We start from the raw sequence: 103,360 nt of genomic DNA, 5'->3' as shown, positions 1-103,360 counted from the left end.
GCGAGGAACTGGCAGCTGCTTTTGGAAGTTTGGTACTTCTCTATTTCCTGGGTTGCTATCATAAGATTGCATTATTTTTTTATTAAGAACAGTAGTATCTGAGCAGATCGAAAGACCTCGGACAGACCTGGGAGCTGCAGGTGTGGAGCCCGCTGCTGGGCAGGACAGCAGGCGCTTCGGGAGCCAGGGCCCACAGAAGCCCCTACGGAAGCCCCTCTTTCTCCCTGCTAATTGTTGCTTTGTACCATTTCATTGATTCAAAAATCTTGAGAGAAAACCATCTTGAACTGGTGTGCTGGTTCCCTACTGTAACCAAGCAGGGTCCTGCCGGGCCTTGGGGGGGCCACATCCCCAGCCTGCCTCTTGTTTACAGACAAGCTTCAGCCTCCTAGGCCTTCCCTGGATTCTAAAGAGCAAATTTAACTGAAGTGGCAAAATGCAGAAACGAAAACAGTCAACAAGACAAAATAAGAGTAGTTTAGACGTGAAGTCGAGGACCTTGAGTTCTTCCTCCAAGGCTGCAGTTAACATCCTGAGCCCTATTTCTGAGCGGTCATGCCCACACTGAATGCCCCACCAGGTGGGAGAAGTTACACACCCTGCCTACCAGGAAATGCACCGCAGACCCCAGGCCGCTTGGAACGAGAAAACTGATCGCTGAGATTCCGGAAACGTCTCCCGGTTGCCTCACCCCCAACCGATCAGAGAACGTGCAGAGGCTCAGCAGGCAGCCTGCAGCCCCCAGCCCCAGGCTGCCCACTCTCCTTGGTGGGCTCCGTGCTGGGCGCCCGACAACAAACGCTGCACTTTCCTCACCACGACTGGGGCCGTGGACGGGCTTACTGCACACGGGCTGGAGGGTTCGGGTTTGCTTCCAGAAGTCCAGGGTGCCATACGTGGGTAGCATAACAATGAACCCACGAGCCAGGTGGCTTCTGACAACAGAGGTTTATGGTCCTGCAGTCAAGGAGGGCAGAGGCCTGAGATCAAGGTGGCCTCAGGGCTGCACTCCTCCCGCATGCTCCCAGGTAGGGTCCTTCCTGCCTCCTCCAGCTTCTGAGAGCCCCAGGAGTTCCCTGGATAAACGCTGCAGACTCCAGTCTCTGCCTCCATCACCACACGTGCTCTCGTCTTTCTTGCCTTCCTATAAGGACACTGGTCACGTTGGACCAAGGGCCCACCCTGTTCTGGTGTGACCTCGCCTTAATTGTATCTTCGATGACCCTGTCTCCAATTCAGGTCACTTCCTGAGTACCTGGAGGTCAGAACGTCAGCATATCTCACTGCTGGGTGCAATTCACCCCCGAATACCTGGTTGGGGTCCAACATGCCAGAGGGCCTCTCACTTCCTCAGCGGATCCATCTTTCTGCAGAGCTGTCCATCAGAGCTGGTGGAGATGCCCCCGGCCCCAGCTGGAGATGCCAGGGGTGGAGAAGTCTGAGGGTGGGCGCTGGCCAGCGAGCCTCGGCTCAGCACTGCAGGATGTTCCGGGGGTCCACTGCGCATAGGCGCTTTCTGTGCACGTGGGGTTGCCCCCGTGCCCTTTGCTCACGTGCCCCTTCTGTGTTGATATCATTTATAATCAGTATCATTATTAAAATCAAAGTCATTATTTTTAAAGGCACAGATAATTGTTTAAAAGTTTATTTTTAAAACCCTCCAGTTCACTAATGTACCCTTACACTCAGCTGTAAACATCAGCAATTTTTTTGCTCATCGTTGCTCCTTGTATCCAAGATTTGGTTTTCTTTTTGCTTTAACGATCCTTTCAGAGAGCTTGAGCATAAACTTTTGGAATCCTTGTATGCCAGGAAACAAGGCATCTCCTGGCTGGTCCTGAATGACCCCTTGGCTGTGCACAGAACTCCAGCTGCATGTTCTTTCCCCTCAGCATCTGGAGCTACTGCTCAGCAGTGCTGAGGAGAAGTCTGCTGTCAATGAGATTACTGTTCATTTGTGGGCAATGGACTTTGATCTCTAGTGGCTTTTTTGACGGGATATGCTGCCACAATTCACTCATTCAAAAATATTAATTGAGCACTTCCTATATGCTGGGGCCGCTCCAGTGGCTGGGCATGTGGCCAGGAACAAGAAAGACAAAGCCTGGCTTGTGGAACTGCCAGGCCACGGGGTACAGAGAGCAGATCCCATAATGCCAGGTGCTGACAAGGGCCAGGAAGAAAGCCAGGAAAGAGCAGTTCCGGGAGGACATGGGGCATGCAGGGCATCCCTCTGCGGAGGGCCTCGATGGAGCGGGCCGCAGAGCCTGCAGCAGGCGAGGGCGAGGGCTGCCCCGTCCCTCCTGCTCTGTTGTAGTGTGTCCCCTGCTCAGCCAGTGGCCCCTCCAGCCTGCTGGTCGAGGCTTAGAATTCCGGAGGATCCAGCTCCTCTGGGTCCTGCCGCTCGCGCCGCCCAGCCCCTGCAGCGCTCCTGGAGCATGGATGCTGCTGCTCTGTGATTTGTCCTTCTTGCTTTCTTACCTCTTTGTCCCCAAGGCTGGATTCCAGAAAAACTTCTCTGTGTGCATGTGCTGCTAGCTCCTTGGCCCCTCAGCTACGCTTTCCAATCAACCCAGCTTAACCTAAAAGAGAGTAACCTCTGCGAGTAATGGATTCTTCCCCACGCCAAGCTGCTCTTGTTTTGCAGACAGAACTCCTCCTGCTGACATACTGCTTAGGGCATGGGGGTCCAGTCAGGTGCAGAATAGCACCTAGAATGCCAGCCCTTGTGGCGTGGGCATGCCTGCAACCCCAAGGGTCCCCAGCTGCTGTGTTCTGACCGTCTCTCCAAACCTGCTCCCCTCGGCCCACCTGAAGGAAGACCCCTCATGCTGGGGGAAGGTGCACAGAGACCAGCTGACCTGGCAGTCCTCAGGCCCTTCCTGCTCCAGGCTCCGCTTTCCCTCGCCCCCCACACCTGGCACAGACACCCTCTGAGCCGCCCCACCGTCCATCTTGGCCACTCACTCGCCCACCTGGGGATCTGCCCGCCTGCAGAGCCCTCTGCGCAGCTCCTGTCGCCTTCCCGGCCTTCCTCAGGGCTGGCCCTCCCAGAAAGTGGCCTCCTGTTTCTGCTACAGTCCATCCCGAGGAGCCCAGGTAGGCTGAGGACACAGGTCCTCTGACAAGGGGCCCAGATGGCAGGTCAGGGTTTGGCCAAAAGGGAGGAGGGTGGAAGAGGCCTCCAGCAGCTCTGGGTGCTGTTGCAGTTGGTCTGCTGGGGGGTGGTAAGGGGCGAGGAAGCTTTCTCACTGCACAGAAATGGCTTCTCCTCCTCCAGCAGGAAGCGTGGGGTGGCGGTGCCTGGGGATGGCTGTGGAGACCCTGGGTTCCCCCGCCCCTACCCTGTCAAGCACAGAAGCGCCCCGACAGGCTCGGGAGAGCTGCTGTCTCCCCCGCAAACCCTTGCTGGGAGGGTCGACGAAGATTCCCCGGCCCTTAGACCCTCACTTCCCCAGTTCAGGCTTAGATTGTTCAGTGAGATGAGAGCTGAGCCTTCTGCGTGGCGCTGAGCACCCGAGGAACCAAGGCCACCGAAGATGCTGACACTCAGGAGCTGAGGACTCCGCTGTCTCCCCTGCGCTGGGTGGGGGGTGGGCACCAGTGGGCATCGGGGCTTGGGAAAGGGTCTCCTCCTCGGGGGGACAGACGGGGATGGAGCACGGATGAGCCAGGGTCTGCCGGCCGCTCCCAGCAGAGCCCACATCCAGATGAAGTCCCTGGAAAGTGCTGCCCTCCACGTCCCCGCTCCGCCAGGAGGCCTTTCACGCTGTCACCGCCGATCTCTGCTCCCGTTCTCAGGTCCTAGGTTCTGCTCAGATAAACTTCCGCTTTCCTTTCCAGATGGTTATCTGGCATTTCTGACACATATGTGTCCATTTTCCTGAGTCCTGTGGAAAGCTGCTGTTGTCAGGAGTGGAACATGGACCCCAGGGCTCAGGGCCAGTTTGGTTCTGGGGCCTCCGCTAGGCAGCAGGTGTGGCCAGGGGCTCGTGGTCTCTGAGCCTGCTTCTCCGTTCGTGGCAGTGGGGGCTGCAGTAGCACCTTCCTTGTGGGCAGCTGGGAGTTCACGGATCTTAGTTCCCTGACCAGAGATCAAACCCATGCCCCCTGCAGTGGTAGTGCGGAGTCCTAACTACCGGACTGCCCGGAACATCCCCTCTTTGAGGGCTGTTGGGAGGATAAAGAGGGCCGAGAGAAGATGGGTGTTTGACAAGACTTTTTTTGGGTCAGCTGGAAGGTTAAAGTAGGTTGATGGGAAATTCGTCCCCACAAATTTGTTCCCACAGGTGGGGCGTTGCTGTTGTTCAGTCGCTCAGTCGTGTCCGACTGCGACCCCATGGACAGCAGCTCGCCAGGCTTCCCTGTCCATCACCAGCTCCCAGAGCTTGCTCAAACTCCTGTCCATTGAATCGGTGATGCGACCCAACCATCTCATCCTGTCATCCCCTTCTCCTCCCACCTTCAATCTTTCCCAGCATCAGGGTCTTTTCCAATGAGCTGGCTCTTCTGGCCAAAGTATTGGAGCTTCAGCATCAATCCTTCCAATGAATATTCAGGACTGATTTCCTTTAGGATTGACTGGCTCGATCTGCTTGCAGTCCAAGGGACTCTCAACAGTCTTCTTCAACACCGCAGTTCAAAAGGCTCAGTTCTTCGGCACTCAGCCTTCTTTATGGTCCAACTCTCACATTCGTACATGACTACTGGAAAAACCATAGTTTTGACTATATGGACTTTTGTCAGCAAAGTGATGTCTCTGCTTTTTAATATGCTGTCTCGGTTTGTCATAGCTTTTCTTCCAAGGAACGAGCATCTTTTAATTTCATGGCTGCAGTCACTGTCCATAGTGATTTTGGAGCCCAAGAAAATAAAATCTGCCACTGTTTCCATTTTTTCCCATCTATTTTCCACGAAGTGATGGGACTGGATGCCATGATCTTAGTTTTTTGAATGGAGCCAGGGGGAGGGGAACAGGAGGGGGTGAAATGGCGATGGAAAATGGAGGCTGTGAACCCTTGCCTCTTTCTAGCCAGAGATCAGCAGTGGTGGGCAGAATGTGGTCATCTGACCCCCGCTAGACCCTATGTGGGGTCTACAGAGGACCAGGCTGATACGCCTGGAGGGCATAGTGTTGGGAGGGCAGGGAGGAGCGCTGCCTGCATTGGTTTGAAATACCAACAGGAGTGTTTACAGGGCGGACTTGGAAAGGGCTTATTACCAAGGAGAACCTCACCTGCGCCCTGAAGGGTCGGCCCTGAGGCTGCCCCTCTTCAGCCTTTGGGCTGGTCTCCAGGGCCACCTGGTGACCCTCCCCAGTCTCTCTCCCAGGGTGCATCACCCCAGCACCACCTCCAGGCCGCCTAGCAATCCCCAGCGTCTCTCCCACCCGCTAGCAAGCTGTGGACAAGCCCACTGGGGTGGACTGCAGGGCGGTTGTGGTGCCCCAGGTCCACGTGTCCTCAGGCTCTGTCTACAGTCTGTCCACTCTGGGACCTCTTCCTTGCGCCTTCATCCTCTCCACTGCCCCTCATCATCTCTGTGCACGTCAGATTTTGCTGATTAGAAAGTGGAATCAGCACAAGAAATATTTAATAAGGTACTTAATTATTCTGAATTAATGAATGAAATGGGTCCCATAACAGAACTTCTGCCCCAACATGGCTTCAGTGCAGGGGTGATGATCTTGCCAACAAGACTCCAGAGTCCGGAGGCTATGGGGTTGATTAGTTTATTTGGTCAGCAAGGGCAGGTCTTTGAACCACCTCCTCTGGGATTCTCCTTAGCTCTTTCCTCACGGCCTCACTTTGACTGCTACATCTCCTCCCATCACATTCCCCCTACCAGGTCGAAGGAAAACAGTGATGATTGATTTCCACCACCTGCCTTCCTTTAAAGAGATGAAACTTTCCCAAACACCACCTGCCTCCGAAACAGGGCTCCTCTCAGCTCTATTGGGCAGAACTGGGTCATGTGTTCTCTCCACCCCCACCATTCCAGCAGAGGAAAGAGAGGGCCATGCCTGCTTTCCTCCAGTCAAGATTCATCCCCTGGGGATGGGCCTACTTTCTGTGAGCCCATTTCATCTGGAGACCAGGACAGCTGACATTTTATGTATTCGTATTTATTGTATTCGGCATAGAAGAAACAGCTGCTGGGGAAAAGAGCAGCAGTGTTTACAACGGGAGGCAAGAAGTTCAAGCACCAGAAGCCGAAGGACAAAACAGACTGTCCGGTGGAAAATACAGACAGGAGGGTCGCGGTGCCAGCAAGTGGGGCTGACGTCTCCAAGGATGAGTGCGTGACAGAGAAAGGACAAGTGTGTGGTGGGGACAGGCCTGGGTGCAGCGGCCAGTACAGCTACCGTTACCAGGCAGCAGTCACCAGGCGGCCGCTACTGAGAAACTGCCAGGGTGGTGATTAAAGGCCTGTTAGGCCAGCGGTCAGGGGAGTGGTGGTAGTCAGGCAGAGAGGGAGGTAAGAGGCGGACCCCAGCCTTCACCCCGGAGCCCTCCTGCTCACCTGGCCTCAGGCCAGTGGATGGGGTCGGGGGACAGGCTAGGGGCTCTGTCCTGCTGGGCTCCACAGCCCTTGCCAATGCTGCCCGCTGGCCGGGCCCAGGCCGAGAGGCCGCAGTGAAGGTCTCCCCAGTCCCCACACTGGGACCTAAGGGCAGCAGCGGTTTGCCTGGCTGCCGTGCGAGGGACCTGACCCCCTGCTGTTTGGAGGGCCTGAGGAGACTGAGGACCAGTTGGGTCCTGGGCGCCTAGCTGCCTCAGAGATGACAGCTGGACAGGGTCTGGGGACCTGGCTCCAAGGGCACCACCAGCTGAGATCTGCCTCCTCAGCCCGGCCTGGGTGCTAGTGGGAGGACCCAGACTGGGTGCTGGACGAAGACTCCTGGGCAGGCTGACTGGCCCTAGCAGGGAGCGCCAACCCCACCCCCCGCCCCCCCGACCCCCGCCTTAGCCAGGACATGGACCTTGGAGGGTGAAAGCTGAGCCTTGAGACCTTGTCTTGTCTTGTCAGAACAGAGAATGGCATTCATTTAGAGACATTTACAGGAACACTGTTACCTGACCATGACCTGACCTCAAGAACAAAGAATCTGACACCAGGAAGTTTGCAACGACTCACCTCACTTTTCCCAGGAAAGGGCTTTGCTGAAACCTTTGGGGAGTTTGGGGTTTTTAAGGTGGGAGCCACGCGTCTCCTCGCATCGTGCAGCAATAAACCTTTCTCTGCTCTAGATTCCGAGGATTCAGCATCGTTTGGCCTCGCTGTGCCAGTGGCACACAGACTCACCTGCACAGGAGTGCTGGGATCCGTCTAGGGAGCACACACCCGCCTGACCAGATGGGCCGCCCGTTTCCTCTGCTGCCGGACCCTCTGGTGGGAGCCCCCGCCCCCTTCCCAGCATCTCACCTCCTCTATCCTTCTCCATATCTCCTGCAGCCCATCCCCCTTACACACCACCTCTCCTTCGCTGACCGCCTGTCCTCCATCCGCTATCAGAGGCTATCCGAGGCTGAGACACCAAAGGGAGCCTTTGGAGCCTTAGGATCCAGGCAGGTTTAACGTCACCATGGCAACCCCTGGAGCGCCCTCCCCCGACGGGCTCTCAGATGCACCGCCCCGCCCCCCAGGGCCTCAGGGACCCCGCGGGGAGCGGGGCGGGGCCAGATTGGCGGAGCCGCGTATAAAGGCCGGGCGCTGCCGCGGTCTCGCAGGGAGAGGAGAGCGGAGAGGCGAGATGGCGATTTTGCCGCGGCTGCTGCCGCTTCTGCTTCTCCTCCTCGCCGCCTCTTCGGCCGCCCTTCTGGCCACCGGCGCCCATTCTTCCTGACCCGGGCCTCTGGCCCATACCGTGTACTCCACGTTCATGTTCGAGGCCACTTTGGCTCCGCTAGGTGGGCTTGCGAGTCCGCGCACCCGCACGCGGCGCCTGGCGCACCCGCTTCGGCGGACGGAGCTGGCCCGACTCCTCGCCTTGGTGTTCCCCTCCCGCAGCGGGGGATCGGGGGCACCGAGAACCGGAGCGCAGGGGACCCTCAGGCCTCCGGGGCCCCACACCGGCTCCGCACACGCCAGCGTAGCGCCCCCGAAACGCGCCTGGCCTCCAGCTCAGCGCAGAGCAGAGGGCGGCCTCCAACCCGGACTTGGACACTTGTAAACCTTGGAGCAGCATCGCACGTCGTGTTCCACGAACGACTGTTGCTGACTCATAGGGAGAGTTCCCAGGACTCCTGTCCAGGGCCAGCAAACCTCTCAGTGGGCTCCCCGCAGAGTCCAGGGCAGCCACGGACCAGGGGTCACAGGCTCTTGTGTGGTCACCCACCTAGGGACCTTAAAACCAAGGTCCCCTTGGACTCCAGGCCGGGCAAAGGTCAGTCACTAATGCACACTGGGATGCCCCTGGCCCCCGCTGAGCCTGGCGGCCCTCCAGCTCATCTGACTGGGCTTGAGTGTCCTCCCGTGGCCGGAAAAGCCCCATCCCACAGTCTGCCATTCCGCAACATGTGCGCAGTTGCATGTTCTCCATCCAGGGTCCCCACCTTGGATGCCCTGCTGAGTAGGAGACTGCCACTCACCAGCACCAAGAGGCCTTTGGGTGCCCCTCAACTTGGGGAACCAAAGTCAAGGTTTCTGGCTCAGTTTCCCCCCAGGACAAGGGGCCACCTTCACATGCAGCTGAGAGCGCCCTGCGGGCCCCTGCCCGCTGCCCACCAAGCTGCCTGCAGTTGAGGCCCCTCTCAGCTAAGGGCCATCCAGCAGGAGCAGACAGAAGCCCACAGACCCTCATCTTCTCATGGACCGTGAAGCTGGGGTCTGCGCCGAGCACTCCCTGGTCAGCAGAGAGCAACAGTCCCCTCACATTAAGGGCCCCCCGAACTCCATCTGCCGGCACGGCCTCCTTCCAACCTCTCTGCACCTGGCAGTGCCTTTGGCGCGGGGCTGCCCCTGGCCTGCCCTCGGAACGCCACGTGCGCTCGCCCACCTGCATTCTCCAGCCCCTTTGTTCCCAAGATGGGCTCCCCACTCAGCCAAGGGAAACCTCCCTCCCGCAAAGAGGCCTATCTGCATCTCCACAGCCCTGCAGACCCTCCCTCCAGGCCCTCCAACACTGACCCTTCACCCCCTCAAGGGCAGCAGCTAGCCCCCTGGCAATCCGAAATGCTGAAGTGGGGAGCAAAGCCAGCTCTGGCAGAAGGAAGACAACAGAAACAGGATGCATTTACAAGCAGTTTCTGGGCCACGTCGCATTAGGGCTCCCAGGGAGAAAAATGCCAACTTCGGCCCCTAGGCCCGGGATCCAGGTCCTCACCCAGTCGGGAGCAATCTGAGACCACTGGCCTAGGCAGGCCTCGGCCTTCCACCGTGGGGGCTGGGTAGGCAGCTGTCTGGGCAGACGTTGATGGTGGCTGCGTCCCTGGGAGACAGGCTCGGGAAAGCCAGCACCTCGTGGCCGGAGCTTGGAGCCGTGCAGGGTGTAGTCCCCCAGTGGGTCTCTGCCGAGGCGTTGATGGGCCGCGGGCCTGGAGACCTCTGGCCTAGGACCAGGTTTAGCCGGCTCTTCTGGTGCTGTGTCACCTGGGGTGTCTTGGTTTTCTGGAGAGTTATCTCCAGCGGGTGAGAGGGATTCCCTGCCTTAGAACAGGAGGAGCTGGAAGAGCTGCCGAACTGGACTGAAACTCATGGATAAAGCTTTGTATGAGTTTGACAGGAAACTTAAATCTGCAAAGACAGCTTTTCACAGAAAGAGGGACATTATTAAAATCTGTCCAGGGAAGTGTCTGAACTGAAGGAATTGCTCAGAATGTCTGAAGAAAACAACCAAAGGTGGAAACATCTGTTTCAGCTGTCCCGGGAAGGACAGGTGTCCCTGGACGTGGCTGACGCTGAGCAGGACACCCGTGGCCATGTCCCAGGAGAGCCCCAGGCCCCACGCACAGAGAACTTGTTGGCTGAGCTGGAGCTGCTCAGGGACAGGTTGTCCCACCTGGAGGGGGAGGTGGAGGCGCTACAAGGACACGCCTAGCACCTGGGGCCCCAGGAGGCGCGGGTTCGAGAGCTGGAGGGCACCTTCCTCAACTTTCGGGGCTTCCTGGAAGCCTGACAGGTTCACAGTACGAAGGCCGGTCGTCTGAGTACCCCGCAACCCCGGGAAGGGGGCCTGGAAGCGGGGGCGGAGCTGGCCTGACCTTCACCATGTGTATGAGTTCCGAATAGTAGTGCGGGAAGACAGTGTCCCCTGATGGTGGCTCCGGGATCGAGGGCTGCTCCACCCACACGTGTCCTCGCCCTCCAGCCAGCCGGGTCTGAACTGCAGATCGCCCAGGCTAACGGCCAGCGCCGGGTGCCACTCTGACGGGAGGGAAACCAGCAGAGGGGGTCGCCCATTTCCTCTGCTGCCCCGACCCTCTGATGGGAGCCCCTGCCTCCTTCCCAGTATCTCACCTCCTCTATCCTTCTCCACATCTCCTGCAGCCCATCCCCCTGCACACCGCCTCGCTTTCGCGGACCGCGTGTCCTCCATCCGCTATCAGACGCTATCGGAGGCTGAGACGCCAAGGGAGCCCTTGGAGCGTTAGGATCCAGGCAGGTTCAATGTCACCATGGCAACCCCTGGAGCGCCCTCCCCCGACCCGCTCTCAGATGCACCGCCCCGCCCCCCAGGGCCTCAGGGATCCCGCGGGGACCGGGGCGGGGCCAGATTGGAGGAAGATGGAGAGAACCGCCCCGCAATTGTCCCGCGGCGCGCAGCGGTGAAATCCGCCTGGCGATTGGTCGGAGGTGCCCGTGACGTCACAGAGAGGCGGGGTGACGCACGGGGCGCCTATAAAGGCCGGGCGCCGCTGCGGTGTCTCAGGGAGAGCAGAGCGGAGAGGCGAGATGGGGGCTGTTGCCGCTCCTGCTTCTTCTCGCCGCCTCTTCGGCTGCCCTTCTGGCGACCAGCGCCCATTCTTCCTGCCCCGGGCCTCTGGCCCATACCGTGTACTCCACGTTCATGTTCGCGGCCACTTTCGCTCCGCTAGGTGGGCTTGCGAGTCCGCGCACCCACTTCGGCGGAGGGAGCTGGCCCGTCTCCTCGCCTTGGTGTTCCCCTCCCGCAGCGGGAGATCGGGCGCCGAGAACCGGAGCGCAGGGGACACTCAGGCCTCCGGGGCCGCACACCGGCTCCGCACACGCCAGCGGAGCGCCCCCGAAACGCGCCTGGCCTCCAGCTCAGCGCTGAGCAGAGGGCGGCCTCCAACTCCGACTCGGACGCTCGTCGACCTTGGAGCAGCGCCCTACAACAGGTCCAGGTGTTGTAGTCACGCGTTCCGGGAAACAACTCACTCAGAAGGACAGTGCAGATGGTGGAGGGTAGATTATTACACCCGCAGGCCCAAGGCAGAGTCTCTTCTTAGCCAAGGACCCCGACCAGTGTTTGTGAAAACCTTAGATACCCTAAGTATATGTGCCCAAACGCACCTGCCCAAATTCCTTGAAACTAGTCTGGACAAGGTAAAAGAGAGATACCATCGAAGTTAAGCCATGATTCATGTGTCATAAGCCTAGATAGTTAAACAGTGGGCATTGATCAATAGACCTGTGGTCATACCCCGCTAAGCATAATGGGGTTTACGACTTTGTTCTGTTAGAGATAATTAGCATATTCGTTTAGGCGAGGAACAGTCTAGGTACAAGTCCCGAGGCTCCTTCATCCAGGGGTCTGGTTTTCCATTGCTATGCCGTTTCCATGGATACTGGGCATATAGCTCAAAGTCCACAGTCCGACCCAAGATGGCGTCCTGCTTTCAAGATAGAGCCCCTTATGTTTCCTCCTTCACAGGGCCCCCACCTAGGATGTCTGTTCCATGAACGACTGTCGCTGACTCATAGGGAGAGTTCCCGGGACTCCTACCCACGGCCAGCAAACCTCTCAGTGGGCTCCCCGAAGAGCCGAGGGCAGCCACAGACCAGGGGTCACAGGCTCTTGTGTGGTCACCCACCTAGGGACCTTAAAACCAAGGTCCCCTTGGACTCCAGCCCCTTGGAGCTGGCCCGACTCCTTGCCTTGGTGTTCCCCTCCCACAGCAGGAGATCGGGCGCCGAGAACCGGAGCGCAGGGGACCCTCAGGCCTCCGGGACCGCACACCGGCTCCGCACACGCCAGCATAGCACCCCCAAAACGCGCCTGGCCTCCAGCTAGACCCTAAGTGTACGTGCCCATCTCCACAGCCCTGCAGACCCTCCAGGCCTTCCAGCACTGACCGTTCTCCCCCTCAAGGGCAGCGGCCATCCCCCGCACCCCCTCATTCAGGACCCTTCCCACATGCCGGCCGGAAACCCAGCCCAGAGCTTTCCCACGATGACACCTGAGTCCTTGTCTGCCTGTGGCCTCGATGCCTTTGTTCAGCCCAAGGGAGCTGGCTGGAAGGGGCTGCTACCTGGTGGAAGAGAAAAATTTCATTCCTGTCAGTGTGCGCCCCACCTCTGCGTACTCCTCCCAGTAGCAGCGCCCAGAGCCTGCAGAGGGTGAGGAGGCCGGCCTCGGAACCCTCCCAAAGCTGCCAGGCAACCTTGGCCCCAGCTGGCTCCCTGATGCCCCGGTGGCGCCCCAACCCCCAGAAAGGGAAGGGCCGGCTCCAGTAGCCCCTCACCCCCAGCAGCAGTTCAATCACTCGGTGAGGCTGGCGGGAGACCGGGAAATGGGGGCGGGAGAGCCACCTGCATCCAGAGAAGCACGGCGTCCTCACCTAGTCGGGACCAACCCGAGACCCCTGGCCCCGGCGGGCCTCGGCCTTCCACCGCGGGGGCCGGGTAGGCGGCTGTCTCTGCAGGCTTTGGTGGTGGCTGCGTTCCTGGGAGACAGGCTCGGAAGCGCCAGCGTCTCGTGGCCGGTGCTTGGAGCCGTGCAGGGTGTGGTCCCCCTGGTGGGTCTCAGTGCTGAGGTACTGATGGGCCGTGGGCCTGGAGACCGCTGGCCTGGGACCAGGTTTAGCTGGCTCTTCCAGTGCTGAGGTGTCTTGGTCTTCTGGAGAGTTCTCTCCAGAGGGCGAGAGGGATGCCCTGCCTTCGGACAGGAGAGGCTGAAAGAGCTGCCAAGTGGAATGGCTGACGTTGAGCAGGGCACCCGTGGCCGTGTCCCAGGAGAGCCCCAGGCCCCACGCACAGAGGACTCATTGGCTGAGCTGGGGCTTCTCGGGGACAGGTTCTCCCACCTGGAGGGGGAGGTGGAGGCACCACAAGAAAACGCTGAGCACCTGGGGCGGCAGGAGGCACGGGTTTGAGAGCTGGAGGGCTTCTTCCTCAACTTCCTGGGCTTCCTGGAAGCCTGTGTCCCGGGACAGGTTCACAGCACAAAGACCGGTCATCTGTGCACCCCCCAACCCTGGGAAGGAGCTGGCCTGACCAGCATGTGTATGAGTTGTGAATAAAGAGTTGTGTTGGAAGACAGTGTCCCGTGATGGTTGTGCTGGGATTGAGGGCTGCTCCAGCCCACATGTGTCCTCACCCTCGAGCCAGCCGGGCCTGAACTGCAGATCCCTCAGGCTCACGGCCAGCGCCAGGTGCCACTCTGATGGAAGAGAAACCAGCAGAGGGGAGCCGCACCCAGGGATTCCAACAGAGACCCTTTCTGGTGGAGGCATCCCAGCCAGTTGGTGGCAGAACTTGGGTTTGGACCTCAACACTGTGGCAGCAGGTGCCAGGCTAACGCAGAACTCCAGGGAGCAAATGTGGTGGGGGGGGTGGGCGAGGCCAGGCTGGAGACAGGTTGGGGCGCCGGCTGCCCTGGGTTCGTGGGAACAGAACACCGGGGCGCCGCGGCTTGGGTGGTCCATGCTCAGCGTACCCGGGGGCGGGGCCCAAGGCAGTCCCAGGACAAAGGATGTGGAGATGCACGGTGGGGGCCGCCACTGGGCTGTCCACTCAGCCCAGCCTCCAGGCCTGGGACGGAAGGTGCTTGGAGCCCTGGGGAGCCGCAGCCTGGCCAGGCGTCTGCGTGGGGACTGAGCATGGTGGGCCCACTGCTTGAGGCCTCTCCCCCGACCAGGGTTCTCTGTCATAGGTACAGAGCCTGTGGGCACGTGGCTTCCATTCATTCTCCAGAACTGATGAGGTACGGCTGTGGACGATCTCAGCAGCAACAGCCAAACGTCCTGACACGCTGACTGTGGTCCCGCCAGCTGTGCACCAGGACCCGTCTTTCCGAGAGGGACTGGGCGGTCGGGTAGCGCCAGGCCCGGCCCCTGGCCACCCTCCAGGACTCACCTCCCACGGCAAAGCAGAAGGGACTGCATTGAGTCAGGTTCTCTGGGAGGCTCTTTGGGGTTTCCCCCAGGAGCGATTGCTGGGTCCGGCGTAACTTGCTGAGCGGCCGCCAGTCTGGCTTCCATAGCAGCGGCCTTCCCGCTTGCAAAGTGGGAGGGCTCCGTCTTGCCCACACCTTCACAGACACTGACACTTGCTGCTTTCTTTTTGGATGATTTTGTTTTTTCTGGCTTTGGATTTTTGTTTGGCAACTGGAGGTCAGGCTTCTCCTGTATCTCCTCATCCTTCAGCTACATGGATGTAGGACATGTCCGCAGGAGAAAAACAGGCACGTTTTATTTATTAATAACAAAATTCTACATGGGCGTGGGGGTCCTCACAGAACCACACCCTGAGAGGTGACGAGGTGTTACTAAGAAGATTGAACAGAAGAGTGGCACTCTGGGGAAAGAAGCGGAAAGATCTGCAGCGGGGGGATTCCACATGTCCGTGCGGGTCTGCTTGCTGAGCCCTCGACCAGTCACCCCTCTCTGGTGTCCTCTCGCTGCAGGAGGGTGTCCTCCACACGGGCTCTCACCTCTGCTTTCAGAAAGACAAGGGCTGTGAGACCGCCCTTCCTGCGCCTGCTGTGTCTCAAGTGCCTTTAACACCGAAGAGCCCGAGTGTCACTGGCACTGCATGGAGCGGCATGTCTGAGCCCCTGCCCCAGGGATGCTGAGCATTCTTTGCTGTGCTTTTTGCTGTTCCTATGTCTTTTTTTGGTCTGTCTTTGTCACTGAGTCGAGCTCTTTTGTATTCTAGACACTAAGTCCACGATTTGCAGGTATTTCCCCCAATTCTGAAAATCCCATGGATGGAGGAGCCTGGTAGGCTGCAGTCCATGGGGTCGCTGAGGGTCGGACACGACTGAGCGACTTCACTTTCACTTTTCACTTTCCTGCATTGGAGAAGGAAATGGCAACCCACTCCAGTGTTCTTGCCTGGAGAATCCCAGGGACGGGAGAGCCTGGTGGGCTGCCGTCTGTGGGGTCGCACAGAGTCGGACAGGACTGAAGCGACTTAGCAGCAGCAGCAGCCCCCATTCTGAAGGTTGCCTTCTCCCTTTCTTGATGGTGTCCTTTGATGCACAAGTTTTAAATTCTGATGAAGTGTAATCTTTGTATTTTCAAATTTTGCCGCTTGGCATCATGTCTAGGCATCATGACCGAGCTGAGTCCTAGGTCTCTTGAGGGAGGCTTTGCCCCAGCCTCTGTCCCACGCTCCCTGCTCCAGGGCTGCACCTCGGTTTCCATGCGTCCTGCCACAGGGCAGCAGGCACACTTCTATGGCCACCCTGCCCTCCTCCTCTGTCAGCGGCCTCCAGCCAACCCCCGGCTTTTGGGGAACAGGTGCCGGGACAGCTCCAGGGTGGGAGATGGGACTCCGAGGCTGTGAACCATCTGCAGTGGGGTCTGGGGGGCAGCGCAGGCGTGGCCTGAGATGGACACCAAGGACCATGCTGTCTGGTGTGCCTCCATTCAGCAGCGAGAGTGCAAACCACGCTGGGCGCAGGGTCACTTTCCCAGTAGGAAAGGGCTGTATAAACTGAATTAACCATCAGTACGGCAGGGCTTGGGATTCCCAGGTAGCTCAGCTGGTAAAGAATCTGCCTGAAATGCAGGAGATCCTGGTTTGTTTCCTTAGTCAGGGAAATCCCCTGGAGAAGGGATAGCCTACCCACTCCAGGACTCCTGGGCTTCTCCGGTGGCTCAGATGGTAAAGAATCTACCTGCAATGTGGGAGACTTGGGTTTGATCCCTGGCTTGAGAAGATCCCCTGGGGGAAGGCATGGCAACCCACTCCAGAGTTCTTGCCTGGAGAATCCCATGGGCAGAGGAGCCTGGTGGGCTGCAGTCCATGGGTCGCAGAGAGTCGGAGATGACTGAGCGACTGGACCGAACTGAACTAACATCTTAAAGATATTGAGCATCTGTGCACTCGTAGGGGGGCTTACACGTAGACGGGAGAGGGGACCTGGGAGACTGACTTTGTCAGCTCAGCTCTTTCCTTCTTTGTCTCATATTTTCTATAAAGGAATTTAAAATTACTATTAGTGCTTTAAAGAGATTTTCTTAGTAAAATCCTGCATGTGAGCTTAAGTGAGTAAAATAAACAGACCTGTCAGCATGCAGTGGTGATTTAGCATGAAAACATCATCAGAAAGCAAGGAGTTAGGGCCTCCCTGGTGGCTCACTGGTTAACAATCTGCCTGTCGACGCAGGAGACACGAGTTGGATCCCTCGTCCCGCAGGATCGTACATGCTGCAGAGCAGCTAAGCCCGTGTATTACAACTTCCGAGCCTGCGCGCTCTAGGGCCTTCAGGCCTGAAGTTCTGAGCCCACACGCCCGGAGCCTGTGCTCTGCAATAAGAGAACCCACTACCGTGAGAAGGCCAAGCACCTCGGTGACGAGTAGCTGGCAATTGCCCTTAAACACTAATGAAGACCCAGCACAGCCTAAAAACAAAAACAAGGAGTTACAGTGTGAAATGTGGAAAACCTAGAATGAATAATTACCCCTAGGAAGCAAAAGGGGCATCCAACTGCAGATGATAATAACTTTAGTTTTATCGTACTTTAGAAAACCATTTTTTAAAGGACTTTTCCAGGTGGTTCTATGGCTAAGACTTCAGGCTCCCAATAGAGGGAACCTGGGTTTGATCCCTGAGCTCACACGCTGCAACCAAGAACTGATGCAGCCAAATAAATACTAAATAAAAACGGAAAAATCGTTCAGGCCAAATCCTTCCTAAACGTGTTGGACGAGGCAGGGCTCCGACATCACAGCTCCCAGTGGAGGGATCCCAGGGGGTGGGGGGAGGGCAATGCTGATGTGGCCGTGGGGGCGGGGCATGTTGATGATGGTATGTGGGGGGTATTCATGGTGGGGGTTGGGGGGCGACGGGGTGCATGGGAATCTCTATATCTTCCTCTCAATTTTGCTTTGAACCTAACGCTGCTCTTAAATATTTTTTTTAAAGTAAAAGTGATTTTAGGTTGAACTCCCAAAGAAATTGTTGATATTTTGCAATTTCTGATCTATAAAAGCAGTAGATCCATGTGTTTGCCAATTAAAATAGAGTTTGGTCTTTAAAAAATACACAAGCACTCAACTCCAGAAAAATAAATGACCCAATCAAAAAATGGGCCAAAGAACTAAATAGACATTTCTCCAAAGAAGACATACAGATGGCTAACAAACACATGAAAAGATGCTCAACATCACTCATTATCAGAGAAATGCAAATCAAAACCACTATGAGGTACCATTTCACGCCAGTCAGAATGGCTGCGATCCAAAAGTCTACAAGCAATAAATGCTGGAGAGGGTGTGGAGAAAAGGGAACTCTCTTACACTGTTGGTGGGAATGCAAACTAGTACAGCCAGTATGGAGAACAGTGTGGAGATTCCTTAAAAAACTGGAAATAGAACTGCCTTATGATCCAGCAATCCCACTGCTGGGCATACACACTGAGGAAACCAGAAGGAAAGAGACATGTGTACCCCAATGTTCATCGCAGCACTGTTTATAATAGCCAGGACATGGAAGCAACCTAGATGCCCATCAGCAGATGAATGGATAAGAAAGCTATGGTACATATACTCAATGGAGTATTACTCAGCCATTAAAAAGAAATACACTTGAATCAGTTCTAATGAGATGGATGAAACTGTTATACACCTATTATACAGAGTGAAGTAAGCCAGAAAGAAAAACACCAATACAGTATACTAACGCATATATATGGAATTTAGAAAGATGGTAACAATAACCCGGTGTACGAGACAGCAAAAGAAACACTGATGTATAGAGCAGTCTTATGGACTCTGTGGGAGAGGGAGAGGGTGGGGAGATTTGGGAGAATGGCATTGAGACATGTATAATAGCATGTATGAAACGAGTCGCCAGTCCAGGTTCGATGTACAATACTGGATGCTTGGGGCTGGTGCACTGGGACGACCCAGAGGGAGGGTATGGGGAGGGAGGAGGGAGGAGGGTTCAGGATGGGGAACACAGGTATACCTGTGGCGGATTCATTTCGATATTTGGCAAAACTAATACAATATTGTAAAGTTTAAAAATAAAATAAAAAAAAATACACAAGCATCTGGAAGGCATGTCCTTCTGTTCAAATGGAAAACAAGAGAACAAGAACTCTTCGGAATGAGAAGCGAGTTAACAGCAGCTGTGGATCACGGGGCTCTGTGAGCACTCGTGTCCATCAGCGTTCCTCGTGCGTGCTCGGCCTCTGCAGGCGTGTCTGACTCCTTGCCACCCTGTGGACTGTAGCCCGCCGGGCTCCTCCATCCGTGGGGATTGTGGGCACTTGTGTTCTAGCAGCAGATGGAGTGAGTGACCGTCCAGGAAAGCGAGCCTCTGGGCGGAATGTTTACAAGGGGCTCTGAGTGTGCACCGGTGCTGGAGGCAGTAAGGCCCTCCTCCCTGGGTGCAGTGAGACACAGGCCAGTCTCACAAAGGGCAAGGACCGCGTGCTGTGGCCCAAAGACAGACTGGCCTGAGGCAGGAGCAGGAACCCAGGAGATTTCTGCAGACCGCCGAACCCAGCCCCCTCCTCATCCCCGCCCCCACTGCCAGCGCAGGACACACACGTTCAGACTGCAGCACCCACAGAGGCCATGGTCATGGTTTAGAGGACTCAGGATCTTTAAGATGTTAGTTCAGTTCAGTTCAGTCGCTCATTCATCTCCGACTCTCTGCGACCCCATGGACTGCAGCGCTTGACATGGCCTCCCTGTCCATCACCAACTCCCAGAGCTTGCTCAAACTCCTGTCCATTGAATCAGTGATGCCATCCAACCATCTCATCCTCTGTCGGCCCCTTCTCCTCTTGCCTTCAATTTTTCCCAGCATCAGGATCTTTTCCAGTGACTCAGTTCTTCACTTCATGTGGCCAGATTATTGGAGTTTCAGCTTCAGCATCAGTCCTTCCGATGAACATTCAGGACTGATTTCCTTTAGGATTAACTGGTTTGATCTTCTTGCAGTCCAAGGGACTCTCAAGAGTCTTCTCCAGCACCACAGTTCAAAAGTATCATCCTTTGGTGCTCAGCTTTCTTTATAGTCCAACTCTCACATTCATACATGACTATTGGGAAAACCACAGCTTTGACTAGATGGACCTGTGTCAGCAAAGTACTCTCTTTGCTTTTTAATATGCTGACTAGATTGGTCATAGCTTTCCTTCCAAGGAGCAAGCATCTTTTAATTTCATGGCTGCAGTCACCATCTGCAGTGATTTTGGAGCCAAGAAAAGAAAGTCTGTTGCTCTTTCCACTGTTTCCCCATCTGTTTGCCAGGATGTGATGGGGCCGGATGCTATGATCTTAGTTTTTTGAATATTGAGTTTTAAGCCAGCTTTTTACTCTCCTCTTTCACGTTCATCAACAAGCTCTTTAGTTCCTCTTCACTTTCTGCCATAAGGGTGGTGTCATCTCCATATCTGAGGTTATTGATATTTCTCCCAGCAATCTTGATTCCAGCTTGTGCTTCATCCAGCCCGGCATTTCACATGATGTACTCTGCATAGAAGTTAAATAAGCAGGGTGACAATACACAGCCTTGACGTACTCCTTTCCAATTTGGAACCAATCCATTGTTCCATGTCCAGTTCTAACTGTTGCTTCTTGACTTGCATACAGATTTCTCAGGAGGCAGGTAAGGTGATCTGGTATTCCTGTATCTTTAAGAATTTTCCACAGTTTCTAGTGATTCACACAAAGGCTTTGGCTTAGTCTATAAAGCAGAAGTAGATGTTTTTCTGTAACTCTTGCTTTTTCTATGATCCAACTGATGTTAGCAATTTGATCTCCGGTTCCTCTGCCATTTCTAAATCCAACTTGAACATCTGAAAGTTCTCAGTTCGTGTACTATTGAAGCCTGGCTTGGAGAATTTTGAGTATTACTTTGCCAGTGTGTGCTGCTGCTAAGTCACTTCAGTCGTGTCCGACTCTGTGTGACCCCATAGACAGCAGCCACCAGGCTCCCCTGTCCCTGGGATTCTCCAGGCAAGAACACTGGAGTGGGTTGCCATTTCCTTCTCCAATGCAAGAAAGCAAAAAGTGAAAGTGAAGTTGCTTGGTCATGTCCGACTTAGTGACCCCATGGACTGCAGCCTACCAGGCTCCTCTGTCCCTGGGATTCTCCAGGCAAGAGCACTGGAGGGGGTGCCATTGCCTTTGCCAGTGTGTAGATGAGTGCAATTGTGCGGTAGTTTGAACATTCTTTGGCATTGCCTTTCTTTGGGATTAGAATGAAAACTGACCTTTTCTAGTCCTGTGGCCACTGCTGAGTGGTCCAAATTTGCTGGCATATTGAGTGCAGCACTTTCACAATATTATGTTTTAGGATTTGAAGTAGCTCAATTGGAATTCCATCACCTCCACTAGCTTTGTTCATAGTGATGATTCCTAAGGCCCGCTTGACTTTGCATTCCAGGATGACTGGCTGTAGGTGAGTGATCACACCATCGTGGTTATCTGGGCCGAGAGGATCTTTTTTTGCATAAGATGTCAGTTGTCCCCCACACTCATGTATAAATTCAACGCACTGTTAATCAAAGCCCCAACGAGACTATTTTTTTTTAGAAATTGACAAACTTATTCTAAAATTTAAATGGAACCAGAAAGGATCTAAAATAGCCAAGACAATCTCTTCAAAAAATAATTGCCTTAATTCATTTATGCATCTGCCGTGCGGGTCTCTGCTGCTGCTCGGGCTTGTCTCCAGTTGTGCTGAGCGGGGGCTGCGCTCTGGTTCGGTGCACCGGCTTCTCATCGTTCTCTTGTTGAGAAGCTGGGGCTCTAGGGCGCTCGGGCCTCAGGAGTCGTGACTCCCAAGCTCTAGAGCGCAGGCTCAGTAGTTGCGGTGCGGAGACGTACTTGCTCCATGGCGTGTGTAATCTTCCCTGATCAGGGGTCAACCAGGTCTCCTGCTTTGGTAGGTGAGTTCTTTACCTCTGAGCCACCAGGAAAACCCTAAAGTAGCCAAGACCATCTTGATGAAAAAAGGAAAGTTGGAGGGCCTGCACTCTGTGATTTCAGGACTTATTTATTACAAAGCTGCAGAAATCCGGACAGCGTGGTTTGCTGTAGGGACAGACCAAGCGGTCAGTGGAACTCAGTGAAGAGTCCAGGAATAGGCCAGCACAAAGGCAATCAATTGACTTTACACGAAGCTGCCAATGCAATTCCATGGGGAAACGGAAACGCTTTAAACGCACAGGGCGGAACATCTCCTCCTCCGCCTGTGTCTGTACGGAATGAGCCCTGGCTGCTGCCTCACAGATTGCAAATTAATTCAAGGTGGAACATAAGCCTTGATGTGAAAACTAAAGTTATCCAGCTTCCAGAGTTAGGATATTTAATTTCTCAGATAGTCAAATGTTTCTAGATAAGAAACAAAAACCATGCTCCATAAAAAAAATAGATTACATTAAACTTCATTAAAATTAACATTATCTGCTGGCTGAAAGGCAATTTCAGTAAATAGTAAAGCCAAGCAGATTGGGAGGAAAATATCACAAAACATGTTTCTGGGAAAAGGTTTGTGTCCAGAGTATACGAAGAACTTAAAAGAACTTGGGCAAGTCAACGATGAAAAGATGAACGGCAATTTAAACAGAAGCAAACCATTTAAACAGCCAATTTACGTTGTGTATGAGTCCTGGAGGAGGGTATGGCAACCCACTCCAGTAGTCTTGCCTGGAGAATCTCACGGACAGAGGAGCCTGGAAGGCTACAGTCCATAGGGTTATATAGGTCAGAGTCAGACATAAGGGAAGTGACTTAGCAAGCTCGCACACCGTGTTTGCATATGGATAGCCAATCATCACATGCAGAGACGCTCAATGCCATGAGTCAGGTGAAAAGTAAACTTAAAGCACATACACGAAAACGGTAAAACTGAAAAGGCGCAACGTTGGGAACTGGAACTGTCTCCTGCTAGTGGGATTAGATGTTGGGACAGTCACTTTGAAAAGCAGTTGAGCAGTTTCTGATAAAGTTAACCCTCCTCTCCCAACATCTCACATGTACAGATGTGAGAATCGGACAATAAAGAAAGCTGAGCACTGAAGAATGGATGCTTTTGAGCTGTGGTGCTGGAGAAGCCTCTTGAGAGTCCCTTGGACTGCAAGGAGATCCAACCAGTCCATCCTAAAGGAGATCAGTCCTGGGAGTTCATTGGAAGGGCTGATGCTGAAGCTGAAACTCCAATACTTTGGCCACTTGATGAGAAGAGCCGACTCATTGGAAAAGGCCCTGATGCTGGGAGGGATTGGGGGCAGGAGGAGAAGGGGACAACAGAGGATGAGATGGTTGGACGGCATCACTGACTCAGTGGAAGTGAGTTTGAACAAACTCTGGGAGATGGTGAGGGACTGGGAGGCCAGGTGTGCTATTGTTCATGGGGTCGCAAAGAGTCAGGCATGACCGAGCGACTGAACAACCCAACGCCCCAGCCTTGACCCAGTACCTCCATCCCAGACACACTCCCAGAGGACTGAGCGCTGGGGCACAGCAGTGCTCGGCGGGGACGTCCAACTGGAAAGAGCCCCAACACCCGCCTCAGCAGGACGGATGGACAAGCCATGTGCTGGCAACACGAGGGATGGCCTGCTGACTAACGGACTGTGAGGACCTCGCCTGCTTGTTTGACGGGAGAAGCCAGGTGAGGACGTCCATGTGTCGTGTGGGTCCACCTGATGGACAGACCGGGTGGAAGGCAGGGCTCCCTCATTTCCAGAAGCTTCTGCTCTTCTACGGTTCCTGTAATTCCTTTTATTTCTTAGCCGTTTCCCTGTTGTAATTTCTTACCTTCCATATTTCTGTCATTTTGCTTTTTTCTTTAAAAAGAAAGTAGTCAGCTAGTAGAATTATCTGTGTTATTTTGTGAACAACCATATTCTGCATTTATATATCGGTTCTACTGTTGTAAAGATTTCTAACTTTTTAATTTTTCCTTTATTATTTCTTCTTTCTGCTTTCTTTTACTGTTATCTTGTCTAAACAATACAGCTTGTAGATTATTCTTTCTTTCTTTTGTAATTAATACAACTTTTTCATTGAGTGAAAGAGTCTTTGATGCTTCGCTCTTTCTCTTCCCCACTTCCCTCCCCCCACTGGTAACCACTGACTGGTTCTCTTTATCTGTGAGTCTGTCTCTCATATACATTTGCTTGCTTTCTTCTTTAGACTCCACACAGAAGTGATATCACACAGTATTTGTCTTTCTCTGATATTCCACTTAGCATATTGTTGCCAATGGCAAAAATGTCATTCTTTTTTATGGCCAGTATTCCGTTGTGGGCTTCCCCGGCGGTGCTAGTGGTGAAGGCCCCGCCCGCCAAATGCAGGAGATGTATGAGACATGGGTTCGATCCTTGAATCGGGAAGATCCCCTGGAGGAGGGCATCGCAACCCACTCTGGTATTCTTGCCTGGAGAATCCCATGGACAGGGGAGCCTGGCGGGCTACAGTCCAGAGAGTCCGCAAAGAGTCCGACATGACTGAGCGAGTCAGCATGCACATCACAGGTGCAATGTCCCACAGTATATATAAACCGAATCTTTTTTATCCGTTCACCTGTCGACGGACACTTGCGTTGCTTCCATGCGTTGGCTGTTGTCAACAGAGCTGCTGTGAACGTCGGGGCACATGTATCTTTCTTTAAAATGCATCTCACACTTGCTTCTTCCTGAACCTATCATGCTTCGTGTAAATGTAGAGAACTTCAATTTTTATTTTACTTTAAAAATATTTTTATTTGTTTGGCTGTGCCAGGCCTCAGTTGCGTTATTCAGGACCTTTAGTTGCGGCATTTGGGATCTTGCTCCCCGACCAGGGGTCAAACAGCAGCCCCCTGCATCTGGAGCGAGGAGTCTTAGCCGCTAGACCACCAGGGAAGTCCTGGGCTACATGTATGTTTTTGAATTAGGGTTTTTGTTTTTCTCAGATGGATACCCAGGAGTGGAATTACCGGATCATGTCATTCTACTTTTAGTTTTTAAGGCCAGACTCTTTCGCATGGCGACTGTGGCAGTTGACATTCCCGGCAAGAGCCCACCGAGATCCCCTTTTCTGCACGTCCTCCTAAGTGTCTGTTACCTGCGCTGTTTTTCTAACAGCCGTTCTGACAGGTGTGAACTGATATCTCACTATGGCTTAATTTTAATGAGACTTTTTGAAGCTGTGAATTCACTGTGCTCTTTTTTTTTTTTTTTAAACTGTTCTCTAGAAATTCTGTGCTCTGCTCCTAGCTCCTCCTTGGCTCCAGAGACAGGCTTTGCTGTTTCAGGGGTAAACACACTTTTTTCTCCTAGTTTGAGTGCAACATGATCAAGAAAGCCGAGGGTCCTGGTCTCCTTAGCAACCTGCTGGAGTGGGCGGCAGTCGTCCCGCCTCTGCTGTGAGCGCAGGGATTATCTGCGGGCTTAGCTGGTGAGAGTTAGGGGCAGGGTGCCGCTGTTCCACTACTGTGACCCCAGGAAGAAGAAAACTCTGCCCACGGTGACGTCACGCCCAGAGCACTTGCTCTCCACCCTGGGCACCGTTTCCTCCCTCCCAACACCCACTTCCCAAATTAAACCCGGGGGGTGTCTCCAGGCAGACCTCCCGAGACACCGCTTGCATCCTTTCAGGTAGGCTTCACACTGGGGAGCAGGGGCCGCGCACACAATACACACACACACGCACGCACACACGCATGCACACAGCTGCCTGATTTCTTCAGCTGGAGCTGCTCAGACACCTGGACAGCAGTGCCCATCTGCTCGCAGCTGCGAGCAGCGTCGGCCACACTATCGAGGTCTCAACTCTGCTCTGAGTCCCAGGCTTCTTACTTTCAGGCTCATAGCATCTTTCAGAGGGAAGGCTCTCGAGCACCCACCTCAGGACCCGGGGGCCCCCTCTGCCCAGCAGTGCCCTGGCCTCCAGCCTCACGACCCTGGAAGCTCCCCTGGAGAGTTTATCAAAATAACGATTATGTGGTTTGGGTGGATTCAGCCTCTATCGTTGTCATAGAAACTAACTATAGGTTGTATTACTGAATAATTTCAGGGGAACCGAGTGATGTCATTTTCTTACCAGTAAGCAGCCAACTATGGATAAAGCCCATCACTCTGGGTGGGGCACATGCTTAATTGAAGAGTCCGTTTTTGAAACAGAATTAACAGGTGTTGGCTGCCCCCGATGAGGTCAAAATGCAGCTCAAAATCATCAGAGGTCAGTTCCAGTTGGACTGGGCAGTGTTCCTGAGCCCTGGTGGGTGGTTGTTACTCCGCTGTTCTCTGGGCTGCTGAGATGAAAGAAGGCCCTTGGGTCCAGACAGGGTGGCTGGCCCCCACCCTGTGACAGACAGTCCGCACCCTCATCTCCAAAGCCCGTGGCCTGGGGTCAAGTTCCCAGTGACCCTGAGCCACCAGCTTTTCTTCTCTAGGTCCCCTGACCTGCCAAGAAGGGGGTCTCAGAACCCTCACATGACCCACCCCTGCTCCGACACAGCTCATGAGTGTGGACTTTGGCTACTAAGATTCTGGAAGTTTGCTGGAGAGGACCCAGCAGCTGGTAGGCACTGAGGAATAACAAAATCAGCTTTGGCCTTTGCTCCTTGAATCCCTGACTGTTCCTGGGTGACAAGAGAGTCTTTTGTTATTCACAACCAGCCCCTCCCAGCACAGCTGTCTGTGCCAATGAGGTGACTCTGCTGGGGCCCCGAATAGCATCAGGACAGTCACCAGAAGGGCAAAGTGACCAGGGGGGAGAATCCCCAGCCCCCACCCTCGGACCTGGGGGAGGAGGGCGGGACTGGAGACAGGGTCAGAGCTCTCACGTGGTGGGGTGGTGGTAGGAGGCGAGGCTGGGAGGCTAACAGCCCACCCCAACCCCCACCCCCACCCCCGCTGGCATCAGCGTCTCTGTTACATGGGCACCTCACAGTCCACTAAAGCAAAGGGGTAAGAGCATCCCTCGTACCCGGCAGGTCACAGAACAGAGGGTAACTGAAAGGTGTTTAAATGAGGTGTCAACTTGTTTCCCTCAGAGGATGGGGTCGTGCAGTCCCCGGGCCCTCAGAATTGAAGGGGTGACCATTTCCATGGGGCTGACTGGCCAGAGCACCAGCCACAAAGCCTGGCCCATCATCCAACATGGTTCCAGAAGCGTGGGTTGGGGCATGATTCATCTTTATGCAAGGGACACAAAATAAGTAACTTTTTTTTATACTAATAAAGGTTATTCAAAAAGGGCCAAGTAATTAAAATGCAGTTTTGTCTTCAAATACAAGAATTCTGAGAATGAATTCCCCCAGACAGATTGTGGGGGGATTTATACAACGTCTACGACATGCAAATCTCTGGGCTTTCATGTTCCTGGAGTCTTATACTGATATCCCACCTGCTGTATTTGGAGGCACTTGGAGGCGGAGCCCCCAGAGATGGGACATCATAAGAAGAGGGGGTGAGCTGGCACTTCCCCGATGGTGTAGTGGTTAAGACTCCAAAGGAGGCCTGGGTTTCATCCCTGGTGGAGGAACTAAGATCCTACAAAGTGAAGTGAGTGAAATTCGCTCAGTCGTGCCCGACTCTTTGCGACCCCATGGACTGTATAGTCCATGGAGTTCTCCAGGCCAGAATACTGGAGTGGGTAGCCTTTCCCACAAGCCACTGGCAAACCGCTAGGTGGGAAGACTCTGATTCCTTATCAGTGATGCTTTCAAGGAAAGATCTTGATCAAAAGGGGAAAATGTGGAATTCGTTAAGGAATAGTCAGCTAACCTTTGGCGTTAAGGCAGGCCCGTAGGAGGCGCTCTCACACCCTCCTCGCAGGTCAATTTCCCTAACCGGAAGAGACTTCTACCTACTGTCCCACAGGAAGAAGAAAACTTTCCTTGGGCCGCCCGCAGCAGCCCAGCCAATCAGAGACGGCAGCAGCTCAGCTAATCGGGAGATTCCAGGCTTTGCTCCTCCAGTGGACTCTGGCTATCAGAGCCCCGCCCAGGTTTTTTCCCTATAAAAGCAAGTTCCCAGGGCTTGTAGTCTGGATTTGTCTGTGGTCGGCCCTTCTCTGTGTGTTCCGAATTATAGTTCCTCCACTGTTTTTAATATAGCTAATCTGGTGCTTGAAGTGGTATGTCTTTGTGGCTAATGGTATTGAGGATCTTTTCATTTGTTCTTTAGCTATCCGTGTACCTTCTTTGTTGAAATGTGTTGCCCACGTAAAAAATTACGTTATTATTAAATTACAGATCTTTTTATTCTGCACTTGCCTGGTGGCTCAGTTGGTAAAGAATCTGCCTGCAATGCGGGAGACCTGGGTTCGATCCCTGGGTTGGGAAGATCCCCTGGGGAAGGGAAAGGCTACCCACTCCAGTGTTCTGGCCTAGAGAATTCCATGAACTGTGTAGTCCATGGGGTCGCAAAGAGTCGGACACGACTGAGCGACTTTCATTTACGCACTTATTCCTCGTTTTCTGGTGAAAACAACTGGCTGTCATACTATTACAGCTGACAGAGGCTTCGTTAGCCTTGAGCTGCGCAGACTCTGATTGCCCTGATGCATTTACTCAGGTTGACATGGTCAGGTTAGGAACTTGGTTTATCCAGGACAGGAAGCTTCTCATCCTCGTGGGGTTGTTATCACCAGGATTTTGCTAGAATGCTGCAGGGCATGGTTGGGGGCAGGGGGGGCGGGTGGCGGGCGGTGGTGAGGCTGGTGAAGATGGGTGTAGAGGTCCAGGCGGCTCCCCCCTGCAACAGTGGATTTCTTGTGTCGCCTCAGGTGTATGGGTTTTTAACGCTAATGTTTCTTTTAAAAAATCATTTCAAAAAAGAGTGTGAAATTTGGCTTAATTTGAAAGTCTTCTAACTAGTGAAACCTAATTTAATTTCTATTTTTGAAAGGACTAAAGGGGTAAGTATATGGAGTGGTTTGAAAGGCAACTTGAGTCGGTGTGGAAGCCAGGGACGCCGGAGGCTCTGCCCGCACCGGGCCTTTGTACACTGTGGCGGCCTCTTTCCTTACCGAGTTCAGAACCGCCACCTCCCCTCCCCAACGGGGGTGCCTGGGCCCCGCTTCGGGCTGCAGCCGCACCCCTCTGCGGAGAGCAGCCCACGGACAGGCGCTGGTGGCCTGCAGACGTCCTGGCACAGCGGGCTCACTAGCTGGAGGCCGGCCCAAGAGAGCCCAGTGACCGCCACGGCGGGAGCCCGCTCCGAACCCCGCGGGAGCCCCAGACCGCCAGCGCCGGGACCAGAGCCGCAGGGAACTGGGAGCTTCCCGCACTGATCAGCCGTCCCACCCCGCCTCAGGTTCAAGGAGGGACCCCGCCCAGCCGGGCTTCCCGTTGATTGGCTGAACGGGAGAAAGGCGGGCGCTGATTGGGTGGACAGGACGCCTCTCGCCGCGCGCCCGGTGGCCGCGCCTTCTTCCTCAGCCGCAGAACGGGGAGCGGAGGCGATTGGTGCGGACGCCGGCCCGCCGCGCCCCTCGACGTCACTCCCGGCGTGCCGCGCGCCGCACTTCCCCTCCGCCCGCTAATGTTTTGGCCGATCCAAGATGGCGGTGCAGGAGTCCGCCGCTCAGCTTTCCATGACCCTGAAGGTGCAGGAGTACCCGACCCTCAAGGTGGGGTCTGCGGCCGCGGCGCTCCCGCGCCTGTCAGGGGCCGCGGGCTGGGCGGCGACCGGGCGCGGGGGTGGGGGGTGGGGGCGGGGCGGGGCCGAGGCCGGGGCGCGGCCTGGGGCGCCGGGCAGGGGCCGAGGGCTTGGGGGCCGGGCTCTGGGGGCCGGGCTGCCCGGGGTCTGGGGCCTGGGTGCGGTGCTGTCTGGGTCCCGGGCTCCCCGGAGGCCTGGGGGCTGGAAGCCGTGCCCTCCGGGGGCCGGGGACCTGCTGGCCGGGCGGGTGCGGCGTGTGGCCGTCTATGCCCCCGCCTGCCCCCGTGACAGGGCAGGGAGCGCGTCTCCCTGGCGCCCCACTTCGCCCACTGGAGCCCGATGGTGGCCCCTTCGTCCTGAAAAGAACGCGAATCTCATCAGGGACCGTTCTGGCCGTAGGCAGGCTGGTTGCTTTGGAGGCGGGGGTCTCGGGGGTGTGGGGTCGGGGGCACCCAGCTAGAGAGAGACCATAGCCGGCGGTTGTGTCCAGCTTTCGTCCCGGAAGCTTCTGTCAGACGGTGTTGACGGATGGCTTCCAGCCTCTCATTAGGGACCTGTGAGGAGAGGCCTCACGACCCAATGGGAGCCCATTTGCGGGGCGTCACCAAACCTGAAATACAGCCCTTACCGCTCGGTCGCCAGTTGCGTGACCTTGGATGGTCACTTGGGCAAGTCGACTGAGACTGCAGTGCAATCGCTGTTCCTGGGAGAGGGACCCTCGTAGTTCTTACCTCGTTACTAGAGGGTTCAGTGGTGATTGGCTGCAATGAAACACCTGGGAGTAAATTCCTTCAACCGTCAAGGTTGTAACATTCCCAGGAGAGCTGCGGCTGAGCCTGTGTGAGTCCGAGTTCCTTTCCCTGGGGGTCAGGTAGCGTCTCTGCTCCTGGAGGGCCCAGCTTCCCTGTCCACCAAAACGGTGACAGGTGGTGGGTGCGATGTGGCAAGATTGCCATGAGCTCTTTTCACTTCTCGGGAGACCTGGGGAGGGTCCTCAACCCTTTGAGATTGTTTACCCCGCTCAGGGTGCCGTGTGGGCTCTGGCTTGGGGGAGGTACTGCCACAGTCCTTACTCCTTGAGCCCTGACGGGAAGGGAGGGAGGGAAGCCCTGCATCGCTGGCGTGAACCAGAGGGCTGCTTGCTGGACCCTGCTTGTAGGGGGTGGTGTTTTTACACGCAACTCGGGCAAGACCCTGCAACTCAGAGGCCAGGGTTCTCTGCTGCCCCAGGCACCCGACTAAGTGTCCCACCCCCCTCCACCAAAAAAAAACAAAGTGTGAGTAGGGAGCCCTTAACTGCTGACCCATTATCTCACTCAGACCCCGTCAGGCCTGCCGTTCGACTGACAGACGAGAAAGTTGAGACATGAGAAGGTGGCAAACACCAGACAGGAAGGATGTCTCCTCCAAGTCCTCCTCTCTCATTTCATAATCATGAACGCAGTTTGAGTTCCAAACTTATTAAATAGACTTTGACTAAAGCAGTCATGCAGGCTTCCCAGGTGGCTCAGTGGTAAAGAATTCACCTACCAATGCAGGCAACACAGGAGACGTGGGTTCGATCCCTGGGTCAGGAGGATCCCCTGGAGGAGGAAGTGGCAACGCACCTCCAGTGTTCTTGCCTGGAGAGTCCCATGGACGGAGGAGCCTGGTGAGCTGCAGTCGACTGAGCGCACAGGCGCAGAGGAGGCGTGCCGACGTTCTTAGAGGCAGAGAAACGCTCTAGTGGCACCTCGAGCCTGCCAGGTCAAAGCGTTTCAGTTCCTTGTTGGAATGATTTTGGAAAGTAGAATTTTCACAAGGTACTCTGTCCATTTTTCCCTTACAGATTGTTTAGATCCTGCAGAATAATTCCTCTCCTCTTGACACACGTGTCACTGCTGGTAAACCTTTCTCAGGACTAGTTCCTGCTGGGTGATGAGGAAGTTTCACTGGGCACAAGGGCTGCTCGGCTGGGAAGTAGACAGAGCACAGGAAAGCGGTTGCCTCCGGAGCTCTGATAGTCTCATCTTGAGCGGGGTGCAGAGGTGCGTGGGGGCTGAGGCCGGTGCTGGAAGGCCGTGCTTCTCCAGCGCGAAGGCAGGTCCTCCCGCAGGCAGTGGGGACGAGCACGCCGCGGGCAAGCCTCCTTCAGACAGGCGGGGGGTGGAGGTGGGGGGCGGTGGGACGTGGCCTGGGTTGAGGCTGCTGGCGCCCTCTGACCTGCCCTCCTCCCCAACCCCAGGCCTGGGGACGCTGGGGCGCGTCTCTGCAGTGGGGGCTGCAGGAGGCCCAGCAGCAGCCCTGGCCTCCACCCCGCCAGGTGAGAGCCACTGGCCTGGACGCCCTCGCTGTGGGGAAGGCGTTCTCCCTGCAGCGGGTGCTGGGGACGCGCCTGGGCCCTGGCCTGGCTGGGGAAGTTCCCTGGAGTGCTGTCGGGTGTCAGGCTGTGGGTCATGCCCCCGGGCCTCAGGGAAGGAGGAGTGGAAACCTGTGAACTGGAAACCCTGTTTTAATTCGTCTTTGGAAGTGTTTTCTGATTATGAAAGCAATCAATTTGTGTTTATTCTCCAAGTTATTTTGCTGACTGTCCCATTCAGTTTTGGGGTTTTTACTTCTGTTTTTTCCCTTCAGATAGCTGAAGGAAAATCGTATTTTATAGAGGCCTGTCTGTCATCCCACGGATCAGCGGGGTCCTCTCAGCCAGGATCAGGGACGTGGCGTTGGTTGTGGGAGACCGGCCCTGCACCTCAGTCCTCCCGTGGGTCCCCCTGGGCCCACCCCCGGGCACCTGGAGCCTCGTCTGGGCGCCTTGGCCAGGGGTCCCCCGCATCAGCACCCTCTCCCAACACCCCCTGCTCGGCACGTCGCCCCTCACTCTATCTGGGGACGGGTTTGCCTGTGTCTTTTAATTCTCCACAGAAGTATTTAAGTTTTCTACTTTTAGCGTGGTGACAGTTTTGTTGACCAAGTACTTATCTGCAATTTCAAATCCTGGCTTTGTATTTTGCATGCCAAGTATATGCCTAAAGTTACAAGTTTCAGTTCAGTTTTCCCAACTTGGTCTCAGCTGGATTTGGGGATCCGTGTGGTCTCAGGTTTGAGAGGTGCCAGTGGCGCAAAGCACAGGGCTTTGGTGATGAGGGCATGGTGGCGGCGGGCTGGGTCCTTACCTCCTTTTTCTTTGCGTGTGAGCTAAGTCGCTTCAGTCGTGTCCAACTCTGTGCGATCCTATGGACTGTAGCCTTCCAGGCTCCTCTGTCTGCGGGGTTCTCCAGGGAAGGATACTGGAGTAGATTACTGTTCCCTCCTCCAGGGGGTCTTCCTGACCCAGGGATCAAACGTGCATCTCTTCGATCTCCGGCATTAGCAGGCAAGTTCTTTACCACTAGCACCAGCCGGGAGCTTTTTACTTTAGGTTCTGTGATCACAGAGTGACCGCCTCTCCCGCAGACACTTGCAGCGCGGTTGCCCTCCCGTTCGCGGGTCCAGCCTCGTCACACCTGCAGACGCTGTCTGCTCTCACCTGAGAGCGCCCCCGGCCCAGCCTTGGCCTCCCAGAGCCCGAAGACCAAGCGCTCGCTGGAAGGCCCTCTCTGAAGCCCCGCGCCCACCCTGCACGGCCTCCCGGCTTGACATCGCTGCGTCGCTTGCTGACGCTGGGACGTGGGATGTCATGGAGGAGACGCGATGGCACGGCCTCTGTCCCAGACCCTCCCACAGAGATGCAGCCTGACCGGAAGGTGCTCTGCACGCCCTGCAGGCTGGCTGTGCTTTAAGTGTCGCTGTATTTCAAGCAGATTCAAGTCTGGGAAAGAGAGCTTCCTGGTCTCCAGTTTCCTGTGTAGCTGTGGGAGTCGGAGCCTAGCCCCGGGCAGTGCTGGCCGCGGGCCCCGCCGCTGCCACGCGCTGCAGGCCCCAGACTTCGGGCAGCTCTGTCATGACCGTGCCCACCGAGATCGTCACCTCTGTGCTCCAGTGAGGCTCAGAACACAGCCGGGCCACACTCAGGGCCGCACCTGGGAGGCGAATCCCCACAGGTGCCTCCGTCGCGGTGCGCGCTGTTTGGGTGGCCGTGCGGAGGGCCAGGTGGAGCCCCGTCGGGTCGTCCCCATCACCCGCTGGGTGGAGGAGGCCTCGAGTTGGGGACCTGGGGTTCAGGGAGGCCCGGCGGGGAGGAGGGCCCTCGGGGCGGGCTGGCCGGTTTGGAGAGGAGCCGCGTGGGCTGAGTTGAAATCTTGGCAGGCCTGACCCTGAAGGCTTGTGGTCCAGCTGGAGCAGGCGGCTCCAGGCGTCTCTGAAGCCCTGCAGAGGGCAGGGGCACTGCGTGCCTGGGGCAGGGAAGAGACGGCGTGGGGACTTGGGCAGAAAAGGCCCAGGGCGGAGTCTGACGCCGCCTGCGCCTGCCAAGCAGCTTCCCCGGGCGGTCGGTTATTCTCAGGTGCACGTCGTTCAGACTCTTTGGAAAGGAGAGCTGTTCACTGTTTCGGTCACTGCAAGCTGTCACTTAACAACTGAGTGTTGCCGAGCAGTGACTGCTCAGCCGCTAAAGAGATACCTCAGTCTGTTCATTTAAAGAGATCCTTTAGTAACTGTCTCGCTCTCTGACTCTGGGACGTGTCACGCTGAGTAGAGGGGCCCTGGCTGCCCAGGGACCTCATGGACCAGAGACCCAGCCTTCACCCCTGCCGCTTTCCTCTCTCAGCCGCGGCCTGCCCTTGTGGGCGAGCTGCCCCTTCTCAGCGGGTCACCGGCCCCATCCGAGCAGACCGCTCCTGGGCCCCGGCCCCCTCCGCACCTCGGCCTGTGGCTCTCCCTGGGCCCTGCCCGTCGGAGCGGGCGTCCGGACGCCCCAGCAGCGGCTGGGCCCGTGCGCTGCCGCCAGGACGTGGCCCCGTGGCCCTGGCCTCGCCCTGGTTTCTTCTTTCTGTCTTCACTCAGCGTCTGGTGCTTTTTCTGTCAGACTCTTCTTGGGCCCCTGGTCCTCTGGGAGGGGCCGTGTCTGGGATGGCGCCTGGCCTGAGGGAGGCGGGCACTGGGGCCGCTGTTGCGGGTGGGCCTCCCCTCTGTGCGAGGGGCCCCGCGGGTGCTGGCGTCTGCTTGTTGTTGAGAGCAGCGGTGTGGGTGTGAGGCCGTGGGGGTCCTTTCTGACCGCACCCCTCTCCTCTCTGAAGGGTCAGCTGATGGGGAGGAGGGTCTGCTCACGGCCCTGGCCCTGGCCCAGAGGTGTGCGCTGGGACCTTCTGGGTGGCGAGTGGGCAGCCTCTTGGGCCCCCTGAGAGGGCCACCACCCAGCCTCGTGAGCCATTGGCTTCCAGGATGGCCCTGCCCAGTTGCTGCCCAGCAGGGCTCTGGCCAGGGCCTCCAGGTGCACCCTTGACAGGGTCTGCTGCTCACCTCGCCTCCTGCCCCGGGCCCCTCCTCCGAATCCGGCCCCAACTGGCTCCCACAGCGCGGCCGCGCCTGGCTCTCCCATGCTCCCGGCCGCACCTCACCCCCCATCGGGGCCGCTCGTGGCCTTGGTGACCCTCTCTGAGCACCCCCTTGTGTGCCCTGACTCCCAGCGGGACCCCTTCCAGCCCCAGAGCGGTGGCCTGGAGCTGGTCAGATGTCCCGTCTTGGTCTGTCCAGCTTCTTAGCAGCTGGGGGTCTAAACTTGTTCCCGTGCCCGCCGCCTCCCCAGACCCACTCCCCATCGTCCTAGTCCCGGTGGGGAGACTTGGCTGAGTCAGACCTAGGGCTACACCGTGGAGCCCTCCTGGCCTCCCGTTCTCCCAGCTTTCCCCTCCTCACTCTGCCTGCAGGACAGACTCGCACTCTGGCCGCCTCTCGCCCTGGCTCCCTGGGATGCGGGGCGGCCCTCGCTGTCCCAGCTCCGCTGTGCCCCGCACAGCCGCTGGGCTGCTCCCATCTCACTTGGACTGAAGTCCAGTGTGGCTCGGGTGGTGAAGAATTGGCCTGCGGTCCTGGAGACCAGGGAAGGCCCCCTGGAGGAGGAAATGGCAGCCCACTCCAGTGTGCTAGCCTGGAGAATCCCACGGACGGAGGAGCCTGGTGGGCTACAGCCCATGGGGTCGCAGTCAGACACAACCGAGCGACTGACACTTTCACTTTCCAGGGCTGTTAGAGTGGCCCCTGGCCAGCAGTGACTTGACCCCCTTCCCCCTCCTTCCAGCTTCCCCCGGCCCCCTCCCCTCCCCCACTGCTCCTTCCCACCCCTCCCCCATCTCCCCTCCCCCACTGCCCCCCTTTCTCCCATCTCCCCTCCCCTCCCCCTCCTCCCCCCTCCTCCTCTCCCACTCCCTCCCCCTTCTCTTCCCCATCTCCCCTCCCCCACCTCCTCCTCCCCCATCTCCGCTTCCCCACTCCCCTCCCCCACTGCCCCCACTTCTCCCCCCTTCTCCCCCATCTGCCCTCCCCACTCCCCCTCCCACCTGCTCCCCCACCCCTTCAGACACTGAGCCGCCGTGGCCTCCCCACTGCTACAGGACATGCCAGCACTAGGGCCCTCAGAGTCTTTGCTGCTGTTTACTTGTGCAAAGCCCTTCCCCTGTCCCTGTGCTTGTTGCCCGTGCTGAGGTGGGCCAGCGGCGTGGAGAGACTTCAGACTCCGGTCGAGCTGAGACAGGGAGCACGGAGGTGCCAGCGATGCCCGTCCCTCCTCCAGCTTGGTCCATCTCACCCCATGCCCACAGGCGGGGACCAGAAACGTCATCTTCCTAAGAAGGGGGCTTAGAAATAGGGATTTTCAGCCCTTCTGTCCTTCACGAGCCTCTGCAGGGGTGTGCTGTGCCGGGGGCGGTCAGCCCAGGACAGGGAGGGGCATCTGCTGTGTGTAGGGTGCAGCCCAGAATTTCAGAGGATTCCGTTAGCTTTGTGATAAATATGTAGAAACCTCCTCTGAGGTTCTTGTGAAAGATAAAAGGCCTGTGCCATTGGCAAAATGCTTCCTTCCTGTGCTTGCGAAAGTGGCTGAAAACATGATGACAAACGAAAATGCACTTCTTTGTCAGCAAATACGATGAGGAAACCCACAGCAAACCCTGGAGAAGGTTTGAAGCAACACATCCTGAAGCAGATGACTGTGTGGGAGGGTGGCTGTAGAGCTGGACGGGAGTTACAGAGGTTTCTTGCAGGTCTCAGCGGAGGGTGTTTGCCAGGATCTGTTTCAGTCACGAAAACAGGCAGGGTTACTTTCTGTGAGCCACTGAAGGTCAAGGAGGTGCTGGAGGAAATAGTTTAACATCAGCTAATTAAGTGGGGAAATCCTGTAATCTTAAAAGCTGTATCGCTGCACGTTACCAAGGAAACATTAAGTAGGTTTGATTAATACAGGTTTAAATCTTTGGTATAACTAGATGAGGTAAAACTAGAATTTTTTTTTTTCTTATTTTTGTTTTGGGTGCACTGGGTCATAGTTTTAGCACAGGGGAGCTTTAGTTGAGGCATGTGGGATCTCGTTCTCTGACCAGGGGTCACACCTGAGCCCCCTGCATTGGGAGCGCAGAGTCTTGGCCACTGGACCACCAGAAAGTCCCAAAACCAGAATTCAGAAGCAAATGACAAACCTTAAAAAAAAAATCCACCACATGTGAACCATAAAGAGCTGGTTCCAGTTGATGAGAAAGCTCCAAGACTCTCTTCCTTATTGAGTGTTGGACTAGGAATACACGCGTAGAATACATGTAGAAGGAACACAAAAATGTAGAAGGAAGAATGTGTGGAGTTGAGCCATAAAATTGCTCTTTTGTGAAAATGATGACTGAATAGTCTGTAACAAGTAAAGAGATTTTAAAAATATCCCATAAAGAAAAACTCAGGACCTGATGGCTTCTCGGGTGAATTCTGTTAAGTGTTTAAAGAAGAAGTAGCATTGCTCCCTCACAGAGAACCAAAATATGGGAGAGGAACACTGTTCAGCTTAATGAGGTCAGTTTTACCCTGATACCAGGACCAGACAGACAGACCACGAGAAAACCGCACCAGTCTTATGAATGAGTATAGGTGCTGAGCTCCTCAGCAGTGCCTGCAGACTGGATCTGACAACACATGAAAAGGGTCATGTGCCGTAACAAAGCGGGGTTCACCCCAGGAATGCGAGGTTGGTTCAACATGCAAAAGCCAGTGCATTGCCACCCTGAAAGTATAAAGGACAAAACCACATGATCATCTCAACAGACACAGACTAACAAACCCGTCAGCGTTTCATGATAAAGACCGTGAACCAGCTAGGAATAGAGGAGAACGTCCTCAACCTGATAAAGAGCGTCTCTGAGAAAATTACAGACGTCATCACACGCTGTGGTGAAACGCGGAAAGGTCAGCAGAAAGACAAGGATGCCACTCACCATTTCCATTCAGTGTTGCCCTGGAGATTCTCACTGGGGCTTAGGCAAGAAAAATAAATAGCAGGCAATCAGATTGGAAAAGAAGTGACAGTTTGCAGATGAAATGATCGTGTACGTGGAAGGTCCTAAGGAAGACACGTGCGCAGCGCGCACGCAGACCTACAGGAACTGATGGTTCAGAGCAGCCTCAGGATGATGGTCTGGTTCAGAGCAGCCTCAGGATGATGGTCTGGTTCAGAGCAGCCTCAGGATGATGGTCGGGTTCAGAGCAGCCTCAGGATGATGGTCTGGTTCAGAGCAGCCTCAGGATGATGGTCGGGTTCAGAGCAGCCTCAGGATGATGGTCGGGTTCAGAGCAGCCTCAGGATGATGGTCTGGTTCAGAGCAGCCTCAGGATGATGGTCTGGTTCAGAGCAGCCTCAGGATGATGGTCTGGTTCAGAGCAGTCTCAGGATGATGGTCGGGTTCAGAGCAGTCTCAGGATGATGGTCGGGTTCAGAGCAGCCTCAGGATGATGGTCTGGTTCAGAGCAGCCTCAGGATGATGGTCGGGTTCAGAGCAGCCTCAGGATGATGGTCTGGTTCCGAGCAGCCTCAGGACACGAGACCGGCAAGTACAGATGGTGTTTGTTTTCCACCCTAGAAATGAACGGTGAAAGGGAAACGGAGGAAACAATTTTGTTTACAGTTAAATGATGATAAATTGAATTTCATCAAACTGAAAAAGCTTGTTCTTCAAAGGATGCTGTTTAAAGAAGTAAAAAGACTACTTACAGAAGGAAAATATTTGCAAATAAGTTCTAAGGCTTTAGTATCCAGAATATATAAACAACTCTTACAGTTCAATAACACAAACAAGCTGCAAAAACGAGCAGATGGTTATGAGGAGACTCTTCTGAAGAGAGAGACAAATGGCTGACAGGCACCATTGTCAGTGAAACCGTGAGACCGCAGTGAGGCTCCACTTTATACCCACGGAGTGACTGATCAGAAGGATGGACAGTAGGCTTGTTGGATGAGGATGTGGAGAAACCAAAATCCTGGTCCTTGCTAAAGGAGTGTAAAATGGTGTGACCGCTGAGGAAAGCCATCCGGTTAAACAGTTATCGTATGACCCAGCAGTTCCCCTCTGAGAGAAATGCGAACATGCCCATACAAAACCTGTGCAGGCATCTCTCTGAAAGTGGACGCAGCCTCAGTGTCCATCTCTCTACCAGTACAGACACGAATGTGGGTCCCATAAGGGAACACCATTCAGCCGTGAAAAGGAGTGACGCGCACGCTGTATCAGACTGAACCCTGGAAACATGTCGCTCGGTTAAAAGGCCAGACATGAAGGGCCACAGAGGATATTATGTGTTACATTGATACGAAGTGTCCAGCACAGGCAGGTCCGTTCAGGTAGACGGGAGATCCCTGGCTGGTTCCTTGCCTGGGAGCAAGAATTCTGTAGGCAGGAGTTTCTGTTTCGGGGTGATGAGAATGTTCTGAAAGTAGATGGTGTTGATGGTTGCACGGCCTTGGCGATCATAGTAAACACCGCTGGGCTGTATACTTGAGTTACAAAGGTCAATTTTATGGTGTCTGAATTATACGTCAGAAATTTGTAAAATAGAAAGTGATGCGGCTTACTGTAAATTGTCCTTATTCTTAAATTGTCTTTCGAAAGGCAGGCATCCTGGTTTGGATAAAGACTGACTAGTTGATTTCTTTTACAGTTGGTGCTGTCTGTATCCCTGCAGGAGAGCTTTCCCTGAGGGCCAGGAAGTCTCACCCTGTGTATTCCCACTGGGCACCTTACAGTTTTAGCATCCACGTTTTCACCTGCGGTCCCTTTCCAGGGAATCTGCAGATTGTATGAGGCGCAGGTTGGCCCTCTGCATGTGGGGTCCATCCCGGTGCCTCTGCTGCGGATGTGGTTGGTCCTCTGCCCTGACTTGCCCTGCCTCCTCGGTTGGCCATACAGACTGTGCCCGTGGGTTCCCACCAGGTCCACCTCTCCTTGGTCTCCGAGCCTCCCTGGACCAGTGCTTTGAATCAGGCACCACTGTCCATATGTTAACAAAATCATTCAGAATCTTTTTTTTACTGTGATAAAAACCAGGTGACCATCTTCATCGTTCCTGAGCGTCCAGCAGGGCTGTCGTGCACGGAGCTCAGCTCCCCCTCTCATCAGCTTCCGATGATCTGATGGCGTGCCACAGCACACGTGTTCCTCCCAGTCCTGGAGGAGGGACCCAGGGCAGGGGGGACCTGCACGCCCCCAGCACTGTCCCTCCACAGGTCCCAGGTGTGCGCACTCTGGGAGGCTTGGGGGGGCGTTGCCCCGACAGCGGAGGGGCTGAGCGCCCGTGCTCACATGTCGGGGCGGTGTCTGTCTGCTTCAGAGAAGTGTCAGTTCCGGTCCTTTGCCTGTTTTTCAGTCTGTTCTTGTCTGTCTGTCATGGGGGTCGTCAGGCTCCTCACGCAGCCAGGTCCTGTGGTTCACAATTTCCTCCTGTTCCTAGGTTGCCTTTTCCCTCTGATGGTGGTTTCTTTGGTTTCACGGAAGTTCTAAAGTTGAATGTTGCTCATCCCGTCTCTGCTGCCTGTCCTGCTGGGAGCGTGTCGAGGAGCAGCACCTCCTCCCGGAGTCTGGGCGCGTGTCGAGCGGCGCCTCCTCTTGGGTCTGGCTCTTCCCTGGTTTCCATCCTCACTGGTATCTCTTGCGTCTCCATGATTTTTTTGTCATGTGCACCAGGACTGTCTCTGAGTAATTCTCCTGCCAGAGGATTTGGCAGCTAAGCCTGAAGTCTCGCCGTTCTGAAAGCATCTCAGTTTTGCCTTGTTCTCAGTGATACTTTAGAGCGGTTCAGTCTGCAGCGTTTCTGAAATTCTATCCCTTCTTTTGGCAAAAGCCCTTCAGGAAGCTGCCTGTGGAGCTGTTGATGACAGGACAGTTGGGGACAGTGGGAGAGGCAAAGCCTGGGTGGCCTGGTGTCCCGGAAAGGACATGGGTTCCAGGAGCTTGTGAAGGGGTGACGGGGAGGGAGGCTGGGTCCGTGGGAGGCCTGGGTGGCAGAAGGGGGACTGGAGCACTCAGCACCGGGCGTGTGTGGCCCCTGAGTGCCGGGGTGGGGGGAGGGTGGTCCCTGGGGCACAGCTGCTGGGTGGGGTCCCTGGGGCACATTGCCCGGCAGGGGTCCCTGGGGCACAGCTGCTTGGTGGGGTCCCTGGGGCACAGCAGGCAGGGCGGGGGTCCCTGCAGCCGAGCGCTCACTCTGTCACGCAGTGGAGCCAGCACTGCCACTTGGGTTTAACAGACTGCCCGGGTTCTCGAAGGGGGTTTGCTGTCGTCAGTGACGCCCCCGCCAGCCCCTGCCCTGCGCCCCCACGGTGTCTCGCATGCTCTTACCACGCAGGCTGCTTGGCGGGGCTGGGTCGCAGACCCCAGGCTGCTCAGCGCCCTGAGGCGCCTTCCCTAGTGTGGGCGCCGTGTGGTCTTGGGGGCTCTGCCTGCCGTCGTCCCCTTGCAGATGCCCCCCCCGCCCCCCGCCCGCCGAGTCTGGTCTCCCACAGGCAGTGGTTGGAGGCCAGGTGTGCCTGCCCCCTCCAGAAATCGCACCTGGAGGCGGGGCACACCCTCCACCGAGGGGCTGAGTCACTGGTTGCTCATCTGCCTCGAGCCTGGTTCTGTGTTGGGTGCTGGTGCACGGTGCTGCGAGTGGGCCCCTCAGGAGCCTCCACTTTGCTTACAGGAGTACTGGGTCCAGAGGGCTGGCGGTGTGCGGGGTGGACCAGGGGACCAGGCAGTGGTCTGCGCGGGGCCGTGCTGTCCAGCGCTAGCAGGGGCCTGAACGGCCTGTCAGGCCGTCGCCCGTGTCCGCTGGGCCTGCGCTCGTAGCTCAGTTGTGTTTTGAGAGCCACCACCCCGCCCACAGTCATCAGGGAGCCCGAGGCCCGGTGGGTTGGCTTAGCTTCCCGCTGGTGAGAGCCGAGGTATGGGCAGCCGTGTTTCCACGCTGAGTGGGAGTGGCAGCCGGGGCATGCGGGTGGTGGCCTTCCCGGGTCTCCCAGTCTCCTGGCCAGGCCCCGCCGTCACCCCGGGGATCTCTGCTCCTGGGAAGCCCGGGCTCTGGGTCAGGCCCCATCTCCTGCCTGCCCAGCACAGCGCCTGGCTCAGGATTGGTTCCTCCTGAGTGTCCGGGCCGCCAGCAGGGCCCCCGCGAGCGGTCCTTGCCTGGGGCAGGGCGGGTTTGGGGCAGCCGCTGCACAGCTCCGCGGAGACCCACCCTGTGAGCAGCGTGTGCCGGCGGGGAGCCCCGCTCTTGGTGGGGAGTCCCTCTTGGAGTCCCCAGGGCGCGGTGACTTCAGTGGCGCTTCATGGGCTGCCTGCCGTCCTGTGTTCTGGGGAATGGGCGTCCTCTGAGAGTCCATCTGCCCGTCCTCTCCTGCCTCCGCTTTCCTGACCCCCGCGTCCAAGGGGCTGCTTCCTGTCTGTGCTCCTGGCCTCATCAGCGTCCTGCTCGCTGCCCCGGGGCCAGCACAGGGTCGTTGCGGGCTTTCCCGCCCCCAGCATGGCTCTGCTTTTTGGTCTTTTCCTTAACTTTGTGTTGTTCTAGATGAACTTAGGGGCGCTTCTGTTCTCCAGCACAGGGAGGTTTCTGGGGAGAGTGGAGGCTGCCCTGCGTCTCACGTGGGTTGGGCGCATGTCAGCCTTCGTGTCCTTGCCTGGGAACATGGGTGACCCTCGCTTACATGGGCCTTTTGTGGGCTCAGGCAGGTTTTAGAGGAGACAGAAGCGCCCTGCCCGCTGGGGGCGCGGACGCAGCGGCTTTCCGTCTCCCGCAGGTGCCCTACGAGACACTGAACAAGCGCTTCCGCGCTGCGCAGAAGAACATCGACCGCGAGACGAGCCACGTCACCATGGTGGTGGCTGAGCTGGAGAAGACGCTGAGCGGCTGTCCAGCCGTGGACTCTGTGGTCAGCCTCCTGGACGGTGTGGTGGAGAAGCTCAGCGTCCTCAAGAGGAAGGTCAGTGCTCTCCCGGGCCGCGCCGCCTGCCCTGCCCCCAGCTGCCAGCACCCGCGGGTGCCCCCTTCCCCGGCTGCCCTGGGGGGGAGCTGGGGCGGAGGGTGGTCCTCCCTGTTTTGCTCTGGCCTCTGCCGCCGCCAGGCTGGCTTCCCGACCCCCCTCCCGGTTCCTGCCTCCACGTGTCCTGGGCCCAGGATGGGAGCAGGTTTATTATTTCTACCATTTCACCTCAAAACAGCACATTGGCTTTCTTGTTTCTGAGGATGGTAGATATACCCCCAAAGTGAGATAAGATATTTGAAAACATTTTATCACAAGTATCAGGAGTTCATGACAGAGGAATCATCAGGTTTGGAGAACACGCGGTCTGGGGTTGGGTGGGGCAGAAGGCGAGGGATCCCTGCTGCCTCGGGAGAGCCCCCACCAAGGGCCTCCCTGGCCCAGGCCTCGGGCTGTTAAGAGCAGGGGTCTGATGGCAAGAACGCTGCACCTCTGGTGAGGGAGCCTAGAAGCGGCTTGCCCAGCAGGCGTTGGCGCCGGGGTCACAGCCGCACACTGTGCGCCATGACTCCGCCCCCAGCCTGCGTCTGGTAGGTGTGGACCCAGCAGCTGCTACCTCCGGCCTCCGGTGGAGACTGCCTTCCATCTGAGCATCAGGTTGTTCTGCGACAGTAGCCAGCACAGTGGGAGGTGACAGGTACACAGGACACCATGACGGAGACTCAGCAGGAATAGGAGATCCGCACAGACTTCAGAGGTAGAAGCTATCTATCACACTTCACTGTGTTTAAAGGATGGAAAAACAGCTTGGAGATATCTGCAGGAGGTAGAAAGTGAAAGTGATTTGAAGTTAAAAACAACCAAGTAAAAATTCAAGAAAAGAAAGATAAATGAAAAACTCAGATTTTATTTAAAACAAATATTTTAACATTTAACAATCAGATCCAGCTAAAAGGAGAGTTAAAGAGCTGGAAGGTGGGCTTGAGGAAATTACCTGGGATACAGCACAGAGATGAAAAGAGGGCAAGAGACTGGCGAGTGGGGCAGAGCTTGCCGTGGGCCCCGAGTGCAGGGAGAGGGACCGGGAGGTTTTCACTGACGGTCTGCAGCTCAGAGACCTCAACACAATAAATGCAAACGAGCCTACCTGGGATTTTCACTCAGTGAGACTGAAGAACCTAAAAAAGCAGGTAGAGGAGAGTCCCTTTTTCAAGGAGCAGCAAATACCGTGACAGCCGACTTCTTGACGGTGGAATGTGCTGGAAGCAGCCAAGGGCTGACCAGGACTCCGCACATGGTGTCCAGTGCGTAGCCACCAGCCGCCGGTGCCACTGACGTTCCCATGGAAAAGTCACGGACCCGGTGCCAGGGTCCCACAGCCACACTTGAGGTGGTCGCCAGTGGCTGCTGTGTGGTTAGCGGGTATGAACACTGCCGCTTGGCCATCGTAATTCTGAGCTAAATAGCCTTTAGAGAAAGTATCACAAAAGATGAAACTCAGGTTATAACGACAAGGTGGGCTCATTAACCGGGAAGCTGGACATATGTAAAGTTCTCTGCCTCGGGCAGTGCACCTTGAGTACCTAAAACAGAAAGTAACATCCCTGTGGGGAAGGACAGACCCTACCTTCGCCTTGGAAACAGTAGCTCCTCCCCTCCCCTCCTGTGTGGCCCAGGGGCCTGCTGCCCACTCTGGCCTCCCTGCTGCCCAGCCTTCCGTGGTCCGGGTAGGCGGTCTAGGTGGGTGGGCCGGGTGGGAGTCCGGTGGGCGGTCCAGGTGGGAGTCCAGTGGCAGTCCCTTGGGCGGTCCATTGGGCAGCCGGAGATCCTGAGCGCTTGTGACTGGCACAGGCGGTGGAGTCCATCCAGGCGGAGGATGAGAGCGCCAAGCTGTGCAAGCGCCGGATTGAGCACCTCAAGGAGCACAGCAGTGACCAGCCAGCGGCGGCCAGCGTGTGGAAGAGGAAGCGCATGGACCGCATGATGGTGGAGCACCTGCTGCGCTGCGGCTACTACAACACGGCTGTGAAGCTGGCACGCCAGAGCGGCATCGAGGTGGGCACGGACGGGACCCTCACCGTGTCCTGAGCCGGGCAGCCCCTCCCTCGCGTGATGACTTGGAGTAACAGGGGTATGGACGGGGTCGCACCTGCCACCCCAAGCCAGAGGCTTCCTGTGCCCGCTCCTCGTGTGTGAGCCTCTCTCTGGGCTGGGTGTGCTTTCCGTCAGTCCCTTTGTGGTGGCCCCAGGGTGCAGGTGTGGAAGCGCTCAATGCCCCAGGCTGTGTGCGGTGGTGATCGGGCTGTCCGTGGCCTGCGCTGGCCTCTGCGGGTCCACCTGTGCCGTGCTCCAGCCTTCAGGCCGCTGGCTGGGGGCAGCGGTACCCCAGTGTCCCAGGGGCAACCTTCACTGCGGCGGGCATAGCAGTCAGGCATGCCTGGCAGGAGTGCATGGCCGGCCCCATGTGCCCACTTCCCATGACTGGAGCTTCTGGCGGGAGCTCCTCTGTTGAGGGCGGTGTCCTTGTCTCTGCATCCCGGGTCCTGCCCCAGCCGGCTCCTCTGCTGCACTTGGGACCCCCGGCCTGAGTCTCCTCGCCCCGTGTCCTCAGGCCCCCCGGCCCCCACCACAATCCATCCCCACCCAGTGTGCGTGGCTCTTGCTCGGGGCTGACAGGGCTCGGCCCTTGTGGCTCCAGACCCCAGTGTGTGACCCTGCTCCCGTCCCAGGAGGTACCTGGGGTCCCCAGCAGCGTGCCCGGCCCAGCTGCTTCCCACGGGCTCCGTGTCCTCACCTAGTTACAGCTCCAGGCCTTTCCTCCGACGTGGCTGATACACTCGTGGGGGGTTAGGGGTGGGCGTCCTCCCACTTGCACCCCAGCCCCGGGCCTGGGTGTGCCCAGGCCCAGGCTCCTGCTGTGGATGACAGAGTTGCCAGTCTCAGCTTGGTGCCCAGTGGTCCCCGGCGCCCGATCCCTAGCCCACCATGCCAGCTTCCGCCTCACCACAGGCTCTCCCTGCCTCACCTCCACACAGCCTGTCCGTCTGTCAGGCTTCACTCCTGCGCCCTCCCCTGCACCTGCGAGGGCGTGGCCAGGCTCACCCACCCGTGCTGGCTGGCAAGGCCCAAGCTCCCTGTGCCTCCTGGCCCCTGGGTGTGCTCCGTGGGGGAGAAGCGTGAAGCCAGACCAGATGTGGTGAAGGTGAGCTGTCTGCAGAGGCACAGAGAGGGGCAGTTGGGGGGGCGGGCAGGGGCTGGGGGTCACCTGTCTGCAGAGGTGCAGAGAGGGGCAGTGCGCGGGTGGGCAGGGGCCGGTGTTCACCTGTCTGCAGAGGGGCAGCGGCGGGCGGGCAGGGGCTGGTGGTCACCTGTCTGCAGAGGGGCAGCGGGGGGCGGGCAGGGGCCTCAGAAGAAGGTCAGTTGGTGTGAACGTCTAGGAGCCAGTCCCAGAAGGGGTTTCCCGTGGAGCCCCAGCCTCACACTGAGCACAGAAACGCAGCTCTCTTTCTGAAGCAGACACAGGAGGGCATTGTCCTGGCCTTGGGGTGGGCGAGGCCTCCCAGGAACAGGCTGTAGCGCTGGGGCTCCTTCTCATCCAAAGACACAGTGAAGACGGAAGGGCGCACGGGCCACACTGGTGGCTGTGGCGGGCAGGAAGCCTGGTGGAGTCAGCCGTGGCCCCGTGTTAGCCACCTCCATGGTGGCGCCTCCCGGGAGGGGGCTGTGGGTGGTGCTCTCTTGCTGTGGCTCACTTTCGGCTGACTGGTTTAGCATTTTTACCGTGGCTCCCACAACCCAGGGTCCATAGTCATCAGAGGACTGTCCACAGGAAAGGGAGAGACTTGGAAAGGCTAGACTCTGGGGGTGGGTAGGAGAGGCCACCGCCTGCGAGTTAGAAAAGGCCTGGAAAGGACGGGACACAGGAGAGAAGGAAGACAGCGTGTCATCTGACAGCCTAGCCGTGGCCTAGCGGGAAACATTCTGGAAAAAGAAGACTGTGCAGAGACGGCCAAGGAAGCAGCACCAGAACACGGCTCCCTCTGTAGGGAGGGCAGCGAGCCAAGGGCTGGATTAGTGAGTCCTGGCTGGACAACCACAGGGCACTTCCTCACCTGAGCCCCACGCTCAGGGGGAAGCCGGGGGAGCAGCTGGGCGCAGAGCACGGGCTGTGGCGGGAAGCCTTGGAATCCGGTGCTGGCTCGGCCACGCTCCAGCCGTCTTTGACCGTGTCCTGCTGTCTGGCAGTTAGGACGTGGAGCCGAGGAGGGGTCAGGCTGGGGCAGTTGGGGGCGCGTCTTGCAGGCTCCAGCCAGCATCTGCCACTGTCCCTCCCGGGGCTGCTGGTGGAGCCTCTTGTTGATTTTGCTGTGAGTCCTTGGTTTCACGGCAACATCGTTGGCCGTGTGCCTCCACTGACTTTCTCTTGAAGTAGAGCAGGCATCCCTTCCTCGTGCTGTGGCCACCAGTAGGGCTCTGCGTCCTTCTGCAGCACAGCTCCCGCGCGGAGCTTGACGTGGCTATGGTGCTGCACACGGAACCTCCGTGGCGAGCTCTGAGCTGCTCTGCGTGGCCTGCCTTGGCCGAGAGAGCGCGGGCGAGGCGGTGTCCTGTCCCGTGCTCTGTGGTCCAGATGGCCGCGAGGCCTAGGTGGAGGCTCTGGAGACACGAGAGCTCCAGGGCTGTTGTGTGCTGGATATCCCTCCACCTGCTAACAGAAAATGGCCTCCTCAATCTGCTCCTGAGGGAAGAGAAACTCACTTTCTGAAATTTTCTCCCAGCGACCCCTCATTTGTCATTTCGGAACGTCCATTACCTGCCCAGTGTGGTCAGGGAGGTCCTTCTCGCTGGCTACTCCAACCTCTTGCTTGGGCCCCAAGCTTCCTGTCCCCGCCCCCCCCCCCCCCACACACTTCCTGGCACCATAGCGCCCCCTCGACTTTGCAGGTGTGAACTTGAGTGGGTGGGTTTGCTCCTGTGGGTCCCTGGCTCTGCTGGGATCCTCCAGCTCAGCGGTACTGGGCTGGCCTGCACAGATTGCACTCCTCAGGGTGGGAGAGAAGCAGACCACAGAGACGAGAGACGTGCAGCCCCCCAGCTGCCCCTTCTCAAAAGCCTAAACTTGAAATCAATCTGCAGAGTAAAACCCATAGAAATTGAGAGTATGGACCACCGGGCTCTCCATATGTTGGCCCTGTGAGAGCTGGTGGGGCCCCAGGTTCTGGCAGGACCTGGGCTGTCCCCAGGCCTGCGTGCTGTGCAGACCCGGCCTGCGGCGGGGTGTCTCAGCACCGGATAGGGTGTTCGCAGAGGAGGCCGGGATGCCAACTGCCGGGCGCCGTGTCCAGCCTTGGGCGGGCCCGGGGTCCAGTACTCTGAGCCAGGGCTCCCTTCACTGCAGGACTTAGTGAACATCGAGATGTTCCTGACTGCCAAAGAGGTGGAGGAGTCCCTGGAGAGGCGCGAGACCGCCACCTGCCTGGCCTGGTGCCATGACAACAAGTCCCGGCTGCGCAAGATGAAGGTGCGCGGGGGCGGGGCTCCCGGAGGGGCGGGGCCGCGCCGGGGCGGGGCTCTACCTGGCAGGGCTCCTGGAGGGGGCGGGGCGTGCCTGGGCAGAGCTTGCAGAGCCCGGAGGGGCAGCGCCACCTGCCCCAGAGCCTGTTGTTTCGGAGTTGTGTGTGGATGCATAACGGGGGCTTGTTGGGTTTGGTGTGGGTTTGGGGCTGTTACATAAGAGGGTGGTGTTGGGTTTTGGGGGAAATCCTCCGAAGGGCACTCTGCATTGTGGTTTGGACAGATGCTGAGTGAAGCTCTGAAGGCACATGGTGTGGACCACGCATGTGCTGCCGGGGATGGGAGCGGGTGGGCCCAGCTCCTACCCACCCACTCACTGACTTAGGAAGGCACCCTGCGAGGAGTGAGTGGGTGCCCGCCTGTGAGGGTGCAGAGTTCCAGGCTGGGATATTCTCGAATACAGCCTTTCTTAAGACCCAGAAGCAGCTTAAAAAATAGACACTTAAACATAAATTGCAGAATTTAAACTTGTTTCCTGAAAGGTGTCAACGCCTTAGGGCTTGCAGAAATGCTTGATTGTATTAACCTTTCCTGCCTCCATTAGAAAAACTGTGTTCTAAACCGAGTGCCTTTAACCCCGCCCCGTTGAGCTTGTCGTGTGCACATAGTCACCAGCCAAGGGTGACACTCTCTGCCACTCAGGGCCGCCAAAGCGAGCACGACGCGAAGACGGGACGGAAAAGTAGAGTGGCCAGTGGCTCCCCTAAAGAGAGTGAGGATCTTGGTATGGAAACCATAAAAGGAAAGCCAGAATTGGTATGTAACACGCGCCCGCGCTCTGCTCCACCCCCACGGCTGTGCGCTCGGCGGGAACCAGGGCAGAAGGAAAACAGGCCTCCGGTGCAACAGGCAGTTTCTGCAAGCCCTGCTCCCTCCCCGAGAACACTGCTGCTTGGCCAGGCACGCCACGGGGGTCGGGTTGCAGCGGGGAGCCTTGCACCTGCCTGCCAGGGGGTGGGCTGGCGGGGCGAGCCCACCAGGGCAGGCTCCTGTGGTCTCGCCACGTACCCGGAGGGAACATAAGTAGCTGTCCAGAAGCGCGTCCAGAAGCTGAGAGGGCACCAGAACGCGTTCAGTACAGAGTTCCGCTGAACACAAGCCGGTGTGCATGCTCTGTCCAGCTTGTCCCCTTGTGGGCACACGTGAGCGCCGGTACTTGATCACATGTGCAGGCTGGGGGCGGGGGGTCAGGGGGCCCATGCCAGATGCCAGGGGTCCCTCAGATCCGTGCTGAGGCTCTAGATGGGAAAAGAAGCTTTGAGACCCGCATTTCCCGTCGTTGAAAATACCTCCAAAGTAGTGAGTTGAGGCGGGTTTCTGGACACATCAGGCCGGCAGGGGCAGCGTGCGTGCTGTGTCTGCAGCCTCAGTGGGGCTGTGAACGGGAGCGCGCAGAGCTGCTCAGGTCGTGTGTGATATGCTCACCAGATGGTAGCCGTCCTTGTCCAGTCTGGACACCTGCGTGTGTCCGCCCTCAGGGGACTGTCTGAGGGTTAACTTGGAGAGCAAAGACCCACCATAAATAAGGAGACACATTTCCCTGGGTTGGTTTTATAGAGCTGACCTAGGGTTTACTGGTAACGCTCCGCGACCGGGAGCCCCAGATGGAAGCGGTCACCGTTCCCTGGAGGCAGGCAGCGCCCCCCTCTCCGTCCCCGGCTCCGCCTTGCCCGTCCGGCCTCGGAAAGGGGTTTTTCTTCACTGGTTTATGTGACGCCTGCCACGCCACCCTCGCCCTGCCCCACCCATTTGGGGTCAGGACAGATAGCTGCCCAGGGCGCAGTGCCCTGCACAGAGGCTGGGAAGGGGGGCTTGGGCAGGGAGACAGACCACCATTTCTGAGCCCCTGCGGAGTGGACGTGTGGGTACCAGGTGAGTGGTTCTGCACCTCTGCTGTGCCCCTGACACCGGGCGGCACGGTCTGCAGTCAGGTCAGCCTGCGCTCCACTTGATGTGCCTGGGGCCAGGCTGGGGGCTCGTGGAGGGTGTCCTCCCAGGGTCCCTCCAGCCCAGGCCCTTGCCCAGAATGCAGTGTGTACGCCAGGCTGGGGGGCGGGGAGCAAGTCATGAGGTTGGCAGACTTGTGGAAGCAGCAGGCATGAGGCAGGGCCTCGTATCAGGGCCTGGGCACTGTGGGCACGACAGCGGAAGTCCTGAGCTTGGCCTCCGTGCTGTGTACTCCACATACTCTTTCTGGTTGGAAACACTGAGTGTTTTCTGAAGCCATGCTGAAGATGTTATAGTCTTAGTTTTTTGGTAAAATAATCCAGGTTTTTTATCTTAGGTCACAAAAGTTAATTTTGCCTGCTTGTCCTCTACCCCTAGCTGCAGGAGTTTTAGCCCAAATTGGGTTGATATTGCTAAGGTTTCAAAGTTCGCTTGGCTCCTTTCAAGCTGCCCCACTGATGCGGCCGTATTAGCATCCCCCCGGGTCTCCTGTAGAGCCTCGGGACAGATGCCTCCCAGATGGAGCTGGGCCACAGCCGCTTCCCAGCACAGCAGCCCCAGCCCCAGGGCCCTCGCACCCGCGGCACATCCTGGGCTCTTCCAGGAGCCGGCCCTGACCTGCTTGTCCACCTCTGGCATCTTCGCCCGGTCCTGGCCACGTGCTGAGGCCCCGCCCACCCAGGGCCTCTGAGCTGGCTCATTCCCAGGTTCGCCGTGGCCCACACTGTGAGAGGGTCCTCATGCGGGGCTCTGTCCCCCCGGAGCCCTCAGTGTGGCCCGGGGCTGGAAAGAGGAGGCCTGTGGGTAGGAGGGAGTGGCGAGGGCACTGTGCTGAGTCTGCTGACCAGGCTGTTGCGTCCGTGCAGCCAGCTGCAGCTTGGGAGCACCCCTGCTGCTCCTCACCCCATGTCCGCCCGGCCCTCCCTGGCCTGGCCCTGAGAGATGTGGGGTGGGGCCGGGCCATGGCCTGTCAGGACCCAGCAAGTGTTGGCGGCAGGTTGAAATTAGGATTTCAGCAGCAGCCCTGCCTCCCCGGCAATGCCGAGCTTCTGTAGCAGTGCGTGCGGCCTCAAGCCGGGACGTGGCTTCAGGTGGGCCTGGCTAAGCTGGTCCTTATCTTGTCTTCACCCTCAGAGCTGCCTGGAGTTTAGCCTGAGGATCCAGGAGTTCATTGAGCTCATCAGGCAGAACAAGAGGCTGGATGCAGTGAGGTAGGACCCCCCAACGTGCGGGGCAGGCTTCTGGGCCCTTCCCGGGCTAGGTGTGGGCAGGCGCAGCTGGTGCCTGGGTGGGGGCGGTGGGAATGCAGACGTCTTCAGGCTGCGCTTGCCTTTCCAGACACGCGAGGAAGCACTTCAGCCAGGCTGAGGGGAGCCAGCTGGACGAGGTCCGCCAGGTCATGGGCATGCTGGCCTTCCCGCCGGACACACACATCTCCCCCTACAAGGTACTGCGTGCCCCGGGCTTAGGGTTGGGCTGGGCCTGCAGTCACTGCCACTGACCAGCATGGCCCGTACACCACCTAGGCATTTTTTCCCACCTTGTTCCCGTTTTGCTGGCAAAATCTTTGATCAGAATGGCTCCTAAAGCACTTCTGCTGGAAAGGGCAATTCCGAGTGCCTGCTCACTCCTCTGGAGGCCCGGTCAAGGCTGGACAGGCCTGGCCTCTGCATGGTTCTGCTGGCGTCTTTGCTGACCTCGTTTGTTCCTGCTCTGTGTTCTCTTCCCTGCGTCAGGATCATTGGGCTCATCTCCCCTCACCCCCCCACTCCCAGGATAAACACCCAAGAGAAGCCAAGCCACACCTTCCCCACTCTGCCCAGAGACAGCTTCAGCTGGATGCTAGACTCACCACCCACAGCCCCCGTCCACAAGCACAGCTCTGCCAGGTCGCCACCCTGTGTAACAGGAGCCTTCGCTCCAGTTCCCAGTACCTCGGTCCTCGCGGGGTCTGAGGTCTCATCACAGTGGCCTTGATGGTGCTGGTGCACAGCTCTTAGATTTCTCTATGGAGACTGGGGTGTGCTCTGCCACTCCCTTCTCTTCCTGAACCCTCACTCTGAGGGCCCGTTCTGTTGGTCTAGCTGCTGCTCCGTGTGGTGGAGCCCACCCCCGGGTCCAGGTGCTTGTCACCACAGCGTCCACGCCTGGTAGCCGTCCTCTGCTAACCTCTCCTGGCGGCTGCGACAGCACACCACAGACCAGGGCTGTGAGCAGCAGGGTGGACTGCTCAGGGTTCGAGAGGCTGGAAGTCCAAGGTCAGGCGCCAGCCTGGGTCACTTCTGCTGGGTCCTCCCACAGTGGGAGGGTCGGGAGCTCTCTGGGGCTCTTCTTAGAAGGACAGTAATCCCATTTGTGAGCCCCTGCCCATGACCTCATCCCCTCCCAGAGGGCCTCTCCCAGCCGTCAGTGTGGGCCTCAGTGTTTCAGCGGTGTACTTGTGGGCAGAGGGTAAAACCCTTGGGTGCTGGACCCACTGTGTCCTCTGGGCCGTGAAGCTGGCCTCTGTCCAAGGCTGAGTGTTGCCCTGCAGCCCCGCTGCCCCTCAGTGTTGTGTGGGAGCCTCTGGGCAGACCCAGCCCCCACCGCCCAAAGTGCCTGCAGGTCCTTTGAAAGCTGCTGGAAGCTTCTTCCCAACTGAATTCACACTTTCTGTGGTGTTTGGGAATGTAATAAATCAGCAGGTCACAAAGATCTTCAGGTCTAAACTCAGATTTTAACTCATAGCGTTTTCTCTTCAAAGTGCAGCAAAGGCTGGCTGCCCTTGGGGGTGAGCTGCCCAGCTCAGGAGGGTGTGGAGCACGTCTCTTCACTCCTTGGTGAGGCCTCACAGCAGCTCAGGAAGGTGTGGAGCACGTCCCTTCACTCCTTGGTGAGGCCTCACAGCAGCTCAGGAGGGTGTGGAGCACGTCCCTTCACTCCTTGGTGAGGCCTCACAGCAGCTGTAAAGAGCCAGGCAGCAATGTCATCGCTGCTGTTGGAGCCAGAGGGACCGAGCCTCGGAACAGACCCCAGGGCGGGCGTCCCCTCCCCTGGGCAGAGTTCTCCACAAACTGGGACACAACAGCCTTTGGCTGTTAAGGTTGGTCTGGCAGGTTCAGTCACTCAGTCATGTCTTACTCTGCGACGCCATGGACTGCAGCACGCCAGGCCTCCCTGTCCATCACCAACTCCCAGAGCTTGCTCAAACTCACGTTCATCGAGTTGGTGATGCCATCCAACCATGTCATCCTCTGTTGTTCCCTTCGCCTCCTACCTTCAGTCTTTCCCAGCATCAGGGTCTTTTCCAATGAGTCAGCTCTTCATATCAGATGGCCAAAGTATTGGAGTTTCAGCTTCAGCATCAGTCCTTCCAGTGAATATTCAGGACTGATTTCCTTTAGGATGGACTGGTTGGATCTCCTTGCAGTCCAAGGGACTCTCAAGAGTCTTCTCCAACACCACAGTTCAAAAGCATCAGCTCTTCCATGCTCAGCTTTCTTTATAGTCCAAGAAAGCTGGTCTGGCAGGTTAAGTAGCACCAAAGAGACCTGGATGACAGGAGTGCCATGACCCCCCCATGACAGGTGGGGGGTCTCAGGTACAGGAAGCTCAGAAACAGAGTTGGGACGGTTGTCCTGGAAGCAGGAGCAGGGGACCAGACACTCCTGACACGTGCTGGAGCCGCCTCATTAAGGGAGTGATGCCTTCATCCCTTGTGGCAAGAGGTCAGACGTGTCCAGATGGGTCACAGTGGGAATGGACAAAAGTACTTTGTTTTGAGAGGGGCTGTAGCAGAGTCTCGGAGAAGACAATGGCACCCCACTCCAGTACTCTTGCCTGGAAAATCCCATGGACGGAGGAGCCTGGTAGGCTGCAGTCCATGGGGTCGCTAAGAGTCAGACACGACTGAGCGACTTCACTTTCACCTTTCACTTTCATGCACTGGAGAAGGAAATGGCAACCCACTCCGGTGTTCTTGCCTGGAGAATCCCAGGGACGGGGGAGCGTGGTGGGCTGCCGTCTATGGGGTCGCACAGAGTCAGACACGACTGAAGCGACTTAGCAGCAGCAGCAGCAGAGACTGCAGGGCTCACAGCTGGTGCTGGGTGTGGCAGCCCCTAGGGGTGGTCCTCCTTCACCATGGACCGTTGGATGAAAGAAATGTTAAAAATCACTTTGTAAATGTTGGAAGTGTGATGTGCGCCCTATGCCAGGGCTCTGAGGAGCTCACAGAACCTTTGACTGCCCTTGCTTGGCTGCCTTCCCCTCCGTTCCTGCCCCCACCCCTTCTTGAGTCTAAACCTAGGTGGTTTTAGGGACCAACATGAGCCAGATTTAACTTTCTATTCTAATAAGCTGTTCCCTGGAATAAGGCTTCTCCTTGCAAACCTTAATGCTCTTAGCAAGAGGTTCTGGACCTTGCTCAGTGAGTGGCTTTCCTTCCAGCCCCGAGTCCTTGACTTGTCTCCGGGCCACAGGACACACACTCCAGAGCATCAGCGTAGGCTCAGAACGAGTCGGTGTCCCAGAAAGGGAGTCAGCGGTGGCCTGGCAGCGGGCGGAAGTCGAGGCTGTCCTCTGGGCGCCGGCGCGTGGCTGAGCGGGGTGGCTCTCATATTGCGTCTGCCGGGAAGAGACTTCGAGCTTGTTTCCTGTTATCACGACTCTGCCCCGCTTCTTCCAGGACCTGCTGGACCCGGCGCGGTGGCGGATGCTGATCCAGCAGTTCCGGTACGACAACTACCGACTGCACCAGCTGGGAAACAGCTCAGTGTTCACCCTCACCCTGCAGGCCGGCCTCTCGGCCATAAAGACCCCGTATCCTGCTCTCGGGGAGTGCTCCCCACGTGCCCCTCCGAGTGCGGGGCTGGTGTCCAGACCCCGCTCCTCACCAGTTAGTCCCTGTCCTTGAAGCTTGTGCAGTGCCCCCAGCCCCCAGCCCCTGCCTTAATTGCATTGCAGCCCCAGTGTTGAGACAGTGCCAGGAGGGCTCCCGTGCCCAGACAGGGACCATAACGCTCAGTAGCCTCCGTGGGGTGCTCGGGACCCTGGGACCTCGGCTGGCCCACCCTCCTTAACCCGTGCGCAGGCAGTGCTACAAGGAGGACGGCAGCTCGCGGAGCCCTGACTGCCCGGTATGCAGCCGCTCGCTGAACAAGCTGGCGCAGCCCCTACCCATGGCGCACTGCGCCAACTCGCGCCTCGTCTGCAAGATCTCGGGAGATGTCATGAACGAGAACAACCCGCCCATGATGCTGCCCAACGGCTACGTCTACGGCTACAACGTGAGGGCCGGGGGGCAGGGCCTGTGCGGAGGGGGCGGGGTCACGTGTGGGGCGGGGCCAGGGCAGAGCGCCCCGCGGGTTGGTGCCTGATCTGTCTGCGAGGCAGGTTGGGGGCAGTGGAGAAAGCTCAGGACTTGGCAGGGGTACCTGCAGAAAGTGACTTTAGTGAAATGAAGCGATTTGTTTCCTGAGAGTCGGTTCTGTGGGTTTCTCATAAGAAACCTTGATGTAAACTGGATTGGCCCTTCTTAATGCGCCTGGTCTTTCTTTTTAGTCCCTGCTCTCTATCCGGCAGGATGATAAGGTCGTCTGCCCGAGAACCAAAGAGGTCTTCCACTTCTCCCAGGCTGAGAAGGTGTACATCATGTAGGCGGTCGCCACGCCGAGCGGCCTCAGGCCCCTGCCTACCTGCCTTTCTGTTTCTGCGACCAAAGATCAGTGAGCGACGACAACACTCCTGGGAAGAGAGGAGGAAAGATTTAACAAGCGTGCACTCGATTTTGAAACATGTCAGCTGTTGACGCTTCTGAAGTGCTTTCACCTTTCAGAGAAACTTCTTTACAGACTGACCATGCGGAGGGAGGCTGGAACCTTTCACCACAGGAACTGATTCCTTCCCTGTGTTCTCACAGTCCCTTCCCTTCTGCTAACAAGTAACCCTCCCCCCCCGCCCCGGGGCGGACTGGCCCTTGGCCATGGCCCGGGAGCAGTGGTGGCCACGCCAGACCGACCTGTGGTGAGTTGGTGCCACGAGGGACCCTGTCACTTCTCTGTAGAGCTGCTGCCAAAATGCGGGCACCACGGCTGCAGGTGGCGCTGGCCTCCAGGACCGCTGCCTGCCCGGGGCCGCACCCGAGAGGCCGCGTTCAGCCGTGTGGGTTCAGGGTGACGTCCCTCGCGCCGCCTCATCTCCTGCCTGAGAATGTATCTCGTGGAAACCCACTGGACCGGTGTCTGCAGAGGCCTTGCCGACGGCTCAGTGACTCTAGCTCTAAACACTATTCATTACAGAAGCCAGTAGTTCAGTTGAAGTAACCACCAATGACTTTTCAAATCAGACGAACTGTTGTAGTTTACACGAAACCGTATGGTAGAGGTTTGTACTCAGCGCTTATTTTTGCATGTTGATGTTGATTAGCTAATAAACTGTAAACGTAAGACTCGCCAGTAAAGGCGTTTCTACTTTTTCTTTCGGGTGCGGCGGCAGCACGTCGGACCCTGTGGGTGGTGTCTGCCGCCTGGCTGTTAGTTCAGGGTGGGCCCCGGGGCGCCGGAGAGCTGCACTCACGTGATCGCGTCCTGCCCCAGGGCACCCTCAGCCTCATGGCATCCCTAAGCAACCCCCGATACTGGGGGTCCCCCTGGGGTCCTTCGTGGCATCTGAAGCGCCTCCTCCCAAGCAGGAATGGGGGCTGCTGTGCAGCCCTGCCTGCTGACCATCAGCAGGAATGGTGCCCTGGGAGGTTAAGGGTTAGAACTCGGGGGCCACATCACGGTGGCCAAAGAGGGCTCGGAAGCAGCTGAGGCCGTCTTGGCCTGGTGAAGGCAGGGCGCACCTCCTGGGCCGCCTGGTCCATCAAGTCCCCGGTGCCCAGCCCAGGTGAGCTCTGGTCCGCTCACCTCTGTCCCCATCGTTCTGCAGACACCTCCTGTGAGGATCAGGGTGGGCTCCGTGGCCTCTGCTGACCACTTCCTCACGCCTGTTCTCTGCCGCGTTTCCTGGCTGCCTCCTTCCTGGACTCACCACTGAACTGCCCTGGCCCTCAGCCCACCCGGCCTCCTTGTTGGTGCTGGCCACTCTAGCTTCAAGCCTCGATCTGGCTCTCTGCTTCCTTGCCAGGTGCCCACGCTGACCTCTATGCCCTGGGTCCACGTCCCAAGGAGAGTGTGGCCTCCAGGTTGTGACTGCTCTGCTTAGTTGGGGCCAAGGATAGAGCACTCTATAAGTGGGGTCTCCCCGGGCCCGCGTCCACACGCCGCCTGTCAGGCCCGGCACACGTGGGCGTGCGGCTCTGCAGGCACTTGGGCAGAGCTGTCAGTGGGGTGATGGGTTCCTTGCTGCCATCCATACCCAGGGCGGGGGACAGTGGGGGGTCTCTGCTGGCCTTGCCTGCATCTCGGTCTGCTTTCTTGCTCTTTGCTTTCTATGGAAGTAGGTCTTACGAGCACATGGAGGAGATGGATTTTGGCCACGTGTCTGGTGCGCATGGCCTGCAAGCCAGTCCAGCCCTCTGGGCTGCCCCCAAGGCCTTCCCAGGCCAGTGTCCTGGGCAACCCTGCTTCTTGGTGAGAGTGACTCAGCCAGGCCACTCAGGCATGGTGCAAACAGAACCCCACTCTCAGGTCCCTGGTGGCTCACCCACAGGCAAGGCAGCTCATCCTTTTTGCTGCCCGTGGTGCCCACTGGCGCATGAGGGTGACTTTCTGTCTGCACACCAGTGGACATAGGTTGCTTCCAGGTAAACCGGCCATGAGCATTCTTGGGCATGACTTTTGCTGAGCACGCACTTGCGCTCTATGGGAGGATGTGGGGTTGCTGGTTGTGTGTTAATGTTTGCTAGACAGCTGGCCAGCGTGGGCCCCACACCCTCGTCAGGCTCGGCGCCCACCTTCCATGTACGCTGGATGTGCTGTTGGCTGTCAGCGCCAGCTTGCCATGGGCTTGTTCAGCTGTGAGCATGGCATGTGTGGGAACATGGGTCCTGAGTCAACAGCTGGGTGAGTTTTGCTGAATGTTCACACACCTCAGCTAGCAGCCCCAGGTAGCCGGCACCCCGGCCCCCCAGACTCTACTCACCCCACACAGCCATCGTGCCTGTCTTCATGATTCAGGTTGAGTTTCACCTCCACTCAAAACGAATCACAGACTGAGCTCTGGGTCTCTGCCAAGTCTCACCCAGAAACACCCAGGTCCCTGCGGCCCTGCTTCTCCACGCACACCCAGTGTGGCTGTCCACCCGCCACGGACACGCAGGCAGTTCCCAGGACAGTTGGTACCCAGGATGGCTGATACCACAACTCCGGACGTGTCTTCATTCCTCCTGGGCAGACGCTTGCAAGTAGAGTTGTTGTGTCCTGGTGTCCCAGAAACCTTGAAACCAGGGAGTGTGGGTCCTTTTAGTTGACTCATTGTCTTGGTTTTCTAAACTGCATTTTAGAACCAGCTCATAAGGGTCTACCGGGAAAAAACCAGTCTGTGGGGTTTAAACTGGAATTTCGTAGAATCTCTAGATCAACTTGAGCACGGTCTCTGTCTACTTGAGATGGGAGGATATTCCCGTGATCCCGGAGGCCACAGGTCCAGGAATAAGGTGCCGGCAGCTGGATCCTGGTGAGCCCCTGTCCAGCACCTGCTCCCCCTGCCCACACAGGAGGACACTGGTCCTACAGCATTGGGGTCCTACCCTCGCACCCTTGTGACCTCACTTAACTGCCTCCAAACAGAGTCACCGGGAGATAACGGTTTGCGGGAGGGGCCCTGATCTAGTCCGTAACAGGGGCTTAAAGCCAGCAGTTCTGAGTCTTGCAGCCCATGATACGCATCTCACCACGTGCTCACTCAGATTTACTTGATTTTTCTCATTCACATTTTATAGTTTTTAGTGTACATACCTTGGACATATTTTGTTAACCCTAATCACCTCAAGATTTTTAATGCTACTGTACGCTCAATCTTTAAATCGCCCTTTCCAGGGGTTCCAGTGTGGTAACAGACAGTGACTTTGTATAGACCTTGTAGCCTGTGCCTTGTGAAGTCCCTCCCTAGTCTTACTTTTCGGTAAATTTTAAGACATAGTCTGTGTACACGGTTGTATCATCTGTAAATAGAGAGTTCACTTCTTCCTGATGTCCATGTCTTGTGTCTTTTTCTTCCCTTCTTGTACCAGCCAGAGCCTCCAGCTCATGGTTAAAACAGGAGGGGGTGTCGTGGCCTTGTCTCCACTCTTGGGCAGAGAGTGTCACCTTTCACTGTTGAGAAGTTTGATGTTTCTGCAGGTTTCCCAGGGTGTTCCTTAGCAGGTTGAGGGAGTCTCCTGAGAATTATTATCGTGAATTGATGAATTTTGTCAAATGTTTTCTTTTTTGGTCTAAGGAAATTACCATGTGATTTTTCTTCTTTATTCTGTTGATACGGAGAATTACATTCTTTGATTTGAATGGGTAAACAAAACTTGCCTTCCTGGATAAACCCCACTTGGCATGTTGTGTTCTTTATGTATTGCTGGGTTTGACCTGCTTGGGCCCTCGCTGAGCGCATCATCTGTAATGTGCTGTTACATGTAACGCCTGGAGGACCTGTCAAGAGGTGCAGCCATTCCTCTTCTCGATCATTTGTTTCTCAGTTTTTCCTTGATCAGTTTAGCTACAGTCAGCTTTCTGTCAATCAGAATTTCAATTTTATAGATATTACAAAGCGTATCTTGGATTACTGCCTCCCATTGTTTGACTATTTTCAATTGATTTCTGCTCTTGTTTTCTTCCTTCTGCTTATTTTGGGTTTGTTGTTGTTCAGTCGCGCAGTCATGTCCGACTCTTTGCAACCCCACGGACTGCAGCATGAAGGCTTCCCTTCACAATCTCTTGGAGTTTGATCAAACTCATGTCCATTGAGTCGGTGATGCCATCCAACCATCTCATCCTCTGTCGTCCCCTTCTCCTCCCGCCTTCAATCTTTCCCAGCATCAGGGTCTTTTCCAATGAGTCAGTTCTTTGCATCAGGTGGCCAAAGTATTGGAGCTTCAGCTTTAGCATCAGTCCTTCCAGTGAATATTCAGGACTGATTTCCTTTAGGATGGACTGGTTGGATTGCCTTGCTATCCAAGGGATTCTCAAGAGTCTTCTCCAACACCACAGTTCAAAAGCATCAACTCTTTGGTGCTCAGTCTTCTTTATGGTCCAACTCTCATATCCATACGTGACTGCTGGAAAAACCACAGCTTTGACTATAGGGACCTTTGTTGGCAAAGTGATCGTCTCTGGTTTCTAACACTGTCTAGGTTTGTCATAGCTTTCTCAAAGAGCAAGCATCTTTTAATTTCATGGCTGTGGTCACCATCCACAGTGTGTTTGGAGCCCAAGAAAATAAAGGCTATTTTGGATTTAATTATTCTTTTTCTAGCTTCTTAAGGGGAAGATCACTGCTGTGGAACCTTTCATCTCTAACATAAACACCCCTACATTTTAATGTTTAATCTTCACGCAGTTAAAAATACTTTAGTCTCCCTTGTGATTGTTTCACGTGACCCATGACTATTTAGATGTCTGATGGCTAATTTCCAAATATGTGGAAATTTTCCAAATATTAAATTCGAATTTAATTCTGAAGTTCTGTAACATTTCTTAAACCGTAAAACTGCTGGTGATGAATTCCCTCAGCTTTTGTCCGAAATGCCTGCACCCCAGCTTCCTTAGTTTGGGGGCGCGTTCCGCGGCAGGTGCAGTCCAAGGTGGACAGTGTGTTTTCTTTTCCTGCTGCAGGGTTTCCTTCATTGCCTTGCGGCTTGTGTTGTTTTGGCCAAGAAATTCGCTGCTCTCCTATCTTTGTGATGTCCCTTTTCTCTCCAACTGCTTTTAAGGTGCTTCCTTGTTCTTGTTGATTCAACATTCAACAAGTATTGACACCTACTGTGTGCCTGACATCATGGAGCATACCTCCTGAGAACAGAAGAGGAAGAACCCCAATAACCTTAGGATGAGATTACAAGCCTGTGTGAGGGTTATAAGCGCCGTGGGACGGGCAGGCAGGGCGGTTTCTCTGGTGGCTCAGCAGTAAAGAATCCACCTGCCAGTGCAGGAGACATGGGTTTGATACCTGGGCCAGAGGATTCCACAGGCCGCAGAGCAACACAGCCCGTGTGTCACAACTACTGAGCCTGGGAGCCACAAGTACTGAGCCTGCACACCTACAGCCTGTGCTTCACAATGAGAAGCCGTGCACCGCAACTAGAGAAAAACCCACGTGTGCACCAAGACCCAGCACAGCCGAGAAGAAAGGGCAGGTGGGGGCTTGTTACAGCAAGGGAGGTCAGAGGCTGAAGGAAGACATGCAGGGTGGGATGCACAGCCTTGCAGGCGTGGGGTGGCTTCCGGAAGCCCCACCAGCTGTAGGGGCAGGGAGTGCAGGAGGGAGGTGGCCCGGTGAGCGGCACAGACCCGGAAGGCCCCCGTGGTCTGTTAAAGGTTCTGGCTTCACCTTGGGATGGGAGCCACTGAAGGGGCGAGGGGATCACACGATCTCACTTTAGCCTCTAGGGGGTCCCTCTGGCTGCTGCGAGGTGAATGGTCTCTAGGGGGCAGGAGGGCAGGGGTGACTGCGGTGGCCGGCTGAGGGTATGTGGCAGGGACCTGGTGGTGGCCGTAGGGTGACCAAGTGCGCAGATTCTGAATCCCCTCTGAAGGTGGGGCTGTCCGGACATCTGGGCTGGGGGAAGGAAGAGCGGTCGAGGGGTCCTCCTAGGTCATTGGCCCGAGAGCGTGGAAGGACAGAGGACCCTCCATCAGCTGAGACGAGTGGGTGGTGGGGCAGAGACAGGTCTCCAGGAGCTGGGCGGCGAGAGCCGTGGAGGGCAGTCCGGGAAGGGGAGCTGGATAGAGGGGGTCCCCTTCGCACGGGAAACACTCTGTAGCCCCAGAAGGGAGACCAGAGGCGGGGGCCTGCGCAGGGAGGCCGGCGGTCATTTCTTCTTTCGCTTTTTAATTTGTTTTGTCTCATTTTTCGTTCCTTCCCGCCACCCTTTCTTAATAGCTATTTATTAAAGTGTAATTCACATACCACAAGAGCCACCCTTTCCAAAGATACAACTCAACATTTCAACACAGACGAGGCTGGGCAACCACCACCCCCGATCCCGGGTCCCCCGCCCCTCCCTCCGCTCGGGGTCCCCCTCTTCTGGGCGTTCTGTGTCAGCGGTACCACACGGTCCAATCGGCGTCCTGTTCTCCGTCCCGAGACGGGAGCCCGGCGCGTCGGGCACCGCCGCCCGCGGAGGCGCGGTGTGCCGGACACCGGCACACACCCCAGCTGCCGCTCGCCGGTCCGTGCGGGCGCCGTGGGCCCGGGGAGCCTCCCGAGGGCCCGGCTACGGCGGGCGTCCGAGCACGCCAGGGCCGCCAGGCCTGGGGGCGTCCCTGCCGCGGCCTCGGGAGGACCAACGCCCAGCCCCGCGCCGGTCCCGCCCCTGGGACGTGCGGCCAGCGAGCGGCTGGCAGACGAGCCAGGGCGGGTCTTCCGGGGAGGGTCCCCCGGGCCGGGCTCCCCGCGCTGCCCACGGACCGGGGAGGGCGCTGCCAGCGGGGGCACCACCCCTCGGGGACGGCTGGGGCGTCCGCCCAAGCCCGGCCCGGGGAGCCCTCTGGGCAGCACCCACCGGGCGGCCCGGAGCCGGGGAGCCGCCACGCTTCCGGCGCTGACGCCGAAAAGCCGAGCGCGCACCGCTAGTCGGGCCGGCAGAGCCCACGCGCACGCGGCCCCTTTAAGGCCTTGCCGCGCCCGCCCGCCTCCTTTTTTCTCGCTCGCCGTCAGACCCCCCCCCCCCCCCCCCGCCCCACACACCCGCCTTCGGCCGGGAGCGCGTCTGCGTCACCGCGCCGGCCTCGCCCTGACCCCGCGTCCACGCCTCGGGGTCCAGGCGGGCCACTGCTCGCCTCGCTTGGGCGTCACGTGACAGGAGAGGGCGGGGGCTGAGCCGGAAGGGGCGGGCTAACCAGAGAGCGGCGGCCAAGCGGGTTAGACGGGGCTTTGGCTGCTCCGACCTTCGCCCCCGCGCCGCACGGGCTAGGGCGGCCAATGACTGTCGCGATGTGGGGCACGTGACGGAGGGCGGGCCCTTCGCCGGAAGGGTGGGCTGAGGCGAGCGGCAGGGAGCGCGGTAGGTGGGGCTGGGAGCCTTCTCTCGGGGGCGCCTCCTTCGTCCCCCGCCCCGTGATGCCCCCGCCGCGCCCTTCCCTGGACGCCGCTCTCTTCGGTCCGGCCGCGCCCCGGGCTTTAGGACTGGGACTCGTCGGCCGTGACTGGCCCGAGGGCGGCGGGGAGCTGGGGCTCTGTCCCGGAGGTCGGGGCGGCCGCGCCCCGGCGGCCGAGCATCAGCGACGGCGGACGTTACTGTTGGTGGGAGACGCGGGGACCGCCGGGCGTCCTCGCTTCCCCCGACTCCGGCCCTCCCCGTGCGGCGCGGCGCCCCGGCCTCCTCCATACCCGCTTCAGGCGGCTGCCCGCGAGCAGGTCGAGTTGCAGCAACTCGCCCTGCGGGTCTAGAGGCCACCCTGTGGCTTTCGGAGGGATGGTCGAGCTGGCGAGGGGAGAGGTGCGCCTGCCGTCCTGCGGGAAAGCTAGCTTGAGTGTAATTCAGGCCGTTCTGGTCCTTGCCTTCCCGCCGAGCGTGACTGCGTGCTCCGTGGCTCTCGCTGGTGGGCTCAGATTGCAGACCTCCAGAGCACCTGTTGTTGCCCTTTTCCTAATTACCATCAAAAATGTCTTGTTGACCCGGCCCGGAATCTCACCTTGACTTGTTAAGTTTCGGCATCGGGGGTTATGTCACAGAGGCCAGGTCGCAAGGACTCGTCAGCGTTGTGCCAACACTCTGTGCCTGACACAGTGGAACGCAGCGACGTCTAATAAAACCCAGAGCTGTGAGATGCTAGGTGGTCGTTCAGCGTCTTTGCGTTTCCTGTTTCTAGATATGGATCAGAAGCTTTCAGAGTTGGTCGAAGAGCTCACAACTTCAGGAGAGCCCCAATTGAACCCCGAGAAAATGAAGCAACTGAAGAAAATTTGCAAGTATGTCTTAAGGCTCAATGTCTCAGCAAGTCTGTGCCAACCCTAGGAAAATGTGGGGCTACCCTGGGGTCAGCTTCTCTGCTGGGGAAGAACCAGCAGAGGAGCCCCCTCAGGACATCTCCCCGGGAGTGCTTGGCCCTGTTCTGGGGCAGCAGTTCCAGGCAGGGGTGTGCAGCCTTAGGAAGAACAGGTCTCTTCAGCTCTCTGTGTGGGTGCCTGTCCTTGAGCGCACGCGCGTGACTTAAGGGTTACTTAGTGTTGGAACATATGTGGGAGGAAGGTTAGAGGTCACACAGGTGCACTCTTCTGTTGGGGGTGGGTCCTGTCTGTCTGTGGACAAAACTCTTAGCCAAGAGCCTCTCAGGTGCTAGCCACAGAAGCAAGGAAATTTGTTGGTTATCCTTGTCACGTGGTTTACAGAACAGAACTTAGGTGATCGTTTAAGTGATACGAATTTACATTTTGGTTAAACATGGTGACTCAGGTCAGGTTTTGTTGCATTCCCTGAAAACCCCCAAAGAGCAGGGCATGCGGGGTGGGGAGGGTGAGGATAGCTGGAAAGAGGAACAAAAGAGGGGTTGCGGTCTGCACGCCTCCTGGGGTAGCTCCCGGAAGGCCACAGAGCTTTCCAGGGGGCTGGGGGGTGGTCTCCCCTTGGGGTGGGGTCTTTGCACTGCTGCTGGCTGGGCGGGCCAAGAGTCCTTCAGGCTCCCAGGCACTCAGCTGTGGATGGGCGGTCAACCGGCCGAATGAGTGAAAGCGCCTGGCTGGGTCCCAGTGAAATCGTACGCACTGACACTGACCTTCACAGCGTTTTCTCGTCTCAGGAAATGTTGTTTTTCTGTTTGTCTTCATGAAAGTAGTTAAAACCTCTCCCTGTGGGCTATCCAGCAACAGGCAGGGGCCAGGTTTGGCACATGGGCAGTGCTCGTCTGCCCTGGGGGAAGGGCAAATGGCTCTGGAAATGCCTGCGTCCCTGCCACTGCGGCTGTGTCTCCAGGTCTTCAGAAGAGCAGCTTGGCCACGCCTACCACCTGCTGATGGCACAGCTGAGCCAGGAGCACGCGGAGATCCGCCTGTCCGCCTTCCAGGTCCTGGACCAGCTCTTTGCCAGGTCTCACCAGTTCAGGACGCTGGTCGTTTCCAACTTCCAGGAGTTCCTGGAGCTCACGCTGGGCACCGACCACGAGCGGCCGCTGCCGCCCCCCAGGGAGGTGGCACAGAGGCTGAGGCAGGCGGCCACCCAGGCCATCCGTGGTTGGAATGAGAAGTACGGCGCGGCCTATAAGAAGCTGGCCCTTGGCTTCCACTTCCTAAAGCACAGCAAACAGGTGGGCAGGCCCTGCACTGCACTGCCTGCCCGTGCAGTCTGGGCAGGGGGTGGTTTGGAGCTGGAGCAGCAGCTGTGAAGGAAGAGCCTCAGCTCATCCCCGCGTGTAGGTGGGGCTGAGCTTTTAGCCCTGGTTTCCACAAGATGAAAAGGAGCGTGAGAGTCACCTGCTCAACACTGCCCTTTTCTCTGCCGGGCTCTGCGCCCGGGCCCAGCCAGTCTGGGTGGGCGACACCTGCTAGGACCGGGTACTGCCCCCGCCGACTCCAGGCCTGTGGCTGCTGCCTTCCCACTGCCCCCTGGGTCCCCTCGAGCGTTGTTCTCAGGCCCCTGGGTCTGCCCAGCAGCCTCCCTCGCCACTGGAGTACGTGTGTGACGGGAAGTCTTTTTACCTGACTTGACTAGGAGACGCCGATGGCTGTGTTCATCTGGGGGTTTAGTGTTACCGTTGAGTGTGCCGTCTCGTGTGTTAAAGCAGCACGCGTGAGCCTGAAGCCATGGCGCTTTGGCCTGTAGCTCCTGAGCACAGCTGTGCTGCGTCTGCCGTTAGGCTCCTGAGCATAGCTGTGCTGCTGCGTCTGCTGTTAGGCCCAGTTGCAGCTCAGGTTTTCGTTGGATTCTTCGTAGCTGGGCCTGATCTTTACCTAAACTTCTCAGGTAGACTTCCAAGACGTGGATGCTCGCACTGTGGCAGAAAGAAAGCGAGCAGAAGAGAGACAGAAGCGCTTGGACAGAATCTACAAGGAAAGGTCCGAGTGGGCAGCGAGGGAGATGGAAGGTGAGCTGTGGGGAATGGGGATACTACCCCCCACCCAGCCTGCTGCTCCTTCCCAGGCAGAGCTCAGGTCCTGCCCAGCAGTGCACCCCCGTTGCAGGGCCTGCTCTGGGAGTTTGGTGGGGGCGGGGGGTGAGGAGGAGGCTGGGTCATCCAGCCCTGTAGCCACAGGAAGACCTAGATCCCCGGGGACCTGGCACCCTGCAAAGAGCTGCCTGGGCCGTGGGCCTAGGGGTAGCGCTGGAGGAGGTGCTGGCCGAGGCTCGCTGGGGGTTTTGGGCAGGTGGGTAGACAAGGTGGACGGAGCTGGTTCAAGTTGAGAGCAGCAGAGGCCCCCTGCAAGCCACCCACCCTCTCCTGCGGCCCCGGCGGCCACGTGGCAGACACACGTCCCACGGTGGCCTGAGCATCACCGTCCATGTGACCCCAACATCCACCAACGGCAGTCTTGCCAGTCTGCTCCCCAGATGCCTGTGCCAGCCCTCCCTGTGGGGGGCACCCAGAGTGGGAGCAGCTTGAAGGGCGGCTGGTCGAAGGCCCTTCCAGAAGCCTGGCCTCAGGAAGGCCACAGGGCTGGGAGATCCCGCGGGCAGCCACGGCCAGAATGGGCTGCTGGGGCGGAGCTGAGCTCAGCAGGGAGCGGCAGGAGTGCCGTCCAGGGAGGCTCTCACTGGGCACGGTTGAGGGTGTCGCCCAGAACGTCCCAGCGTAGAGTCCGGAGCAGAGCGCCCGCCTGCCTGTGGAGGAGGGGGCGGGGTGTCCTGTGTCCTCTCCTGGACACCACTCCCACGGGGGCTCAGCGAGCCAAGTCTGTCCTCACAGAGATGTCCACGGAGATCCGGGGCTGCCTCACGGAGCTGGAGAGTTGCTTCCGACTGCTGCTGCCCTTCGACCTCGACCTGGCCCCCGGGGCCGCCTGGTGCCCCGTGCCCGAGAAGGGCGACAGGGACGAGGAGCAGCCCTGCTGCAGCAAAAGCCTGGCCGCCTGCGCACACCACCCGGGAGCCATGGACGCGGGAGGGCCGCCCTCGGAGGACGAGGACAGAGACCCAGACGGGTTCGTGCGGCGCCACGGGCTTGGCTCCCGGCAGTACACGCTGGACGTGGAGCTGTCCTCAGGTAGGGCTGCCCCCACGCCAGGCCGCCTTGGCCACAGGCCCCGGGACACTTCCGCTGCTCGGGCCTCTGGGCTGTGAGGTGAGCACGGGAAGGCACTCTGGCGTGTGGGGCGCAGGGCGCCGGCCCTCTGACGTGCAGGGCGCTCTGTGGGCCAGAGGCCGCTGGGAGGAGGAATCAAAAGGAACAGTTTTTTGGCCGCGTTTGTGACAACGTGGGCCGTGACCACACTGGCACCATGGGGCTCCTGCCTCCCGGCCCCCGTGGGTGAGGGGCACTGACCGTCCCACCCCACGTGGCCCAGGCCCCTCAGAGGTGGGGTGAGGCTGGAGGTCACCCACCCTCTGCAGCCACAGCGAGACCTCCCACCCTGCAAGGGAGTGCCAAGGCCTGGACACGGGTCACGCTGGAGGGGGTGCCGGCTGAGGCTTGCTGGGGTGGCAGAGCTCACAGGGAGGACCCTGGGCTGAGGGGCGGGTGGGGCCTCCATCCTGAGGGCAGTGTGGGCGTGGGACGGGTCCCCTGACTTCATGGCCTGGAGAGGGGTGTTGGGATTAGGCTAAATCCACTATGGCAAAAGCCACGAGACAGTCTCCTGGGCAGGCAGATTTGGGTGCCAGATGGTGAGTGGTTGGTGGGTGGTCCAGTCTGGGACACCCAGTGACCTGCCTGGGTGGTGGTCCCTAAGCTGACTGTGCATTTGCCGCAGACAGCTTGAGGGTGCGTGAGAATGAGGACAACTCGGCCGTCATCCGTGCGGCCCGGGATGCACTCAGGCTTATCCAGAACAAGCTCCTGCCAGCTGCGTGCTCCTGGGTCCAGGTATGGCCCTGAGTCAGGGCGGGCCCCAGGGTCAGGGTGACCCCTAGGGTCAGGGCGGGCCTGGGCGGGCTCCTGGGTCATGGTGGGCCCCAGGGTCAGGGCGGGCCCCTGGGTCTGGGTGGGCTCTTGGGTCTGGGTGTTCTTCTGGGTCTGGGCGTGCTCCTGGATCAGAGCGGGCTCCTGGGTCCCGGCGGGCTCCTGGGTCCCAGTGGGCTCCTGGGTCAGGGCAGACCCCTGGCCTGGGCGTGCTCCTTGGTCACGACAGGCCCTGGGTCCAGATGGGCTGCGTGTGCCGACAGAGGGTGCAGGGCTGGCCCTGGGGGAGAGCGAGTGCCCGGCCTAGGAGGTGCTGCCCTGTTCTTGCAGCTGTTCACCCGTGCAGGGACATATGGTGGGCACTTGGAGGGCGCCATCCACCTGAAGGCTGAGCTGGAAGCCGCCTTGAAGAGGTCCCGGGAGCTGGACATCGTGCCAGAGGAGGGCCGCAGTGGGGAGGTGAGTGCCCCTAGCTGGCTGTGAGGGTAGCCAGGGCACATCCCCCAGTCCGAGCTCAGCCCCGCGGGTCCTGGTGTCTCCTTGCCAGGAGCGGACTCATCTGAGCACCAGAGACCGTGGCCAGGCCCTGCCCGCAGGCGGCTGGGCTGGGCCAGGGTTTGGGCAGGAGGCTGTGGAGGCGGACAGGGGCCCAGGATGGAGAGCTGGGGCTCTAGTGAGGGGCCCAGGAGGGGAGCAGGGGAGGCGGCTCCCGCAGTGCCCAAGGGGCCCATCCTACAGGCTTGGTGGCCTGCCAGGGCCTGGAGTTTCAGGTTAGGAAGGTACTGACAGAGAGAGGAACCTGGGTCCTCCAAGGATGTCCTAGGGGAAGGGCTGGAGCACCTGGAGAGTGTGTGTGGGCAGGGGCACAGCCGTAGCTGGCGGGCGTGTGTGCAGGGCGGGGGAACCGCAGCTGGAGGGGATGTGCGCAGGGTTGGGGGGGTCCACGGCTGGAGGGTGTGTGCATTCGTGTCCCACAGCTGGAGAGTGTGTGTGTGTGTGTATGTTGAGGGAGAGAATCCGCAGCTGACCGCGTTAGTGATTAGAACCCGTAAGCTGGAGGGTGTGTGTGTGTGTGTGTTGGGGGGAGATCTGCAGCTGACCGCGTTAGTCATTAGAACCCATAAGCTGGAGGGTGTGTGTGGGTGTGTGTGTGTGAGGGTGTGTGTGGGGGGGGGCGGGGATCCGCAGCTGGAGGGTGTGTGTGTGTGTGTTGGGGGAGAGGATCCACAGCTGACCACGTTAGTGATTAGAACCCATAAGCTGGAGGGTGTGTGAGGGTGTGTGTGTGTGGGGGGGGGAGGGATCCGCAGCTGGAGGGTGTGTGTGTGTGTGTTGGGGGAGAGGATCTGCAGCTGACCACGTTAGTGATTAGAACCCATAAGTTCTGGTCAGAACTGGTGCGAAAACAGGCAGCAGGGCTCCCTAAGTGCTTGGGGCGCAGAGAGCCGGACAGCGCTAGGTCGAGCTCTGCCACCTGGAAGAGACACAGTGGGTGTGGGGTGACGGGTCCCGCCCCCTCCCATTTTTCAAGGGGCCCGGGGTGGGCAGGTGCCGTTCTTTGTTGAGGACGAGGTCAGGTTTAGGCCTCCGGACTTAGAATGGAGAGCGGCCAGCGCCCTGAGCTTGGCGCACCCTCGACCTTGCCCGTGGGCAAGCCGAGGCGCGGCTCGAGAGGGCCTCTGAGCTCAGGCCGCCCTCCGCTCCCCGCCCCCTGCGCTGCGCGGCCCTCGGGGGCCGGCAGGGGGCGCTCTCGCCCTTCTCCTGCGGCGGGCGCATGGGTGGGTGGACCTGGTCATGGGCTGCTCCCAAGGCCTGCTTTCTACAGGGCTTTGCTGAGCACACACCTCAATGAGAAGTCAGTTAATTCTGGCAGTTGTGACCTCGATGCTTGTTTCACAGTGAGAGAGGGTGCTTTCTGGGCACAGGAGAGCGGTGGGTCCTGTGTGCGCGTCCCTGTTTCTGAGCCTCAGCAGAGCTGTGGGGGTTGGGGGTCAGCACCGTGCACCTCTTCACGGCTGGGGCCCGATCCAGCTTGAGCGTCAGCAGGTCACTGACCGCAGCCGGCCAGCCTCAAGGCCTGGGAGGCACGTGGTCAGGTCAGAGGGGGCCCTCTGCAGAGAGGAGGCTGAGGACGTAGGGGTGTTTGGGGTAGTCCAGTCGGGTCAGGGGGCGTGGGGTCCGCGTGGTGGCTTCAGCAGGAGGAAGCGGGGCTGCCCTGAATTCTCCTCTAAGAGCCGACCTAGAGGCTTGAAGCCTTTGAGCACGTGCACGTCGGTTCTCTGGGCCTCGGGCCTTTGGATGGAGTGACTGGGCGTGTGGCTGAGTGGCAGCGCCTGCTCGGGCAGCCCGCCTCCCAGAACAGCCCCGCGGCAGTGTCTGCGCAGCTCTGCGCGCCCGCGGTGAGCGCACAGACCTGTGTCTTTGCCTAGTCGTTTTCTCATGAAATGTCTGCAGCTTCAGTCTCTGCCTGGTGTCTCCACTAGCAGGCTGAGCCTGGAGCCTGCGGTTCAGTACTTGGACTCTAACACCTTGGGAGACTGGCGGGTCTGAGGTCCTGCTGCTCCCGCCGCATGGCGCCGCGTGTAGGGCGCGTCTCCCCGCCACCTGGCTGGGGTCTCTGGTCAGGCTTCCCACTTGAGTCTGTGTTGCTGTGTTCTGTTCCTTTGATGTAGGCGTCCTGTCTTTGGAGTGTTTAAGCCAGCTTGAACGTGTGTGACTTTGGTTTTATGTAGTTTTTTGTTCTATGGAGTGTCCGTCCCAGCGCCGTGTGGAAGCAGGCAGAGACCGGTCTTAGCCAGGTCGATGTGGAGCGTCGTTTGGTAGATTTAGTTTCCAGCCTTGTTGCTGGAGGACAGGCCTAATAATCCGTGGCTGCTACATTTGTTACGCTGATAAAAATCCTTGGGAAACTTTTAAATTGCCTGTTGTTTAATTGTGTAGCTATGATGACCACTTACTTTGTATTGTGTGATTCACAAAATATTCATTTCCCCCCACCAGTAAGACAGAAAATAATGATTCTCTGCATCAGTCTGTGCAGGCTGAGTGCAGAGCAGGTGTTTTCTCGGCCCCGGGCTCCTCACCGCAGCCGCTGGAGCACCCCCACAGTGTTCCCCTTCTCCCGTTGCCGCTCTGCCAGCAGCCTTGGGTTTAACCCCTGCACGCTCCCACTCGTTGCAAGGGCGCAGATCCCGCGTGACTCTGGGTGACGTTTTTCTCCTGTTCGTGGCCGGGTGTGCTGGGCTCTCGCGGCTGTGCTGGGCTGGATGGCACTCGGTGCTTCAGGAGCCCCGTGCTGGCTTCCTGAGCAGAGAGCCTGGGGGTGAAGCGCTGACCGTGCCGTGGCCCCAGGGAGGCAGGGAGCTGAATCAGCTGCCGTGAGGGGCTTGTGCCCGGCTGGGCCAGTGAACCTTCCTGGCGACTGCTCCCTCCATCACTCATGCGCTAAAGGCCGCTCTGCGGGGCAGCAGCTGGGGCAGGGGCTGCCTGTGCTCTTGTGAGGACTGGGAGCACGTTGGCTGCTGTGGGGGCAGCTCCCCGCCCCCACAGGCCCTGGGCCCTCCCTGCCCTACAGCCCAGCTCCCCAGCACCCTCCAGGGTGGCTGCTCTCTCCCGAATACTTTCACGGGTGGTCTTAATTCCAGAGTCAGCCCTGTGAGGTCGATTCCATCCTTAACCCTGTTTTACAGATGGGAAGGCTGAGTCTGGGAGAGTTGCATGGATCTTCTGTTAAGGCCGGGGTGCATGGTGAGAAAGCGTTATCGCCCAGAGGCCAGGCTAGGCGAGGCCAGCCAGCCTGCATCAGGCCCCAGGTGGGGTCCCTGGAGGAGGGGCTGCCTGTCTGGACGCAGGACAGACTCAGGAACCCGTTTTCTCCGCCTGGAAATGGTTGGTGGGCCTGACGGGGCAGTGGCGGCCTCGCACACCCCGGCCGGCTGGCCTCAGTGCTGGAGCGGCGGGAGCCAGTGAGAGAGGGGCTGGCGGCTCCGGGCCCCTCCGTGCAGGGAGGTGGCAGTGCCCTGCGCCCACTCGGGGCCTGAGATGGTCACCACCCGCCCGCAGCAGGCCCACGCCCGCCGAGGTGCGTCCAGGCAGCAGAGATGCACGTGAGATATTGGCCTGGCTGGGCAATTTGCACGCGGTCCGGGGAGGGCATTAGCATATAAATAGCAGCTGTGATGACGACCCTCACAGCTGAGCACGGTTAATTTTTGGTTTATAAGATAGAATGGGGTTTTAAGTGCGTTGCCATCAAGCTGAGGAGACAGATGCAGCTTGGCGCTCACTTGTCTGACGGGGCCTTACATCATTTTTTTTTTTAAAAGGGAAACATACACACATAAAACTGAACAAAAGTGATTTCTTGGGTGAAAAGTAATGGCAGTGGGGCCCCGAGTTAATTAGATCGCACAGAATGTGTTTAATGGCCCAGCTCTGTCGCGCAGGCCTTGGGCAGGCAGGTCTGGGAGGTGGCCCTTCCCATCCTTCTCGAGTAATTAGCAACCCGCTACCCCACTTCCGTAATCGGATTACGTTGTATATTTCAGCACGTTTATTGCTTGTTTAATTATGATCTCAGAGCCTCATTTTTCTACATCCTTTTAACTGGGTGAGAATCGACTTGTGTGGAAGGAGAGGGAGGCCTGGGGCGCCTTCTGCCTCCCTGGGGCCCTGCGGGCTCTGTCCCGGGGCCTGGGCGTCAGCCGCAGGGCCAGGCAGGCCTGGGAGTGGACCTGGCAGGGGGGGTGCACCTCTGGGCCCCTGGGCGAGTGCGGGCTGCTTTCTCGAGCGCGTCTGGTGGTCTCTCTTCACAACGGGGAAGCTTGACTACCAGCAAACTGCTCTTGAGGACCGTCAGCGAGTCTGACCCTGCTGTGCAGGCCGCCTGCCCACCTGATGCCCGCAGGCCATGATGTCCCCCAGGACTCTGAGGGGTCCCTGTGCCCCTGCTGTGCCCCCAGCTGCCTCCCACCCATGCCCAGTGTAGCTTCTGACCTGATCTGTGACCTTTAACCTCGAAAGCAGGTTGCCACTGTGGCGCCTGGGAGCCCTGGGCCGGCCCCTCAAGTGCAGGTGGACACTCTCCGTGGGCCTGGGTGTCCCCAGCCAAGTGCTCCTCCAAGGCTGGGAGAGGACTGCCTGGCTTGGGTGGTGGGGGGTTTCCTTCTGCTGGTCTCCGGGGCTGGATGTGGGAGGGCCTCAGGGTAGTCAGCACCTCAGAGCCCCACGCAGCCCAGAGAACTAGACCTTTCTTGCGAGTGGAGCCCCTGCTTCCCCGGGGGCCTGGTTTGAGGCTCACCCCGGCCTCCGAGGGGTTTGGGACGTGCGGGTGGCAGCGACGGCCGCAGCAGTTCTTGCAGGACGATGCTGGCACTGCCCTGCAGAGCTGTGCGCCAGGGTCTGGGGCCTGAGGAGGCTGCCCTGGAGGCCTGCGGGCCTTGTCAGCGTGCGTCTAAGCCCGAGAGCCAGGGCTCCCGGGCTTAGTCACAGAGACAAACAGTTTTACCTGGGGGGAGAGAGAGTATATTTCCTAATAGCTAAGCAGCCAGATGTTTTTTAGGAAATGAAAATTTAATAAAAGTCCCAGGTGAAATTCAAGGGTGTGAGCAATAAGCATAATATTTTATGAAAATGAGCTCCATATTTAAAGTCTGGCACGGTGTGTTATGCATTGTAGCACCCAGTCCACATCTACCTTTTGGAAAATTAAAACACATAAATTCTGTTTAGTGTTTGATACGCACGGCACTAGCCGGGACCGTAATGCCCGAAAACCTTGGGCTGCTCTCCACCTTTCATAAATTCCTGGGTAGATTCTATACAAAAATAATTTTCAGGTCCGCGGCTCATTGTTATTCAAACGTGATTGATCGTCGTCATTTGCTCGGCTCTGGAGTTAAGTGCCCCTGTCATTTCCAAAGAGTATAATTGGGACGTTTCACAGGTCAGCGGTGGAGACAGGCTTCCCTTTTGATCAGTGTTAGACTGATAACAAAAATTACAGTTTCCAATGATTAATGTCTCCGTGCCTCCCAGACGCGCGTCGCGGCTCGCGCCCAAGCTGAGAGCATTTGCATCTGATTAGGCCTCCCAGCCGCTCCTCAGCCTTTGGGTCCTGGGCGCCTGTGGCCTGGCCAGCCGCCTGCCCTGGGGTTGGCGGGCCGGCCCTCGTCTGTCTGCCCCGGTCAGCCGTGTGCCCTAGGGCCTGGCTGTTGGGATGGACCCTGGAGGGGAGGGTGAGAGTCCAGTGGGCATCAGCCCCGCCACGATCTCTCTGAACGTTTCCTGCAGTTGGGCCTGGGGCTGTGGCCCCTCAGACTCTGGGTGTTTCCTGGCGGCGCTGGCCGTGTGACCCAGCTCCCAGGTACATAAGTGCGGTGACCCTCTCGGGAAGGACGGGCCCCATGCCCTGTCGTGGGGCTGCAAGGGTTGAGAATGTGAGGGGGGGGCTCTCTCCCTGAGACGTGTAGGCTGCTGAGCCCTGGTTCAGGTTGCGTGGGGGGAGTGCGAGGCCGCCTCCAAGCTGTTTTCCAGAGGAGCCCCGCCCCCTGCAGTGAGCCCCCCGACGCTCAGGGTCCCTGCCGCTCCAGCCCAGCTGGGTGCCACCAGGGAGGGGGCTGGGGGGGAGTGGATGTCGGGGCCCTGGACTCGGGGTGGGGGGGCTTGGGGGATCCAGGCTCAGAGAACAGTAGGGAGGGCTGCCCCGTCCAGGGGAGGCTTTCTCTTCAGTGGCCTTTTAACAAGCCGCTCTCGAGGACGAGACGTTCTGGAAGTGCCATGATCACAGCCGCAGTGTCTGGAGCCCGGGGGTGATGCTTCTGGTCTGGCTGGAGCTGGGTGGAGGGCCAGGACCGCGGGCCCGTGGGGCTCCCTGGGCTGCAGCGTGCCCGTCTGTGGGCCTCAGCAGGCCAGCTGGCGGAGGCGCATGGGGGCCGCTGCAGTTTAGGGAACAGGGCGGACCGTGCATGTGGCCACATGGTCAGCGCTGAGCCCCAACCCGGAGGCGGGGCCGGGGCTCTGCCTGTGGCTGTCACTCACAGCTTGGGGTATTTCCCCAGACGGCAGCCCCCGGGGACGAGGATGAAGACGAGGACGACTTTGTGGAGGTCCCGGAGAAGGAGGGCTACGAGGCCTGTGTCCCCGAGCACCTGCGGCCTGAGTGCGGTGAGCAGCGGCATGGGCCCGGGAGGGGGCCCTCAGGACACGGCCCCTGAGGGCGGGCCTGGGTCTAGCCTGGGCCCGCAGAGCGGGGGGCCCGCCTCAGGGGTGCCCAGTCTGTGCCACTTGGTCCTGGGGTCTCTGCCATCCCACCGGTTGCCCCTGTGGAGCCACTTTCATTGAAAATTTTGATTCTCCTCATGTGGCCAGGCGCCTGCTGGCGTGGGCCTCCCTGAGTCCTGGTCCTGTTGGTGGGGTCATGGCTCAGCCTCTGTCCAGGAGCCCCAGGGCCCCTCGGGAAGGCGCTGCAGCCCCCTGCCTTTGCTGGGGGTTTCTCTTCCAGAAGCCTCCAGGAGCCGCGTGTGCGCAGGGGCGCCTTGTGTCCAGAGGGGCGAGTGCAGCCTGCCACATGTGGCTTGTGTGGAGAGTGAGTGAGTTGTCGCCTTGAGGTCTGAGTTGGTGTGTGAGGTGAGAGTGAGTTTGTTCAGGAGTTAGGTGCTCAGGCAGTTGGAGTGTGGATGTGACCAGGGTGTCCCACACCCGCTGTTCGAGACTCCCTGTCTGCTGCCTTGAGGCCCTCCCTGGACACCCAAGGGTGCAGCCGCTGCCCACCCCAGCCCTCTAGCCCCCGCCTCACCGTCACGCTGACCTCACTGGCCACACCGTCCCAGCGCAGGTCTCCTCTGAACCTTGGGCTGCTCCTGGGGCCTGGCCTTCTGCCGTGCCCCTCCAGGTGCCTGGTCTGGGTCCGCCACCCCCAGGCCTCATCCCGCGCCCATGAGGCAGCAGGGCTGGGTGCTGGAGCGCTGAGGGGCCTGGCCTGTCTCCTCGGTCTGCCCCGGCCACCTCCCTCGAGGGGGTGCTCGGTCTGCAGGCACCAGCGTAGGTGACCCCCCCCGGGTGCTGCCGGCCCCCGCTTGTCCTCACGATGGCCACGTGCGCAGAGTGTAGGCGAGCTGCTCCCTGGGGGTTCGTGGGCCGGGCGCCTGGGAGGAGGCAGGCCCCCCTGCAGGAGGGGCCGCTGTGCCCCAGGACGGGCCTCTGACGGCGGTGGTGGGAGACCCCTTGCTCCTCAAGGGGTCCGGGGCCGGGTCTGCACCGTGGACCCTGGCGCTGCAGGGCAGTGCAGGAAGTGCTGGGCGCCAGTTCATAATGCCAGCTGATGGTCGTCACTGGTTTTCAATTAAAGGCGATGACTCTGCAGTAGATTCATCCAAACCCGCAGCTGGGGAGCTGGCGCCCGTTTCTTTCTCATTTCTTTCTCTGAATTTTCACTGAGGGGCTTTTATCTTCTCCTTAATCCTACCATTTCTGTCAGGACGTAATCTCTTTCTCAAATTTACATTTTAATTACGAGGCCAGCTGAACTAGGTACGATCAATAGTGTCAGGCTTGAGCCCAGCCCCGCGCTCGCCCCCGCCTCCCACTTCCTGCCATCGATCCCGCCGCCCAGCCTGCCACCGCGCAAATAGGTGCTGCTTGGTCACTTTAAACAAAAAGGGGATTTAGGCGTTTTTTGTGGTTTTTCTTAAGAGCCGTCGCGGGAGTGAACTTGAGCCGAGGTCCGGGCCTGGGTCTGGCGCCCTGGTCGCCAGGTGGGGCCCGCGGCTGCTGGGCTCCCCGTTGGTGTTCTCCCCAACAGCGCCGTTCCCAGTGCCATGGACTCACCTGCTTTTTGGATTTTTACTTGAAAGTGCGTCGTGGAGATTGATTGCCTACCGCGGTGTGAGGATGGTAGTGTCTTCAGCGCCCTGACTGTTTACCTTGCTTCACCACGCTTACTCGTCTTTTTAATGGTCTAAAACAACAAATCAATGAAAAGTATATTTCATTCTTGTAACTCTTAGGAACTCTCACATCGATCGTTGGGCAGCGATTGTATCCGTCTTCGTAAGCGCCACTGCGGCCACTTACCGGCCCGCCTCCCCACACGTGCGCGTGGCCGTGCGTCTGCACCGGCTGGGAGTGCGGCGTTGCCGAGGTCCCGGGTGGGGCACCCGGAAGGCCTCGTCCCTGCACCTGGGGTGTGCTGGTGACAGAGCCTGGTCCCCTCCTGCCTTCCGCGTGTGCTCAGAGCTGGGGGCTGCAGGTGACCCACACGGACCTGCCATGCTGATGAGTGGCTCTGCCCCAGTCCTCCACTCTCAGCCACGGGCACTCGAGAAGCAGGGGTGAACCCCACACTCTCAGTCTGTGTGCGAGCTCGGAGGGCGTCTGGAGCAGGGAGGGCAGGCGAGTCTCGTGAGGGACTTGGAGAAAACATTTTCAGATTTGTGGCATCACGAGGCTTCTGCAAAAGCACCGGACAGCTCATGGGTGCGTGTGAGGCTGTGTGCAGACACCAGGCTCTGTGTGCATGGAGGCCGCGTGCAGACACCAGGCTCTGTGTGCACTGGGAGGCCGCGTGCAGACACCAGGCTGCATCGCTTCCTATTTTCTCTCTCGCTTCTCTGAGTGAGTCCTTGCACATAGATGGAAGGTCGGAGGTGCCGTCCGGAGGCCGGGCACAGGGCGTGTCGGTGTCCTCGTGGCTCTGCTCTTCCGGCGGCCCTGTGGCCCCTGGAGCTGCCCACTTGGCCGGCCTGTCAGTTTTCTGTGTCCTGGGAAGGATTTCTCGGATGGGAGGCCCATGGTATCTGCTGTAGAAGCCGTGAACTTGACACTTGGTGGAGCTGGGTGAAAAAGTCTAAGTTTGAACACCACCCCTCAGACCTCACACTCAACTGCTTGTGGTGCCCGTGGGTGGTCACAGCTTCGGGAGGAAAGCTGTTTAGACCTTTTTCTTCCCCTCTGATGTTTCTAACCGCTCCTCTGAGTGACTTGCCTGTTCTTTCTCTGTCTCCTCCTTGCCCTCAGGAAACCCCTTGGTCTTTCTCTGATTCCAGGAAGCCTGGATTCTCTTTTCCCCATTCCAGTTATTTCCTCTCCTGGGGTCAGGTGACAAGGATGTGGACACATGTCATGCCTCCGTGCGCTGAGAGCTGCCCACACGTGTGTGTGGCCGCCTCCCGTCCCACATCCCTGCCGGGGGCCGTCCTCCCCAAGCTGCTCAGATCTCCTCTTCATCTTCTGCTGCGTCTCCAGCATCTCTTCAGTTCTCATCTTCTGGGTGCTTTGTTCACTGTCTTTCCTGCCGTGTGGAGGAAAGCTCAAGAGAGGGGGCAGGGCCCCCGGGGTGGAGTGCCTCTGGGTCCTGATGGCTCCGCCCCTGCCTCCCGGGACGCTGGCCCCGTGCGCAGCTGGGCAGGGCTGGCAGGGGTCAGGGAGAGCCCAGGCACCGGCTGGCAGGGGGGCCTGGTGAATGGCGTCCAGGGGTGTCAGAGACATGGCCCCCGCTGCCATGGGCGCTTGGCGTGAGCACCTGGCCCGCAGAGGTCGGTGTCCGGCGGCCTTGGCAGTGAGTAGCCAGCCATGGGCCTGGGCCGGCCAGGCAGGTGCGCTCACGGGCTGTGCCGTCACCGGGGCGGGGCGCCCTCCAGGGCTCTGTGCGGGATCACCGAGTGGCGACGGAGAGCAGACATCTTTGTGTTCCAGGGCTGGAGGAAGGTCTGGCCGCCCCAGGCTCGCAGGCGAGGAAGAGGCCTGGGAGTGACATGGAGGCCTTCGACCCCACCTCTGCGGCCGCCCAGCAGCAGTGGCCCCGGCCCCACGGGCCCCCAGCCTCGCCCCCGAGCCCCAGGTGACGCCCAGGCCACCCCAGGGCGGGTGCCTACCACGTTTGTCCTGGGGTGGGGACCTGGCGCCCTGAGTCCTCTCCGCTGGCGTGCAGGCTAGGTCCACCCCAAGGAAAGGCCCGAGGCTCCGGGGCCAGAGGGACAGATGTTTGGGCACCCCGAGCCCCGTGTGAGGAGTGCGGTGTGAGGCTGGCTCCCCTGGTCCAGGCCCGAGGTGCAGGGGGTGGGGGTCAGGGCCCAGGGGTGTCCCCAGGACCTGGGGGACGGGAGAGGCAGGTGGCCGAGGGCGGCCCCGGGCTCCCCATCCCTGAGCCCTGCTCACTCTCCAGGGCTCCGCTGGCACCGGAGCAAGCCGCGTGGCGGGCGGCAGAGCAAGCCCGGGCGCCTGTCGTACCCTTTGGGGTGGACCTGTGCTACTGGGGCCAGGAGGAGCTGATGGCCGGCAAGATCCTCAAGTGAGTGAGGGCACCACACCCTGCCCTGCTGCGCGCAGTGGACACAGCTCTTAGCGGCCTGCCCACTGAGGCCGGTGGGCCCTTGAAGGCCCAGGGCTGGGCAGTGGTCCGGCCTTGCCCAGACGCCCGTGGGCTTCTTGAACCTCCCTGTGGCCCCTTGAGGGGCCTCCCCTGTCACCGCCCTGATGGAGCATCACGAGGTGTGAGGCTCTTGGCCCAGCCCACACTCCCAGCTCTGCCCTGGGCCCGCGTCACCACCTCCCCCTGTCCTCTGCCTGGACTCCTGTGGGCTGGGCCCGGGGCTTTACGAGGGGCTTCCTGCACGCTGCGCGTTGCTGCACTGGCCCGCACTCTGTCTGCAGACCTGAGGGGCGGGGATGCACGTCTGTGTTTTGTTAACGCCCGTCAAGGAGCCCCGCCCAGGTCCAGGCCACACTGGGTGTCAGGCCGCTGGGCTGTGCCTGGTGTACCCCTGCTGTGCTCGTATCTCTGCTTGCCCTGGGTGCACTCGCAGGCCCAGCCTCACTGTGGGCGCTGAGAGGCGGGTCTGTGTGCAGGTGTGACTCGGAGCACCGCTTCTGGAAGCCTTGCGAAGTGGACGCCGAGGTGGAGAGCGCCAGTGTCTCCGAGGCCCTGCGGAGCCGCCGCATCACCTTCGCAGGGCAGTTCGAGCCTGTGCAGCACCGCTGCCGCGCCCCACGACCCGACGGCCAGCTCTGCGCGCGTCAGGACCGCCTGAAGGTGGGGCTGGGCTGGGCTCCAGCCTGCTGGCTCCAGGACCCCCTGGGTGGGCACAGGGCTGGGCCACTCCACCTCGGTCCCTGCATCCCCGCCCGCGTGGTCCTGAGCCTGCTCTGTGCTGGGCCCAGGGTCCAAGGAGACGGATTGACCGCAGACTGCCCTCCCTGCCTGGCTCCGTCACGCTGCACCTGAGGGCCCCTGCCTTGTGTGGCTTGTATGGGAGGGCGGGGGGGTGTGGGCCAGCCCTCCTCAGAGTTGTCAGTGGGGTGGCCGGCAGCCTGTCTGTATCAGAACTGCTCCGTTCTCCACACAGTGCCCTTTCCACGGGAAGATCATCCCTAGAGATGACGCGGGACGGCCCCTCAACGCGGAGGACAGGGCCCGGGAGCAGAGGCAGCAGCTGCAGAGGCCAGCAGGGCGCCCAGGTGGGTCTGGGGGACAAGGGGCGGGCCTGGTGTGAGGACGCCTTGCACCCAGCGGCCTCCAGGCCAGCCCGCAGCTCCTGTGGGCGTCAGCTGCCGCCTCCAGGACAGCGGTGACCGTAGCTCAGGAGCTGCAGCCAGGATGTGCGGCCCTCAGCGCTGACGGGACCCTCAGCTTCAGCTTCCGTCCCGGCCACGTTTTCACACGGCTCCCGATGGGTGGCATGGGTACACCCGTGGCTGGAAACCACTTTGTCATCATCTGTTGGGGTTCGGGGTTTTTAAGCCTGTGTTTAAGCGTGTGAGGGAACAAGGTGAGGAAGGGAAACGGCTGAGCCCTGGGGCTGCCTGGGGCTGCCAGCTCCTGTCTGCTCGCCCGCCTGCTGCCTGGCCAGCCCGTGCACCCGGGCTGTGGGGCGCGTGGTGTACAGCGTGTGTGGACCGCGTGGCACGCGAGCAGAAGGCCAGGGTCCTGCCCATGGTCCCAGGCAGTCCTGCCGGGCCGCTGAGCGTGGCGCACTTTCTGGGGTACCTCCTCGAGGTCCCCGTTTTCTGGCTCATAGGCTAGTTTCATGCAAAATGGACAAGGGACTGGAGCTACTAAGACGCCGTTCTGCGCCCCTCACGGAGCTCACCGCGTGCTGCACGTGAGCCGGTGCTGCTCCCTGGCGTGGGCTGGCCGCTGCCTGGCTCCCAGAGGCCCCTGAGCCGCAAGCAGGGTGGGGACCCACAGAAGCGGCCCCCTGCCAGGGCAGCCCCGGGTGCCCTCGGGGTGGGGCAGGGGCCTGACCTGTGTCAGAATCCCATGGTTTGTCAACCTGGGCTGAGGTCTGGAGGCCCCACTCTATTGACAGAGGCATGGGCTCAGGCCCAGAAGCCCCCGAGGCAGAGGGTGGCTGTGTCCTCGGGGCGGTGCTGGCGGCCTGCAGGTCCCAGCCGGGCCACGTGCCACTTGAGCAGGTCCTTCCTTCGTCAGGAGAGATCGGTGTTGGATCTCAGCCTCACAGCAGGGTCAGCCCCTGGGCCCTGGGCCTGGAGGGTGGCAGGGAGGGGCCTGACCCGCTCATCCAGGGGCCACAGCCTCCCCTGGTGGCCCGCACTCAGGAGCAAATTAAGTGCCTATTTTTTGTGTCAGCCCTGAAGAGTATCAGGTTCTGCAGCCCTCGGTGACTTGTTAACAACAGGTACTGGGCCGAGGCCGCGGCCAGTGCTGGCCAGTCAGATGTGAAATAGCGTCTCTTTACTAACTGCAGTATCGATCCCGCCTCCCTCGCACGCGGGCAATTTTCTTTTCCCCGGTGCTCACCTCGGTGACAATGCGTGCGGGGCTCCAGGGCCCGTCAGCACGCAGGACGCCCGCTGCCGGCTCCTATTGATTTTCTTCAAAGGCTTTTAAATTGCTCCTTCATTTTCCTGAGATGCTCATTCCATCTCTACTGGGTGCCAGCGTTTTTCCGTTGTGTTTAAACAATCGCTCCATTCACTGGGTTCCTAAACTGTGACGCCTTCTCATTACTGGGAGATAAACTGTTTGGACAGTTTTCCTTAATCTTGGATTAATCGTTCCTGTATCTGGATTGTGCAGCCCCGTATCCCTTCACTTTAGAAATCAACTTGGGGAGGCCGTGCCATCTCTGAATTTGGGCGCCTGGCTGCCCCCCACTGGACGTGGCCTGCTCACTGCCGGCCCCTCTGCCAGCTCGGGCTGCTCACTGCCGGGGTCTGGGGTATCTGGCGCCCTTCTGCCAGCCGGGGCCAGGGCCCATAGGTCTGGACGCTGGCGGGGGCTGTGCTGGATGGACACTGGATTTCAGGGACATCCACGCAGCCCCACCCCACCCCGCCCCCGGGAGAGAAGCAGGTTGAGGCGAGTGGACCTTGAGGCCTCTGCCTGCGGGTTGGGAGCTCTTCTGCCAGGTTGGACTATTAACGCTTTCCGTCCTGGCAAGTGGGCACACGGGTGTGGCCCCAGTGCAGCTGGGGCAGGTGAGGCCAGGCCGGGGCTGGGGGGCATTTGTTTCCCTTCGGACCACCTGCTCCTGCTGTCTTGAGGGGCCTGGGTGAGCTGACACCCTCCTCATGGGGGCCTGGGGCCAAGTTAGCTCCAGGCCAATCAGGAGGTGCAGCGGGTGCCGCTCCCTTGGCCGTGGCTGGCCTGCGCCCACCCTCCGGCAGGGACAGGCCAAGGGCCCCGCTGGGGGCCGAGTGGGCCACAGCCCACCTGGAGCCTGACGCAGCCACTCGCCTGTGGCCTTGTCCCCTGGCTGCCAGACTTGGTTGCCTTCCTGCCTAAGGGCTCCATGGGGACCCCCCGGCCTTAACCCCCCGTGGAGGGGTTGAGCCTTGGTGAGGTTGGTGTGGGTGTTTTCTGAAATCTCAGGGTCTGTTTACAGACTGGCAGGACCCCGAGTTCCTGAGGGACGTGGAGGCGGCCACCGGGGTGGACCTGGGCTCGTCCAGGCCTGGCGGGAAAGGCAAGGGCAAGCGGCGGAAGCACTCGGGCCTCACCGACCTCAAGCGGCAGGCTGACACGGCGCGCGCGCGCATCGCCAAGAAGGTCTTCGCCAAGTGAGCGCTTCTCACGGTGTCCCGTCCTCTGCCCCGGGTGGAGGGGCCGCCCGCCCAGTGCCTCACCGTCCATCCCGCTGCTGTGGCAGCCAGAGGCACTGCCCACCGCCAGTGCCCAGGGAAGCCGCAGGGGCGCCGCCTGGGCAGCACCCGGGCCTCAGGGTGGGGCTGTCCTCAGGCTGGATGCTGGGACGGTGCTCCACTCGCTGCACTGGCCAGGGGATGTGCTCCCGGTGACCACTGCGTCTGGGGGGCCAGAGGGTGGCTTCCTGAGTGCCCCGTGGAGCCCCTGTGCTGTGGGCACAGGAGGGGCTGCGTCCAGGGCATCGTGACCCCAGGCTCCGGGCTCGTGGCTGGTTCCCTGTGGCTCAGCCGGGGTGGAGGGCAGGGTGGGTGCTGACGCCAGGAGGAGCATGGCCTGGGTCACCCTCCCCGCGCGGCCCGAGCGCCTCCCTGCGGCGAGCCGTGCAGCCCGCAGTGCGCTCTGGGGGGGGGGCTGCACCTCCTCCCCCGCACCGCTGCCCCTCACAGTGTGTCTGCTCTGGGCCGGGCCCCGTGCGCAGCCCGGCAGGAGGAAGCTGGGCTGAGGGGATTGAGCGTGTCCTGCTGCCTCTGCCCACCTGGCTGCTGGGCGGACTGTGCTCTCATGGGCAAGATTGGGGTCTGGAGGCCGCCCTTGGGGCTCAGGGAGCAGTGGGAGGCATGCCAGGCGGGGCCAAAGTGGCCTTGGGGGCAGATCCCCTCACCGTGGTGCCGTGGCGCCCTTCTGCAGGGGGCTCCCAGTGGTCCAGGTGCAGCAGCCACCCCAGCACGGGGTCGGTCCCGCCAGGCTGCCGTCAGGGGCCCGGGGCCCGGACGGCCTCCCTGGTCACGGCTCGCTGTGCTTCCCCGCAGGGCAGCCGTGCAGAGGGTGGTCACCGCCATGAACCAGATGGACGAGAAGAAGCACGAGAAGTTTGCAAACCAGTTCAACTACGCCTTGAACTAGAGGGCCAGGCCCGTGCGCGGGCTCCCCCTGCGCTGTCCGCTCCTCCTTGCTGGGTGTGTGCGCAGCAGCAGCCATCGTCCAGGGTGTTTAACGCGAGGGCCCGGCGTGCACTCTGATCCAAGCGTCCCGGAGGCGTGGACGTTCCTGCCGCAGGGACCTCGGCCAGCGCTTAGGGCCCGCCTGCCGGGTCGCCTGGGGTGAACGTGGCAGCCTGGCCACCAGGGGGCGTCTTGCACGGCCTGGGCGCTTTGTGGCAGGGCTCAGGGTTGCTCAACCCCCAGGACGAGTGCAGCCCCGCCCTGCCCCAGCCTTCTCCGGTCCTCTCCGGGTCCGCCTGCTGGGCGCTGCCTGAGCGTGGCGCCACCGGGCCGCTTCGGCGTGCGCGGCACCCTGAAGGCCGCCCCCCTGGTGCTGTCAGCGCATCCCCCTCTCAGTCCAGACGGCGCTCCGCTGTGTGAGCAGACCACGCTTACCCTGCATCGCGGACATGTGGATGGTTTGCACTTTGGGATGACGGATACTGTCATGACCGTTTGTGTGCAAGTTTTTGCATGGGCGTATATTTTCATTCCTTTTGGGTTTATGCCTAGAAATGAAATGGATGAGTTGTGTGGTAACTCTGTGTTTAACTTACTGATGAACCGCTGAAACGTTTTCCGAAGCAGCTGCACCACTTACATCCCTGCCAGGGCATCCGGGTGCTCGTTTCTCTGTTCTTGCCACACCTGTCGTCGGTCTTTGTAATTTTAGCCATCTTAGTGGGTGTGAAGTGGCATCTCATTGTGGTTTTGACTTGCACTTTGCTAATGATGAATGATGGTGAACATCTTGTTGTTCAGTTGTTAAGTCTCGCCCAACTCTGGGACCCCAGGGACTGCATCGTGCCAGGCCTCCCTGTCCGTCGCTATCTCCTGGAGTTTGCTCAGACTCATGTCCATTGAGTCATGATGCCACGCGACCACCTGTGTTGAACATCTTTTCCTGTGCTTATTGGTCATTGTTTATCTTCTTTGGAGAAACATCTAGATCTTTTGCCCGTTTTCAGTTGAGTTGCTGTTTTGAGTTGTAAGAGCGCTTTGTGTGTTCTGGACACTAGACCCTCATGGGATTTGCGATCACTCTCCCCCATCCTGTGTTTTCCCCTTCTCGCCGTGTTTTCTGAAACGCGAGCGCGTGGCCTTGGATGTCCGGCGCGTCTGGTCTGGTCTCGCCGTGTTTTCTGAAACGCAAGCGCCGCGGCCTTGGATGTCTGGTGCGTCTGGTCTCGCCGTGTTTTCTGAAACGCGAGCGCGTGGCCTTGGATGTCCGGCGCGTCTGGTTTTCATTTTGCCACCTGTGCTTTCCACGTCGTATTTAAGCAACGGTTGTTTAATCCCAAGTCTAGTCATGTTTTCTTCTAGGAGTTTTATGATCTTGCTCTTAAACTTAGGTCTTTGGTGTGGATCAACTGTTTTGAGTTAATTTCTGTCTGTGCATCGTTTGTGTGGATATCCAGTTGTCTCAGCATCATTTATTGAAAAGATTGTTCTTTCTCCCATTGAATTGTCTTGGCACCTTTATTGACTGTAAGTTGACACTAAACGCCTGAATTTATTTCTGGAGTCTCCCTTCTGTTCCCTGACCTTGTGCTGCTACTGCGCAGTCTTGACTGATGTAGCCTTGTGGGAAGTTTTGAAAGCCTCCAACTTTGTTCTTTTTAAATGTTGTTTTCGCCATTCTGGGCCTTTTACATTTCCAAATAAACTTTAGGATGAGCTTGTCAATTTCTGCCAAGAAATAAAAAGCTATCTGAGATTTTACTGATTGTGTTGACTCTTACGCGAGGATTTTTTTCAACAGTAAATATTTTAGGGTCCCACATGAGCTGTGGTTGGGTGAATCCTTGGAGGCAGAACCACAGATGCAGGGGCGGTAGGTACCCCCAACCCCTGTGATGTTAGAGGTCAAACAATGTCATCTTAATATTAAATTTTATACTTAGTGAACTTATAGCATCTTTCCATGTACTTAGGTTTTGTTTGTATTTTCACAGTTGTAGTTTTTTGTATACCAAGATCTGCGTTTGTTAAATTTATTCTTAAATGTTCGTTCTGTTTGGTGCTGTTATAAATGTTCTCTGAATTTCAGTTTTGGATTGTTCGCTATTAATACCTAGATGTTACAGCTGATTGTATACATTGATCGTATATCCTGAAAGTGGTCATCTCACTTATTAGTTCTAATAGGGCTGTGTATGTGTGTGTAGATTCCTCAGGAATTTTTGTACACAATGTCACGTCACCTGCAAGAGAAAGTTGTGTTTCTTCCTTTGCAGTTTGGATTCCTTTTACCTCTTTGTCTTGTCTGGTTGCCCTGGCTGGAGCGTCAGAGCAGAGCCAGAGAGAACTGGAGAGAAGAGACATCCTATTCTCGTCCCTGATCTGAGGTGAAGAGCTTTTGGTCTCTTCCCAGAGTGTGGTGGTGGCTGGGCGCTTTGTACTGCTGGGCAGCAGGCTGAGGATGTCCCCTTATGTTCCTAGTTTGCTGAGTGTTTGTTTGGTCATGAAGGGAGCTGAATTTTTGTCAGATGCACTTTCTACATCTATTGAAACGATTGTGTGGTTTCTGTCCTTTATTCTGTTGATATATGGTGGATTACATTAACTGCTTTTCATATATTGAACCACCCTTGCATTCATGGGATAAATCCCACATGGTCAGTTCAGTCGTTTGTATATTTCTAGAAATCTGCCCGTCTTATCTAGGTCATACATACAGTTCATAGTATTCCTTTATAATCATTTATGTTTCCGTAAGGCTGATAGACTAGAGATCTCTTCAAGAAAATTGGAAATAGCAAAGGAACATTTCAGCCAAAGATGGGCACAATAAAGGACAGAAACAGTAAAGACCTCATAGAAGCAGAAGAGATGGAAAGAATAAACAGAACTGTACTAAAAAAGGTCTTCATGACCCAGATAACCACGGTGGTGTGCTCACTCACCCAGAGCCAGACATTCTGGGCTGTGAAGTCAAGTGGGCCGTAGGAAGCACTGCTGCCAGCAAACCTAGTGGGGGTGATGGATTCCAGCAGAGCTGTGTAAGATCCCAAAGATGATGCTGTCAAAGTGCTACCTCAGCATGGCAGCAGACTTGAAAACCCAGCAGTGGCCACAGGACTGGAAAAGGTCAATCCTCACCCCAGTTCCCAAGAAGGGCTGCCCTAAGCAATGTTCAAACCACCAGGCAGCCACTCTCATCTCCCATGCTAATAAGCTAGTGCTCAGAATTCTTCATGCCAGGCTTCAGCAGTACGTGAACTGAGAACTTCCAGATGTCCAAGCTGGGTTTAGAAAAGGCAGAGGAACCAGAGTTCAAATTGCCAGCATTTGCTAGATCATACAGAAAGCAAAGGCGTTCCAAAAAAAAAAAAATCTACCTCTGTTTCATTGATTACGCCAAAGCCTTTGACAATGTGGATCATAACAACTGTGAAAAACTCTTAAAAGAGATGACAATACCAGACCATCTTACTTGTCTCCTGAGAAACCCGTATGCCAGTCAGGAAGCAACAGTTAGAGCCTTGTATGGAACAATGGACTGGTTCAGAACTGAGAAAGGAGTAGCCAAGGCTGTTTCCTGCCACCCTGCTGAACATGTGCAGAGCACATCACAAGAAATGCTACGTGGATGGAGCGCAAGCTGGAATCAAGACTGCTGGGAGAGATACCAACAACCTCAGATTTGCAGGTGGTACCACTCAAATGGCAGAAAGCAGAGAGGAACTAAAGAACCTCTTGAAGGAGGAGAGTGAAAAAGCCAGCTTAAAACTAAACATTAAGAAAAATGTGATCATGGCATCCGGTCCCATCTCTTCATGGCAGATAGAAGGGGAAGAGGGGAAGCAGTGGCAAACCCCCTCTCCTTGGGCTCTCAGGCCACCGCAGCCGTGAAAGCAGAAGGCGATTGCCTCTTGGTAGGAAAGCTGTGACGGACCTAGACAGTGTGTTAGAAAGCGGAGGCGCCACTTTGCTGACAGAGATTCCACAGTCAAGGCTATGGTCTTCCCAGTGGTCACGGACGATTGTGAAAGCTGAACCATAACGAAGGCAGAGCACTGAAGAATTGATGCTTTTGAACTGTGGTCTTGGAGAAGACTCTTGAGAGCCCCTTGGACAGCAAGGAGATCCAACCAGTCAATCTTCAAATCAACCCTGAATCCTCATTGGAAGGACTGATGCTGAAGCTGAAGTTCCAATACTTTGGCCACCTGATGCAAAGGGACTCACTGGAAAAGACCCTGATGCTGGGAGAGATTGAGGGCAGGAGGAGAAGGGGACGACAGAGGATGAGATGGCTGGATGGCATCACCAACTCAATGGACATGAACTTGGGCAAACTCCGGGAGATGGGGAGGGATAGGGGAGCCTGGCGTGCTGCAGTCCATGGGGTCGCCTAGAGTTGGACACAACTTGGTGACGGAACAAGAAGAACAAGGCTGGTTGTCCCGTCTCCTGTGTCATTCCTGACTGTAGAAATTTGAGTCTTCTCTATTTTCTTGGTTGGTCTAGCTAAAGAATTATCAATTTTATTGATCTGTTTGAAGTTGTCCTCTATTATTTGTCATTTTGCTTGGTTGGTTTCCACTCTGACTTTGATTTCCTTGGGTTGCTTGCATGTGTGATTTTCAGTTTTGTCATACTCCCTTCAGTGCAAGTTCAGCTTACTGTCTTGAGGTCTGCTTTGTAATGTAGACATTTATGGGCATAAATTTCCGTCTAAGCACTGATTCAGCTTCGTCCTGCACATTTTAGCGTATTGTGTATTCATGTTTGTTTATTCTTAGAGCATTTTCTAGCCTCTCTCGTGACTTCTTCTTCTGCCCGTCGTTTATTGAGGAGCTTGTTGCTTAATGTCCACGTGCTCCTGAGTTCCTCCCGGCACTTGATTTCTAATTTCACTGAGCGAAGAGCACGTCTTGTGCGGTTCAGTCCTTCAGAATTTGAGGCGCGTGGTCTGTCCTGGAGAGTTAGGTGCGGCTCCGTGTTCTGCTGGTGGTGGCTGTTCCATGGAGTCTGCAGGTCTGCTTGGTGCCTCGTGCTGCTCAGGTTTTCTTTTCCTATTGATCTTTACCGCAGCTGTTACATTCCTTATTGAAAGTAGGGTATTGAAATCTCCAACTATTAACATTATCTGTTTCTCCCTCTTCTGTCTGTTTTTGCTTCGTACACTTTAGGGCTTTGTTGCTAAGTGCATATATGTTTATATCCGGTATTTCTTCCTGAGGGATTGACCTTTTATCTCAGAGCGCAGCCTGCTCTGTCTCTAGTGACAGCGTTTGCCTGACGTCTCTCTTGTGCGACGTGAGTGCACCTTCTTGTTCGCGTGACACAGCCTTCTCCAGCCCTTCCCTCTCGCCGTCTCTGAATCTCAAGTCTTTCTAATGGATGGCATGTGTTTGGTCCGTTCTACCGACTCTGTTGCTTGAGTGGAATGTTTAGTCTACTTCCCTTTAATATAATTACTGATGAGGTAAGATTTATGTCTGCCATCTTTCTTTTTTTTCTACATGTCTCTTAAAACCTTTCTTCCTCTGTTACTGATTTCATGTGTGTTAAATAACTGTTTAATTCCTTGTAATACTTTAATTCCCTGTGCCTTTCATTATTTGTAGATAATTTTTTCAGTGGTTGCATTGAGGATTACGCTGAACAACTTGACTGCTCTCTAGTGTGGATTAACGCCGACTGATTTCAGTGGTTACGGAGCTGCTCCCTGAGAGCTGTTTCTTCCTGGCTCCTTTCCACTGTTCTTATCATACAAGTTGCATCTTACAGGTTGTCAGCGCATCAACATAGGTTTGTGATTATCGCTTTATGTAGTTGCTCTTTAACTCGAGGAAAGGACAAGGTCCGTAGACATGTTTACACTGACTTAGCGGCCCCGAGGCTGCCTTTACCAGCACTCTGTGTCTCCCTGAGGATCTGAATCTGCCAGCTGTGAACTGTCTTTGTTCTTGTCTCTTTGGGGATGTCTTCATTTCTTCTTCGTTCTTGAGTAGTTTTGGTGGATATGGACTCCTTGGTGTAACAGTTTTTTCTTTCAACACTTGGACTATGTCATGTCACTGCTTCCTAGGCTCCAGGGTTCCAGGCGAGAAGGCCGCTGTCCGTCTTTCAGGGAAAGAAGCCTCTACATACTGAGCTGGGTTTTCCTCTGCTTTCAAGATGCCCCGTCTTCACCATCCTGCTGTTAACTAAAGCCTGTCTAGTCAGGGACTCGTCCGTGTGCTGCTGGGGCTCTGCTGAGCTGCTTGCTTGTAGAGGTGGTTTCTCTTTAAACTTGGAAGGTTTTTGGCCATTATTTCTCCGAAGATTCTTTCTGCCCGTCCCTCTTTCCTCTTCTAGGACCCCCATCACATGCGCACACTGGCCTCGCAGGCCTCTTTTTCTTCATTCTTTTTTCTGTTTCTCAGACTGGACCTGTTGACCTATCTTTGGGGCCTAGATTCTTTCTTTTGCCAACTACAGTCTGGTGTTGAGTTGCTCTAGTGAGCTTTCCATTTTAGTGGTTGTACTTTTTCAGTCCAGAAAAAGTCTGTTTTGTTTTCTTCCTTAATTTGTTTCTTGTTATTGATACTCTATTGGTAAGACATCATTCTTATAATTTAATTCTTTAGACATGAACATACAATAACTGATTTAAAGTACTTGTCTAGTAAGTTTAACATCTGGGCTTATTCCAGAAGTTTCTCTTGACCACTTTCTCCCTTTGTGTGGGCTCTACTTTACTGGTTCTTCTTGTGTCTCTCTTTTTTTTAAGTGATATGATGTGGCAACTCTGGAAGATCCTCCCGTCCCCCACATTTGTTTCTGTTTGTTTGTTCAGTGTGTTTCCTGGACCAGTTGTGTAAATCTGCACCTGTTGTGCTTGGCATGTGAGTCCTTGCCTGGCAGCTTGCTGATCAGCTCATTAGGGTTCCTCATATGCTTTGATCCATTGAGTCTTGTGGTTTTGCTGACTAGCTGTGTGTGCATGCATGTGCCTGTGTGTGCATGCATGTGCATGGATGTGCCTGTGTGGGGTGCGTGTGCATGTGTGTGTGTATGTGTGGGATGGGTGTGCATGGGTGTGCATGTGTGGGGTGCGTGTGCATGGGTGTGTGTGTGGGATGTGTGTGTATGTGTGGGATGTGTGTGCATGTGTGGGGTGCGTGTGCATGGGTGTGCATGTGTGGGATGGGTGTGCATGTGTGGGGTGCGTGTGCATGGGTGTGCATGTGTGGGATGGGTCTGCATGTGTGGGGGGGGTGTGCATGTGTGGGGTGTGTGTGCCTGTGTGTGTATATGTGTGGGATGGGTGTGCATGTGTGGGGTGCATGTGCATGCGTGTGGGGGGTGCGTGTGCGTGGATATGTGCATGTGTGCGGTGCATGTGCATGCCTGTGGGGTGAGTGTGCATGAGTGCATGCACGTGTGCGTGGGAGTGTGGGGGCGTGTGTGGGGGTATTGGGCATACCTTCAGTGTTCTACCAGCCAGATGCTGGCCGTGACTGGGTTCTCACCTCATGAATGTTTGGATCTTTGCCCCGTGAGAACGTCACTTACAGTTGTAACTGATGTTTCTCTTAGGAGTGAGACCAAGCATTTTCCATGTGTTAAAGTATTTGTTGTTTATCCTTTTCTGAGAATTGTATTCCATACCCTTTGCTCATTTTTCTGTTAGTTTATGGGTTTCTTATTAAACTGTGGGAACGCTTTATTCAGTGAGAAAACAAGCTGTACATGATGAGTTGCAAATACATCCTAATTTTATCTTCTGATTTTGCTTACATTGTTTTCTGCCATGTAGATTTTTTTTTAATGTAGCTGAATTTAACCAGTCTTTCGTGGCTTCTTCGTTTTATATTCCCGGGGCCACGGAGGTGTGGGGTGGTATGGTGCAGCCCCCTTGCCAAGGGCAGACTGCCCAGGGAGCAGGAGTCAGAGTTGGCTGCACAGAATGGAGCACTCCAGTAACAGAGCCTTGTGAACACAGGGTTGAAGCTCCAGCCCCAAAGACAGGCAGCGCCAAAGAAGGCTCAAACTACCACACACTCACACTCATCTCACGCTAGTAAAGTAATGCTCTTAAATTCTCCAAGCCAGGCTTCAGCAATACGTGAACCGTGAACTTCCAGGTGTTCAAGCTGGTTTTAGAAAAGGCAGAGGAACCAAAGATCATATTGCCAAACATCCGCTGGATCATCGAAAAAGCAAGAGAGTTCCAGAAAAACATCTATTTCTGCTTTATGGACTATGCCAAAGCCTTTGACTGTGTAGATCACAATAAACTGTGGAAAATTCTGAAAGAGATGGGAATACCAGACCACCTGACCTGCCTCTTGAGAAACCTGTATGCAGGTCAGGAAGCAACAGTTAGAACTGGACATGGAACGACAGACTGGTTCCCAATAGGAAAAGGAGTATGTCAAGGCTGTATTTTGTCACCCTGCTTATTTAACTTCTGTGTAGAGTACGTCATGAGAAACGCTGGGCTGGAAGAAGCGCAAACTGGAATCAAGATTGCTGGGAGAAATATCAATAACCTCGGATATGCAGATGACACCACCCTTATGGCAGAAAGTGAAGAGGAACTTGATGAGGCCTCTTGATGAAAGTGAAAGAGGAGAGTGAAAAAGTTGGCTTAAAGCTCAACATTCAGAAAACTAAGATCACGGCGTCTGGTCCCATCACTTCATGGCAAATAGATGGGGAAACAGTGGCTGACTTTATTTTTCTGGGCTCCAAAATCACTGCAGATGGTGATTGCAGCCATGAAATTAAAAGATGCTTACTCCGTGGAAGGAAAGTTATGATCAACCTAGACAGCATATTCAAAAGCAGAGACATTACTTTGCCAAGAAACGTCCGTCTAGTGAAGGCTATGGCTTTTCCAGTGGTCATGTGTGGATGTGAGAGTTGGACTGTGAAGAAAGCTGAGCGCTGAAGAATTGATGCTTTTGAACTGCGGTGTTGGAGAAGACTCTTGAGAGTCCCTTGGACTGCAAGGATATCCAACCAGTCCATCCTAAAGGAGATCAGTCCTGGGTGTTTATTGGAAGGACTGATGATGAAGCTGGAAATCCCAATCCTTAGGCCACCTGACGGGAAGAGCTGACTCATTGGAAAAGACTATGATGCTGGGAGGGATTGGGGGCAGGAGGAGAAGGGGACGACAGAGGATGCGATGGCTGGATGGTATCACCGACTCGATGGACATGGGTTTGGGTAGACTCCGGAAGTTGGTGATGGACAGGGAGGCCTGGCGATTCATGGGGTCACAAAGAGTCAGACACAACTGAGCGACTGAACTGAACTGAAAGTCCTCAGGTGGTGCTCAGATTGGTGAGGAAGCTGCATGGAGCCACTGGGCTTCATCCCTCCCCACCCCCAGCATCAGAGCACAAGGCCTGTATCCCCCAAGACTATCTCTTGGCCCACGGTGGCTGCTGGAGCTCCAGCCATCACTGTGTCTGCAGAAGAGGCGGCTGTGCTGTAGCCTCAGCCATTTCCTGTGAGGGGCCCCCTCAGGAACTCCTCCAGTAGCACACACTGCTTATGTCAACTTGGCCAAACCTAATCCCCTGGGAGTGTCCTGCTGCCCAGAAAGCAGGAAAGGTGGTCTGTCTCCCGGGGATCAGCACCCAGCTACCATCAGGTCTGTGTCCTGGCAAGACAGAGAGTGGTCACGCCTGGCAGGGGCTTCTCCAGAGGGGGCCACCACCCCGCTGAAGGTGTGGGGTGGGACAGGGCACCTTCCATTGTCCCCTGAAACCTGTGTGCCCAGCCCTGCACCCCCCACCCCCAGGTGACAGTCCCTGCGTTTCTGAGGATGCCCTGTACGCCCCTGCCCACCCCCAGGTCACCCACTTCGTCCACCCAGCCTTGCCCGTCCCCTGGAAACGGCACGCCCTCCAGAAAGCCGCAGGTGGCCAAGGACGGTCCCTCTGCGCTGAGCGACGTTTCAGTGGCCCAGCCGGGGGCCACCCTGGGGGTGGGGGTGTGGTAGGTCACACTGGCTGCCCAGGAGCAAGGGCACGTGGTCACAAGTGGAGAACTGAACCTGGGGTGGCAGGGGCATCAGCCGCTGAGTGGCAGGCCACACCACTGGTGTGGGCAGGGCTGGGCAGCACAGGAGAGCCTCACAGCCAGAGGAGAGGGGCCCGTGGGGACGAGGACGGGAGCGCCTGGGTTGGGGAAGTGGTGCTGAGGGCGTCCTGGGCAGGAAGTGAGATGGGGCTCCCCCTCAGCTCAGCAGGACAAGCGGGGGCACCAGGCCCTGAGAAGGAAGGAGTGGGACAGGCTGCCTGCCCCAGTGGGAGGGCGGCCCGTGTGGACAGTCTGGAGCTTTGGCTCTGAAAGAAGGCCACACAGCAGGCAGCCAGAGGCAATGTGGGGCTGGGTGGAAACAGCAGCAGGGTGAGCTGGGGGCACGAGCCTGCCAGGGGAGTGGGGTGGCCGACACAGCAGGCCAGGGCAGGCTGCTGGCTGGGCGAGTGCCCCCGAGCGTGTGGCTATGAAGGTAGGGCTGTCCCCAGCACGCCCAGATGGAACAGCGCTGGTCAGAGTTAAGCGAAACAGGTGGGCAGGGAGACAGATGAAGCTGCTAGGGTGCTCTGTGGGGGAGCGGGTCTGCTGGCAGCCCCCATGCCCACTCCCCTTCTTACCAGGCATGGGGCAGTTGGTGGGGGGAGGGGGGGGGTCTCCCCAGCTAAGAAACTACATTTCCCAACCTCCCTTGGCTAGGAGCGGTCAAGTGACCAAGTTCTGGCCAATGAGATCTGAGCAGCTGTTACAAGGGCTTCCGGAAAGGTCCTTAAAGGAAGCAGTCGCTCCCCTCTCCTCTCCTTGTTTGTGCCTAGAACGTGGATGTGATGGCTGGAGCCACACCCTCCATGTGTGTCCATGAAGACGAGGCCCAACCCAGCCGGGATGGGGCAATGGGAGAGCTGGACAGAGCTGGTGCCCTCAGAATTCTGGGAAGGTGTCACAGCTGCCCAGGGCCTCCAATGGCCAGCTCTCCCTCACACAGGAGAGACAAACAATCTTCTTCAATTTCCATTCATTGAGCTTTTCTCTTCCACGCAACCAAAGCCAATCCTAACACAGCAAGTGACCAGAGCCCACCAGTGTGGGCTGGGCCAAGGAGGGAGGGGACTGGGTTCAGCGGTCCCTGGACGGGAGACGGGGGTAGTGTAGGGAGGGGAGCCCCCAGGGGGCCTCTGTGTCGGGCCTGCTCCTCCACAGGATGAACTGTGTGGGCACCATTCTGGGATTGGGGGCCAGGGCTGGTCCTGGGGGTTGGAGGAGGGCCTCCCCAGAGTGCACCCAGATCCTGGGCTGAGCCTCACAGCACTGACAGCAAAGTGGGGCCACAGGGGGACAGGGGTAAGGTGCCAGCAGGGCCAGCACGCCCCTCTGCCTCCAGCTCAGGAACCCCAGAACTGGGCAGTCAGGGGTCCCCGAAAAGCCTCTTGGGAGTAAGGCTGGTGGGGACAGCTTGAGGGTCCCCGGGGAGGTGGTGTCTGCACCCCCGAGTTCTCTGGTTTGTGGCAGATTCTGATGACCTGTAGGAGGGAGCGGGAGAGCTGGGCGGGAGCTGGGCCTGTGGGCGCCTGCAGGAGCGGCCCCACGAGACCAGGCCTGTTCTTCCCAGTCCCGTGCCGCCCCTGGGGTTCGAGGAGGCTCAGACAGGCTGACAGCTCCGTCCCCACAAGGGCTCAGCACTGAAGGGAGACCTCAGGGCCCCAGAGAGTGACAGGGAGCCCCCCCCCCAACTTGCGCAGCAGGGCCTGCCCAGGTGCCCACAGTGGCATGGCTGTGGGACCAGCTTGGGACTAAGTCTGGGGCCCCAAGGAGGAGCGGAGTGGGGAGAGGGGCGGGATCGCTTCCCTGCCTCCCGGCTTCTAACCTCCCCGCATCCAGAGCTAGGGCTGGTGACACTGGGGGGTCCAGAGGTGTGACCGCCACGTGTCCAGGTGACCTTGTGAGTGTGGGTGACAGGTGGGGTGGGGAGAGGGAGCCCAGAGCCGCTGCCCCTTGTGCATGAAACTCCTCCTCCTTCCTGCCCTTGGTTCCCCAAGGTGGGCGTTGGGGAGGCGGGCGGATGATCGATCTGGCCCCTCCTCCGCAGTCCTGAGGGGATGCCCAGCGCCGGAAGTACAGGCTGCCGCTTCTTGCTAGGCAGCCCCGGGACCCTGCTTGGGCTAAGCGCACAGTCACCCAGGAAGCTTGAGGCCGAGAGCCTTCGGGGCCCCACTGTCCACTGCCTGCGCCCTCCGGAAGCCAGGCCTCGGCGGTGGGACCGGGGGCGCTCACACTCCCGCACCCACGCGTCCTGAGATTCGGGCCTCCCAGCTGCCTGCAGGTTGGGTGGGTGGAGGAGCCCTTCGGTGCTGACCGCCAGCCGCGGGGTTACTGCAGAATTTCCGCAGCACGGGCCCTGCGCAGGTGGGGCGCCCGGGGTGAGGGGCGGTGCTGCGGGTGAGGAGGGAGGCCGGAGGCCAGGGTGGGGGCTGCAGCGCCCCAACCCCCCGCCCCTCCTCCACCCTCTCTCTGCCCACTGGAGAGGGCGAGGGCAACGCCGGGCGCCCTCCTCCACTCCCACCGGCCGGGGGTGGCTGTCACCCACTGGCCGAAGGGTCATCCTGCTCCACGACCCCAGCCTCAGCCCCAGCTCTGGCCCCGTGGTCAGTGACCAGCACGGGGAAGAGTCCCTCTGAGAACACGGGAGTTGCTCACGGAGAGGGATGTCCCCCCGCGGGCGCAGGGCTCGGCCATGGAGCAGCTGCGGGGCTGGGCAGGCACATGGCCCCGCCACTCGGTGTCCAGCGACCGTGGGAGCCCACCCTGAGTGCCGGCGGAGGGGACCCCCATCGCTGCGCAGCAGCGCCCGCATCCCGAAGCCTCGGTTCTCACAGCCGCCTGCATCCCCGCCCCGCATGCTCCAGGAGCCGGCAAGTGGGGGCGCGGCGCCGGGCTGCGGGCGGAGAGGCGCGGCTACACGGGACCCCGCGGGCTGGGCTCAGGCGGCTCCCCAGGAAGCTGCAGACGCCCCCGCCACCTCGGCAGGCCTGGTGCTCAGGACTGGCAGGGCCGAGGCGCAGCGAGGCAGGAGCACAGGGCTGGGGCAGACCCGATCCCTGCCGCGGCCCGCCAGCCTCGGCCTTTCCTCACCCCCAGGCGCCCCCCGCGGGGGGAGGGGAAGAGGAGGTCCCGAGGCTTGGGGGACGGAAGGAGTAGGGAAGGCAGGGGACCTGGTTCTCTGGGGCTGGAGGCTCCGCAGCGAAGGTCGCAAGCACGCGGGGGAACTCGGGGCGCAGGACGCGCGAGCCTGGCCACGGGAACCCCGGCCGGCGGGTAAACGGGGGCCCACGGCCCGCGCGGGGCGCCTGGGTCGCGCCGAAGTCCCCGCCGAAGGGCAGCGAGCAGCTTGAGGGACGCGGGCCTCCTTCGGTTTATTGATTGGGTAGAGTTCGGCAAAGTGCTTCCGAGCGGACCGAGCTCAGCCCCGACGCACGCGGACAGTCGTTTATAAATTTAAAACTCTTCTGTAGCAATCGGCTATATACAGAGTCAGCGACCGCGGCCTTGCCAAAAAGCCGGCCTGCGGGCGCCCTCGGGTCCTCGGAACGCCCGGTCGGTCCCATGGCCGCGCTCAGAGGTGCGGTGCGTAGAAGGCGGGCGCGCCGTAGGTCTGCGAGCCCAGCACGAAGGGCGAGAGCACCGCCGGGCTCGACAGGAAGGGCAGCTGCGCGGCGCACACCAGGCCGCCGGGGCCGTGCGCTGGGTACCCCGCCGGGCCGTGCATGGCGAGCGGCGCGCCCATGGGCGGCGACGGGCTGAGCGGGCTGAGGCCACCGGGCAGCCCCGCGCCCGGGCCCGCGCCCGGGCCCGCGCCGCCGCCGCCACCGGTCGGCGCGCTGGTGTCGGCGCCCGGGTTCTGCTTCTTCCACTTGGTGCGGCGGTTCTGGAACCAGATCTTCACCTGCGTCTCGGTGAGGCTCAGCGACAGCGCCAGGTTGAGGCGCTCGCACACCGACAGGTAGCGCGTCGCCTTGAACTTGTTCTCCAGCGCCACGAGCTGCTCATAGGTGAAGGCGGTGCGCGCGCGCCGCGGCTTCCCGGACTTGGAGTCGGAGCCCGTGCGCTTCCGCTTGGGCTTCGCGGCCGCCGCCGCCGCTCCCTGCGAGGCCGTCCCTGCGCCCCCAGGCGCCGCCGCCGCCGCGGCTCCCTGCGGGCCCGGGACTCCGGGCGAGGTCCCGCGGGGACCCGGGGCCGCGGCCTCGTCGACGGCGCCTAAGGGCGCCTCGGCCTCTCCCTGGCAGCCCGACCCGCGGGCCCCGAGGCCGCCGCCGCCTCCCCGCGCCTCCGCGCCGCGCACCGTCCCCGCCGCCTCGTCCTCATCGTCGTCGTCGTCGGGCGCTTCGTCCCCGCTGTCTGCGCTCGGGCTGCGGCCGCCGCCGCTGCTGTAGCCGTTGGCCTCTGCCTCGTCCGCCTTGCAGGGGTCGCCGGCGTCTGTGGGCCGGGCAGGGCGGGAGGACAGGACAGTTAGGACCGGCGCGCTCCCTTCCGCGCTCGTCCCCGCCGTCCCGCGCCCCGGGTCGAGCCCCCTCGCCCGTTTCCGTTTCTTCTCTGCCGCCTCCTCGGCCTCGGGCGCTCTCGTTTCCCTGCCCGCTCCCTCCCTCCTCCCGCGCCACCCACCCCCGCACCCTTCCTCGGCTCCTCTTTTCGCCGTCTCCCGGGTCTGCGCCTTTGCCTGAGCGGGGCAGACCGGACCGCCGGGCTTACGGCGAGGGGGAAGGATCCCATCGATCCGCGGGACAGATACAAACTTAATTAAACTCATTTTGTGTAATGTACAAACTAGTTAACGGCCATTTAATTTATTTCGGCGTATATTACCCTCCAATTACCGCAAGGCTCTGGGCCAGCCAATTACTGAGCGTTTAAGAGTGGGCCGGAGCAGAGGCCTGGGGTGAGGTTGGAGCCCGCTACCAGAGGCGATTTCGGGGTACCGAAAACGCTGCCCTGGAACCATCCCTACCTTGAGCCTTGAGGCCTAGAACTTAGCCCCTGGGCTGCGGCCCCAGCGAACCTGGACTGGGCCTGACGGGGAAAACCGGCCTGGGTGGTGGGGGTCCAGGGCGGCGCTGAGATCCCTGGGATGGAGTCCCCGCTCGGTCTGTCTAAGCAGCAGCCCCGGATGCTCCAGGCAGAGGCCCGCAAGGTGGCTGCAATCCTAATCTCAGAAATTTGGAGGACAGCGTCTGACCTGATGGCAGCCTGGCGTGGGGTAGGGGGGTTTCTATGCAGCCCCGGCTCCCACAGGTGGTCGTACAACCAACCAGGAAAGAAGCCAGGACAAGCCCCCAGCACCGTGTCTCGTCCTCGGGCACCAGGCCCCGTGAGGGTGGCACCGAGAATTGGAGAATAAAGGACAAATGCAGTCCTGGGAGACGCCTCCAGGGCGACCACAGAGGCTGCCGGAGGCGGGCCTCCGGGCCTCCACGTACCCCTCACCGGGAGCAGAGACTGTGCCAAAATGAACCCGAGAGTACTTTGCTCCTGTTCTGCCCAGGGCTGGACTGAGGAAGGGGGGCCTAAGCACTCCCTCCCTGAACCTGAGAAACTGGGCCTTCCTTCTGACTGTTCCCCATTTGAGTGGAGGCTCTATGTGGAAACTCCCAGAACCTCGCCAGAGGGGAAGCCTGAAGGGCCCCCTCCAGTCCGCCTGGGTTGTTCCTCCTTCATATCAGTCCAGCTCTGAGGGTGCCCCAAACTGGAGGCCCCTCTCCTGGAAAGGGCCCCCAGCCCTGCCCGCCCTGTGCGCCTCTTTCTGCCAGGCAGAGGGCCCGGGAAGTTGGCTGGAGGAAGGGCCAGGGGAGGGGGCACCGAAAGCAATCAGGAGCCGGTCGAATGCAATTCTCGATCAATAGCGGCCCCTAATAAGTGTAATAGGTTTTAATCGAGTAATTATCCGAATTTTGACCCTATAATTTAGATGTTCGGGGGGAGTTTGCAAGGTGCTTGAAAGAGATATGCATGCAGCCGTAATAGGATATCGACCGGGCCGGGCTCGGGCCGCCCCATTAGCGGTTGCTTTCCGCCGCTAAGCACATTTCCCCTTAACTGTAATCGAAGAGATTTAATTGTTTTTCCAGAGATAACCAGCGTTTTGTCACAATTAGTCTGATTTGTCCCCCCCAAAAAAGAGAAAGAGAAAGAAAAAAAAAAGGAAAAAAATGAATGGAGGGCGGGGGTCTCGGGAGGCTGCGGCGGGAGTGGGGAGGTCACGGCGCGCGAGCCCGCCATGCCCAGGGCGCGCAGTGGCCAACCCTGCGCCGGCCGTGCGGCCCGCAGCCCTACGCCGGCCCGGGGAGCCATCCGGGAGGCACCGGGCGGTGCGGGCCCGGAGTCCGGGTCGGACGCAGGCGGCGGGCGGGCTGGTGCGGGCCCCGCGCGCTGCGAACTTTCCCACGGAGCTTGTCGCGGGGCCGGCCAGGTTCGCCGAGGGGTCCCAGGAACGCGAACGCGTAGCCGCGGCCCGTGCCCCTGCCCTGGAGATCCGGCGCTGGCCCTGTCCTACTCACGCGGCGGCTCAGCTCCGGTCCCGGCTCCAGCTCCGGCGGCGACGAGGGCGCGGCGCTCCAGCTCCTCCGAGCGCGGCGGGCGTCCCGGGGCGGCGGGGGCCGGGGCACATGGGGCGCAGGCAGCGGGCGCCACGGGACCCAGCAGCACACAGCGGCGTCTTCTGCTGTTGAACTTGTTGGGGTCCAGTATGTCCAACACGGAGAAGGAGGTGGGGCGCGGCGGCGGGCCGGGCCGGGCCGCCCCAGCCCCCTCGGGCGCCGCGGGCACCGTGTCGCTGGCGGCGAGCGGCGGGGCTCCGGCCCGCGGGAAGGCAGGCATCTCCGCGCGCCCGTCCATGGCGTCCCGGGCAGCGGCGGGCGCAGGCGGTGCGGGCCCTGGGCCTGGCGCTGGCGGCGGCGGCGGCAGCGCGGGGCCGTCCCCGGGAGCTGCCGGGCCGCTCGCGCTCATGCCGGCCTCCCGCGCGTCGGCCGCTCGGGCCCCTCCGGCTACTGGGCTCCCATCCCCGGCGGCCCGGGCGCCACGGCTCGGCTCGCGCCCCGCGCCGCCCCGCGCTCGGCCGGTGCTGCTGCCGCCGCCTCCGCCGCCGCCTCAGGCGCCCGCCGCTCCGGGCCGGCTCCTTTATGGCGGCCCCGCCGGCGGCGCCCACGCGCCCACTCGCCGCACACACGTGCGCCCGCCGGCGGCCGCGGGCTCCGCCGCCCTCGTTAGCGCGCGCGCCTAATTGGCTGCGAACGGTCCCGGGCAGAGGAGGCGGGCCCCGCGCGGGACACACGGACGGCACCCCGGGCCCGACCGACAGACGGGCAGCCCGGGGAAGAGTGCGGTGCGCGAGCGGCTGTCGCGGTTCGCTTCGCTTCCGCTCGTCCGGAAACGCCGCCGGCCCCCCGGGCTTGGGACGGGGGGAGGCAGCCCCTTAAATAATTGCGGGGGCCCCGGGGCGCGCCCCGCGAGTTGGCTGGGGCATCCCGGCGGCTCGCGAGGCTGCCGCGCGGTCCCCGCGGGCCGACCCCCGGGATCTTGGCCGCGTAGTCAGCCCTCTCCCGGGCGTTCCGCGGGCCTCGGTCCCGCCTCCCTCCGTCCCTCCGCTCGGGGTCTGCTCTCGAGTCTCCGGGTCTCGCTCGCTTAGCGATTCGGGCCGGCGTCCCCGCACGCCCCCGCCCCTTCGCGCCGTCAAATTAGGGCCTGGCCTCGTGTCCGCGCCGGGGGCGGGGCCGACGGCCCCCGGGGTCGCTCATCAGAAGCGGACTCGAACGCGGGGACGGCTGGCTGTGCCTCCCGTCCCCGCCCCAAAACGGGGGCCGAAAAACTCGTGCCAAGGGCAGGAGGCTTACACAAAAATCGATAGCCTCCCGGAAGGGGAAACAGCACCGCAAACTCCCCTCCCCGCTCCCGGAGAAGTCCTTCGGTCCGGGTGTTACGTGTGCGTTTGTCTACACCGCGAGGTGCGCACCGCCCGGCCCTGCGGCCCTCGGGGGGCCTGCCCGCGTCCGGGGGAGGGCCGCCTCTCCCTCCTCCCTGCGCCCGCCGACGAGCACACCGGCCGCCGCTGGACCCAGGTGGGAGCCGGCGGTGGGAGCGCGCGTGCGGGGTCCTCAGGGTGTGCGCTGTTGGTGGCGGGGGTGTGCGCGCTGGCGTGTGCACGAGCGGTTTGCGCCGCCCCACACTGCGGTCCCCGGAGCCTGCTCTGCACACAAGGACGGGTCCTTTGCAATTACCGCGGGCAATGATCCTTTGGAAGCAGAAATTAAAAGTTGGGAGAAATAATGGGGGACCGATTGGCTGTAATTTGGGCCAAGCTCGGACAGGCTGATCCTCAGGGAGGTGGGGGCGGGGTGGGGGGATGGGGAGGCCAGACGTCCCCTCCCCCAGCCCTTCCCCTCCCCCGCGTGCTGGTCCGTCCGGAGATTCTAATCAGACCCACAACACTGTGTCCTTCCTTGCCAGGACTTGATTATTCTTTATCTTTAAATTATAAATCACCTCTGGGGGAAGGAGGGTGGATAATCTCTCATCACAGAGAGGTAATTATCTCCTTCCCACCCCCACCTTCCTGGAGGGACTCTTAGGCTCTCTCTGCCCCTCCCCCAGCAAAGTTTGAACATAGATGCGCACACCCGTTCGCATGCACTCACACACTCGTTCACCAGCACACACCACACACAGGCACAAATCCATGAAAACGCAGTCACATCCCTGCAGCCAGCCTCACCCCTGCCAGCCAGCTCCCAGCTGGCCTTGGTGCCCCTCCACTCTCTCCATGAGGAGGGGCACATGGGGACCCGTCCCCTGAGCTACCGCTCGGACTCCTCACCGCCCCCCCCACCCCGCCAGGCACAGCTGCTGGGCACTGTCCTGGGCGCCAAGGGGCAAGTCCCTTGGACTGGGCCCTGACCTGGTTCTGGGTGGCCGAGGCTCAGTGTGACGCAAGCCCCTCCAGGGCACGCTCACACACCGTGCCTGGCCCCACCGCAGGTCACCAGGCGAGGCACACACACAGCAGTCAGAACCCCCACCCCTTGCTGGGTGGGTGGAGGGCGGGGTGGGCAGGAGCCTGCGCTCACTCTGGTTACACGCTCACTCTGATTACACGCTCACGTGAGGAAGAGACATATGAGCTCTCTTGATACAACTTTCATTCAACATGAGCACACAGGTGAAATGACGGCCTGTATAATGTGGATGTAGTGTAATGTATGGTGATTATCACTAAAGCACAGTAAATAGAATACGGTATATTACATATGATATGTAAGTGTAATGGAATACTTACCATAACAGACCACCACGCCGT

General features: G+C 58.5%; 3 protein-coding genes across 8 annotated transcripts; 2 read left to right on the top strand and 1 right to left on the bottom strand.

Moving 5' to 3' along the window:
* The first annotated feature begins 28,750 nt into the window (after window positions 1-28,750).
* Window positions 28,751-56,267, top strand: MAEA (macrophage erythroblast attacher). 4 transcript variants are annotated; one of them, XM_027545244.1, is made up of 10 exons: window positions 28,751-28,939; window positions 42,125-42,307; window positions 44,159-44,362; window positions 47,706-47,828; window positions 48,524-48,637; window positions 50,963-51,039; window positions 51,167-51,275; window positions 54,495-54,628; window positions 54,900-55,095; window positions 55,370-56,267. In XM_027545244.1, the coding sequence occupies exons 1-10, from the start codon at window positions 28,871-28,873 to the stop codon at window positions 55,463-55,465; spliced, it is 1,305 nt and encodes a 434-aa protein (XP_027401045.1). In that variant the 5' UTR covers window positions 28,751-28,870; the 3' UTR covers window positions 55,466-56,267. The 4 variants fall into 4 exon arrangements, with proteins under 4 accessions (XP_027401045.1, XP_027401048.1, XP_027401046.1 ...); XM_027545245.1 differs by having other exon boundaries at window positions 28,853-28,939; window positions 55,391-56,267; XM_027545248.1 differs by lacking the exon at window positions 28,751-28,939 and adding an exon at window positions 30,583-30,770.
* Window positions 56,268-62,815: 6,548 nt separating this feature from the next.
* On the top strand, window positions 62,816-85,760 carry UVSSA (UV stimulated scaffold protein A). 3 transcript variants are annotated; one of them, XM_027545234.1, is made up of 14 exons: window positions 62,816-62,963; window positions 63,772-63,871; window positions 64,872-65,202; window positions 65,859-65,979; window positions 66,799-67,095; window positions 67,802-67,914; window positions 68,281-68,409; window positions 75,009-75,114; window positions 78,643-78,787; window positions 79,112-79,237; window positions 79,795-79,978; window positions 80,292-80,403; window positions 82,794-82,968; window positions 83,863-85,760. In XM_027545234.1, exons 2-14 carry the CDS (start codon window positions 63,774-63,776, stop codon window positions 83,954-83,956), a joined length of 2,031 nt encoding a protein of 676 aa, XP_027401035.1. In that variant the 5' UTR covers window positions 62,816-62,963; window positions 63,772-63,773; the 3' UTR covers window positions 83,957-85,760. The 3 variants fall into 3 exon arrangements, with proteins under 3 accessions (XP_027401035.1, XP_027401034.1, XP_027401036.1); XM_027545235.1 differs by lacking the exon at window positions 62,816-62,963 and adding an exon at window positions 62,970-63,398; XM_027545233.1 differs by having other exon boundaries at window positions 62,939-63,871.
* An 11,613-nt stretch (window positions 85,761-97,373) lies between these two features.
* Window positions 97,374-101,016, bottom strand: NKX1-1 (NK1 homeobox 1). The gene is made up of 2 exons (XM_027545249.1): window positions 100,569-101,016; window positions 97,374-98,493 (listed from the first exon to the last, which is right to left on the bottom strand). Exons 1-2 carry the CDS (start codon window positions 101,014-101,016, stop codon window positions 97,634-97,636), a joined length of 1,308 nt encoding a protein of 435 aa, XP_027401050.1. The 3' UTR covers window positions 97,374-97,633.
* Between the last annotated feature and the right edge of the window lie 2,344 nt (window positions 101,017-103,360).

The sequence above is a fragment of the Bos indicus x Bos taurus genome, chromosome 6 (genome assembly GCF_003369695.1).
Source record: "Bos indicus x Bos taurus breed Angus x Brahman F1 hybrid chromosome 6, Bos_hybrid_MaternalHap_v2.0, whole genome shotgun sequence".
In the NCBI taxonomy this organism is placed as follows: domain Eukaryota; kingdom Metazoa; phylum Chordata; class Mammalia; order Artiodactyla; family Bovidae; genus Bos; species Bos indicus x Bos taurus.
Note: the sequence above shows the minus strand (reverse complement) of the source record. Positions and strands in the feature narration are given on the sequence as shown.

What these genes read in the sequence shown, in the direction of transcription:
- MAEA (XM_027545244.1), top strand. Translation starts at nt 28,871, where the DNA reads ATGGCGGTGCAGGAGTCCGCCGCTCAGCTTTCCATGACCCTGAAGGTG. An exon ending in AGGAGTACCCGACCCTCAAG is followed by an intron (nt 28,940 to 42,124) that starts GTGGGGTCTGCG and finishes CGTCTCCCGCAG; the next exon opens with GTGCCCTACGAGACACTGAA. An exon ending in CACGCCAGAGCGGCATCGAG is followed by an intron (nt 44,363 to 47,705) that starts GTGGGCACGGAC and finishes CCTTCACTGCAG; the next exon opens with GACTTAGTGAACATCGAGAT.
- UVSSA (XM_027545233.1), top strand. Translation starts at nt 63,729, where the DNA reads ATGCTAGGTGGTCGTTCAGCGTCTTTGCGTTTCCTGTTTCTAGATATG. An exon ending in GGACGTGGAGCTGTCCTCAG is followed by an intron (nt 67,096 to 67,801) that starts GTAGGGCTGCCC and finishes CATTTGCCGCAG; the next exon opens with ACAGCTTGAGGGTGCGTGAG. An exon ending in GCCAAGAAGGTCTTCGCCAA is followed by an intron (nt 82,969 to 83,862) that starts GTGAGCGCTTCT and finishes GCTTCCCCGCAG; the next exon opens with GGCAGCCGTGCAGAGGGTGG.
- NKX1-1 (XM_027545249.1), bottom strand. Translation starts at nt 101,016, where the DNA reads ATGAGCGCGAGCGGCCCGGCAGCTCCCGGGGACGGCCCCGCGCTGCCG. An exon ending in GACCGGAGCTGAGCCGCCGC is followed by an intron (nt 98,494 to 100,568) that starts GTGAGTAGGACA and finishes CCCGGCCCACAG; the next exon opens with ACGCCGGCGACCCCTGCAAG.